This window comes from Bos taurus, chromosome 13 (genome assembly GCF_002263795.3).
Source record: "Bos taurus isolate L1 Dominette 01449 registration number 42190680 breed Hereford chromosome 13, ARS-UCD2.0, whole genome shotgun sequence".
In the NCBI taxonomy this organism is placed as follows: Eukaryota; Metazoa; Chordata; class Mammalia; order Artiodactyla; family Bovidae; genus Bos; species Bos taurus.
Genome location: NC_037340.1, coordinates 43616613 through 43760791, shown reverse-complemented (window position 1 = coordinate 43760791; position 144179 = coordinate 43616613). Strand labels below are relative to the sequence as shown.

Genomic DNA, 144179 nt, shown 5'->3' with positions numbered 1-144179 from the left:
GTGTTTCCCAACCAGCACACGAGGCTTCCCTAGTGGCTCAGACGGTAAAGCGTCTGCCTGCAATGTGGGAGTTCCGGGTTAGATCCCTGGGTGGGGAAGATCCTCTGGAGAAGGAAATGGCACCTCACTCCAGTACTGTTGCCTGGAAAATCCCATGGATGGAGGAGCCTGGTATGCTGCAGTCCATGGGGTGGCAAAGAGTCGGACACGACTGAGTGACTTCACTCACTCACTAAGACGTGGATATGGTAGAAACTGTTGCAGTCTCTGTGTGAGCAGCCAACACACAGGAAAGGAAACACATTCTTTCACAAATATTGTACCAAGCACTCTCGTGTATTCTCTCCACACACTCCAATACCAACTTCTGCTTCTCTTTGACTTCAGTTTTCTACACAATATATCCCAAACCATAGTAACTGTGGGGACAGGATGATGGTAAGCTCCAGATAACGGTGGCCCTGGTGCTTTGGTCATGTTCCCCGGTTCCTGCTTCTGTTCCCTCCCCTCCATGTCTCAGAACCACCACCTGTTCTTCTTCATCTTTGTATTCTTACACCTACTGGATCTCAGAGTTTGAGGGAACTTGAAGGCCAATAACAATCAGAGGACAAGTGTGATCAGATCACAATAGGAATAAAGTGCTATATCAATAAACATCATCTTTTTATAGAAGCAGTTGATAATAATGTATAAGAAATGCTCACATTCTCAAACAAGCATTCAAGGAGCTCTTTTTAGGTAACGTGCATTTCAATATCTGCTGGGTGTTCATCCAATCCATCTTCAATAAAAACACAGTCTTCATGTCCTGAAGCAAGTACATCTATTGTTCTTGATCCGGTAACTAGAAAAGTCTTCTCACTATAGTGTTCATGATTTGCACCCACAAATTCAGATGAGTGGGAAGGAAGCACAGTTTTTCATTTCAAACATGATCTTTCAAGGAAATGGTAGCTGAAGAACATACTCTATTCTAGATACAGAACCAAGACTTGGGAGTATCCCCATCATCAGGGACTAGCTCCACAGAGACACCCATTGTTTCAAGTCCCTTGTGCATTCAAGTCCAGCTGCCTGAATTGTGGTCAGCTCAGCTCCAGAGGAAAAAGAGGGTTACTGCTTTGAGGTCTCAGCATCCAATTGTTGATATAAAAGAGAAACAAGTGCAAACGTTTTAACATAATGGCATATACAAGCATGTGAATGGAGGACAGCTTAGGACCATGCTGGGAGAAAAGACCTCCACATCAGAAGACCCTTTGCTTATTCTCCAGACCAAAAAGAGTCTCTCTTAGACAGTATCTGGAAGGTTTCATGTGAATTTTGGCATTCACAGTAGAAACAGATATCAAGGACTATTGTTCTAATATACAGAAATTCAAATAATTTATCTTATTATTTGTTCAAAAACTCTTTTTGAACAAGGAAGAACCCTGACTTTGTGGATACATGACATGTCTAATGTACACAACAGGTCTGGTGGATCAATGGAAGACAATTCATTCATTACTCACCATCCAGCAAACCCCAGATTTACTGTCACATGTATGTAACAATAAAAAGGTATGGCATTTTCTGTACCTCAGCATTTATTTGCCACAGAAACTGTATGTCCTGCAGAAAATAAGGTAAAAAAAAGAGTCTGTGATCTCCTGGTTTTCAGAAATTAATTAAAACAATAACTGCTGTCCCTTTCCAAAGCATGGAAAACTGCCCATGGCTGAGATCTGCGAAAGAGTAGAGGTAAAAATAAAAATGATCTTAATCACAGACATACTCAAGGCGAAATGCCATGCTGATGGAGCAATAGCATCAATTATACTCCTCAACATCCTGGTGCATATATGTTAACCGTTATATTCTCTTTCTGCATTGACCCCTTCAACACTCTGTACTGCTCTTCTCTGTCCTTTGTTATAGACTGTATTTTAGAGTTTATTTTGTCTGATATGAGTATTGCCATCCCCCACGGTCTCATCATTTTCATTTTCATGAAATGTCTTTTTCATCCCTTTGCTGACAGTCTCTGTGTCTAAAGACACAGCTCTGCAGTGAGTCTCTTGTAAGCAGCATATAGATGGATTTGTGTTTTATTATTATTAAATCAATAAGCCAATCCATCTTTTGACCAGATAGTTTATTCCGCTGGCTTTTAAAGTGATTATTGATAGGATTGTACTAATTGCCATTTTGTTACTTGTTTTCTGTTTTCTTTCCCCTAGTTTTGTGCTGTTCTTTTATTCTTCTTTGCCTGGCCTCTTGATGAAGGTAAAAGAGGAGAATGAAAAATATGGCTTAAAACTCAACATTCAAAAACAGTTTATGGCATCCGGTCCCATCAGTTCATGGCAAATAGATGGGGAAAAATGAAAATAATGACAAAAATCACTTGGATTTTTCTTGGGCTCCAAAATCACTGTGGACAATGACTCTAGCCACAAAATCAAAAGACGCTTGCTCCTTGGAAGAAAAGCTATAACAAAACTAGACAGTGGATTAAAAAGCAGAGACATCACTTTGTCAGCAAAGGTCCATCCGTATAGTCAAAGCTTTGGTTTTTCCAGTAGTCAAGTACAGATGTGAGAGTTGGACCACAAAGAAGGCTGAGCACTGAAGAATTGATGTTTTCCAACTGTGGTGCTGGAGAAGGCTCTTGAGAGTCCCTTGGACTGCAAGGAGATCAAACCAGTCAATCCTAAAGGAAATCAACCCTGAATATTCTTTGGAAGGACTGATGCTGAAGCTGAAGCTCCAATACTTTGACCACTTAATGTGAAGAGCCAACTCATTGGAAAAGACCCCGGTGCTGGGAAAGATTGAAGGCAGGAGGAGAAAGGACCGACAGAGGATGAGACAGTTGGGTGACATCACCGATTCAATGGACTTGAGTTTGAGCAAACTCCAGGAGAGGGTGAAGGTCAAGGAAGCCTGGCACGCTTCAGTCCATCATGTCACAGAGTCAGACATGACTGAGTAACTGAACAACAGCAACTTGTGGTTTAAAGATTTTCTTTAGTTGTATGCTTGTGTTCCTTTCTCTCTCGTTTTTGCGTATTGATTGTAGATTTTTGACTGGTGATTCCTGTGGGGTCCATATGTGTTAAATTCAAGCTGTATTTCCTCATTTTAATTTGATAACCATTTAAGTTCAAACACATTTTAAAGGATCTGCTTTTTTTACTCTCCTCTCACACATATTGTGTTCTTGATGTCATATTCTTCCTTTCCTATAAACTCTTACTTCTTGGTGGCATCTTTTTTTCCACTTAGAGAAGATCCTTTAACATTTTTTTTCTGACTATTTTATTATTGATGAATTCTTTTAGTTTTTGCTTGTCTGAGAAGTTTTTTTTAGGTCTCCTTCAATTCTGAATGATAATCTTGTAGGTTATCTTGCATTTTTTTCCTTTTGGTATTTCAGAAAGATCACGGCATAGTCTTCTGCCTACATAGTTTCTGCAGGAAAATCAACCAATAATCTGATGTGGTTTTCCTTGTCTGTGACATGTTGTTTTTCTCTTGCTGCCTTGAGAATTCTCTCTTTGTAACATTTGCCGTTGTGACTGTGATACATCTTGGTGTGGGCAGCTTTGGTTTTATGTTGTTTGAGACTGTGCTTCCTGCACCTGGATAATTTTCCCTTCTTTGGGTTCTGGTTATTTGGGGTCAGAATTTCATCAAATGTCTTTTCTGCCCCTTTCTCTCTCTCCTCCTTCTGGGACTCCTAGAATGTGGATGTTAGTATACCTGATGTTGTCCCAGTGGTCCTTTAAACTATTCTCAGTTTTTTAATTGGAGGATAATTGCTTTACAATGCTGTGTTAGTTTCTGCTGTACAACAAAATTAATCAGCCACACGTATACAGAGGTCCCCTCCCGTTGGAGCCTCCCTCCCATTATACTATTATCTTCTTTAAAATTTGCTTTTCTTTTTGCTGTTTTTATTGCATGATTTCAATAATGGTATCTTTTAGATTACTTCTGAATTCTGTATCACCTGCTGCTGCTGCTGCTAAGTCACTTCAGTCATGTCCGATTCTGTGTGACCCCATAGACGGCAGCCGGGCTCCCCCGTCCCTGGGATTCTCCAGGCAAGAACACTGGAGTGGGTTGCCATTTCCTTCTCCAATGCATGAAAGTGAAAAGTCAAAGTGAAGTCGCTCAGTCACGTCCAACTCTTCACGACCCCATGGACTGCAGCCCACCAGGCTCCTCCATCCATGGGATTTTCCAGGCAAAAGTACTGGAGTGGGGTGCCATCGCCTTCTCCACTGTATCACCTAGCCTGCTGTTATTTCCTCCTAGTTTGTTTTTCTCTCTGAGTTATCATATTCTTCAGTTCTGACTGGTTATTGTTTTTAATATTTTCTAGTTATACTTCTTAATGGGAGAAGGCAATGGCACCCCACTCCAGTCCTCTTGCCTGGAAAATCCCGTAGACGGAGGAGCCTGGTAAGCTGCAGTCCATGGGGTCGCTAAGAGTTGGACACGACTGAGCGACTTCCCTTTGACTTTTCACTTTCATGCATTGGAGAAGGAAATGGCAACCCACTCCAGTGTTCTTGCCTGGAGAATCCCATGGACGGAGAAGCCTGGTAGGCTGCAGTCCATGGGGTCGCACAGAGTCGGACATGACTGAAGCGACTTAGCAGCAGCATACTTCTTAATACTCTCATTGTGTTCATCTATTCTTTTCCCTTGTGAAGTTAGTATTCTTATTACTAATTCTTTGAAATATGGTAAATTATTTTGGTGAGTTATCTGTCTTATTAGCTATTTTTGCAGGGCTTTTTTTTTTTTTTTTTCTTGTTCTTTAACTTGAAACAAATTTCTCTGTCTTCTCAATTTGCTTAACTTCCTCCAACTGTGTGAAAGAAGTTACCTGTACCAGTCTTGCAGGGGTGTCCTTGTGTGGACATGTCCCTGTGCAGTCTGTGTGCTTAGAGGCTTTGGGACAGAGTTGGAGCAGAGTGGGCCAAGGTCATGGCTTCCCCAGGGTGTACTGGCAGCTGGCAGCATGGTGGGAAGTTGAGAGGGAGGCTAGATCCAGAGCCAAGTGTGAGCAGAGGCTTTTCTTGTGCTCTGTGGCTGTCCACACCCTACTGGACCAGGCGTGTCCCGAGGCACTTAAGCAGAAGCCCTGACTGTTGGTCTTAACTTGGTTCCACGTTGTAAGTATGCACCCCTCTCCCCAACTCTGGCACCTTTGCCCCAGAGGGTGGCAGAGCTGGAGGGAGGCGTGCTGGACCAGCCCCTGGTGTGGGCGGCCATGCCTGTGGTGCAGCTCTGGCACACCGTCAGAGCCCCAGACCCTGTTCCTCCGGCCCCTCTTTGATGGCCGCCCTGCCCCGTCCAGACATCCTGCTGGTCTGAGCTGGCTCTGTACCCCCCACCCCACTTCCCACTCTGCCCAGCATGGGCAGCCCTCACCTCAGGGGGAGTGAACTGGATCCAGAGGCAATGAGGGGGCATCTGTGGGCCAGGGGGCACACGGGCTGCCCAGTAAACTGGCTGAGGCCTGGGCAGTGTTCGGCTACCCCTCAGCCTGTTCCAGGAGCAGATCAGATCAGTCGCTCAGTCGTGTTTGACTCTTTGCGACCCCATGAATCGCAGCATGCCAGGCCTCCCTGTCCATCACCAACTCCCGGAGTTCACTCAGACTCACGTCCATCAAGTCAGTGATGCCATCCAGCCATCTCATCCTCTGTCGTCCCCTTCTCCTCCTGCCCCCAATCCCTCCCAGCATCAGAGTCTTTTCCAATGAGTCAACTCTTCGCATGAGGTGGCCAAAGTACTGGAGTTTCAGCTTTAGCATCATTCCTTCCAAAGAAATCCCAGGGCTGATCTCCTTCAGAATGGACTGGTTGGATCTCCTTGCAGTCCAAGGGACTCTCAAGAGTCTTATCCAACACCACAGTCCAAAAGCATCAATTCTTCAGCACTCAGCCTTCTTCACAGTCCAACTCTCACATCCATACATGACCACAGGAAAAACCATAGCCTTGACTTCCCCAAAACCACACCCCAGTTCTACCCAGGGTTTTATTAATACATGGTTTTGTCTATGTCTCCACCCTTAATCCTTTGTCCATGGCCCTACATATAGATATAGATATAGATATAGATATAGATATAGATATAGATATAGATATAGATATAGATATATAGTACATAGCCTTCCCTGAAGGGGACTTCCTTGTAACTCATACAGTAGAGAATCTGCCTGCAATGCAGGAGACCCTGGTTTGATCCCTGGGTCAGGCAGATCCTCTGGAGAAGGGAATGGCAACCCACTCCTGTATTCTTGCCTGGAGAATCCCATGGACAGAGGAGCCTGGCAAACTACAGTCCATGGGGTGGCAAAGTGTCAGAGACGACTGAGCAACTAAGCACAGCACACATCACTAAGCACTTTGCCAAAATGCCTGCCTTTAGTATCCTTTTCAGGGTTTCACCCTTCTCAGGTCTGTAAAGAAAAATAATTTGCTGGAGGGAAATACAAAAAGGCAAATTTCTTTTCATTTGATGTTTTGATTCTTTATTAAGGGATTACATTTTGAAACATGCTTATTAATATTAAACACTTTTAAACTGTGTGATTTGTATATGTGTGGGTGTTAATACTATAAGATAATTGTTTCAGTTGATGTTGGATCAAGATTGGGCTTCATAATCAGAAAAATGAAATGATTGTTATGTGGAAGTTTCCATGTAACATACGGTCAATAATTGTTAGCCCACCTCATCATTATATGATATGTAAGGTTATACTGATAAGAAAAAAAAAAACATCAAACAAGTTAACTGACTTCAATCTTTTACCTCCAAAGGTATTGGTTTAACCATGCTCCTCCTCCTACAATGTATCTGCTGACACTGGACAGTGCAGCTGGCATGTTAACTTCCTGTTATTTATAACCTCTGAAGGCAGAAGAGAAAAATCAGAGTCTTCTTACTCAGAGGAGCAACAAACAATGGATCCCAAAAGCCAGAGGGTGAAGTTTAATGATGGCCACTTCATTCCTGTCCTGGGATTTGGAACCTATGCACCTGAGGAGGTAAGAGTAGAGGTTTGGGGTTGAGATATAATATAAATAGTAGTGGATGTGACATGAGTAGAAGGGGACTTGAGTTGTCATGCACTGAGCTCCTGTGTGACCCTGGGAGGATCACATGGTTTCACTAACCGGGAGAGAACATCCAGTCTCCACTCTGTATCAGGGTCTGAGACTGTGCTCACCTGCAGATTACTCTGGATTCCCCTCCAGTTTCTGTCTCTTTCCCAGCTTATCAGAAGAGGTGAGGCTGTCAGGGACACTACTGTCAGCTACTTTGCTTTGAGGGAGATTGCAATGGCCAGGTTTCTCTGTATATTTCATTAATTAAAGAACTCTTTCTTCTTTCCAAAAAGACATGACCCAGAGAAGTATTTGAGAAAAAATTTCCTGAAGATGAGGTGACTGAAAACTAATGGGAAGAATTGCTTTTCTACTGTGAGGTGCCTGCTCCATGCCAGGCAAGACACACTAGCTGTGTTTTGCCTTGTACTTCTGTTTCTGCTTGGAAACTTCTAATGGAAGTTTTAGTATCATTTGAAGGGATAAGCTACTGTCTTATATCCAACTTTGAATTCTTAGGAATTCAGTTTCTTTTTATTATAGTCTGCAATACTCAGGCATAAGAGGTGCTAATGGACACATCTCTAGACCTGATGCCAGAAAGTTTGCTGTCCATCTTGTCTTTAGAGCATGTAATTGTGACAAGGGACTGGTCCTGAAACTTTGAGTCTCACTTTTCTAATTTATAAAACATAAGACAATATTCAGAGACATTTTTCAGATAGAAGATAGGGCTTGTTTACTTGTAGTGCAAAGTGTGATGAGGAAAGGGAAGGGTCCAGGTTATTACTGAGGTTTATTTGTTCATTCCTTAATACATCCCATAAGGCAAGTGATCTTAAGGAAAACCATGACTGAGACCCAACAGAGGAAAGTTAAACCAAGCATCTACTTCCTTGAAAGTAAAAGATTCTGAATTATAGAAACATAAATGCAATATTAGTCAACCTCAAAAGGAAAGTTAATCTCACCATTTGCAACCACACAGATGAACCTGGAGAACATTAAATGAAATAAGCCAGGCATAGAGAACAAATATTTCATGATCTTTTTATAGGTGGAATCTAAAAAAATTGACTCATAGAAGCAGAGAGCGTCAAATGTGTGAATTGTTTTATATCAAATTATGTTTATGGAAATGATTATAGTAATTATAAGGCTATGATGATTGTAAAGCAATCACCGTATTTGATGGTTCCTGTAAAATTAGAGGGACAGTGGTTTGATGATTATGCATTTAAAGTTTTATATGAATTTAATAGCTTAATTTCTTGACCTAAGAGATTCGTTGGAGCTCTGGTTGTGGGAATAACTGCCTTGATTGCCATAATTGCATCAGTTATGGTTTCTGTTGTTGCCCTGTCAAAAGAAGTGCATACTGCCTCATTTGTCGATCATCTGTTCAAAAATGTCTCCGTAGCTCTTACTATGCAGGAAATTATAGATAAGAAAATAGAAAATAAGGTCAATGCTTTAGAAGAAGCAATTCTGCTTATGGGGCAAGAAATTACAAACTTAAAAATTAAATTGTCTCTAAGGTGCCATGCTGAATTTAAATGGATGTTCGTTACCCCTCTACAAGTGAATGAGTCCATGCACTTTTGGCAATGCATTAGGGATCATATTTTAGGCATCTGGAATCATTCAGATTTTAGTATTGATATTTCTAAGTTACATCAGGATATTCAGAATATGAAGCAGGTGGAGTTTGACTTTTCTTCTCAATGGCTTTCTAATTCCCTCTTTGAAAATATGCAGAGGTATCTTTCCCATGGATGCTTTTCTACAATAATGATTAATACGGCCATGTGCTTATGCCTGTTAGTTCTGATTTGTGTAATAGCCCCGTGCCTTTTCAGAATACTCAACCAAAGTGTTTCTGCTCTATCTACTGAGTTTCATACCTATGCTCTAAAAAATAAAAAAGGGGGAGATGTCGGGAGCCATGTTAGGCATTACTGACAAAAAGGAGGCATGGCCCCAACCCCCTCTCTTTGTCCCACAGGTACGGACCCAGGGTGAAGGAGTTAGACCTTGTGATTCTGACTTGTTTTTTCCTCTCCTCGGCTGAGTTGACTGAAAATGAATATTAAAATGCTTATTGTCCTTGAGAGGAGCATGAGAAGGCACAAAGCCTTCTGCAGCTGTGCTCAGAGAATAATTCATGAAGTTAATCATTGACATTTGTCTAAGGACTTTTACAAAAGAGTGTTCCAGGATGAGCACATAGGCCGCAGCTTGAGGCCATGGGAGGGATTGCTATCTTAAGCCTATTTGTGAGGAAAATGTTTATGGCAAAGGAGTTTACTGAATTTAGGGCTTAGAAATAATTAAAATAGTTAGAAGTTAAAGATTTAAGGAATGTTTTAATGTAATGTTAGTATATTTTACTATAGCTTATAGAGGTTAGGAATTTTAGAGATACTATAGCTAGAAGCCTTTTTAAGAGATAGTGAGCTCAGGATGTTAGGGGCAAACAGGATTTAGAAAGATAAGAAATAAACTAAGGAATGTAGCATGAGTTACAAGGTAATCACAAGTTAACTATAAGACACATAAAAGGAAGTAGATAATAGATGGTAAAGCTGATTCAGAGAGAGAATCGCTGAAGCAGGAACTCTGTTTGAAGGGCAACAATGATTTATGGAGATAATAAATCTGGGTGAGGGGGAACTGAAAATGTCAAACCTCTGACCTAATGCTTCTGTAAAAGTATAAAAGAAAATCTTAAACTTGAAATAAATGCACAGTTCAAGGAAAAAAAAAAAAGAAGAAGAAGAAGAAGAAGAAGCAGAGAGCAGAGACATAGTGCTCAGAAACTGAGGACAAGGTTCTGAAGAATGGAAAGATGCTGATCAAAGCTACAGACCTTCAGTTAGAAGATACATAAGGCCAGAGACTTGATGTAGAGCTTGGTGACTATAGTTAATAATAATAAATCTTAAATGTTCTCACCACACACAAAAGTAACCTATGTGAGGTTATGGATCTTCCGGTAGCTTAATTGTGGTAATCATTTACAATGGATAGCTATATGAGAACATCACTTTTTAAACCTGAATAGATAGTTTTAGATGTATTCTGTGTGGCTTCACCTGTATACTGAGGTCTCAAAAGCTTTCACCTGGTTTCTTGATGCTTTTCAAGTGAATTTAAGTGAAAGTCTCTCAGTTGTGTTTGACTCTTTGTGACCTCATGGACATGTACTATGGAGTTCTCTAGGCCAGAATACTGGAGTGGGTAGCATTCCCCTTCTCCAGGAGATCTTCCCAACCCAGGGATCGAACCCAGGTCTCCCACATTGCAGGCAGATCTTTACCAGCTGAGCCACAAGGGAAGCCCTTTGATGCTTTTACCATGCCCTCATAATTTAGTTGATTTTTCCTCAGACATCTCACAGTATAATTTGTATACATGATTACAACTTTATTTTGAGTCCATTGGATTGTATCAGCAAATCACTGAAACTGGAGACAGCTTGGGTCCTCTGATGCCTGTGATCAACCACTGGTCACCTGGAATGTCCATTTAATCACTGACCAGGAATATTCAGGGAAACTGGCATGGGTTTATCACCACACACTTGCAGAATGAACCAAATGCATGAAGAAAAGTTTGTTCTTGGGATGATCAGTCTCGTGCCTTAGCAATCTCTTAATCATGTGGATATTCAATTTCTACCTTTGTTACTCATGTAGGTTCCTAAGAGTGAAGCCCTGGAGGCCACCAAATTTGCTATAGAGGTTGGGTTCCGCCATGTGGACAGTGCTCATTTGTATCAAAATGAGGAGCAGGTTGGCCAGGCCATTCGAAGCAAGATTGCAGATGGCACTGTGAAGAGAGAAGACATATTCTACACTTCAAAGGTGCTGTGTGTGGTGTGTGTGTGCACATATGTGCAAGTGATTGTGTGAAGGTGACAATTAGGTAATAGGATCCATAGTTAGGTGAATGTTGTCTATTGATACAGATTTTTTTGCACATATTTACATCTTAAATCTAGTATCCTCTTCTCTTCCCCCTCCCAAAAGAGAGAGTGATTATAACTATTTCATCATTGCTGTGTTCAAATTTTAATTTTAATTTAAAGTCACTTTACTTCTCTGAACCTAACAGAGCAGTGTGATTTAGTATGGGCTAATGAATCAAACCCATTCACTGGAATGGGTGAATTTAACTCAGATGACCATTATATCTACTATTGTGGGCAGGAATCCCTTAGAAGAAATGCAGTAGCCATCATGGTCAACAAAAGAGTCTGAAATGCAGTACTTGGATGCAATCTCAAAAACGACAGAATGATCTCTGTTCTTTTCCAAGGCAAACCATTCAGTATCACAGTAATCCAAGCCTATGCCCCAACCAGTAACGCTGAAGAAGCTGAAGTTGAACAGTTCCATGAAGACTTACAAGAACTTTTAGAACTAACACACACAAAAAAAGATGTCCTTTTCATTATAGGGGACTGGAATGCAAAAGTAGGAAGTCAAGAAACACCTGGGGTAACAGACTAACTTGGCCTTGGAATACAGAATGAAGCAGGGCAAAGGTTAATAGAGTTTTGCCAAGAGAACACACTGGTCATAGCAAACACCCACTTTCAACAACACAAGAGAAGACTCTACACATGGACATCACCAGATAGTCAACACGGAAATCATATTGATTATATTCTTTGCAGCCAAGATGGAGAAGCTCTATACAGTCAGCAGAAACAAGATCTGGAGCTGACTATGGCTCAGATCATTAACTCCTTACTGCCAAATTCAGACTTAAATTGAAGAAAGTAGGGAAAACCAATAGACCATTCAGGTATGACCTAAATCAGATCGCATATGATTATACAGTGGAAGTGAGAATAGATTTAAGAGACTAGATCTGATAGATAGAGTGCCTGGTGAATTATGGACAGAGGTTCATGACATTGTACAGCAGACAGGGATCAAGACCATCCACATGGAAAAGAAATGCAAAAAAGCAAAATGGCTGTCTGAGGAGGCCTTACAAATAATAGCTGTGAAAAGAAGAGAAGCAAAAAGCAAAGGAGAAAAGGAAATATATAAGCATCTGAATGCAGAGTTCCAAAGAATAGCAAGGAGAGATAAGAAAGACTTCCTCAGTGATTAACACAAAGAAATAGACGAAAACAACAGAATGGGAAGACTAGAGATCTCTTCAAGAAAATTAGAGATACCAAGGGAACATTTCATGCAAAGATGGGCTCGATAAAGGACAGAAATGGCATGGACCAAACAGAAGCAGAAGATATTAAGGAAAGGTGGCAAGAATACCAGAAGAACTGTATAAAAAAGATCTTCACGACCAAGATAATCACAAAAATGTGATAACTCACCTAGAGACAGACATCCTGGAATGTGAAGTCAAGTGGGCCTTAGAAAGCATCACTACAAACAAAGCTAGTGGAGGGGATGGAATTCCAGTTGAGCTATTTCAAATCCTGAGATGATGCTGTGAAAGTGCTTCACTCAATATGCCAGCAAATTTGGAAAACTCAGCAGTGGCCACAGGACTGGAAAAGGTCCGTTTTCATTCCAATCCCAAAGAAAGGCAATGCCAAAGAATGCTCAAACTACCGCACAGTTGCACTCATCTCACACGCTAGTAAAGTAATGCTCAAAATTCTCCAAGCCAGGCTTCAGCAATATGTGAACTGTGAACTTCTAGATGTTCAGCTGGTTTTAGAAAAGGCAGAGGAACCAGAGATCAAATTGCCAACATCTGCTGGATCATGGAAAAAGCAAGAGAGTTCCAGAAAAACATCTATCTCTGCTTTATGGGCGATGCCAAAGCCTTTGAATTGTGTGGATCACAGTAAACCAAGTAAAGTTCTGAAAGAGATGGGAATACCAGACCACCTCACCTGCCTGTATGCAGAAACCTGTGTGCAGGTCAGGAGGAAATAGTTAGAACTGGACATGGAACAACAGACTGGTTCCAAAAAGGAAAAGGAGTACGTCAAGGCTGTATATTGTCACCCTGCTTATTTAACTTCTATGCAGAGTACATCATAAGAAATGCTGGGCTGGAAGGAGCACAACCTGGAATCAAGATTGCTGGGAGAAATATCAATAACCTCAGATATGCAGATGACACCACCCTTATGGCAGAAAGTGAAGAGGAACTAAAAAGCCTTTTGATAAAAGTGAAAGAGGAGAGTGAAAAAGTGGGCTTAAAGCTCAACATTCAGAAAACTAAGATCATGGCATCTTGTCCCATCACTTCATGAGAAATAGATGGGGAAACAGTGGAAACAGTGTCAGACTTTATTTTTGGGGGCTCCAAAATCACTGCAGATGGTGATTGCAGCCATGAAATTAAAAGATGCTTACTCCTTGGAAGAAAGTTATGACCAATCTAGATAGCATATTCAAAAGCAGAGATATTACTTTGCCAACAAAGGTCCATCTAATCAAGGCTATGGTTTTTCCAGTGGTCATGTATGGATGTGAGTGTTGGACTGTGAAGAAAGCTGAGCGCCGAAGAATTGATGCTTTTGAACTGTGGTGTTGGATAAGACTCTTGAGAGTTCCTTGGACTGCAAGGAGATCCAACCAGTCCATTCTAAAGGAGATCAGTCCTGGGTGTTCTTTTTTGTTGTTGTTGTTGTCTTTCTTTGATTTAATTTAGAGTAACTTTTTACTAGTTTTAACAGCGAATCTTAAAGTTACAATTGGTTTCATATCCTAGTGAATTTGAATTTTATGAAAACTATTACCACTAGAGTTATTTTAAGTTTTTTTTTAATTTTTAAAAATATAAATGTATTTATTTTAATTGGAGGATAATTACTTTACAATATTGTATTGATTTTGCCATACATCGACATGAATCTGCCACGGTGTTCTTTGGACGGATTGATGCTAAAGCTGAAACTCTAATCCTTTGGCCACCTCATGCGAAGAGTTGACTCATTGGAAAAGACTCTGATGCTGGGAGGGACTGGGGGCAGGAGGAGAAGGGGATGACAGAGGATGAGATGGCTGGATGGCATTGCCGACTTGTTGGACATTAGTTTGAGTGAACTCTGGGAGTTGGTGATGGACAGGGAGGCCTGGTGTGCTGCAATTCATGGGGTCACAAAGAGTCAGACATGACTGAGCGACTGAACTGAATATATCAAACAGAAAGAAATATGATTAGATTATAGTTTCCTTATCATCTGGGAGACTTCCCAAATTTCTTCACATTCTGACTCTCACATCTCAGCTGTATCAGTAAGAGAGCATTAGGGCGTCACTTTGTATATTACAGAAGATCTAGCCAAAGTGTGTAGAATTATGTTCTGCACATGTTAATATGTTCAAAGCACCTTCCCCTAGGTTCGGTTAGGTTCAGTTCAGTTCAGTCACTCAGTCGTGTCCAACTCTTTGTGACCCCATGAATTGCAGCTCGCCAGGCCTCCCTGTCCATCACCAACTCCCAGAGTTCACTCAAACTCATGTGCATCAAGTCGGTGATGCCATCCAGCCATCTCATCCTCGGTCATCCCCTTCTTCTCCTGCCCCCAATCCCTCCCAGTGTCAGAGTCTTTCCAATGAGTCAACTCTTCGCATGAGGTAGCCAAAGTACTGGAGTTTCAGCTTTAGCATCATTCCTTCCAAAGAACACCCAGGACTGATCTCCTTTAGAATGGACTGGTTGGATCTCCTTGCAGTCCAAGGAACTCTCAAGAGTCTTCTCCAACATCACAGTTCAAAAGCATCAATTCTTCAGAGCTCAGCTTTCTTCACAGTCCAACTCTCACATCCATACATGACCACTGGAAAAACCACAGTCTTGACTAGACGGACCTTTGTTGGCAAAGTAATGTCTCTGCTTTTGAATATGCTATCTAGATTGGTCATAACTTTCCTTCCAAGGAGTAAGCATCTTTTAATTTCGTGGCTGCAATCACCATCTGCAGTGATTTTGGAGCCCCAAAAATAAAGTCTGACACTGTTTCCACTGTTTCCCCATCTATTTCCCATGAAGTGATGGGACAAGATGCCATGATCTTAGTTTTCTGAATGTTGAGCTTTAAGCCCACTTTTTCACTCTCCTCTTTCACTTTCATCAAAAGGCTTTTTAGTTCCTCTTCACTTTCTGCCATAAGGGTGGTGTCATCTGCATATCTGAGGTTATTGATATTTCTTCTTGCAATCTTGATTCCAGCTTGTGCTCCTTCCAGCCCAGCATTTCTCATGATGTATTCTGCATAGAAGTTAAATAAGCAGGGTGACAATATACAGCCTTGACGTACTCCTTTTCCTATTTGGAACCAGTCTGTTGTTCCATGTCCAGTTCTAACTATTTCTCCCTGACCTGCATACAGGTTTCTCAAGAGGCAGGTGAGGTGGTCTGGTATTCCCATCTCTTTCAGAACTTTACTTGGTTTACTGTGATCCACACAATTCAAAGGCTTTGGCATTGCCCATAAAGCAGAAATAGATGTTTTTCTGGAACTCTCTTGTTTTTTCCATGATCCAGCGGAAGGTGGCAATTTGATCTCTGGTTCCTCTGCCTTTTCTAAATCCAGCTGAACATCTGGAAGTTCACAGTTCATGTATTGCTAAAGCCTGGCTTGGAGAATTTTGAGCATTACTTTACCAGCGTGTGAGATGAGTGCAACTGTGCGGTAGTTTGAGCATTCTTTGGCATTGCCTTTCTTTGCGATTGGAATGAAAACGGACCTTTTCCAGTCCTGTGGCCACTGCTGAGTTTTCCAAATTTGCTGGCATATTGAGTGAAGCACTTTCACAGCATCATCTCAGGATTTGAAATAGCTCAACTGGAATTCCATCCCCTCCACTAGCTTTGTTCGTAGTGATGCTTTCTAAGGCCCACTTGACTTCACATTCCAGGATGTCTGTCTCTAGGTGAGTTATCACACTATTGTGATTATCTTGGTCGTGAAGATCTTTTTTATACAGTTCTTCTGTGTATTCTTGCCACCTTTTCTTACTATCTTCTGCTTTTGTTAGGTCCCCTAGATTATGTAATGCTAATTAATTCTGAGAAAATTGACTGTTTGATCAAATTAGACTGTGTGTCCTCTGACACTCTTTCAAACATAATTCAGATGATGGGCTTGGTAATTATTTGATAAGGTTATTTATATTTCAATTCATTTCATTCTTTTGTGAATAGTGAAGTGATGATAAATTCAAACAATGTAGTTTACATGGGTAGATTAGACTTAAAATTGAACTCCAGAAGAAAAGGGGCATTTTTTTTTAGTGGTCATCCATTTCTAACAAATAGAAAATGTCTAATTATTGAGTGAAATGAGTCAGACAAAATTAGCTACAGCGTTCATTTCATAAAACTTCCTTTTTTTAACCTCTGCAGCTTTGGTGCAATTCCCTTCAACCAGAGTTGGTCCGACCAGCCTTGGAAAAGTCATTGCAAAATCTTCAACTGGACTATGTCGATCTCTATATTATTCATTCTCCAGTGTCTCTGAAGGTTAGCAATCTGCTTTTGTATTCAATCATATGTATTTTTTTTTCTTGCCTCAGAGTGCTTATAAACTTGAATGGATGGTTGACTTAAGACTTTCTTAGTAGGTTGAAGAGATGATTACACTAGAGTAGAATCCCCCAAATAATCATTTCTGATTGTCTTTTTACTGAGCTTCCTTGAATCCTTAATTCTGTTACATGCCTCCCAGAGAAAGGCATTCAACAATAATCTCATATGCTTTGCTCAAAAACTTGATAAAATATAAATGGGCATTTTTAGCACACAGCCCTGATTATGACTTCTGAATCTCTTCCGGATTTTATGAACACAGTTTGGTACAGAGTGGTGAGCAATGACACTGCCTCACACTTGCACAGTCTGAGTTGTTCCCCCTTTCACTCTTTCAAAAGGAGCAGATTTGGTGGTGCTCCCTCTGGGTGGGTCTAAACCTCCCAACCTTTAGAGGGACTTGAGAGACATTGCCTACACTGTTGCCTGACTTCACAATGAGGATTATAGAATGCACTTAGCCATTAAGAACTGCACATGTACACCCATGGCAGATTCATGTCAATGTATGGCAAAACCAATACAATATTGTAAAGTAAAAAAATAAATAAATAAATAAAACTGAGATTAAAAAAAAAAAGAACCACAATGGGAATTTCCTGGCAGTCCAGTGGTTAGGATTCCATGCATTCACTGCTGAGGCAAGTTAAATTGAGGGAAGGAGTTCAATCCTGTTCTGGGAACTAAGATCCAGCAAGCTGTAGCCAAAAACAAAACAACAGCAACAACAAATGTATTACATAGAACTCTTGATTTTAAGTTACAGAAATCTACTCAAGCCATCCTATGCAGAAGAGTCTATTTGACTATGTATATCCCAGCCATGGACAGATTTAAGGATTTGCAATACTCTTCAGTAATGTAACCCTTTAAAAAAAATCCCTTATCCTGTCATTACTCTTTATTTTTACTGAACATGAACATTTGCTTTATCTTTACTGAACATGTTCCATTGGTGGCAAATATAGCCTTGGGGGAACTCAAGGTTCATACTTGTGAAATTTAAGAGCATGTCTGGATCTTCAACATTCCGTATCCACCTAAACAGAGTCTTGCTGGTTCATGTGTCTGTCCTAGCGCATCAGATGCTCAGAGGGAAAAGAAAGTCTGATTATCTAGCCCAGGTCAAGTATGCAATCTTTAATCTGGAAATACAGCCATGTAACTTACTGCCATTCCCAGGACAAGAGAGGCATTTTGCAAGAATAAAGTATAAGGGGCAGAAAAAAAATTCACATAAGTCACTGATAGTCCCCATTACAATGTATGAAAATTATATTCATTAAAACATATATTAGGTGTAAGAGATTAGTCGGCGCCTGCCTCCTGAAGACATTGCTCATAACTCCATTTGCAAATCACTTTTCTAATATTGGTATCTAGAATATTGCTTTACCTATCTCATAGAGGTTTAGTGCCTGGTCTAGACATGCCTGGCAGCCTAGCTAAATGTGGAGAAATCATTTGGTAACAGCTCTACAATGATTGCTTCTATTCCAGCCAGGGAATAAATTTGTTCCAAAAGATGAAAGTGGAAAACTGATATTTGACTCGGTGGATCTCTGTCACACGTGGGAGGTGAGTCTGGGGAGAAGCTAGCCCAGAGGAGGACCCAGGAGAGGGGGAATTTCTTTCATTTCTTCCACCTGTGAGAATGGGCTGTGGACCATCAAACTCAGCAGTTCATGAACCTAAGGGCTGGGATGCTGGGGTTGTGGGGAGGAATCATTGCTGAAATGTTCACAGAGAAGAACAGTGGAGGAGAATATGGGACAGTGAAGACAGGCATCTATTTCCTTCCTTGTGATATGTCTTCTCTGGGATTTTTCTAACGAGGAGATGGTGATTCTTCTTGTGTCATGACCCTCTTCTCCTTTTTTCTTTCTTAAAATCAATGTCAATTCTTGACATGAGACACTTTTTGCAGATTTTTTCCAACATTTATTCTTGATCTATCACTCATTCCAAGTGACTGTTCACCACCTCTCCCTCCCAGGCCCTGGAGAAGTGTAAGGACGCAGGGCTGACCAAGTCCATTGGGGTGTCCAACTTCAACCACAAGCAGCTAGAGAAGATCCTGAACAAGCCGGGGCTCAAGTACAAGCCCGTCTGCAACCAGGTGAGCAGCTCAGCTCCTCTGCCTCCTGCTCTTCAGAACCTCCTTCTTGCCCTGGCACCTGATGTCTGTCTGTCCTCCCCTCCTGTTAATCCGACGTTTGGGGACAGAAGGTTCCAGAGAGCAGAGCTTCTGTCTGGATGGTGGTGAATAGAATCCATAACAGTATCTTTGATAAAATCTGGGTGGAAAATATGTGGAGGACTTACCACTAAGTTGTGTAGGAATTGAGGGAAGGTTATGGGGGTGAAGGGGCTTAAACCAGTCCCCCAGAACTTAGAGGAAGGAGGCCTTTCCCTGAGCTGAAAGGGTGATCACTAATCAGATGTGAAAGTTCCTCAGAGGGAACTGTGTACAAGAAGGAAGACCATGAAAACACAGAATGAGAAGTAAATAACAAAGGGAAAAATCAGCTGAGATAGGTGTTAAATGTTTGTGTGGGGTCTAGATGCCTGAATCCTTAGTCTTGGTGTCTCTACATTCATTGGTCTTCATCATGGAGCACAGAACAGAAAAGTTTGCTGGAGACAATGAAGGTCTGTCAAGTCAGATGGATTAAGTTAAAGGCTTATGGTGATACTAACTGTAGATATTCACTCAGGAACATTTACTTAGCTTAGAGCACATCTGGTCATTTACTCAGTCTTGGACTGGTTCTCCCATCAATGTCCATTGTAAAATTAACTGGTTAAGCACACTTGTCTATGTCTGTTTCTGCACTCTTACATTTTTGGTTCTATTTTTACTTTATTGTGGTGAGAAAACTTAACATGAGATTTAATCTCATAAAGAATGTTTAAGTATTCAGTACAATACAGTGTTGTTTAAAATACAGTGTTGTACAGCAGATCTAGAATGTATTCATCTTGTATAATTGAGACTTCACACCCATGATTAGCAAATCTGGATTCCTCCTTCCTCCCATCCCCTGGTGACCATCTCTCCACTGTTTAATTCTAAGTTTGACCGATCTACATATATAAGTGAGATGTGATATATATGTAATGTAATCTTTATCCTGGTGAAATGGTCTTATTTCAAATGTATCATAATGTCTCTAATGTACAACTTGAAGTCAAGGATAAAGAATCTCCTATAGCAGAATTCTTTGCAAGCCGAGTGTAGCTTACATAATTCAAGAAATATACATATATCAATTATATATATGGTTTTCAATTTTAGAAATTAAAATTTTAATGTGATTCTAACATCAATTTTGCCTATATTTATTATGAAAAATTTCAGATATTAGAAGAGTTAAGATTATAACAGGAAATATACATGTATTTAATTTTATGTATTTATTATGTATTCTATATTTAATAAATAAAGATCTATAACACTTTTTTGACCTGTATCTTATGCGGTTCCCATGTCACATTGAGCCATGTTTCTCAAGGTTTTTTCACCGAGAATGACCATTAAAGTATTCTGTTACCAGAATATCTAGACAAGCTTTTGACAGATTCACTGTATTTATCGTTGTTTTGTGACATTAATTAGTATGCATGTGCATGTGCTCAGTCATGTCCGACTCTTTGCAACCCTGTGGACTGTAGCCCGCCAGGCTCCTCTGTCCATGGGATTCTCCAGACAAGAATACTGGAGTGGATTGCCATGCCCTCCTCCAGGGGATCTTCCTGACCTTGGGATCAAACCTGCATCTCTCACATCGGCAGGAGGGTTCTTTACAACTAGCACCACCGGGGAAGCCTCCACACTTATCCCTACAAGACAGGGTAAAAACTTAACTCCTTGTCACTAATCATCAGTTTCTGAGAAAGGATTTATTGTAATAATCATCATCCCTGGAGGAAAATATTTTGTTCTTTCCACCTCTCTCATCACTAGGGCTTCAGGGATTTTTATTTACTCTGTGTGCTATACTTGTTTTCACTCGTGATTCCTTCTGATGCTCAAGTCTACCCAAATGTCACCAGTGGGCTCCCCATCAAAGTGGTTCTTTTGTCCTTAAGTCATTTGTCCATAAGTCTTTGTGCAATTTCTTGCTGTCTGGCACAGTTTGATGTCCGTGATTCTGACAGCTCTTTTCCTGTCCCTGATCTGGAATTAGGCAAGTGTCCTGGTGGTGTCCAGTGGTGTTCGGCAACCAAAATCTGGTTCCTAGAGTTGCTTCTTCTCAAGAATGTCATTATTTTTGTTTTTATCTTTTCAGGAGACGCAATAAAATTTTTTTTTAAAAAATATCATGCCTGTATACGAGAAAGCAAAAGAGACACTAATGTATAGAACAGTCTTATGGACTCTGTGGGAGAGGGAGAGGGTGGGAAGATTTGGGAGAATGGCATTGAAACATGTATAATATCATGTATGAAATGAGTCGCCAGTCCAGGTTCGATGCTCGATACTGGATGCTTGGGGCTGGTGCACTGGGACGACCCAGAGGGATGGTATGGGGAGGGAGGAGGGAGGAGGGTTCAGGATGGGGAACACATGTATACCTGTGGTGGATTCATTTCGATATTTGGCAAAACCAGTACAATATTGTAAAGTTTAAAAATAAAATAAAATTAAAAAAATATATCATGACTTAAGGTTGATGTTTTAAGTTATGATTTGATGTGATGCAGTTTTTTCTTTAGCATTTTTAAGCTTTTAATCTTTGTAATATTAATATTGTCTTTTCATATAAACTGACACTCTTCTATCTTCCATTCTATAGGTGGAATGTCACCCTTACCTCAACCAGAGCAAACTGTTAGAGTTCTGCAAGTCACATGATATTGTCCTAGTTGCTTATGCTGCTCTGGGAGCCCAACTATTGTCAGAATGGTATGAACATTACTGAAGACAACAAAGAGATTCTCTAAAACTCAATTTTTGAAGAAATATTTTAATCTTAATGTAACAGTGCTCTGGAGATAACTCTCATTTGGCAGGGGAAGAGGAGAGAGACGGGAGAAACCCTTCTCTTTTGTCTTCCCATCCATCACCCAGCCAATTTTTACATTTCATGTATCTTGTTGTAAAATGTTAAAATGCAAGTCTGCAATAAATTTATATATAATTCCATAGTTGAGAACTAAGACATAAACTTAAGTCATGATTCACTTATTTATTAACTAATGAATACATTACTAATGAATACTAAACTTTTCAAGCTTCCCTTACCTTATGTCTAAAATCAGGATAATATTAAGTACCTCCCAGGTCTATGATGATCAAAAAATAACAAGTTGAATTATTTTAGTAAACATTTATTTATAGGAGTATTGCATGATGAAAACAACAATGAAATGAATAGTTCTCCTCTTTGGACTACTCGATTTTTATCAACACTTGAGAACAGTGAAAATTTAAAAATTTCCTGGTCTTCTCCATCTCATCTTCTTTTCACTCCCTTGTATTTACTTTAGAGTTGTGATTATAAAAGAAAAACAACCACTAAGAAGTAAAAACAGAAAAAATTTTTTACAAGATTGGCAGTACTCACAAGCATGCATCAAATGCCTGGGAGAGCTTTGTAAACGCAAACTGCCAGGTGCCACAGTTGAGTTTCTGATTCAGTTTGTCTGCAGTTAAGCCATGGAGTTTGCATTTCTAGGAAGATCCTAGGTGATGCTGATGCTTCTGGCCCATGGACCACGCTTTGAGAAGCATTGGTCTAGAGTGAACCTACTTGGTCTGTTTGAGAAGCCTCCTTAGAAACTGAGTACTTAGTCTCAGCTCCTCAGCATTTCTGAATTTCCTTCCAGGGTGAACTCAAACAACCCCGTTCTCTTGGAGGACCCGGTTCTTTGTGCCATTGCCAAAAAGCACAAGCAGACCCCAGCTCTGGTTGCCCTTCGCTACCAGGTACAACGTGGAGTTGTGGTTCTGGCCAAGAGTTTCAACAAGAAGAGGATCAAAGAGAATATGCAGGTGATGATGAGTGGGGCTGCGGGCAGAGGGCTCCTAAGGAATATCCTTCACAAGGGTCATTCTTTGTCTGTCTCTCAAGACTTTCCTTGAGTCAAGACAAGTCACCTATTCTTCCCCATGCATGAATGTGTTGTGTGTTCCTGGCGATTTTCTCCTCCTGATGTGGCAACGGGAGAGGTGGCATGGCTGGAGAGGGTTCAGGTTGGACAGAAAACAGAGATTTTTGTTTCAGCGTTACATCAGCCATTTATTCTGTCACCTTGTGCAAATGACATCTCGTTTTCTTTGTTCTCAATTGACAAAATTGTGTTATGTGATTCCCATAGATCATCTAGGTTGCTCTGACAAACACCACAGATTGTGTGGCATAGAAACAATTGAAATTTGTAGTCTCACCTCTGGAGGTGGAGATCCGAGATCGGGGTGCCCATGTGGTCAGGTGAGGGCCCTCCTCCGGGTCACAGGCTTCTCTTGTATCTTAACTTAGTAGAGGGGGCAACAGCGCTCTCCTAAGTCTCTTATATGAATATGATATTGTTTAAATCTCATTCATGAGGGCCCCACCATCATAACCTAATTAATCACTCTTCAAGGGCCCATTTCTACACCATCACAGCAGTGATCTTGAACCTCTAAATTATCATGATTTTATTTTACATTTCCCTGAATAGTAATGTAGCTTCATTTTTATACTTCATTTAATCTCCGTGAGCTTTTGCTGTTTCAAAGTTCCTATGTAAGACTGTGCCCATTTTTGCTGAGTTGTCTTTTGATTTGTATGTTTGAGACCATTATTGTACTCTTAGCCATAGCTGTACAAGAAACTCTCCCCAGTTTCAGGGTTTAATGCAGAGATCAGATATGCTTCTCTTGATTCTATAGTTTGACGATCAGCCTGCACTCAGCTCAGCTGTTGTCCTCTTGTCTGGGCTCTCGTGCATTTGCAGTTCAGTGCAGAGCAGCTCGGGAGTTCTGCTTTAGCAGGTGGATGTGGCTCTTGTAAGAGTAGCCTGCACATCTTTCCATCTAGTTTTTCATACATGTTTGGCTAGACTGTGGTCAACTAACCTGGTCTTCATCTCAGCACAATGCTATGATCCCCAGTCAGTGAGTGGGGAAAAATCCCCTTCATGTCTGGACTCAGAACTAACTCACCACTTCTGGGAAATATCACAGTCCAATGCAAATATCACTGTCCAAGGCAGGTTACAGCTCAGGTCAAGTCAAGGGGAAGGGAAATTGTCCCCTGAAAAACTGTTTCCATTTAAATTTGATTCTGTAATATAGCTGAAACTGATTTTCTAATAAGATATGAAAATAAAATGGAAATCTAAAGGTCCATATTTTTCTACAGATTTTCATTGTCAACTCTGTCATATATTAAGTGTCCATAAGTACATTTCTGACCTCTCTTCTATTTAACAATTCAGTTTTCTGTACTGTCTTATTATAGTGGAAAATAAGTCTTGCTTTTCAGAATGGCACATTCTCCTTCCTTAAAGAGATCTTTGCTACTTTTCACTAGCTGTTCCTTGATGTAAATTTAGTATCACTTTCCCAACTCCCACAAAAGAATACATGTTTAAGTCTTAGGTTCATGTTGCATTGAAACACTAGAATGCTTTGGAGAAAACTGATTTCTTTACAACATTGAGATTTCCTTGCTATGATTATGAGATGCATTTCTAATTATTTAGGTGTGCTTTAATATTTTAAGCACATTTCATAACTTTTTTCCTTAAAGGCTTTACATAATCCTTTTGGGTTAGATTTACTTGTAGATAATGAATAAGTTTGATATAGGATTATTGGGTAGGTTTTCGGAGGTAGGGCTCCCCCTTACAATTCTTATTAAGTTCAAAGTTATATCATATTTAGGGGGTGTTGGGAAGAAGAAAAACAGCTTAATGCGTGGTAAAATGCAGGTATTTTGTAGGAATTGTCCAACTGCCCCTTTGTTTTTGAAAGAAGATATTTGTTTTTTAATTTTCTGTCTCAAATAATTCACTTAGAAAGATAAGGGACTGATGTGCTATAATCTGTTTAAGGTGGACAGAAAAGGAGAAGGTGTAGGAAGGAGAGGTGAGAACTCAGCAGAGGGTCCCAGGCTTGTTCACCAGGAAGCTGAGGACAGACACGGCTTCCCTGTCCCCTTTTCTTGTCTCCATCCAGCTGAAAGTCCTCCAGTCCCCAGGGGGAGGCCAGCTCCTTGGAGGAGAGGTTAATGTGATTCTTCCTTCCTTCCAGGTGTTTGACTTTGAACTGACTCCGGAAGATATGAAAGCAATCGATGGCCTCAATCGTAATACAAGATACTATGATTTTCAACAGTAAGTGACTTGTATATATTACACACACACTGGTTTCTCTAGCATATAGCTCAGCAGAGGAATAAGCTTACCTAAAACTTAGTTTTAGGGAGGATGTTCTGATTTCCAGCATAGGAGTAAACCAAGGGCTTCCTGCAGACCTCAGACCAGAAGTTTCCTCCAGGGCTCCATTTACCACTAATAGAAATGTAATTGGGGCCTGGAACAATGCATAAGTAAGGTCTCCAGATTTGACATTGTGGTGAATTCACTACGTTGTGCCTGTAATCCCTGTGCCTGGTGTACCTCCTCTCAGGGCTGAGAGACCTAGTAGACGCAGAGAGCACAGTGCCTGCAGCCCACTGTTCTTTCAGGGACCTGCACGGATATTTCACCTTTAAATCGTTTTAGAATCAGGAGGAAATGATAAATAAGGACTGTGTAATAATCCATCTTGGATTACATTCATGTTTATCCTAATGTATGTGTATGGTCAATTATGTCTGACTCCTGGTGGCCCAGGAACTCTAGCCCTCCAGGCTCCTCTGTCCATGGGATTTCCCAGCAACAATACTGGAGTGGGTTGCCATTTTCTTATCTAGGGGATAAGATCTTCCCAACTTGGGGATCAAACCCACATTTTCAGCATCTCCTATATTGGCAAGTGGATTCTTTAACAGTGAGCCACCTGGGAGTCCCCAAGTTTATCCTAACACAATTGTAAATGTATTGCTGATGTTTTTTGGCAGAGGGGTCCACAAAGCCCAACAGGCATCATTGCTGAGTAGTCACAGTGGGCCTGCTTCCACCCGCTCCTCCTACTGTCTGATGGTTTTCTCCCTAATGGGCATTTCTTGTACTCAGACACCATCCATTTCATCCAAATCCATCCCTTTCCCCCCTGTTACAACACATTTCCTCATCCTTGTAATGTCACCAAATGAATTGCAAGTAGATCATGAGCTTAACTGATGCTCCAGAGAGTGACTGCTGTGTCCTTAGCAGGACACATCCTGGTAAGATCATCTGGGTCTCTAGTTTCTTGAGTCCAGACTTAATCTAGTGCTGCCTTTGTCCAGCAGATGTCTATCCCCTGGGGAGCCCCTACCTCCTTGATTTTGACTTAGTCACAAACCTAGGATTCCAGCTACCTAATTACTGCAGGAGCATGTCAGGACTGAAGAGAAACAGGGCTAATCAAACAGAGAGATATTGGAAAAGGTTTAGAGAGAAGCAAATACAAATTAGCGATAAAATGAATATTTAGTTTCAAATGAAAGATCTCAAAACTCTTCTTGTTTGTAAAGAAGATATTTATGTATACATATGCATGTGTTTATAAGTATACCATGATTCTAAGAAAAGACATAGTGCTAAATGAAAGTTACTTTTCTGTTCTCAAAAGCTTATAAGTGTGTTCTGTGTTCTCCTTCATTATGCTGTGAATTCCTAGACATACTCATCCTTGTGGGTTTATGTCAACAGCACAACTCTTGGCACATGGAATTGCTCTCAATGCACTCTTTAATGAATTGAATTGAAAAGGACCAAGTTAGAAAGAAAAATCAGGCCATAAGAAAAGATAACAGCAATAATACTAATGAATGAATAATGTGTTGTCATATAAACTAAGAAAATCACAAGTTATAGGTATGATTATTTAGGTGTATGTGGTATTTCTTCAGCTTAATAGTAATTACTCAATGGAGGCATCCTGTATTTTGGGTATGCTCAACATTTTTTCATTGAATGTTTATGAAAAAGAGCAAGGTATTCCTTAACTGTGATTATTCTCATCACTTAGGGCCGAAAGTTCCACCTGTGTCTGAAATGACCTCCACAGTCAGCCCTAGGTCTTGTGCTCCCATATAAATTGTATGCAATTATATATTGTATAAGTCATTGTGGAGTAACTGTTACACGTGAGTGTTGGGATTGGACATGCAGGTGCAGTGCGCACATGAAGCAGACACCTGGTGTGTGCTTGCTGGGGGAAAAGGAGGGGCATGTAGATTTCGAGTTTGAGCCCATTCTGACTGCATCCACAGCGTAATGCTCTCTATGACAACAAGACAGATTTAATAAATCCATCCTCCTCCTTCTCTTTCAGGGGTATTGGTCACCCTGAGTACCCATTTTCTGAAGAATATTAACTGGGTGAGCTGTCCACCATGGCTTCTACCTGAACGTCTGCTTCTAGGGCTACGAAGAGCGTGTCTATACTTGGTGGAGGTGTTTAAAAGAAGTGCCTGAACTTTTGAAAGATTGTTTTTCTTTAAAAATTCTTTATGAAATAACCAAGATTTCAAATATGGGTACTAGTTTTTCCTAACAAAATAATTTGAAAAATAAAAGGGAAAAGATAGAAAATAAAGATAACCTGGTTAACCCATTTAATAAATTTGGTGCATTTTCCTTTGTTGAAAATGAATCAGTCAATCTAAGAAAGAAATAGAAAATTTTATTCAAGCTAAATTTGAGAACTATAACCCAGAAAACTCTGATGGCTGTTCTTCTTCTAGAAGTCAAGGCACGAGGGATGTAAGTTTTGGAGACAGAGGGCTCTACATGAAAAGACATATTATTGACAGTGTACATAATACACATATAAGTGTCATCGTGTTGAGTCATATGACCCCTTGTAAGATCAAGAAGAAATTTGTCTTTTAAGAAGCTGTCTTACTGATGCTGGGAGAATGCGGCTGTTTATGGTTGAGCACGTCCTCACATTGATGGAAGAGGTCCAGTACATGTATAATGCAGATGAGCAGGTCCTCACATTGATGGAAGAGGTCCCGTACCTGTATAATGCAGACACACAGCCCACAGTGAGCAGAAAGGGGTGCAAAGGGCACAGAAGAATTTTTCATATTTAAATTTCTGCCATAAAATATAAATTTTATTTCATACCTTCATGACTCCCTTATACAAAAGTGTGTGTCTGTTTATAATTTGAAATTATTTTCAATATGCAGGTTGTATACTTATTTTTTACTTAGCATAAGTTTTTTTGTAAGCTATCGAGTGTTATTTGATGGTTGCCAAGGGTCAAGGGGTTGGGAGAGGGTTGGATTGGGAGGCTATGGTTAGCAAGTGCAAGCTAGTATATATGGAATGGATTAACAACAAAGTCCTACTGTGTAGCACAGGGAACGATATTTATCTATGGTAAACCATAATGGAAAAGAATATGAAAAATAATGTATAGATGTGTATAACTGAGTCACTTTTGTGTACATTCACAATTGAAACAACATTATAATTCAACCATACTTCAATAGAAAATAAACTAAAAACTTACAGTATTATATTTAGCTTCTTATAATGCTTCTCAGGTGGCTCAGTGGTAAAGAATCCTCCTATCAATGAAGGAGACACAGGTTTGATCTCTGGATAGGGAAGAGTCCCTGAAGAAGGAAATGGCAATTCAGTCCAGTATTTTCACCTGGGAAATCCCAGGGACAGAAGATTATGATGGGCTACACTCTGTGGGGTGGAAAAAAGTTGAACAGGATTTAGTGACTGAGTATGCACACACGTTATAAAGCAGTGCATCTTTTCAATTTATTTGATTTTTTAAAACTGTTAGTTCTCTATTTAAAACGTTTTTATTGAGGTTTACAATGTTGTGTTAATTTCTACTGTACAGCAAAATGATTCATATATATATACACATATATAAGTATATATATGCATTCTTTTTTATGCTAAACACTTTGATTAGTTATTATATGTTTAGCCATTCATTCATTGATTTATTCAGCACAAGTTTATTGAATATTTTTAGTTAGACTGTTTTATCAATGAAATGGACAACAAATTAAAATAAATTATTGAGTTGATAATCTAGTGGAGGGTGAGACTATGAATGAAATCAGGAGTATTTAACTGTTAGAAATTAGTAAGTGCCTGTTGAGATAATTCTGCACATTCTCTCACTTTTCTGTACATGTATCAGGAAGAGGCACTAACTACCCTTCATCCCATACAACTTTTCATCTGTAAAACAAAGCCTTGCCCTGCAGAAACATGTAAGGCGTGTTTGCTGCCGCGTAATGTAAAGAAAACATCTCCCTCCTGAGAAAGGGAGGGATGCTGAGTACCTACAGTCATTGATCCAGGATCCCTAGACTCAAGGTTTTTATCCTGTCATTCAATTCACTGAGTATTCAGGTATCACCTGGGACCTTCATTTCAACTTTAGAAATGGGGACCCAGGAACTAGCACAACACACCATATATATGCACACCTAATTATCACATTGGGAGAAGGCAATGGCACCCCACTCCAGTACTCCTGCCTGGAAAATCCCATGGATGGAGGAGCCTGGTAGGCTGCAGTCCATGGGGTTGCTAAGAGTCAGACACGACTGAGCGACTTCACTTTCACTTTCCACTTTCATGCATTGGAGAAGGAAATGGCAACCCACTCCAGTGTTCTTGCCTGGAGAATCCCATGGATGGAGAAGCCTGGTAGGCTGCAGTCCATGGGGTCGCACAGAGTTGGACATGACTGAAGCGACTTAGCAGCAGCAGCAATTATCACATTATAAAACCTCAGTTCAGTTCAGTCATGTTAACTCTTTGCCACCCCGTGGACTGCAGCACGCCAGGCTTCCTTGTCCATCACCAACTTCCAGAGCCTGCTCAAACTCATATCCATCAAGTCAGGGATGCCATCCAACCATCTCATCCTTTGTTGTCACCTTCTCCTCCTGCCTTCAATCTTTCCCAGCATCAGGTCTTTTCCAAGGAGTCAGTTCTTCGCATCAGGTGGCCAAAGTACTGGAACTTCACCTTCAGCATCAGTCCTTCCAATGAATATTTAGGACTGATTTCCGTAGGATTGACTAGTTTGGTCTCCTGGCAGTCCAAGGGGCTCTCAAGAGTCTTCTCCAACACTGGAATTCAAAAGCATCAGTTCTTTGGCACTCAGCCTTCTTTATGGTCCAACTCTCACATCCATACATGACTACTGGAAAAACCATAGCTTTGACTAGGCAGACCTTTGTTGGCTTTGACTAGATGGACCTTTATTAGGGGTTGTAAGCACTAAGCCTGTACAATGTTACATGTCAATTATGTCTCAACAGAGCTGGAAAATGACATTCCTATTTTGGCTACAGCATTTGTTGTGGGTGATAAAGAGTCCACCTTCTATAAGCATCCATGAAACCAAGGCAAGGTGATTTTTAGGCTTGCAGGTCAGGTTGAAATCTTAGATTCTTCATAACTCTTAACTGCGAAAGGAAGAAAAAGAAAGCAGGGAAGAGAATAGGCCATGCTGGGAGTTGGGGGTTGGGCACTATTATAAGATGATTAGAAAAGATTTCATTGAGCAAACATGAAGGCAAACAGTGAGCTCTGTGGACAAGTGGGACACAGAACAGAAAACCTAAGTCCAGGAAGAGTCCCCTGTCACATTTAAGGGACAGCAAGTCAGCTGCCTCTGGAGGTAATGCATTCCTGTTATGGAGGTAACGCATTTCTGTAAGGACTCAGCCAATTTTGAGATAAGTGTTCCTGACTTGGGCTTTCTTTCATGCTCTGCTTCAGAACTCAAACAGCTATCAAAGTTATCAATTTTCCATTGACAACCCCCTTGCACTTTGCACCTAGTCAGGAGTTTCAGAACCTGAGGAAATTGCTGAGTCATCTTTGAGCCCATTTCTGTAATGGACTCTAAGGATTTGATGATAGTACTGAGTGATATGAGTAATAAGTGAAGCAAAAAAGCATCGGCTTGCTTCTTCACTCATCCTGAGGCCACATTTGAGATAGCTTTTATTCTTCAGTCTGGACCCACTCCATGACACATTAGTGAGGGTAGTGGATTTTACTAAAAATTCCAGGGTTACTAATTTCATCAATCATCATAATTAAAACCTCATAAATATCTTGGTTCTTTTCCTCCAAATTCCTCCCAGGACAACAGTGTCTGCTCTCCTCTCTACATCCTCCCTCCCTTTCCCATCCCTTGTCCCTTGCAGCTCCCAGCTTCTCCCCCACCGTCCAAAGCAATGCCATTCTGACCATTGGCCAGCACTTCCCCACTCACAAGCCTCTGTCAAGTTCAAGTGTAATCTAGTTTTGTTTGTACAGAACACGAAATACCCCACTCACACCACAAATGCCTCATTAAACAAGAGACCACTTTCTAGAGACAAATACCACTGGCTCTATCATTTTATTTTTCTAAAAATCATGGCAGTGTGCTGTTTGATGAGCAGATATTTGCTTTTCTCTCTATACTGGCAAGTCTTTTCTAGGGATTGAGTGAGGACAAACAAAAGTCTAGGGTATATGTTCTTCTGGTCAGAAGTTTTCATCTGGAGGGGGTCTGCTTCCTGTAAAAACAGTTTAGGAATGTGTGTCAGGCCTTTATCTGTATCTATCAGGAAACTGTGAGTTCCCTGATTCTGTAGTGTGGAAGAATTATAGTCTAAATTGTTACTAGTTCGCTAGTCCTATTTCTATTCTTTGCTTCTACATCTTCACATTTCCCAATTATTAACTCTTGAAGCAGCATTCTACTTCAAAGGACAAGGACACAGAAGCTCAAACATGGCTTCAGAGCTAGTCCCGGATGATCAGGGCACCCCCTAATCTTGGTTCTTTATCTAGAATACAGTGTATTCTTCAGCTACCTTTTCTGAGAAAGATCAATTTCAAAAGAGCCCAAATAAAATCAATTCCAAGAAAAACAAAGAACTCTGTTTTCTTCTTACTCATCTGCATTTGTGGGTGGAAATCATGAACACTATAGTGAGAAGACTTTTCTAGTTACCAGATCAAGAACAATAGATGCACTTACTTCAGGACATGAAGACTTTGTTCTCATTGAAGATGGACTGGATGAATACATAGTAGATGTAGAAATGCACGTTACCTGAGAAGAGCTCCTTGAATGCTTGTTTGAGAATCTGAGCATTTCTTATACATTTTTATCAACTCCTTCTATAATAGTGATGTTTACTGATGTAACACTTTATTCCTGTTGTGATCTGATCACACTTATTCTGTGACTGACTGGTCTTCAAGTTCACTCAAACTCCGAGATCCATTAAGTGTAAGAATACAAAGATGAAGACTAACAGGTGGTGGTTCTGAGATGTGAAGGGGAGGGAACAGAAGCAGGAACCAGACTATGTGACCAAAGCACCTGGGCCACTGTCTCCTGGAGCTTACTATCATCCTGTCCCCACAGTTAATTTGGTTTGGGATGCGCTGTGTAGAAAACTGGAGTCAAAGAGAAACAGAAGAGAAACAGAGGTGACTACTAGACGGTGGGGAGGGATTACCTCAGAGTACTTGGTGTTTAGGTCTTTGATGCAGTTTGAGTTTTCTGTGTGTGTGTGTGTGTGTGTGTGTGTGGTGTAAGGTAGAGAGATCTAGAGAGGTCTAACTTCTTTCTTTTGCACACTGATATATAGTTTTCTCAGCATTGCTTGTTGAAAAGACTGCACTTTTCCTATAAATGATCTTGGCAACCTTGTCAAACAACATTACTTATATTTATGTTGACTTTTGTATTCTGTTCTATTTCACTGGTCTTTATATCTCTCTTTACACCATTACTCACACTGTTTTGATAAGAGTAGCTTTTGTTTATTGAAAATACATGCACAACCTAAAAGGTGAGAGTTATGCTCTATTCAATGGTAATATTTAGGACTTCAAGCCTGGGATACAGTATCTCAAGTAACCCTGAGAGAAGTGGTCCATGGAAGCTGGGGGTGGGGAGAGAAGTCAGGTTGTATAGAAGTTTGCAAGAAGGGGCGTGTAGTTCAAACATCAAAAGATTATTATTAATCAAGGAAGTTCAGATATCTCAAATTAAGAAATTAAGTGATTTTATATGTATGGGAAGATGCAAGAGTCTAGGCTCACTGAAATCATTCCTTTTGTATGTATCTTAGCTATATGGGGCCAGTGTCCTGCCTCTTTTCACATTTCACTGAGCTCCTCAGTGCTTGCAAGGAGTGCCAGCAACTCAATGGCCATTGGATAGCAGGCCTTGTTTTTCCTGGGTGTTCTCTGGGCTCAGAAATTCATATTTGGAAGGCTGGAATAGCTGATGGCTGTGACATCCTTGTTTATTGATACGGCAGGAAATACTCCATTCCGCACTTGGAGTAAGTTATAAAATCTGGAATTGTGACAAACTCAAATCTATTCTCTTTTTACTTTACTTTTTATTTTCCAAAATTTATTTCTTCAAGATTGCTTTGTTTGCTCATGTTGCAGTGAAAAGGAAAACAAAAAGAGTGAGGTTTTTTTGTTTTTTTCCCCTTAGTTGCAGTGAAAAGGGGAAAAGAAAAAGAATGAGTTTTTTCTTTCCCTTTCCTGAGAGCAAAGAATATAGAGAAAACAGTGAGAAAGCATTTTTGTTTTTTTAATTTAACTGCTCCTAACTCTGCATTTCTGTAACTAAGTTTGCTTTTCTGCCCCCTAACTTTGCAGGAGCTACACGTCACACCTATTTTCTTTTGACTCTATGGTAAATTCATCCTGTATGTGGTGTTTACCCTTACAACAGCCTTCCCCTCATAGATATATATCAGAAAGAAGGCTGCGGAGCCACCAAACTGCCAGACTCAATTACTGGGTTACTGAGGCAAGCCTATGACTGTCTTTGGAACAGTGCAAGAGGAAGAAATGAAGCTCCTATCACCTCAGTTCCTCTTCACTGACTCCTGACTGTGAGCTCTCAGCTTATATAAGTCCCCTCATGGAGCAGGGACGGGCCACAGTTCTTGCAGCTTGAGTCTACTGTGTTCCCTTCTCTGCCAGCTGAGAATTTAGGTCACTTTTCTATTTCCTCCAAACTCTGTCCCCTTATTTTTTATTTGGGTTTGGTGGGCAGAGAAAGCCAAGAATTTTTGTCAGCAACATTCAGGGTGTCTTGAGATCCCATATGAATTTTAGGGTGAGTTTTTCAACTTCTGCAAAAAATGACCTTGGGGTATATACAAAATTCAATTGAGTGTGTCGATCATTTTGGTTAGTATTGTCATCTTAATAGTAAGTCATGAACATGGTTGTCCTTCCAATACTTGTCTTTCTTCAAACAATTTTTTTAATTACTAAAAAGTTATTCACAGCCTAAAAGTTGAAAGTTATATTTTATTCAGTGGAAATTTATACAACCTCAAGTCTGGGAGGCAGCACCTCAAGTAACCCTGAGAGAAATGCTCTGAAGAGCCAAGGAAAGAGCCTGGTTATATAGGAGTTTTGCAACAAAGGACAGGTAGTCTGAATGTAAAATGATTATTGTTAATTAAAGAAAACCAGATATCCCAAGATAAAGAGTTTAGTGCCTTTCCTCTTATGGGAGGGCTTCCCTGGTGGCTCAGACAGTAAAGAATCTGCCTGAAATGCAGGAGATCTGGGTTCAGTCCCTGGGTTAGAAAGATCCCCTCAAGTAGGAAATGGCAACCCACTCCAGTATTCTTGCCTGCACAATTCCATGGACAGAGGAGCCAGATGGGCTACAGTCCATGGGGTTGCAAAGAGTCGGACATGACTGAGCAACTAACATACACACACTATGTATGGGAGGATGCAAGAGTCTGAGCTCACCAAAATCATTCCTTTGATATGCATCTCAGCTGCATGGGGCCAATTTCCTATGTTTTTATATCCTAAGTTTCCTCAAGGCTCACCTTAAGGAATGGATGTAGTCTCATGGCTGCTGTTCAGTCACTAAGTCGTGTCCCATTCCCAGCGATCCCATGGACTACAGCACATCAGGCTTCCCTGTCCTTCACTATCTCCCAAAGTTCACTCAAATTCATGTCCATTGAGTCAGTGATGCCATCCAACTATCTCATCCTCTATCGCCCCCTTCTCCTCTTGCCCTCAATCTTTCTTATCATCAAGGTCTTTTCCAATGAGTCAGCTGTTTGCATCAGGTGGCCAAAGTACTGGAGCTTCAGCTTCAGCATCAGTCCTTCCAATGAATATTCAGGGTGGGTTTCCTTTAAGAGTGACTGGTTTGATCTCCTTGCTCTCCAAGGGACTCTGAAGAGTCTTATCCAGCACCACAGTTTGAACAGCATGGCTGCTAGATGTGTGTTAGATGGCAGGTATTCTTTGTTTCCTTCCTGAGTTCCCTCAGGGCTCACGGCTCATTTTCTTCAGCTGGTGGCTGCAGTTGCTGAGAATTAAGACATCCTTTGTTTAGAGATAGGGCAGGAAATATTGCTAAAGCTGAAACTCCAATACTTTGGCCACCTGATGCGAAGAACTGACTCATTTGAAAAGACCCTGATGCTGGGAAAGATTGAAGGTGGAAGGAGAAGTGGAAAACAGAGGATAAGATGGTTGGATGGCATCACTGACTCAATGGACATGAGTTTGGGTAAACTCCAGGAGTTGATGATGGACAGGGAGGCCTGCTGCTGCTGCTAAGTCACTTTAGTCATGTCCAACTCTGTGCGACCCCATAGACAGCAACCCACAAGGCTCCCCCGTCCCTGGGATTCTCCAGGCAAGAACACTGGAGTGGGTTGCCATTTCCTGGCGTGCTGCAATTCATGGGTTCGCAAAGAGTTGGACACAACTGAGCGACTGAACTGAACTGAACTGAGACCTAGGAGTTACATATTATTTTCCCAATTTTAGACATAAGGTAATTGAGGCTTGAAAAGTCCATTTTTAGAAATGTGTTCATTAGTTAATAAATAAGTAAATCATGACATGCCTCAGATATGCAGATAATGCCACCCTTATGGCAGAAGGAAAAGAGGAACTAAAGAGCCTCTTGATGAAGGTGAAAGAAGAGAGTGACAAGCCTGGCTTAAAATTCAACATTCAAAAAACTAAAACCAAGGCATCCAGTCCCATCATTTTATGGCAAATAGATGGGAAAACAATGAAAAACAGTGACAGACTTTATTTTCTTGGCCTCCCAAATCACTGCAGATGGTAACTGCAGCCATGAAGTTAAAAGATGCTTACTCCTTGGAAGAAAAGCTAGGACAAACCTAGACAGCATATCAAAAAACTGAGACATTACTTTGCCAACCAAGTTATGTTTAGTCAAACCTATGTTTTTTCCAGTAGTCATGTATGGATGTGAGAGTTGAACTATAAAGAAGGCTGAGCACTGAAAAATTGATGCTTTTGAACTCTGGTGTCAGAGAAGACTCTTGAGAGTCCCTTGGACTGCAAGGAGATCAAACCAGTCAATCCTAGAGGAAATCAGTCCTGAAATATTCCTTGGAAGGACTGATGCTGAAGCTGAAGCTCCAATACTTTGCCCACCTGATGTGTAGAGCCAACTCATCGTAAAAGACCCTAATGGTGGGAAAGATTGAAGGCAGGAAGAGAAGGGGACAACACAGGACAAGATGGTTGGATGGCATCACCGACTCAGTGAACATGAGTTTGAGCAAGCTTTGGGAGCTGGTTGATGGACATGGAAGCCTGGTGTGCTGCAATCCATGGGGTCACAAAGAGTCAGTGACAACTGAGCAACTGAACAGCAAAATCATGACATGACTTATGTGTTTGGAGAAGGAAATGGCAACTCACTCCTGTATTCATGCCCGGAGAATCTCATGGACAGAGGAGCTTGGTGGGCTATAGTGCATGGGATCGCAAAGAGTCAGACACACCTGAAGCAACTTAGAACATATATAGATTTTAATGCAGATGATTGTTATTGATATTTCTATGAGACGTGAGTCTCAGTGAACTCCGGGAGTTGGTGATGGACAGGGAGGCCTGGTGTGCTGCGATTCATGGGGCCGCAAAGAGTCGGACACGACTGAGCGACTGATCTAATCTGATCTGATCTGATGAGACTAATACAATGTAGAGAAATTCAGTTCAGTTTAGTCCCTCAGTTCCAACTCTTTGTGTCCCAATGGATTGCAATAGAGAAACTGGCCGGGTGCTAGAAGACAAAAGTAAAGAATTTGCTCCATCCCTCCTTTCTCTCCTCCCTGCCTATGAGAGTTATCTCCAGAGCCCTGAGTTGTTGGGATTCCAGAGAACCATAGGCAACAAGAACAATATCACGTGACCTACAGAACTTCAACAGTTTGCTCTGACTGAAATAAGGGTGACATTCTATGTGTAGAATGCCAACAGAGAAAAGTGTCAGATTATGTGGAAAGATAATATTAATATGACAGAGAAAGAACAAAAGTTTAAAAAATACTAAAGGAAATATTGGAACATTAAATGTGACCTGGAAATATCAACATCAAGTAATGAGCTTTTTAATAAAAGAAATTTTATACCTCTGTCTCCTGAAAAGGTGAAACATTATGACCTGTCTGAGAATAAGCAGGGACCAGATCTTAATTACTAAGACCACTGTGCTCTAGCAGGAGACATGCCTAATTCCAGAGTGGGACAGTACTCAACTGTTGGCCTTGGACATCCAATTGTGCAGAAAGCAAGAATTTTTGAGGGTGGAGGTCAAGATGGCAGAGTAGATCCCACCTTCCCATGAATACATCAAAAAGACATCCACATCCACGTGTCCAAGAGTTCTCACAGAGGACCTACCAAATGCTGGCAGAAGATCTCGTACAACCAAAGCTACATGAAAATTGCTGTGGAACTAGGTAGGAGGAAAGAATATAACTGGAGTGGGCAAGTGATCTGCACCCCAGGGAGGGAACTATGAAAGAGGAAAGGGTCCCTCACCCTTGGAGCCTTCTTCACAGGCTGGGAGGGCTTCTGGGACAGGTAAGGAGCTTCTGAGACCCAGAGGGGTGTGGAGCTGTTGGCTTACAGCGGGCAGGGCAGAGAAAGACCAACAGAGACAGTCCCTGCATCCTCGCTGCCCTTCCCAGCCAAGAGGCATGCCTGCTGGTGCATGCAGAGGCTGGGTGCTGGAACTCAGGCTGCAGAGGACAGACTAGGGGAGAGGATGCTCCTTGCCCGTGAGGAGACAGCCCCCCAGAAAGAGCCGGGAGTGTGGCCAGGGCCTCACCTGGGGGTGTGTGCAGGACAGATCCCAGGTCTGCCCTCAGAGCCCCACTGTCAAGAGGTGGGCAAGGGAGGGTTGTGGCCACAGCCAGGGAGCTGGGCTCCCCTGCTAAGAGCTCTGTGGGAGCAGAGCTCCCAGGGAGCAGCTGCCCCCAGAGGTGGGGCTGAAACCTGAGCCATTCCCAGCACCCCACAGCCCTGCGAGTGTGCCACCTGGGCAGAAGCACACCTGCAGCTTCATGAGCCCAGTGCCTGGGAACTGCTAAGCAGGTGGATGTCCCCGCAGCTGAGGTGGGTCTGGCCCCAGCAGCAGCAGTGGGCTTTGTGAGTGCACACGCTTGCATGGGCTAAAACCTGAGCCCATTCCAGTGTTCTCACAGTGGAGGTGAAGCCAGGTGCAGCGCCAGCTGTCTACTTGTGGGTTTTGCATTCTGGGCAGCTGGTGACCTCACAGAGCAAGTGGCCCTGCTGACAGTTCTTAGAGAGGGACATGCACTGGATGCTTTCTTGCAGGAACACCCCAGTCCCCCCACCTCATACTCAGCTTTGAACCAGGTCTGGGGGCTTCCACTCCAACACTCAGTTCCCAAACAGGACAAGGGGCCAGAGTGGGGGTGTGGATAAATTAGGAGACTAGAATTAACAGATACACACTGCTATTCATCAAATCGGTAAACAACAAGGACCTAACTGTATAGCGGAGGGAACTATACGCAGTACCTTGCAATAACCTCTAATATAACAGAATCTGAAAAAGCGTGCTGTGTTGTGCTCAGTCATGTCCAACACTTTGTGACCTTATGGACTATAGTCCACCAGACTCCTCTGTTCATGGGATTCTCCAGGCAAGAATACTGGAGTGCTGGAGTGGGTTGCCATGCCCTCCTCCTCTAGGGGGATCTTCCTGACCAGAGATTGAACCCAGGTCTCCTATATATATATATATAACTGAATCACTTTGCCGTACCACTGAAACATTACAAGTCAACTATCAGTTCAGTTCAGTTTCTCAGTTGTGTCCGACTCTTTGCAACCCCATGGACTGCAGCATGCCAGGCTTCCCTGTCCATCACCAACTCCTGGAGCAGTTGACAAAGTCAACTATATTTCAATTTTTAAAAACAAAAAACAAACAGAAAATGATAGAAAGACCATTCTAGGCTAAAAGAGCTTGAGAAACATGGCTTAAAGTGACATGTGAAGCACAATCAATTCTATGTCAGCAAAATCTTATGTGTACATATATGGCAACATGGCAAAAATTTTGCATATAAAAGGGAAAATAGTGATTTTTTTATAATACCCTTTGTTTTTATTTGAAATTTTTTCACAATAAAAACTTAAGGAAAAATTAATGCTAAAATAACATTAATTTTTAACTTTTATAATTGAAAATATTTATTATGTTTATATAAATATACATATGCATATATATATATACACAATTATTTAATTCACAAAGTTGTATTTTTCATAGAACACTCCTCCTCACTGATTTTAGCTTGTACTTTGAGGACATTACATTATATGAAATAAGATTGTCAGAAAAAGAATAATTTTATGTCAATACACATTATATGACACATCTTAATTGGTCAGACTGAAAGAGTTAAATGGGAGAGCAATGGTTACCAGGGGCTTGGAGGAGGGAGAAATCAAGATTTGCTAAGTCTCAATTATACAAGATGAATAAATTTTAGAGATCTGAAGTACAACTTTTTCCCTAGAGTTAATAATATTATACCACACTACATTGTATTGAAGAGTATTGTATGCTTAAAATTTTTTTATGAGGATGGATCTCATATTAAGTTTCCTAACCCCTCATAGGAGAAGGCAATGGCACCCCACTCCGGTACTCTTGCCTGGAAAATCCCATGGACGGAGGAGCCTGGTGGGCTACAGTCCATGGGGCCGCGAAGAGTCGGACACGACTGAGCGACTTCACTTTCACTTTTCACTTTCATGAATTGGAGAAGGAAATGGCAACCCACTCCGGTACTCTTGCCTGGAGAATCCCAGGGATGGGGGAGCCTGGTGGGCTGCCGTCTATGGGGTCACACAGAGTCAGACACGACTGAAGCGACTTAGCAGCAGCAGCAGCAGCAGCAGCAACCCCTCATAGGTTAGTCGGTAAAGAATCTGCCTGCAATGCAGGAGACCTGGGCTTGATTCCTGGATCGGGAAGATCCCCTGGAAAAGGAAATGGCAATCCACTCCAGTATACTTGCCTGGAAAATCCCATGGACAGAGGAGCCTGGTGGGCTACAGTCCATGGGGTTGCAAGGGTAGGACATGACTTAGCAACTAAACCACCACCACAACCAACCATGAAACAGTGAAAATATAACAGAAAATATGAGAATACAGAAGCCAATAGAGAAAAGTGTGTCTAAACAGTTAATTTTCTGATGGACGCCAAAGGGAGAACCAGTCCAAGATTGAGTAAATCACAAGGTAAATCACAAATCTACGTTTGAGTAAATGTTCCTGAGTGGCTATTCCATCTACTATTAGTATCACCATGAGCCTTTATCGTGACCTGTCTAACATAAATGACTTTCACAGTCTGGCAAATTTTCTGTACTGTGCTCCCTGTTGAAGACTCATAAATGCAGACACCAACGATTAAGATGCAGGCATCCAAACCCCACACAGACCCTTAAACCTATATTATCTGATTTTTCTCTTCTTTTGACTTCCCATTTCATGTTTTCATGGTCTTTTTTCTGTATGCAATTCTCCTGAGCTGATTTCTGGTCACCTTTTCAGGTTAGGGACATGCCTCTTCCCTCTAAGTTCTGGGTAACTTGTCTAACCCTCCTTTACCTTCTTTGCATGCATGCACGCACACATAGTTGCTTCAGTCATGTCTGAGTCTTTGCCACCCCATGGACAGTAGTCTGCCAGGCTTCTCTGCCCATGGGATTCTCCAGACAAGAATACTGAAGCAGGTTGCCATTTGCTTCTCCAGGAAATCTTTCCCAACTCAGGGATCAAACCCAGGTTTCCTGCATTTCAGGCAGATACTAAGCCACCAGGGAAGAGCTTAATATATGTTGCAATAAATACAATTTTTCTAGGTTCTAAAAGGGGTTCATTGTGGCTTATGTGAATTTTGTCTCTTCCCTGTACTTGCCTATTTTGAAATGCCTCTTTTGAGCTTGGAATGGCAGTAAGTTACATGGCTTTATTTCCAGAATAAAAATTGCAATCTTGACCCGGTCTAGATAATCAGACTTCCTTTTCCCTCTGAGCATCAGAAGCCCTAGGGCAGTCATATGAACCAGCAAGGTTCTCTTTAGGTTGGTATGGAATGTGGACGATCAAGACAGGCCCTCAAATGTTCATGATCATGAGCCTTGAGCTGCCCCAAGGCATATTTGACAGCAATGGAAAATGTTCAGTAAAAATAAAGAAAACCAAGAGTAATGCCTTAATAAGAGGTGAAAAAAAGGAGACATATCTGAAGAGTTCTGCAAATCCTTAGATCTCCATGGTTGGGACCTGCCATCTACATAGTCCTCTAAGCTATTTTGCATCAGATGGCTTGAGTAGATTTCTATAACTTAAAATCAATAGTTCTACATGATACAGTTTTTAGTGACTGAGTGCAGTCTACAAATCTCATCATGAAAACAGCCATCATTGTAGGCAAGATCTCCAAGTTCCTATAAAGGTCCTAGGTTTAGACCCACCCAGAGGAAGCACCATCAATTTGTTCAACTTGAAAGGGTGAAAGAGGAGATAAAGTCATCGTGTTCAAGTGTAAAAAGTGTCACTGCTCCCCACTACTGCACCAAACTGTGGGCTCAGGAAATCCCCAAGAGACTCAGGCATCATAATCAGGACTGTGCTGAACTTTCCTATTTTTATTTCCACAAGTTTCTGAGGGAAAAAGATCATGAAACTGGAGGGGAACCCAGAGTAATCTGCAGGTGAGCACAGCCTCAGACCCTGATGCAGACTGAAGACTGAATGCTCTCTCCTCTTTCATAGGGAATGGTTCTAGCCTGCTTAGTGGAACCAAGTGACCCTCCTAGTGTCATACGGGGACTCAGTGCTTGACAATCCAAGCCCTTCTCACTCATGTTACATCCACTACTGTTTATATCTCAATTCCAAATCACTACTGTTACCTCTGGAGGTGCACAGGTTCCATAAACCAGGACAGGAATGAAGTGGCCATCATTAAGCTTCACCTTCTGGCTTTTGAGATCCACTACCTGTTGCTCCTCTGAGTAAGCAGACTTTATTTTTTTCTTCTTCTTCTTCTGCCTTCACGGGTTATAAATAACAGGAATGTAATGCCTGAGCTGCATTGTCCAGTGTTATACTGGACAGCAGTTATATTGCAGGAGGGGCAAGATGAAATCAGTACCCATGGAATCAGAACAGAATCAAAGCCAGTTAACCTGTTTGCTTTTTTTTTTTAAATCAGCTTCATCTTAAGTTATATTATGATAAGAATGGCTGAACAAGTATTGACTGTATGTTAGACTAGAAACTTCCACATAGCAATCTTTCTGCATTTTTCTGATTATGAAGCCCAATCTTGATCAAACATCAGCTGAAATAATTAACTTAGTTACAGTAAAAATGCACACATATACAGAATCACACAGTTTAAGGGAGTTATAATAAGAATTTTTCAAAATCTTATCCCTAAAAAATTCATGAAAACATCAAATGAAAATAAATTTGCTTTTTAACTTTTCCCATCGGCAAGATTATTTTGTTTTATTTTGAGAGTGGTTAAATTCTGAATAGGACACAAAAACCAGACATTTTGTTATTGTTCAGTCACTAAGTTGTGTCCAACTGTTTGTGACCCCGTGGATGGTAGCACACCAGGCTTTCTCGTACTTCACTATCTCCAGGACTTTGCTCAAGCTCATGTCCATTGATTCAGTGATGCCATCCAACCACCTCACCCTCTGTTGCCCGCTTCTCCTCCTGTCCTGAGTCTTTCCCAGCATCAGGGTCTTTTCCAATGAGTTGGCTCTTTGCATCAGGTAGCCAAAGTATTGGAGCTTCAGCTTCAGGATCAGTATTTCCAATGTATATTCAGGGTTGATTTCCTTTAGGATTGTCTGGTTTGATCTCCTTATTGAAGATTAGTTATTAATAGCTATTGGATACCATGTCCAGTGTGTAAACAGACTCTTAAAGGGTTTATACCTTAATTATGCAACTTTTAGAAATGTTTCATAACAGAAATGATACTTATTACATACTTTACTATCTTGCTCAGTGGTTATTCAAAAGAAGAACCTGTAAACAAGTTAAATTGTAACAAATTTAGGAAGAGTTAGGGAAATCATGATGCACTGATACAATGGGATGTTGTGAAGCCAAATAAAATTTAACACATGGAGTGAAGGCAGCAAAATGGTGAGCCAGGAATCATTGAAGCCTTCCTTAGAAAGATAAGAAAGCAACCAGAAACCAGATGGGAAACCTCATAGGAGCTCTGGAAAACACTCAATCAAAAATCTACAACAACAATACTTAAAATGGATAACCAACAAGGACCTACTGTATAGCACATGGAACTCTGCTCAGTGTTATGTGGCAGCCTGGACAGGAGGGAGTTTGGGGGAGAATGGATATATGGATAAGTACGGCTGAGTTTCTTCCCTTTTCACTTGAAACTACCACAACATCGTTAATCAGCTATACCCCAATACAAAATAAAAAACTTAAAGTTTGGGAAAAAATCTACAGCAACAAAGTGAACACACACTTAGGAAAAATCCAGAACACAGTGGATGGACATTTCATTGTGGTTTTATTCACCTGTACCCTTCTCCTGGCAGTGCAGGGCAGTCTTTATCTCTAAAGGGTGACAGTTCAGCTCTCAGTTACCTCCCTTAAACCAGACTGATCACAAAAAAATATGCAATGTTCCAGGCTATTTGCAGGCTGCCTGAAGACTGGGGTGTGTATTACTTCAAGGGAAATAGGAATGGCAGTTACAGCTGCAGGGGCTATATAGGCACAGATGCCAAGGACAAGGGACTAAGGGTGGAGACAGAGACAAGAACTTGTAAAACCCTGAGTAAAACTGGGCTGTGGATTTAGTGGACACCGGGCATTCAAAAATAGCCACATATTCTGGAGAATCAAATAGGTACATGTATGCCAGGCGAGATGCTGACTCAGAAATGAACTGAGTTGCCCTTAGCTGAACTGTTGGACTGACCCCAGGACTAGGAACATGCCAAGTTAACCAGTGAAGGCCCGTCAGTGACATGGCAAAATCTGCAAAGAGTGGGTATTTGCTGTTGTTTTAAGTATGGAATTATGAACATGCACACATACCAACTAATGCATCAAAGGCCTTCACATACAGATACAAATATGGAACTCTTAGAAGAAAAACTAGAGGGAAAGCTTCATGACTTTAGATTTGGATATGTCACCAAAGTACAGGCATGCATGTGTAGTAATTTTCATGTTTCAGTCATGTCAGAGTCTGTGCAACCCATGGCTCCTCTGTCCATGGGATTCTCCAGGCAAGAATACTGGAGTAGATTGCCATGCCCTTCTCCAGGGGTTCTTCCTGACCCAGGGATCGAACCTGCATCTCTTAATGCTCCTGCATTGGCATGTGGGTTCTTTACCACTAATGCCACCTGGGAAACCACTAGTGTGACCAAAGCACAAGGAACAGAAGAAAAATAGGGAAATCAGTATTCTTCAAAACTCAGAATGTTTTTGCATCAAATAAGCTACCAAGAGAGTGAAAAATCAATCCACAGAACGGGAAGAAAAACCTTTGCAAATCATATTTCTGATAAAGCTAAGTTGACTGGAACTTCTTGGAAACATCCTAAAACTTTATCTGAAATTACTTGGTTGAATTGCCAAGGTCAATTAGTGACCTTTACTCTTTATTTTGGCTAATATTTCCACAATTAATCTTCTGATTTTCCTTGTCTGTTGATGCAAAATTTACAGTTTTCATATTTCCTCACTCCTTCTGAGTTTGTCTTAACTACCACCATTTCTCTTCCTTACTGATTTAAAGCATTTTCTAAGAGAATTTGGATTTAAACCTTGAACTAGGACTAGTGTTTCCAAACTACCAGAAATGGATATGGTAGAAATTTTTGCATTCCTTATGTGAACAGCTGACACTCAGGAATGGAAGCACATTGTTCCACAAAATCACACAAGCACTCTGGTGTATTCTCTCCACATCTCCAGTAGTCACCTCTGATTCTCTTCTGTTCTTCTTTTGATTCCAGTTTTCTACGCAGTGCATCCCAAACCAAAGTAACTGTGTGAACAGCATGATGCTAAGCTCCAGGTGACAGTGGCCCAGGTCACGTCCCCTGGTCCTACTTCTATTCCATCTTCTCCACATCTCAGAGCCACCACCTGTTCTTCATCTTTGTATTCATGCACTCACTGGATCTCAGAGTTTGGGGGAACTTGAAGGCCAGTCACAGTCACAGAATAACTGTGATCATATCACAACAGGAATAAAGTGTTACATCAATAGCATCTTTATTATAGAAAGAGTTGATAATAATATATAAGAAAAGGTCGATTCTCAAACAAGCGTTCAAGAGTTCTTCTTATGTAACATGCATCCTAACATCAGCTGGGTGTTCATCTAATCTCATCTTCAATGAGAACAGTTTTTTCACGTCTTGGCAGAAGTACACCTAGTATTCTTGATCTGATAACTAGAAACATCTTTCATCATAATGTTCATGATTTCCGTTCACAAATTTAATGAGTAAGAAGAAATCAGAGTTCTTAGTTTTTCTTGGAATTGATTTTATTTGGGCTGTTTTGAAATTGATCTTTCTTGGAAAACATAGCTGAAGAACATACTACATTCTAGGTAAGAAGTCAAGACTTGAGGGTGACCCTGATCATCGGGCACTAGCTCTGAAACCAGGCACAAGCTTTTGTGTCTTTGTTCTTTGAAGTAAAATGCTGTCTTAGGAGTTAAAGATTGAGAAATGTGAAGATGCAGAAACAAAGAATAGCTGTGGCATAGGAAACTGGTACAATTTAGAGTATAATTCTGCCACACTGCATAATCACCAAACTCTCAGTTCCCTGAAATTTATAGACAAAGGTCTGACATACATTCCTAAGTTATTTTTACAGTAAGCAACCCCCACCAAATGAGAACTGGTGACAGCAAGCATGTAGACCGTAGACTTGTTGAAAGCAGGAGGTTGATAATGCTTGAAACTTCACCTTGAAGCCAACCAATCCAAGGACTGTGCATGAACTGGTCTTGCCTGGATCCTTAAACACCATGAAACTCCTCACTAACTGCTCCAGGGAGAGTTACATGACCTTGAGGGCATTAGTCCTCTGTGGCTCCCTTTATCTGGTAAAGCAACTCTTTGCTACTTCACCCAATATTCTGTCTCTGTGTTTCTATTTGGCACAAGTGAACAAGGGCAGAGTTTTGGTAACAGCTGCACAGAGACATGCTTCATCCCAAGTCATGGTTCCATTCAGGTAGAGCTGCCTGAAAGGTGGTCAGCCCAGCTCCAAAGGAAATACACAGGGCTGCGGCTTCAAAGTCTCAACGTCTCAATGTTGATATAAGAGAGAAACAAAAAGCCTTTACATAATTGCCTATATGAATGTGAGGATGGAGGACAGCTGGAACCGTGCTGGGAGAAAAGACCCCATATCAGAAGAGCCTATTATTATTCTCCAGACCACAGAGACTCTCACTCAGAAAGTATCTAGAAGGTTTCATGTGAATTTTGGCAATCACAGTAAAAGCTATCAAGGACTATTTGCTCAAATGCATAGAAATTCAGTGTTATTTGTCTTATTATTTATCCACAAACTTTTTTTGGATTTTATTTTGTTTTAATTGGAGGATAATTGCTTTACAATGTTGTGTTGGTTTCTGCTGTACAATATTGAGAATCAGCCATAATTATACATAGTCCCCCTCCCCCTTGAGCCCCTCTCACACCCTCTCCCCCACCCACCCCTCTAGGTCCTCACAGAGCACAGAGCTGAGCTCCCTGTGCTATACAGCAGCTTCCCACTATCTATCTGCTTTACACATGTATAATAGTGTATATATGTCAGTGCTTCTTCCTCAACTCGTCCCAAACTTTTGAAACTGCTTCCAATCAAGACTGTCTTCCTCATCTCTAAAACATCTTTAGGTCTCCCTTTTGGGGAAGAACCCTGACCTCTTGGATATACAGCATGTCTGAAGTACACAACCCCTCTAGCAGGATCTCAGTGAGACAGCTCATTTCCTTCTTCACCAACCAGCAAACACCAGATTTACTGTCAAATATACGCAGACTCGGCTTTGAGCAAACTAATAGAAAGCTGATTTTGCAACACTTGTTGGGTTCCAAAGTCAAAGACACAAAGCCTGCACCTATTAAGCAAAGCACACTTATCCACCCTATACAGCCCCAAACTTTAGTAACATTTTCTTAATTGATAAGATTTGAACTCATATCACCCCATGAATATTCAGGGAGTAGAGTAACGGGAGAAAAACCTTGAGTCTAGGGATCCTGGATCAATGGCAGGAGGCACTCAGGTTCCCTCTCTTTCTCAGGAGGGAGATATTTTCTTTATATTACTGCACAGCAAGCCTGCCCTCCATGTCTCTACAAGGAGCCACTGTCTCTGTGTTGCAAGCGTATTTGTTGTACAGACAAATACTTGTGTGGGATGAACAGTAGTTGGTGCCTCTGCCTAATAGATATACAGAAATGGGAGAGATTTTGTAGAAATATCTCCTCCTGGCACTTATCCATTTCTAACAGCTAAATTCTAATTTCATTCACAGTGTTACCCTCCACTAGATTGTCAACTCAAGAATTTATTTTAATTTATTCTTCTCTATTTTATTTATTGATGAAACAATGTCTTCCTAAAAGGGTTCAATAAACTTTTGCTGAAGAAATCAAGGAATGAATGGCAAAACATATGAGAACTAATCAAAACGCTTTGCATAAAAAGGCATGAAATTGCTTCAGTCATATCCGACTTTTTGTGACCCTTTGGACTATAGCTTTCCAGGCTTCTCTGTCCATGGGATTCACCCAGCAAGAATACTGAAGTGGGTTGCCATTTCCAGACATATCTAAATCATTTTCCTGTACAGCAGAAATTAACAGAACATTGTAAACCAACTACAATGGTAGTTGAAGTATTACAACTTCAATAAAAAATTTTTAAATAAAGAACTAACAGTTTTAAAAAATTAAATCGATAAGATGCACTGCTTTGTAATATGTGTGCATGTTCAGTGGCTAAGTTGTGTCCAACTCTTGTGACCATGGACTGTAGCCCACCAGGCTCCTCTATCCATGGGACTTCCCAGGCAAAAATACTGGTAGGTTGCCATTTCCTTCGCCAAGGGATGTCCCCGACCCAGGGATTGAACCGGAGTCTCCTTCATTCTTTAGAATTCCTTACCACTGAGCCACCTGGGAAGCATTATAAGAAACAAAATATAATATTGGAAGTATTTTATTTCATTTGTATTGAGATATAGTTGAATTACAATGTTGTGTTAATTACTGCAGTACAGCGAAGTGACTCGGTCATATATATATATATATATATATATATATGTATACTTTTTCATATGCTCTTCCATTATGGTTTGCCATAAGATATTGAATGTAGTCCCCTGTGCTGTACAGTTGGACTTTGTGTTAATCCAATTTGTATACAATAGTATGCATCTGCTAACCCCAACCTCCCAGTCCAACTCTTTCCCAAGCCCTTCCTCCCTGGAAACCATCAGATAATACTTGATAGCTTACAAAAATACTTACACTAAGTTAAAAAAAAAAAGTGTAAAACCTGTATATTGAAGATTATTTCAAATTGTAAATAAACATGCAAATACGTTTACATAGGAGAGTCATGAAAGTATGAAATTAAATTTATATTTTATGGCAAGAAAAATTTAAACATGAAAAACTTTTCTCTACCTTTGCACTCCTCTTCCTCACTGTAAGTTGTGTGTCTGCATGATGCATGGACCAGACCTCCCACATCAGAGGGAAGATGTGCTCGACATTGAAGAGCAACAGACTCCTAGCATCAGTAAGACAACTCCTTAAAAGATAAATTCCTTCTACACCTTGTAAGGGGTCACATGACCCACCTTGATGATGCCTAGATCTGGATTATGTACACTGTCAATAATATGTCTTTCCATGCAGAGCCCTCTGTCTCCAAAACTTACATCCCTGTGCCTTGACTTCTAGAGGACAGAAAAGTTCTCAGGCTTTCTGAGATGCTCTTCCTGGGTTATAGTGCTCAAATCTGACTTGAATAAAATTTTCCATTTCTTTATTAGATCACCTAATTCATTTTTGACAAAGGAAAAGGCACCAAGAGGTTATCTTTATTTTCCATTCTTTCTCTTTTATTTCCCAAATTATTTTGTTATCACAGAAAACTAGAATTTGCATTTGAAGTCATCTTTATTTCATAAAAAATTTTAAATGATAAACAAGCTTCAAAAGTTCATACACTTCTTTTAAACATCTCCACCAAGGACAGAAATGCTCTTCACAACCCTGGAAAAGAAGTTCTGGTAGAATGCATGGTGGACAGCTCACAGTCAATATTCTTCAGAATATGGATACTCAGGGTGATCAACCACGCTGAAAGAGAAAGAGGAGAAATAATTTATTAAATTTGTCATATTGGCACGGAGAGCATTACTCTGTGGATGCAGTCAGGATGGGCTAAAACTCTAAGTCTATAAACACATCCCATCTTCTCCCCCAACTAGCACACTTCAGGTGTCTGCTCCATGTGCACACGGCACCTGCATTCACCTGCATCCAATCCCAACCTTCACGTGTAATATTCACCCCACAGTGACCGGTAGTTTGACTCAGGTTACAATTTATAAGAGGGCACAGACCTAGGGGTAACTGTGGAGGTCATTTCAGACACAGGTGGAACTTTTGACCCTAAGTGGTGAGAAGGATCACAGTCAAGGAATTCTTTGCTGTTTTTCATAAATCCATTCAACAGAAAAAGAATATTGAGCACCCCTCAAATACAGGGTGCTTCCATTAAGGAATTACTATTAAATGGAAGAAATACCACATACACCTAAACAGTCTTACCTATAAAATGTGATTACTGCTTTCTTAATTTGTATTGTATGACTAAATTTGTTATTAATTAATATTACTGATGATTTCCTTCCTTATAGTCTGATTTTTCTTTCTAAATTTATTGTTTTCAACTCAATTCATTAAAGAGTGAATCAGAGCCATTCCATGTTCCAGGAGCTGTGCTATCGACATAAACCTACAAGGATGAGTAAGTCTTGGCATTCACAGAATAATGAGGGAGAGCTCAGAATATACATAAAGCTTTTGAGGACAGAAAAGTAACTTGCTATCTTTTCTCATTTTTCATCATGTCTCTTCAGAATCATAATATACATATACATGAATATGCAGGCATACTAAGTTGCTCAGTTGTGTCCAAGTCTTAGTGATCCTATGGACTATAGCCCACAGGCTTCTCTGTCCATGGATTCTCTAGGCAAGAATACTGGAGTGAGTTGCCTTCATTCCTCCAGGGATCTTCCCACCCAGGGTTCAAACCTGCATCTCTTATGTCTCCTGCATTGGCAGGTGGCTTCTTTACCACTACCACCCCCTAGGGAGTCCACATATATGTGCATGTGTACTGTGTGCTAAGTCGCTTCAGAAGCGTCTGACTCTTTGCATCTCCATGGACTGTAGCCCATGAGGTTCCTCTGTGCATGGGATTCTCCAGGAAAATACTGGAGTGGGTTGCCATTTCCTTCTCCAGGGGATCTGGAGATCCAACCTGGAGATCCAACCCAGAGATCCAACCTGCACCCCTTAGGTCTCCTGAATTGGCAGGTGTGTTTGTCACCATTAGTGCCAACTAGGAAGCCCATATGTAAATGTACATATAAATATATATACCTCCTTTACAAACAAGGAGGCTTCCCAGTGTCTCAATGGGTAAAGAATCTGCCTGAAATGCAGGAGACACAGGAGACATGAATTCAATCCCCAGGTTGGGATGATCCCCTCAAATGGGCATGGCAACCCACTTGAGTATTCTCTCCTGGAGAATCCCATGGGCAGAGGAGGCTGGCGGGCTACAGTCCATAGGGTTGCAAAGAGTCAGACACAACTGAAGTGACTGAATACTACAAACAAGGGGAGTTTTGAGATCTTTCATTTGAAACTAAATCTTCATTTTATCACTAATTTGTGTTCCCTTTTCTCTAAACTCCCTCCAAACATGTCTCTGTTTGATTAGTCTTCTCTCTCTTCATTCCTGACATCCTCCTGAAGTATTCGTCAGCTGGAATTCCATGGTACTAACTAAGTAAAGTCAAGGAGGTAGGAGCTCCCCAGTGGATGGATCCCTGATGGACAAAGTCTACACTAGAGTGAGTCTTGACTCAAGAAACCAGAGAGACCCAGACAATCTTACCAGGTGTGTCCAGCTAAGGACGGAAGTCTCTCTCCAGAGGGTCAGTTCATGATATACTCAAAATTCATTTGCTGACATTTTAAGGATGGGAAAATGGGAGATGTTTTGGGGAAAAGATCAGTAAAGGGATAAATTTGGAAGAAATGGATAGTGTCTTGGTAAAGAAAAGTCCATCAGGAAGAAAATTCACCAGATGCTTAGGAGATGGAGTGGAGCCAGGCTCACTGTGACTTCTCACACTGAAGCATGTTGGCCTTCATGGGCCCCTCCTCCAGAAATATCAACAATGCATTTACAGTTGTGTTAGGATAAGCAGAAATGTAATTCAGGATGGATTCCTTATAACACGTCATTATGTATCATTTCCTCCTGATTCTACAAAGAATTAAAGATGAAACATTTGCATCAGTCCCTGAAAGAAGGAGCCTGGGGGCTACAGTTGATGGAGTCCAAAGAGTCAGACAAGACTGAGCAACTAATGCTTTCACTTTCTGAAAGAAGAATGGGCTGCAGGCACTGTGCCCTGTGTGTTTCCTGGGTCTCTGGGCCCTGAGAGGAGGAACACCAGGCACAGGGATTAGGGGCACAACGTAGTGAATTCACCACAATGTCAACACTGGGGATTTTACTGATTGTCTGTCCTGGGTCCCAGTCACATTTCTGTTGATCAGAGACAGAACCCTAAGGAAACCTCTGGTCTGAGGTCTGCAGGAAGCCACTGGTTTACTCCTATACTGGAAACCAGGGCTGTCTCCCTGAAATTAAGCTTTAGAAAGTTTATTCCTCTGCTGAGCTATATGCTAGAGAAAACAGTGTGTGTGTAATATATACAAGTCACTTACTGTTGAAAATCATAGTATCTTATATTGCTGTTGAGGCCATCGATTGCTTTCATGTCTTCCAGAGTCAGTTCAAAGTCAAACACCTGAAAAGAAGGAAGAATCACATTAATCTTTCCCCCAAGGAGCCAGTCTCCCCCTGGGGACTGGAGGACTTTCCAGCTGGATGGGGACAACTACAGGGGAAAGGGAAGCCATGTCTGTCCTCAGTTAGACAAAGAATGCCCCTCGTGAAGGATATTCCTTAGAAGCCCTCTGCCCACAGCCCCACTCATCACCTGTATGTTCTCTTTGATCCGCTTCTTGTTGTAACTCTTGGCCAGAACCACAACCCCACGTTGTATCTGGTAGCGAAGGGCAACCAGAGCTGGGGTTTGCTTGTGCTTTTTGGCAATGGCAGAGAGAACTGGGTCCTCCAAGAGAAAGGGGAAGTTTGGGTTCATCCTGGAAGGAAATTCAGAAATGCTGAGGAGCTGAGACTAAGTGCTCAGTTTATGAAGAGTCTTCCCAAACATATCAGGTATGTCACCTCTAGACCAGCGCTTCTCAAAGTGTGGTCCATGAACCAGCATCATCAGCATCACCTGGGATCTTGTTAGAAACACAAAATTCCATGGCTTCACTGAAGACAAACTGATACAGAACCTCAAATATGTCACCTCCTATTCTGTGATTACAGATCTCTGTGGGTGATTCAGATGCATTATTGAGTTGAAACCAGGACTGCTGAACTCATGGAGTTTTTTTTCTTTTTTACTTCTCTGTGGTTATTTTTCTTTTCTAATCAATGCTCAAAAGTAAAGACAATGGTATGAAAGGAGAACATGATGGACAAGATTGGGAAATATTTTTTTCCATTTTTTTCTAATTTTCACTTGTCTCAGGTGTTGATAAAAGTTGAGTAATCTGAAAATGAAGACTGTCCATTTCATAATTATTTACATTGTGCAATTTTTATACAAATGTTTACAAAAATGGTTCAAATTGTACTTATTTCTCAATCATGATAAATCTGGAAATATGTATTATTGTCCTGATTTTAGACATAGGGTGAGGGAGGCTTGGTAAGTCTATTATAGTAATATGCTCATTAGTCCATAAATAAGTAAAATATGACAAAGCTTATGTCTTAGTTATCAACTGGGGGATTATATAGAGATTTTAATGCAGAAACTTGTGTTAAAATGTATATACAAGACACATGCAATGTAAGATATCTAGCTGGTTGATGAAAGGAAAAAAGAGGATTTCTCCCATCTGTTTTCTCTCCCCTCTACCCTTTGAGAGTTATCTCCAAAGCACTGAGTACGGAACAATAATATTTTCATCAAGAAATGAGATTTAGATACACTCCTTGTGACCATCAATACTGTTCATTACCATTGTAATGTCCGCTGGGCTCCCAGAGCACCATAGGCAACCAGGACAATATCGTGTGACTTGCAGAACTCCAGCAGCTTGCTCTGGTTGAGATAAGGGTGACATTCCACCTGTAGAACACCAACAGAAAAGAGTGTCAGGTTATATGAAAAGGTAATACATCAGAGAAAGCTTAAAAGTAAGAATTATGTATGCTAAAGAAAAACTGTGTCACATCACATTACAACTGGAAATATCAAGGAAAGAATTTTTTTAAATTATATTTTTGTCCCCTGAAAAGGTAAAAAATAATGACATTACTGAGAACAAGTAATTCTGTGGACCAGATCTTGGTTGCTGAACACCACTGAACAGACCAAGACATGTGCCTAATTCCAGACCTGGGACAGGAAAAGAGCTGTCTAAGCTTTGGACATCAAACTATGCCAGAAAGAAAGAAATTGCACAGTCTTATGAAGAAACATCTGAAGGCAAAAGAACCAGCTTCATGAATTCCCATTGGTGACATTTCGGTAGATTTGAGCACCAAAGGGAATCATGAGTGAAAGCAAATATAGCACATAGAGGCAAAAAAATCCCTGAGAGAGGAAGAAAGAGCAAAAACACTTCTCTCCACAGATGGTGATTATTTCAATAAATCTTTTCTCAGAAACTGACAGTTAATGTGAAAGAGTGCAGTGTTTTCTCCTGTCTTACAGGAATAGATGTATTTTATCCTGAATAATGAGGCAATTTTACTTTTACAATAAAATGTCAGGTCAGAAGATTAAAAAGAGCGTTTAAAATGGAAAATAATGAAAAACATTCCAATGAAATAATTAATTCAATTGAAAGTCCTCAATGGATTCTCAACTATTACATGAAAACTTGGGGGAAATCAAACTTCCCCTGATGATGGTTATCATCCAACAGATGACTGGATAATTTCAAGAGGGAAAATACACATTTCCAAATAAAGTTTCCAGCTAAAATAGCTTTACCAGAAGAACAAAAGTACTGTCACTCACAGTGGGACAACTTGTCACCATGCACTTCCTACCGGGGTTCATTTAGGGACAAAGCATGCAACTATCATTTTCTTGTCAAAATATTTAACCTTAATGTAGCAAGGAGTTCAGATTTAAGTACTAATTTACATAATCTAGGATTACAGGAACAAGTTAATTAGCATCACAAAATAACAATGATAAAGACAGTGTATTTGTCCAAACCTTGCCTGGATATCTTGGTAACACAAAGACTGAGTGACCGTTTTACATTAAAAGAGCTTAAGATGACTCAAAATTACGTGTGAACCACAATCAGAACCAGGTCAGCAAAATATTGTTGCAGCCTGGCAGAGCAGAAACCAGAACCTGCCCCATGGCTTGGAGGTGCGGCAAACTGTGCCCTCATGATTGTGCTAGTAAGCATGCTGAATGGACAGACTTGGGGCTGGGCATGCTCTCTGTTCTGCTTCACTGCTGGCCCCTGCGTCCATCCCCGTGGAAACAAAACAAATGTTCCTGATCAACAGCAGAGCCTCAACTTTACTTCCTCTTTATGGTGCACTGATCAAACTCCCCAGTATAGCTCTTTCCTAGTAATCTCATGACTTCTGCCCATAAAAGTGTGGGCTGAAAGGAGACATCTTGGCTTCCTGCCATGGAGAGCAGGAGGGTCCCCTGATTCCCCACTTGCAAATTAGATGTGACTGTCTTTTCATTAGACGCTCGCCCCTGGTTCAGGTCTTTCTCACCCTCTGTGCTGGACATGGCAGGTGGCTCCTGAACAGGGACCTGAAGTCAGGAAGGATTCCCTCAAGGGAAAAAACTCAAAGTGAAGACATTGAGCGGCAGGTGAGACACATGGATCGTGACCAGGCCCTCAAAATCTAAGGGTGGGAAGTCCCTTGTTTTCTAAGTCAGGGTGTCAATGGGGAAGGATTTGAGAAACATGAGCTGAGAAACATCATCTCCAGCTTTTGAGGCACCTTCTCCGGACTGCAGGAGCACAGGTGAAAGAGAAGCCATTGACACAATTGCTAAGAGAGGTGGTTAAATATAATCTTTGGTTTCTGGAAGAAGGCACTCTAGATATTGAAAATTGGGATCCAGGGGGAGAAAATTTGAAAACAGCACACAGGAGAGGGGATTGCATACCTGTGATGGTATTTGTCACCTGGGGGCTAGTGCGATTTGTCCTATACCCTATACAGACTGAGAAATAATGTGAGAAGACAGTGTCTTCAGACATCTTGTTAACCCTCCGCTCTGCCACCTAAGCTCAAGGACAGTTTTCCACCACCGGTGCCTCCACTGGGTCCAGAAATGTCTTGGGAGGATAAGCCACTGATCTGGTTTCAGCGGGCCATGGCCTCTGCCCTTCCTTTGGGTGCATTAGACGTTGAGGACCATCTTTCTTTCCCAACGATTACAGGCCCAACCCCAATAATCCCACTCAGGTTATTGCAATCCATGAAACTTTTGACATCAAGGTTTTAAAGGAACTAATTCTAGTGTTAGACTGATTGGGGTCAATTCTCTGTATACATACATGGGAGCTGTTGGAAATTTGTTTACGTGGGAAATGATCTCCTTATTATGTTAAAATGCTAGCCAAAACAGCTTTAAGTGGTCCCCAATATTTACAGATTTTTGTCTCTTATACTGAGTTGTGCAAAGAACAAGCCTGTATTAATTTGGCCAATGGAGATAATCTTACTTTTGAAATGCTCATAGGCACAGGGCAATTTACCAGTCCGAATGCCCAATTGACTTATTAATGTATACTGGTGGGAGCATATGTACAGATTGCAAAATGCTGCTGAAGCAGGGGCAGACAGTATGAGAACTCAGCGAGCCTACTGGTTCATTTGTTAAAATATTACAGAGACCCAGAAAGACTTCACTGAATTTTAGACCGGCTCTCATCTGCTCTCCGCTGTCAAATTAATAGTCCTAGCAAAGGATATTTTGTTAAAACAATTAGCCTATGAAAATGCCAATAAAGATTGCAAGGCCGCCCTTAACACTATTCGTCAAAATGGCAGCCTTGGCGATTTTGTTCGAGAGTGTCAAAATGTTGGTACACAGGCTCACAAACAAACCAAGCTAGCCCAAGCAATTTGTGCTGCCTTTAAAAATAATTTTAGCTCTTCCCATGCCAAATGCTTTCAATGTGGAAAACCCAGACATACGAAAAAGGTTTGCTGTTCTGGGCCCAAAATAGATGTTACAATACCTCCGCCTACTGGTGAAAATAAAACACCGGTGTCCTACATACCAAAAAGGCAATCATTGGGTTAATCAATACAGATCAAAATCCCAGAAGAACGGTTCCCCTTTGCAGCCTGGAAACCACCATCAGGGCCAGCCCCAGGCCCCACAAACAGTCAGGGCACTGTGAGGACCTCCAGCACACCCTTCAGCCTATCTCCAGCCTCTCAGTCTCTACCAGTGGAAGTGCTGGGTTGGACCTCCCAACCTGAGTATCTGTCTGAATTAATGAATTGGATACCCCACCACCACCATCCAGTAGCAATCCCTACTAGGATCCAAGGTCCCATGCCACCAGGAACCATAAGACTCATTCTGGGCATAAGTGGCCTTACCCTTAAGGGCCTCCAAATTCTTCCTGGCCTTATTGACCCAGACTATTCAGGAGAAATTAAAGTAATGGCTATCTCCCTTTAATTCCATGTCATTCTTCAAGCTCAACAAATTGCTCAACTCCTTCTCTTGCCTTACCATGCCCCTAACAACTATAATCCTGTCACCAGAGGAGAACAAGGATTTGGGAGCACAGGTGATCAAGTAGTGTGCTTTACTGAACAAATACTCTCAGATCGGCCCACATGTCAGGCTAAAATCCAAGCAAAATTGTTCTCTGAAATCTTAGATTCTAGGGCTGACATTTCCATCGTTACTTCTCCTCAATGGTGAGCTGATTGGCCCCTGACTGAACCCCAGAAAAAGATAATCAGGCTTGGGGAAACCTCAACAATTTGCTCAAAGTGCAACAATTCTTCCTTGCCTAGGGCCCGACAAACAGCTTGCTCACTTCCAACCTTTTACTGCAGACATTCCCTGTAATTTATGGGGCAGAGATCTGCTTGCCCATTGGCACCTAGTTCTTTCCAATGAGGAAAAGGCAGATCATACGATGGCAAGAATGGGGTGCCAACCAGAAAAAGAGCTAGGAAAGGAGGGAGATCCTTCTCCTTTATCTGTTCAGCCGAAAGTGGACAGAAAAGGGCTAATTGAGGGCCATAAAACTTTCTCTAGGCTTCCCTCATAGCTCAGTTGGTAAAGAATCTGACTGCAGGGCAGGAGATCTGGGTTCGATTCCTGGGTCAGGAAGATCCCCTTGAGAAGGAAAAGGCAACCCACTCCAGTATTCTTGCCTGGAAAATCCCATGGACAGAGGAGCCTGGAAGGCTACATTCCATGGGGGTCACATGTGTCAGACACGACTTAGTAATTAAACCACCACCAAAGTTTCTGCCACCACAGGCCATACCTCTAACATGGCTTACATCTAAACCTGTTTGGGTGGATCAATGGGCTCTAGTAAGGGAGAAACTTATACATTTACAAGACTTGGTAGAAGAACAGTTTCAAGCAGGACACATAGAGGAGAGTATTAGTCCTTGGAATACTCCAGTTTTCACAGTCCATAAAAACTCAGGCATTTGGAGGCTGCTTCATAAGCTTTGAGCTATTAATGCAGTAATACAAACCATGGGGACCTTCAGCCATACCACAGAATAGGCCAATTATAGTTCTGGATCTTAAAGATTGTTTTCGACAATTCCCTTAACTCCACAAGGCAAAGAAAAATTCGTATTTTTGGTACCCATATTAACCAAAAAGCCCCCATGAAATAGTATCAATGAAAAAAGTTGCCTCAGGGGATAAGTCTACAAGCATTCAAGATGGAGAAGCAGAAGGACATGTGCCCATCTTCTCCTGTGAGAACTCCAAAATACAACACGCTTCTGAACAACTCTCAACAGGAGAATGTTGGATGCCACCAAAAAAAGGTACCCCACGTCCAAGGGCAATGGAGAAGCCCCAGCAAGACAGTTCAGTTCAGTTCAGTCGCTCAGTCATGTCCGACTCCTTGCGACCCCATGAATCACAGAATGCCAGGCCTCCCTGTCCATCACCAACACCCGGAGTTCACCCAAACTCATGTATATTGGGTCAGCGATGTCATCCAGCCATCTCATCCTCTTTCGCCCCCTTCTCCTCCTGCCTCCAATTCCTCCAAGCATCAGAGTCTTTTCCAATGAGTCAAGTCTTCACATGAGGTGCCCAGAGTATTGGAGTTTCAGCTTTAGCATCAGTCCTTCCAATGAACACCCAAGACTGATCTCCTTTAGAATGGACTTTTTGATCTCCTTGCAGTCCAAGGGACTCTCAAGAGTCTTCTTCAACACCACAGTCCAAAAACATCAATTCTTTGGCACTCAGCTTTCTTCACAGTCCAACTCTCACATCCATACATGACCACAGGAAAAACCATAGCCTTGACTAGACAGACCTTTGTTGGCAAAGTAATATCTCTGCTTTTGAATATGCTATCTAGGTTGGTCATAACTTTCCTTCCAAGGAGTAAGCGTCTTTTAATTTCATGGCTACAATCACCATCTGAAGTGATTTTGGAGCCCCAAAAAATAAAGTCTGCCACTGTTTCCCCATCTAGTTCCCAAGAAGTGATGGGACCAGATGCTATGATCTTAGTTTTCTGAATGATGAGCTTTAAGCCAACTTTTTCACTCTCCTCTTTCACTTTCATTAAGAGGTTTTTTAGTTCTCTTCACTTTCTGCCATAAGGGTGGTGTCATCTGCATATCTGAGGTTATTGATAATTCTCCTGGCAATCTTGATTCCAGCTTGTGCTTCTTCCAGCCCAGCATTTCTCATGATGTACTCTGCCTATAAGTTAAATAAGCAGGGTGACAATATACAGCCTTGATGTACTCCTGTTCCTATTTGGAACCAGTCTGTTGTTCCATGTCCAGTTCTAACTGTTGCTTTCTGACCTGCATACAGGTTTCTCAGAGGCAGGTCAGGTGGTCTGGTATTCCCATCTCTTTCACAATTTTCCACAGTTTATTGTGATCCACACAGTCAAAGGCTTTGGCATAGTCAATAAAACAGAGATAGATGTTTTTCTGGAACTCTTTTGCTTTTTCAATGATCCAGTGTATGCTGGCAATTTGATGTTTGGTTCCTTTTCCTTTTCTAAAACCAGCTTGAATATCTGGAAGTTCGCAGTTCACGTATTGCTGAAGCCTGGCTTGGAGAATTTTGAGCATTACTTTACTAGTGTGTGAGATGATTGCAATTGTGTGGTAGTTTGAACATTCTTTGGCATTGCCTTTCTTTGGGATTGGAATGAAAACTGACCATTTGCATTCCTGTGACCACTGCTGAGTTTTCCAGATTTGCTGGCATATTGAGTGCAGCACTTTCACAGCATCATCTTTCAGGATTTGAAATAGCTCAACTGGAATTCCATCACCTCCACTAGCTTTGTTCATAGTGATGCTTTCTAAGGCCCACTTGATTTCACCTTCCAGGATGTCTGGCTCTAGGTGAGTGATCACACCATGGTGATTATTTTGGTCATAAAGATCTTTTTTGTACAGTTCTTCTGTGTATTCTTGCCACCTCTTTTTAATATCTTCTGCTTCTGTTAGGTCCATACCATTTCTGTTCTTATCGAGCCCATCTCTGCACAAAATGTTCCCTCGGTATCTCTAATTTTCTTGAAGAGATCTCTAGTCTTTCCCATTCTGTTGTTTTCCCATTCTGTTGTATTGATCACTGAGGAAGGCTTTCTTATTTCTCCTTGCTATTCTTTGGAGCTCTGAATTTAGATGCTTATATCTCTCCTTTTCTCCTTTGCTTTTCACTTCTCTTCTTTTCATAGCTATTTGTAAGGCCTCCTCAGACAGCCATTTTGCTTTTTTGCATTTCTTTTCCATGGGGATGGTCTTGATCCCTGTCTCCTGTACAGTGTCACAAACCTCTGTCTATAGTTCATCAGGGACTCTGTGTATCAGATCTAGGCCCTTAAATCTATTTCTCACTTCCACTGTATAATCATAAGGGATTTGATTATATTTGACTAGACTATACCTGAATGGTCTTTTGGTTTTCCCAACTTTCTTCCATTTAAATATGAATTTGGCAATAAGGTGTTCATGATCTGAGCCACAGTCAGCTCCTGGTCTTGGTTTTGCTGACTGTATAGAGCTTCTCCATCTTTGGAGGGCAAAAATCACATTTAGAATCAAACCTCATATTTGCCAGGGACCTCGGAGCGCTCAAACAAACCTTGTGCACACCAGGACACAGAGACCCCACAGAGACTGAGCTAGAACTATGCTTTAGTCTATGTTTGAGTCTCTCCTGCAGAGGTACTGGTCCGCAATGACCTGCCATACCCCTCAGTCAGTCTCTCCCATCAGGAAGTTTCCATAAGCTTCTTATCCTTATCCATCAGAGGATAGACAGATGAAAACCACAATAACAGAAAACTAACCAAACTGATCACATGGACCATAGCCTTGTATAACTCAATAAAACTGTGAGCCATGCCATGTAGGGCCACCCAAGACAGACAGGTCGTGGTGGAGAGTTCTGACAAAACATGATCCACTGGAGAAGGGAATGGAAAACCACTTCAATATTCTTGCCTTGAGAACCCCATGAAAATGCAAAAAGATAGGACACCGAAAGATGAACTCTCCATGTCAGTAGGTGCCCAATATGCTACTGGAGATCAGTGGAGAAATAACTCCAGAAAAAATGAAAAGACAGAGCCAAAGCAAAAACAACTCCCAGTTGTGGATGTGACTGGTGATGGAGGCAAAGTCTGTGGCTGTAAAGAACAATATTGCATACGAACCTGGAATGTTAGGTCCATGAATCAAGGCAAATTGGAAGTGGTCAAACAGGTGATAGTAATAGTGAACATCAACATTTTAGGGATTATGATTGGACTGGATGGGTGAGCTGGATGGACTGGAATGGGTGAATTTAACTCAGATAAGCATTAATTATATGTGGGCAAGAATCCCTTAGAAGAAATAGAGTAGCCATCATAGTCACCAAAAGAGTCCAAAATGCAGTACTTGGATGCAATCTCCATAACAACAGAATGATCTCTGTTTGTTTAGAAGCGAAAAGATTCAATCTCACAGTAATCCAACTCTGTGCCACGACCAGTAATGCTGAAGAAGCTGAAGTTGAATGGTTCTATGAAGACCAACAAGACCTTCTAGAACTAACACCCAAAAAATTTGTCCTTTTCATTATAGGGGACTGGAATGCAAAAGTAGGAAGTCAAGAGACACCTGGAGTAACAGGCAACTTTGGCTTTGGAGTACAAAAGGAAGCAGGGCAAAGGCTAACAGAGTTTTACTAAGAGACACAATGGTCATAGCAAACACCCTCTTCCAACAACACAAGGAAAGACTCTACATATGGACATCATCAGATGATCAATACCAAAATCAGACTGATTATATTCTTTGCAGTCAAAGATGGAGAAGCTCTATTCAGTCAGCAAAAACAAGACTGGGAGCTGACTGTGGCTCCGATCATGAACTCCTTATTGCCAAATTCAGACTTAAATTGAAGACAGTATGGAAAACCACTAGACCATTTAGATATGACCCAAATCAAATCCCTTACGATTATACAGTGGAAGTGAGAAATAGATTGAAGGGATTAGATCTGGTAGACAGAGTGCCTGAAGAACTACAGACAGAGATTGATGACATTGTACAGGAGGCAGTGATCAAGACCATCCCTAAGAAAAAGAAATGCAAAAAGGCAAAATGGTTGTCTGAGGAGGCCTTACAAATAGCTATGAAAAGAAGAATACTGAAGGGCAAAGGAGAAAAGGAAAGATATACCCCTTTGAATGCAGAGTTCTAAAGAATAGCAAAGAGAGATAAGACAGCCTCCCTCAGTGATCAATGCAAAGAAACAGAGGAAAACCATAGAATGGGAAGGACTAGAAATCTTTTCATGAAAATTACAGATACCAAGGGAACATTTCATGCAAAGATGGGCTCTATAAAGGACAGAAATGGTATGGACCTAATAGAAGCAGAAGATATAAAGAAGAGGTGGCAAGGATACACAGATGAATTATACAAAAAAGATCTTCACGACCCAGATCATCATGATGGTGTAATTACTCATCTAAAGCCAGACATCCTGGAATGGGAAGTCAAGTGGGCCTTAGGAAGTATCACTAGGAACAAAGCTAGGGGAGGTGATGGAATTCCAGTTGAGCTATTTCAAATCCTGAAAGATGATGCTGTGAAAGTGCTGCACTCAATATGCCAGCAAACTGGGAAAACTCAGCATTGGCCACAAGACTGGAAAACGTCAGTTTTCATTCCAATCTCAAAGAAAGGCAATGCCAAAGAATGCTCAAACTACCACACAATTACAATCATCTCACACAATAGTAAAGTAATGCTCAAAATTCTCCAAGCCAGGCTTCAACAGTACATGAACCATGAACTTCCAGATATTTAAGCTAGATTTAGAAAAGACAGAGGAAACAGAGATCAAATTGGTAACATCTGCTGGATCACTGAAAAAGTAAGAGAGTTCCAGATAAACATCTATCTCTACTTTATTGAGTACGCCAAAGCCTTTGACTGTGTGGATCACAACAAACTGGAAAAGTCTTCAAGAAATGAGAATATGAGACCACCTTACCTGCCTCCTGAGAAATCTGTATGCAGGTCAAGAAGCAACAGTTAGAACTGGATATGGAACAACAGGAAAGGAAAATGAAGCCGCTCAGTTGTGTCCAACTCTTTGTGACCCCATGGACTGTAGCCTACCAGGCTCCTCCCTCAATGGGGTTTTCCAGGCAAGGGTACTGGAGTGGGTTGCCACTTCCAACTCCAGGGGATCTTCCCGACCCAGGAATCGAACCCAGGTCTCCTACATGGCAGGCAGATGCTTTACCATCTGAGCCATCAGGGAAGCATGGGACAACAGACAGTTTCCAAATGGGAAATGAATAAGTCAAGGCTTAAGTTTTCACCCTGCTTATTTAACTTATATGCAGAGTACATCTTGTGAAATGCCTGGATGTCTGAAGCACATACTGGAATCAAGATTGCTGGGAGAAATATCAATAACCTCAGATATGCAGATGACACCACCCTCACGGCAGAAAGTGAAGACGTACTAAGAGCCTCTTGTTGAAAGTGAAACAGAGTGAAAACGTTGGTTTAAAATTCTACATTCAAAAAATGAAGATGCTAACATCCAGTCCCATCACTTCATGACAAATAGTTGGGAAACAATGGAAACAATGAGAAACTTTATTTATGGGGGCTCCAGAATCACTGCAGTTGGTGACTGAAGCCATGAAATTAAGAGATGATTGCTCCTTGAAAGAAAAACTATGACCAACCTAGAAAGCATATTAAAAAGTAGACACGTTACTTTGCCGACAAAGGACCGTCTAGTCAAAGCTATCCTTTTTCCAGTAGTCATGTATAGATGTGAGAGTTGGACCATAAAGAAAACAGAGTGCTGAAGAATTGATGCTTTTGAACTGTGGTGTTGGAGAAGACTCTTGAGAGTCCCTTGGACTGCAAGGAGATCCAACCAGTCAATCTTAAAGGAAATCCTTCCTGAATGATCACTGTAAGTACTGATGCTGAGGCTGAAACTCCAATACTTTGGCCACCTGATACAAAGAACTGACTGATTGGAAAAGACCCTGATGCTGGGAGAGATTGAAGGCAGGAGAAAAAGGGGACAATAGAGGATGAGATTGTTGGATGGCCTCAATGACTGAATGGACTTGAGTTTGAATAAGCTCTGGCAGTTGGTGATGGACAGGGAGGCCTGGTGTGCTGCAGTCCATGGGGTTGCAAAGAGTCAGACATAACTAAGCGACTGAACTGAAGTGAACTGAAATCACAAGGTCTGCTCTAATTCCTGAGTAACTCTTCTATTGAGAAAGTTCGTTCCTAGGCAGGTTGATAAGGAGTCTAGGGGTCCCCAAGGAGAGAGGGGTCTGGAATTCTCAAGGAGGAAGAAAGGACAAACTTTTTTTTCTTTCTCCACATTCCTTAGGATTATATAACAATAACGAATCCTGCCTAAGGACAGTCTCTGGATTAAACCTTCTGTTATCTTAAAATGTAAATTATGGGAGTAGACCTGGTCTTTACAAGGTTGTATCCTGCCTGAGGACAGTGTTATCTTAAAATGGAAATTATGGGAGTAGGTCTGATGAGGTCTTTTACAACCTCCAGACATTCTTTGGATTATATAACTTCATTGTTAACACTAGCAAGAGGGTACTCTTTCTGCCCCCTTCTGATGCCTATGTCAGAAGCTTTCTCTATCTCCTTTATACTTTAATAAAACTTTATTACACAGAAGGTCTGAGTGATCAAGCCTTGTCTCTGGCCCCGGATTGAATTCTTCTCCTCTGGGGGCCAAGAATCCCAGTGTCTTCGCGTGATTCAACAACAACCTTTCACTATCAACGGTTTAGATCAACATAAGCGTTTAACTTCATGCTCTAACCTGGGTGACTTTCATATTCCCTAGCACATTTCTGTGTACTGTGCTCCCTGTTGAAGCTGGGACATCAAGACTAAGGATTTAGGCATCTAAACCACACACAAACCCTTAACACCTGTCTCACCTGGATTTTCTCTGTATTTACTTCCCACTCCATGTTTTCATGCTCTTCCTTCGTGTACAGTTTCATCCAAGAACTTTCACACCTGATTTCTGGTCATGCTTTCAGCTCAGGGAAATGCCTCCCTCCTCTAAATTCTGGAGGAATTTCACCTCCTTCATCTCCGTTACCTTCCCTCAGTCCCCACCACGATTGAGAAGGAAGCCATCCCCAACTTTTCCACCCAGAGTTGATCAAAGATACTGTTATAGATTCTGTTCACACAGTCCAGACACAGGCTCAGCTCTGTAGACTTCTCACTCCATAAAAGTCGGATGAACAGTGGGGAAGGACAGACAGACATCAGGCTCCAGTGTAAGGAGGTTCTGAAGAGCAGGAGGGAGAGGAGCCGAGCTGCTCACCTGGTTACAGACAGGCTTGTACTTGAGCCCCGGCTTGTTCAGGATCTTCTCCAGCTGCTTGTGGTTGAAGTTGGACACCCCAATGGACTTGGTCAGCCCTGCGTCCTTACACTTTTCCAGGGCCTGGGAGGGAGGGGTGGTGAGCAGTCACTTGGAATGGGCAATATAGCAATAAGAAATGCTGAAAAATCGTTAAGAGGGTATCTGGTCAAGAATTAGCTTTGCTTATCAAGAAGATAAAGGGGAAGAAGGTCATAACACAAGAAAAAGAAGAAGTAGCATCTCCTCCTTAGAAAACCCTGGAGAAGACAATCACATGGAACGAAAGAGATGTCTATCTACACTGTCCCAAATTCTCCATTTCATTCCTCTCTGTGAACATTTCAGCAATGGTTCCCTCCCCTCAACCCCAGCATTCCAGCCCTTAGATTCATGAATTGCTGAGTGTGATGGTCCACAGCAAATTCTCATGAGTGGAAGAGATGAAGGAGGTTCCCCCTCTCCTGGCTCCTCCCCCGGTTCTCTCCTCCCCAGACTCACCTCCCACGTGAGACAGAGATCCACTGAATCAAATATCGGTTTTCCATTTTCATCTGTTGGGAGAAGTGTCTCCCCTGGCTGGAATAGAAGCAGTCATTTCAGAGATATCACCAAATAATTTCTCCACATTTAGCCAGCCTGCCAGGCACATCTGGGACCAGGATGCTAAACTTCTGTGAGGTTCCTTTACATTCTGCATACTAATATTTGCAAAGAGGTTTGCAAATGGAGTTATCAGCAATGTCTTTAGGAGGCAGTTTTCCAGTAATCTCTTATATGTTTTGATAGATATAATTTCCCTACATTCTCATGGGAACTCTCAGTGCCTAAAGTGAATTTTTTTCTGCCCCTTATACTTTCTTCTTGAAAACTGCCTCTATTGTGCAGGGAGTGCCAGTAAGTTATGCCTTACTGCTGGCATAAAAATTGCAATCTTGACCTGGACTAAATATCAGAATTCCTTTCACTCTGAACATCTGATAGCTTCAGGGCATACACATGAACCAGCAAGGTTCTCTTTAGGTTGATAAGCTATGTGGAAGAAGCAGACATATTCAATTCTGGAGACTGAGGCTTGAACAGATCAAGGTCATTCTGGCACCCATGGAAAATGCTGAGATAAAAATAAAACAAACCAAGAGTGATGTCATTATAAGGAATAGAAAAACAGAGACATTTCTGTTAAGTATTAGGAATCCTTAAATCTATGTAGATGAGAATTGCCCTCTACATAGTCCAATAAACTCTTTGGCAAAGGATGGCTTGAGCAGAATTCTGTATTCTAAAAAATTGTTCTGCATAATAGAAGCTGTTCTTGCTGTTTTGTTTTGACTGTGCCATGGGTTTGCTGTATCTTAGTTCCCTAATAGGAATTGAACCCACTCCCTCAAAGCACCCTGACTCAGCAATGAAAGTACACAGTCTTAACCACTGAAAAACTGGAAAATTCCCCTCTACATAATACAGTTCTTAATGGCTAAGTGCAGTCTGCAAACATCACCATGAACACAGGCGACAGTGGAGGCCAGGTCTCCCGAGTCCTGAGAAGACTGTGAGGTTTAGACCCACCCAGAAGGACATCACCAAATCCATGGAACATGAAAGGGTGAGAGATGAGAAGACCTCATCCTGTTCAGGTGTGAGGCCATGTCAGCACTCAGCACTCTGCATCAAACTATGTAGTGAGATCCCCAGACACTGAGTCCTAATCAGCACCATGCACAGGACTTGCCTATTTCCACTTCCTCAAGATTTTGAGGCAGAGACACTCAGATTACTTAACACATTTCTCTTAGAGGCAAGTAAGAGATTCAAAGAACCTCCCCAAAATAATGATCACAAATGATTATTTAGGGGATTCTATGCTAGTGTACTCCAAGGCCAAGTGAATGAAAGAGTGAAAGAGGGGAGTGAAAAAGTTGGCTTAAAGCTCAACATTCAGAAAACTAAGATCATGGCATATGGTCTCATCACTTTATGACAGATAGATGGGGAAACAGTGGAAATGGTGTCACACTTTATTTTTTTGAGCTCCAAAATCACTGCAGATGGTGATTGCAGCCATGAAATTAAAAGACCCTTACTCCTTGGAAGGAAAGTTATGACCAAACTAGACAGCATATTCAAAAGCAGAGGTACTACTTTGCCAAAAAAGGTCCGTCTAGTCAAGGCTATGGTTTTTCCTGTGGTCATGTATATATAAGAATACTGGATGTGAGAGTTGGACTGTGAAGAAACCTGAGTGCTGAAGAATTGATGCTTTTGAACTGTGGAGTTGGAGAAGACTCTTGAGAGTCCCTTGGATTGCAAGGAGATCCAACCAGTCCATCCTAAAGGAGATCAGTCCTGGGTGTTCATTGGAAGGACTGATGCTAAAGCTGAAACTCAAATACTTTTGGCACTTCATGCGAAGAGTTGACTCATTGGAAAAGACTCTGATGCTGGGAGGGATTGGGGGAAGGAGAAGAAGGGGATGACAGAGGATGTGATGGCTGGATGGCATCACAGACTCGATGGTCATGAGTTTTAGTGAACTCTGGCAGCTGGTGATGGACAGGGAGGCCTGGCGTGCTGTGATTCATGGGGTCTCAAAGAGATGGACATGACTGAGTGACTGAACTGAATTGAACTGAACTGAAGTCTAATGTAAACCTTCAAACTTACTAAAAAAATCTTGTCAACCATCCATGCAAGTTATAGGCATTCTGACCCATGAAATAAAACAGAGCTGATGACACAAATCACCTACCACCAGAGGCACTGGATAATGAATAATATAGAGATCGACATAGTCCAGTTGAAGATCTTTCAGTGACTTTTCCAAGGCTGGTCGGACCAACTCTGGTCGAAGGAAAGTGGACCAAACCTGCAGAGATTAAACAAAGGAAGCGGTGGGAAATGATTGCTATATGTAATTGTGTTTGTCTTCTTTCATCTAATAATTAGGCATTATTATCCATTAGAAAGAGATGACCATGGGAAAAACCATTTCATTTCTTCTGGAGTTCCATTCTGTATCTAACCTAGCCATGTAAATTTCATTATTTGATTGAATTTGTCATCAGTATATCTTTCACAATGGAATGAAATGAATCAAGATATAAATAACTTTATCAAATAATTACCGTGCCCATCAACTGAATTATGCTTGATAGAGTGTAAAAACACAAACTTAGTCTATTTTGATCAAACAATCCATCTTCTCAAAGTTAATTACTATCTTGTTTACATAACTGTAGGGAAAAGAGCTTTGAACATATTAATGTGAGAAAAACATAGTTCAAGACACTTTGGCTGCATTTTGTGTAATGTACAAAGTGCCTCTCAAATGCTCTCTTACTCTTGGAGCTGAGAACTGAGATTCAGAATGTGAAGAAATTCAAGAAGTCTCCCAGATGATAAGAAAAGCTATAATCTGCTCCCAGGTGGTCTGATTCATTAAGTAAATATAGTATAGTTTTGGCCGCTCAGTTGTGTCCGACTCTTTGGGACCCCTGGAGTGTAGCCCACAAGGCTCGTTTGTCCACCGGATTCCGGGCAAGAATACTGGAATGGGTAGCCATTTCCTTCTCCAGTGGATCTTCCCGACCCAGGGATCGAACTCATGTCTCCTGCAATTCAGACAGATTCTTAACCATCTGAGCCACCAAGGAAGCCTTGATTCATTAGCCCATACTAAACCACACTGCTCTGCTCTAGGTTCAAAGAAGTAAAGTGATATTAATTTAAAATTAAAATTTGAACACACCAAGGATGAGAAAGTTATAATTACTCTCTTTGAGGGGGCACAGTGAGAGGAGAAGGATACTAGATTTAAGATACAAGTATGTGTGAAAAAACGGGTACCAATGAGCACTGTTCAGCAAACTATTGGTCCTGTTATGTAATTGTCATCTGCCCCCAGTCACTTGCACACACGTGCACACACACAACACACACAGCACCTTTGAAGTGTAGAATATGTCTTCTCTCTTCACAGTGCCATCTGCAATCTTGCTTCGAATGGCCTGGCCAACCTGCTCTTCATTTTGGTACAAATGAGCACTGTCAATATGGCGAAATCCAACCTCTATAGCAAATTTGGTGACCTCCAGAGCTTCACTCTTAGGAACCTATGTAAGCAAGAAAAGTAGTTGTTGAATATTCACATCATTAAGAGATTGCTAAGACACAAGCTTGATCTGACTAAGAACCCACATTTCTTCATGCCTTTGTTTAGCTCTGTATGTATGGTGATGGACCCATGACAGTTTCCCTGAACGTTCCTGGTCAGTGATTCAATGGGCACCCAGGAACCCTTCAACCCCATGTGATCAGTGGTTGATCACAGGCATCAGAGGACTCCAAGCCCACCACCAGTTTCAGTGATTTGCTGGAAGAATCCAAAGGACTCAGAATAAACTTGTAGTCATGGATAGGATTTATACTGTGAGATGTCTGAAGCAAAATCAACAAAAAGCATAAAATGCTTTTATGTATGATAAAAGCATCAAGACTGGACTGTATCCCATGAGACTCCTCCATCCATGTGGTTCCCAGGCAAGAATACTGGAGTGGGTTGCTAGTTCCCTTTCCAGGGGATCTTCCCAACTCAGGGATCGAACTCAGGTCTCCCACATTTCAGGCAGATTCTTTACCATCTGAGCCACTAGGGAAGCCCTGATTCATTAGCCCGTATTAAATCACACTGCTCTGGTCTAGGTTCAAAGATTTAAAGCAACTTTAATTTAAAATCAAAATTTGAACACACCAATGATGAGAAAGTTACAATTATTCTCTTTGGGGGGGGTCATGGTGAGAGGAGACAGGTACTAGATTTAAGATAGAAATATGTGAGGAAAAAAGAGGTACCAATAAGCATCATTCACCAAACTACTGATCCTATTACCTAGAGGTGGTATCAATAAGCATTTATGGCAAATAGATGAGGAAACAATTGAAACAGTGACAGACTTTATTTTCTTGGGCTCCAAGACCACTGAAGTTGGTGACTGCAGCCATGAAGGCATAAAAGACGCTTGCTCCTTGGAAGAAAAGCTAGGACCAACAACCTAGACAGCTTATTAAAAAACAGAGACATTACTTTGCCAACAAAGGACTGTCTAGTCAAAGCTATGATTTTTCCAGTATCACATACGGATGTAACAATTGGACCATAAAGAAAGCTGAGCACCAAACAACTGATGCTTTTGAACTGTGGTGTTGCAGAAGATTCTCGAAGGTCCCTTGGACTGCAAGGAGATCAAACCAGTCAATCCTAAAGGAAATCAGTCCTGAATATTCATTGGAAGGACTGATGCTGAAGCTGAAGCTCCAACTTTTGGCCACCTGATGTGAAGAACTGACTCATCGGAAAAGACCCTGATGCTGGGAAAGATTGAAGGCAGGAGGAGAAGGGGATGACAGAGGATGAGATGATTGGATGGCATGACTGACTCAACAGAAATGAATTAGAGCAGGCTCTGGGAGATTGGTGATGGACAGGGAAGACTGGCGTGCTGCAGTCCATGGGTCACAAAGAGTTTGGACGTGACTGAGCAACTAAACTGAACTGAAATGCATCAAGAAACCAGGTGAAAGCTTCTAAGATCCGTGTCTACCAGTATATATTACAGAGAAAATGCCAAAGAAAAACTGTGTCTATTCAATCAGTACAAAGTGATGTTCTCATGTAACTATCTATTGTTAATGATTAACACAATCAAGATAGTTAACAGATCCATCATCTCACATAGCTAAATTTGGGGAGTGTTTGTGAGAATACTTAATATATATTCTCTTATAACATTTCAAAATATAACCCATTGTATTCAAGTATAGTCACCATGCTGTACATCAGGTCTCCAGACTTCATTGCATTACAAAAGGTCTGGACCTTTGACCAACATCTTTCCTTATTTCCCACTCTTGTCCCCAGCTTCTGGTCACATTCCTCTACACTCTGCTTCTATGAGTTCAATGTTTTAAATTCTACCTATGAAGAGAACATGCAGTATTTGTCTTTCTATTTCTGGCTTATTTCACTTTGCTTACTATTCTCCAGGTTCACCTGTGTGGTTGCAAATGGTGGAATTAAATTCCCTTTTCAAGCTGAATACTATTTCAATATGTTTCTGCAAAGCAGGATCTTTCATGTTTCAAGGAGGTAGATGCTTGGTCCAAGTTCCCTCTGTTGAGTCTAGTCCTGGTTTTCCTGACAATCGCGTGCCTTGTGGGATGTACTGAGGAATGAACCAGTGAGCTCAGTACTAGGCTGGACCCTTCTCTCCATTCATCACATTTTGCAAAGTGAACAATCCCGATCTTTTATCTGCAAAATGTCTCTGAATATTTTCTTTTGTTCTATAAATTAGAAAAGTGAGATTCAAAGTTTAAAGACCAGTCCCTTGTCACAACTACATACTCTAAAAAAAAGATGGACAACAAAGTTTCTGGCTTCCAGTCTAGAGACTTGTCCACTAGTCTCTCTTATGCCCAAGCACTAAAAACAATACTCTAATAAAAAGACACTACAAAACCCAACAATACAGTATGAAGCCTGACCTGTAAGATTGTAGCTTATCCCTTCAAATGATACTATAGTTCCCATTGGAAAAAGTTTCCAAGAACAAACAGAATCACAAAGCAAAGCATAGCTGCCGTGTGTCGCCTGGACCAAGCAGGTATCCCGCAGTAGAAAAGCAATTCTCTCCCATTAGATTCCAGTCACCTCATCTTCAGGACCTTCCACCTCAAATACTGCTCTGGGTGAAATACTAATTTGGAAGGAGGGAAGAGTTCTGGAATGAAATATACAAAGAAACCCCACCATTGCAATCGCCCTCAAAGCCAAACAGCTGACAGTCAGTGTTCTCAACAGCCACGTCTCACCTCTTCTGATAAGCTGGGAAAGAGACGGAAACTGAAGGGGAACCCAGAGTAATCTGCAGGTGAGCACAGCCTCAGGCCCTGATGCAGAGTGAAGACTGGATGCTCTCTCCCCTTTCACAGGGCATGTTTCTAGCCTGGTTAGTGGAACCACGAGATCCTCCCAGAGTCACACAGGAGCTCAGTGCTTGACAACCGAAGTTCTCTTCCACTCATGTTTCAGCCACTTACTATTTATATTTCAACCCCAAACCACTACTCTTACCTCTGGAGGTGCGAAAGTGCCAAATCCCAGAACAGGAATGAAGTGGCCATCATTAAGCTTCACTTTCTTATGGTATTTGGGATCCATTGTCATTTCTCTGACTAAGCGGACTCTGATTTTTCCCTTCTGCCTTCACAATTGATAAACACCAGGATGGTCACGCCCCAGCTGCACTCTCCAATGTTAGCAGATACATTGTAGGAGGGGCAACGTGAAACCAATCCCAGGGCATAAGAAGAGGATTGAAGCCAATTAACTTGCTTGCTTCTTTATCAATGCAATCTTAAATTATATAATGATGAGATTGAACAATTATTGACCATATGTTAGACTAGAAACTTCCACACAATATTTTTTCCATTTTTCCAATATTAAGCTTAATATTTATCAAACATCAATTGAAAAAATTTAACTATTTTACCATACATACATACACACATTCACAGAACCACACAATTTAAGAGAGTGATTAATAAACATTTTATAAAATCTTATTTCTTAATGAAGAAAACCAAAGCAAAATAAATTTGCCTTTTTACTTTTCCCACCAGCATAATTATGTTGTTATCCAGACTCAACAGTGGTGAGATCCTGAAAAGAATATCAAAACCACACATTCTGACAAAGTGTTTATTGGAGATTAATTATTAATAGTTTTTGGATACCATGTGCAGTCTCCAAACAGACCCTTACAGGAGTTAATCCTTGGGCTTAGTTACATTACTTTTAGAAAGATATCATAATGGAAATGATAAGGAGTTCATGTACTTTACTATCTTGCTCAAAGGTTAGTCATAAATGAAGACCTGTACACAAGTTAAATTGTAATGAATAAGGGAAGATTTAGGGAGATCAAGATGCACTGATACAATGGGATGTTGTAAAGTCAAATAAAATTTAACACGTGGAGTGATGTCAGCAAAATGGTGAGCTAAGAAGTGTTGAATTCTCCCTTATAAATGTGAGAAAACAATCCGAAACCAGATGAAAAACCTCACAGGAGCTCTGAAATTAGTCAAACAGTCAAAATCTCCGGGAACACATTGAACACACAATCAGGAAATTTCCAGAACTGAGAGGAAGGACATTTTATTGTGTTTTTCCTCACACTTACCTCTCCCCTGACTTGAACAGTGAAGTCTTGATCTATAATGGGTGTCAACTCTGTTCCCAGCTGCCTTCAGCAAACAAGACTGATCACAAAAACCTTAATGCAATGTTCCAACCTGTTTGGGGCTGCCCGAAGACTGCGTCTGTTTCACCTAAGCCTAGGCTTAAACTGAAGAGCAGCCAAAATAGCTCATTACTGTTGCAGGGGAGACTATATATATGGTGCCAGGGACAAGGATGTAAGGGTGGAGACATAGACTAGAGCATATAAAACCCTGAGTAGAACTGGGGTGTGGATTTTGGGGGCAGAGGACATTTTTAAACAGCAATACATTCAGGGGAATCAAAGAGGCACACCTCCTCCAGGCAAGATGCTGACTCACTCAGAAATGAACCGAGTGCCCTTAGCTTGACTATTGGGCTAATCCCAGGACTAAAGCATGCCAAGTTAACTAGTGAAGGCCAGTCAGGACATGGCACACATCTTCAAACAGCGGGTATTTTGCACATGTTTGAGGTGCCCAATTGTGAACACACTTGCTCTCCACACACATAGACCTCAATATGCAGCAAAGATTCACACATACAAGACACGAATGTGGAACCCTTAGATGAAAACTAGAAGGGAAGTTCATGACACTAGATTTGGATATGTCACCAAAGCACAGGCAACAGAAGAAAAAATAGGTAAATCAGTATTCATCAAAACTCAAAATGTTTTTGCATCGAAGGAAACTTAATACAAAGGTTGTGAAAAGTCAATCCACAGAAAGGGAAAAAAACTGCAAATCACATTTTTTATAAAGCTTAATGGAGTGGAACTTCTTGGAAAAACCCTAAAACTTTATCTCAAATCGCTTGGCTCAACTGCCAATTCTCTTGGTGACCTTTACTCTTTAATACTTTCAGTTCAGTTCAGTTCAGTTCAGTCACTCAGTCATGTCTGATTCTTTGTGACCCCATGGACTGCAGCACACCAGTCTTCCCTGTCCATCATCAACTCCTAGAGTTTACTCAATCTCATGTCCATAGAGTTGGTGATGCCATCTTACCATCTCATACTCTGTCATCCCCTTCTCCTCCTGCCTTCAATCTTTCCCAGCATCAGGGAGTTTATCAGGTGGCCAAAGCATTGGAGTTTTAGCTTCAGCATCAGTCCTTCCAAAGAATATTCAGGACTGATTTCCTTTAGGATGGACTGGTTGGATCTCCTTGCTGTCTATTTCCATAATTAACCTTCTGAATTTCCCTACCTATTGAAGAAAAATGTAAAGTTTTTATATTTCTTCACTCTTTCTGAGTTTGTGATGACTACCACCATTTCTCTTCCCTACTGAATTCAAAGCATTTTCTAAGAGCATTTGGATTTACACCTTACTGAACTAGTCCTAGTGTCTCCCAGCCAGCAGACATGGACATGGTAGAAACTGTGACAGTCTTTATGTGAACAGCTGACACCCAAGAATGGAAACACATTGTTCCACAAACATCACACCAAGCACTCTGGTGTATTCTCTCCACACCCTCCAGTAGGCATTTCTGTTTCTCTTTGACTCCGGTTTTCTACACAGTGCCCCCCAAACCATAGTAACTGTGGGGACAGGATGATGGTAAGCTCCAGGTGATGGTGGCCCAGGTGCTTTGGTCACGTTCCCTGGTTCCTGCTTCTGTTCCCTCCCCTCCATGTCAGAACCACCACCTGTTCTTCTGCATTTTTATATTCTTGCACTTACTGGATCTCAGAGTTTGAGGAAACTTGAAAGCCAGTCACAATCAGAGGATAAGTGTGATCAGATCACAATAGGAATAAAATACTACACCATTAAGCATCTTTATTATAGAAGGAGCTGATAATAATATAAAAGAAATCTCAGATTCTCAAGGAAGTGTTCAAGGAGCTCTTCTTCAGTTCAGTTCAGTTCAGTTGCTCAGTTGTGTCTGACTCTTTGCAACCCCATTGACTTCAGCCTGCCAGGCTTCCCTGTCCATCACCAACTCCCGGAGCTTACTCAAACTCATGTCCATAGAGTCAGTGATACCATCCAGCCATCTTATCCTCTCATCCTGCCTTCACAGAATAAGTGTGATCAGATCACAACAGGAATAAAGTGTTACATTAATAAACATCTTTATTATAGAAGGGGTTGATAATAGTGTACAAGAAATGCTCATATTTGCAAGCAAGCATTCAAGGATCTCTTCTTAGGTAATGTGCATTTCAACATCTGTGGGTGTCCATCCACTATGTCTTCAATGAGAACAATTTCTTCATATCCTGGAGCAAGCACACCTATTGTTCTTGTTCTGATAACTAGAAAATTCTTCTTAATATAGTGTTCATGATTTCCACTCACAATTCAGATGAATAAGAAGAAAATACAGTTATTCATTCTCCTTGAATTGAACGTTGTACAAAATTGTAGCTGAAGAACATCCTCTATTCTAGATACAGAGCCAAGACTTGGGAGTACCCCCATCTTCAGGGACTAGCTTCACAAAGACACCCATTGTCCCAAGTCCTTCGTGCATTCAGGTCTAGCTGCCTGCATGGTGGTCAGCCCAGCTACAGAGGAAAAGAGAGGGTTACTGCTTTGAGGTCTCAATGTCTAATTTTTATACAAAACAGAAACAAGAAAAAAGTCTTAATACAATCACCTAACAGTGTGTGGCTAGAGGACAACTTCGGACCATGCTGGGAGAAAAGATCCCACATCAGGTCACAGAAAGTCTCTCTCAGACAGTATCTGGAAGGTTTCATGTCTGAATTTTGGCTTTCACAGTAGAAACATATCAAGGACTACTCCTCAAATATATAGAAATTCAGGGTCATTCATCTTATTATTTGGTCACAAACTTTTTAAATTGCTTTCAGTCAAGTCTGTGTTCCTCATCTCTAATGCATCTTTAGTTTCCTTTTTGGGGGAGAACCCTGACCTGGTGGATACAACACATTTAAGGTACACAACATGTCTAGTGGATCCAAAGGGGACACCTCTTTACTCACCACCCAGGTAACGCTAGATTCTCTGTCACATGTACACAGACATGGCTTTGGCAAACTGATGCAAAACTGCTCATGCAATTCTTGTTCAGTTCCAGGGTCAAAGGCACAAAGCCTGCCCCTATTAAGTAAAATTCACTCATCCATTCCCTATAGCCCAGAACTATGCAGCATTTTCTTTTTGTGTGTATTAATTTTTTTTTTTAGTTGGAGGAAAATTGCTTTACAATGTTGTGTAGATTGCTGCCATACAACAATGCGATTCAGCAATAATTATATTTTCTTAATTGATAAGATTTGAACTTATATCAACCTGTGCTTCATTTCTATGTTTACTTAGAGATTAGAACAGTCAGAATGCAGTATGACTGGAGCAAAGGTTAGAACACAAGAATGGTTAGACAATAGTGCATTTCATTGGGGATATTAGATTCTTTATGAAGAAAGAAGCAGGTAATGACTCATACTACACCTCCTTAGGTGTTATTAGACGTCTCCAAAGAAAAAACCATAAATGACTCAAACTCTTAAAGGTCTTCCCAATGGGAGGAAGGGATATTTAGGGGTTAGGGATGGACATGTACACACTGCAATGTTTAAAGGGATAACTGACAAGGACCTACTGTATAGCACAGGGAACTCTTCTCTATATTATGTGGCAGCCTGGATAAGAGAAGTTTTGGGGGGAAATGGATACAAGAATATACATGGCTGAGTCCCTTTGCTGTCTGCCTGAAATCATCACAACATTGTCAATTGGCTATACTCCAATATAAAATAAAAAGGTAAAATAAACAAATAAATAAATAAAAGGATCTTCCTAAATATCCATCTACAGAATAGCTGCATTCAACTTACTTCTGAAATTTTTATAAAAATGCAAATTCCTGGGCCCACCTGGGAATATAGGAGAAAACAAAGAGGAAGTTGGTCTGGCTCACTGTCAGTAAAAATCCAGTTTGTGGATTTGGCTGCAGGGTGGACTTGAACTGAAGAAGACAGAAATGGGAGGAAACCATATTCCCCACCACTGAGGACCCGTCCAGCAAGGAACTGATTCCCCTTTTCCTTTCATTTATGTCCATTGGTACACTCTGGTTGACTCTGCTCTTAAAAGATATCCCTATCCTAATAACTTCTGATCACCTTTACTGCTCGCTTATTCCATGGTCTAGGCCAATATCATCTCTCACCTGAATTTTTGTAGAGCCCTAAAAGAGGATTATTTTCCTCCTTTTTTACCCCACAATGTAACACCTGTAGTCACTCACTCAGTCGCATCCGACCCTTTCCCACCCTATGGACTGTAGCCTGCCAGGCTCCTCAGTCCATGGATATTCCAGGCAAGAATACTAGAGTGGATTGCCATTTCCTCCTCCAGGGAATATTCCTGACTCGGGGATTGAACCCACGTCTCCTGTGTGTCCTGCTTTGGCAAGCAGATTCTCTACTACTCTGCCACCTGGGAGGCCTACAGAAATTATTCCGTATCCCCAGTATAACATAAAATGTAGAAATGATACTTTGGAATAGCACTAACCTTGGAGAACCTATGGAAAGGTGCATGTAAGAATTATAAATGCATGCAAGAATGTATTATGTGCCAGAATAGTATGGAATGAAATGCAAATGCTTTTATTCCCTCAGGGAAGTCATTACGACTAAAGACAATAGTCAGGTTATTGTGACTTGGTGCCAAATTTTATGGCTGTTTGGAAAAAAAGCAGAACCTCTTTTTTTTAAAAAAAGACCAGTTGAGATACTCTGAGCAGGGTCCAGATAGAGTGGATATGCCTTAGATTCATAAAAAAGGAAAAGGAAATATACATACAGATACACAGATACACACACACACACACACACACACACACACACACACATACTGACCCTCCACTTAGGTTCCCTAGCTCATCATAGAATCAGGAAATCATAGAACATAAGAACTGGAAGAGATGATTCGGCATCTTAGTTATCAATCCCATCTATAGTAGTTCCACTAAGGGTTATCGAATATTTGCATGACAGAGCTAATGAGATACTCTCTTTCATTGCTATAGAACTTACTCCGATCATCTGGGAGGCCTTGTAGTATGATGAAAAAAAAAAAAAACAGATTTTGGAAGCACAGTCAGTTCATTTCAGTGGCTCAGTCATATCCAACTCTTTGCAACCCCATGGACTGCAGCATGCAGCACTGTAATAGCTGGAGTGATTGTTTTTTTAAATTCTGCTCATGTAACTACCCTGCTTGAAACCTGAAATATCATTGTCTGTTTCTCTAAGCCTGAAGATATTTCAAAAGCCTACAGGACACAGACCCCCTAGGCCCTCTGACTTTCTGACCTTATCTTCAGCTCCTTTTTCCCTCCCTCACTAAACTCCACCCACATCAGCCAACTTGCTGGCCCTTAAATGTGACAGAAGCCCTCTTTCTGGACTTAGGTTTTCTGTTCTGTGCCCCACGGGTCCACTGTTTGCCTTCACTTTTGCTCAAGTGCATCCATCTCAGTGACATATCTTCTAACTATCTTGTAAGAGCACCCAACCCTCCCACCTCCGAGAATGACCCATTCCCTTCCCTGCTTTCTTTCTCTCCATATCACTGTTAGAAGTCATGAAGAATATAAAATTTTAACCTGACTTGCAGGCCTTCAAATCACCTTGCCCCGGTTTCACGGATGCTGATAAAAGACAGAATGTTTATCACCCACAACAAATGCCATAGCCAATGTAAGAATATTGTTTTTCAGCTTTTCTGAGACATAGTTGACATGTCTCAGTGTGTAGTCTTAAGGTTACCATGTGATCTGGTGTACATACATATTGTGAAAATGTTCACCACAGCAAGGCTCATCCTTGACTCTTTATTTCTAAAGGTTGAAGTGGTGGGACCAGGTGACACGTAAACAGGCCATGGATTGGATTATAGGAGGAAAAGTTTAAGTCTAGGGGCCCTGGACCAACTACACTAACCATTCAGCATGCCTGCCCTTTCTCTGGATGGAGATGTTTTCTTCATATTACTGGACAGTAAGCACACCCCCCATCTCTCTGGAGCGTGCCATTGTTTCTATGTTGCAAGGCTGCTGGTAGGAAGGTTAGTCTGCCTCTGCATCTCAGGTGTCAGAAATGCAAGGTTCTGTGGACAGTCATCTCCCAAAGGGCATTGATCCATTTCTAACAGCTAAAGACTTGTGATTTCATTCACCATCCTCACCCTCCACTAGACTGTCACCTCAAGACACTTCTTACTTTCATTTCATTCTTGTCTGCTTTATGTATTGACAAAACACTATCTTATTAAAAGTGTTTGATAAAGTTTTGTTGAGTAAAGCAATGAGTGAATGAAGAACTCATCAAAACGCTGACCTTGAGAGAACAAGATGGTAGAGGAGTAGGTGGACATGGGGTACATCTCTCTCCACAGGTACATCAGGAATACACCTTCAGACACAGACGTGCATGCAGAACACCAGCTGAGAGTGGACAGGAGGACCTGACCAGTGGAAAAGAATATATGCTGCTGCTAAGTCGCTTCAGTCATATCTGACTCTGTGCGACTCCATAGACGGCAGCCCACCAGGTTCACCCGTCCCTGGGATTCTCCAAGGCAAGAACACTGGAGTGGGTTGCCATTGCCTTCTCCAGTGCATGCAAGTGAAAAGTGAAAGTGAAGTCACTCAGTTGTGTCCAACTCTTAGCGATCCCATGGACTGCAGCCCACCAGGCTTCTCCGTCCATGGGATTTTCCAGGCAAGAGTACTGGAGTGGGGTGCCATTGCCTTCTTCAAAAGAATATATAGAAACATGCAAAACTCAGTAGGACAAAGGAACTAGGGGGAAAAACAGGAGTGTTAGTAGGACTGGACCTGCCCTTGGTGGGTGGGGGAACTGAAGCAGGAGTCTGATCCCCACAGCAGGGCAATTGTCTCAGAGGAGAAACATTTAAGGCTGAGAGTGAAACAGCTGATCTGTGGCAGCCTAAATGCAATGAGAATCAGGCAGTCCTTGCCACAGCCATATATATGCAGGGCAGGAACATGGGTCTCCTGGAAGGGACAGTGGCTGGGAGCTGGACTTTAGGGATTGTGGAGCAATCCCAGTGAGAGGGCTGCTGTTGACTGTGGACAGACAGATCGAGGGGATGTGAGGGAGGAGACTGTGGTGGGAAATGCCTGTGGAGGAAAACCTGGCAGCCGTGGAAGCAAGGTGGTACTGCTGAGTCATACATAAGGGGTGGAGCCATCACCATAGCCTCTCTCTCCCCACACACCAGCATTGGCAGATGAACAGCAGAGAGGCTGGCCCATCAAACCCCTGGGACACTGAACTACAGAGTAGGACCCAGGATGCCCCTTTAAGTGCCTGATGTGCCAAACAACAAAGAAGGACCCCAGGCAAGGGAGCCCTCTAAGTGTCTGAACAGACAGAACTATGGACAAAGACTGGCCAAAGAGGTCTTCTGATCACCAGCTATATGAGACTCAAAAAAAAGACTCTGATAGGGCCATAACTCCTGCCACGGAAGCAGTCTGTGTCCCTGCACACTTGGCGCCACCGGGGTCCCCGCAAGCCAAGCAGCTGCACCACCTTCACACTCAACCCTCACGTGGTAGAGCTGCCACAGGCAAAAAAAAAAAAAAAAAAGTCTTGTGTTTATGCACATAGGATTGCTTCAGTCCTGTCTGACTCTTTGTGACCCCATGGACTGTGGCCTGCTAGGCTTCTCTGTCAGAGAGGGGGTTCTCCAGGCAAGAATAATGGAACGTATTAGCCAATACTAGTTGTCATACCCTTCTAGAGCACTTTATTTTCTGCTACCCTAGCCACCAACTCCCCTGAGTACCTGGTGCTGCCAGAACCCATGCGGCCCAAGCAGCTGCACCACCTCCACACCTGGCCCTCACAGGGACAAATCCAAGCCCTCCAGAGCAGCCTCAGGAGCTAAACCCCAGTGGAAGACCTATATGTAGAGGGGGGAAATAAAACCACAATTGAAACCAAGGGGCAGTGTGACTAAGGAAGAAGACTCAAAACCTTCCCACAAGCTGTTCAAGCTGCAGATTAAATCCACAAGATCAACTAAGCAGACTCTGTGTCTATGGAATACATAAAAGGCCATTGAGAGCTCCCACAACAGAAAACACACTAGCTCTGATAGCTGGGGACATTGGAGGCAAGAACACACAGGAGTAGAACCAGATTAAAATCTGAGCAGCCCCCACAGCAGGTCCAGAGATCAGTATAGTGTTGGAGGTCATCTTAGGGAGGTGAGGTGGACTGTGATTTCCAGCAAGGGAAGGATTCTGACAACAGTGACTCAAGAAAAGCATTTATTATTCTTATTTTTTTACTTGTTCTGCAGATTCTTTCGGATTTTCTTCCTTTTTTTTTTCCTTTTTTTGCCCCCTCTGTTGTATTTGTCAATTTTATTGGCACTAAGAAATTTAATTAAACTTTTGAGCTTTTTTTTCCTTTTTCCTCAGTCACATTTTTTAATTGTTGTCATAAACCTCTGCCTCTACATTGGGCTTTTGCAGTTCTGTGGAGTTTTCCTCTTTTATTTTCTTTTCTCCTTTTTAAATTTTAATGTTTAATTTTTTTTTACAATAATTCATTTATTTTTTATTTTTTAACTTTACAATATTGTATTGGTTTTGCCAAGGTTAATTTTTTTAACCTACTACTATTTTTTCTACATTTATTCCTTTGTTTGCTTTTCCTACTGTTCTTTTCCCCTTGCAGTTAATCTTTAATGTATAAAAATCTTCTTTATCTACCTCTATTTAACTTTGCATGTCTATTGTTTCTTCCTTTTCTTTCTCTCCTTTCCTCTCAACATATTAGTTTTATTTTCATTGCTTTATTCCCCTACTGGCACCTTGCTTTAGTTTTGTTTTCCAGTTTGTGCTTTAATTAGTTTTGTTCTGATAGATATAATTTTGTGTTTCCTTTGTTCACCAGGTCAATCTATTGTACTTAATTTTTGTTGTACTGCTTTGATTTTGCTTATGAGTGTCTATGTATATGTGTATATTCAATCACATCTTCTATTGTTGTTATAAACCTCTGCCTCTGCATTAGGCTTTTTCAGTTCTGTGGAGTTTTCCTTTTTTTCCCCTTTTTTCTTTCTTCTTCCATTTTTTTCTCTTTTCTCTTTTTTATTATTTTACTTTAAAAATTTTAAACCTATTATATTTTTTCTAAATTTATTCCTTCGTTTGCCTTTCCTACTGTTCTTTTCCCCTTACAGGTAATCTTTAATGTATATAAATCTTCTTCGTCTATATCTATTTAACTTTGCATATTCTTTCTTTTCTTTCTTTCTTTTCTTCTCAACATATCTGATAGTTGTTATCATTGCCTTATTTCCCACTTGGCACCCTGCTTTAGTTTTGTTTTCCAGTTTGTGCTTAAGTTAGCTTTGTTCTTAATGGGTAAATACAATTTTTTATTTCCTTTGTTAGCCAGATCAATGTACTGTACTTTATTTTTGCTGGACTGATTTCACTTTGCTCATGGGTGTATATGTATATATTCCATTATTTTAATTGTTATTTGCATGATTTTGTAACTGCCATTTATCTGGGGTTCATCTTTGGTTTCTTGCTTTTGGATATTTGTTTTACTCTTCCATAATGCCATAACAAACCACCTGTGGAATCTTCGTTCTGACCAGAGCTCAAATCTGAGCCTTGCAGTGGGAGCACTGACTCCAAGCCCTAGACTACCAGAGAACTAACCCTAGGGAGTATCAAACAGTGAGAACTCACAAAAAGGAAACCACTTAAATACAAGACCTGGCATCACCCAACCAGCAGTAGCACCCTGGGCAGGATGCCTCATCTAAACAACAAACAAAGCAAAAACAAACCCAGTCATCAGCAGACAGGAGTACCACTTCACTCAGCCTTGCCCATCAGAGGAAAACCAACCAAACAAACAAAAATTCAGCACAAATCTCACCCTATACGAAGCTCACACAAATCACTGGACCAACCTCAGGAGGGAAGAAATCAAAAGGAAGAATGAATTCAACCTTCTTCAAAGAAAGAATTCAACTTTCCTTGAAGCCTGGGAAAAGGAGACTTCAAACACATACCTTAAAAAAAAAAAAGAAAAGTCAGAGAACCAAAAAAAAAAAGAAAGAAAAGGCAGAGAACAGCTGCACAAATGAGGGAACAAACTAGAAACATAGAAGTCCAAAATAAATCAAGAGGAAATAGGAAAATTACCTGAAAAAGAATTCAGAATAATGATAGTAAAGATGATCAAAAACCTTGAAAACAAAATGGAGAAAATGCAAGAATCAATTAACAAAGACATAGAAGAACTAAAGAATATAAAAGAAGAAAAAAGATCTACAAAATCAACCTCAAGCAATTAGAAAATGCCAATAGGAACATATATATCAAAAATTACTTAAAATGTAAATGGATTAAATGCTCCAAATGAAAGATACAGATTGGCTGAAAGGATACAAAAATAAGACCCATATATATTCTGTCTACAAGAAATCCAGTTCAGACCTCAAGACACATATAGACTGAAAGTGAGAGGATGGAAAAATATATTCCATGCAAATGGGAAGCAAAAGAAAGCTGGAGTAGCAATCCTCATATCAGACAAAATAGACCTTAAAATAAAGATTACAAGAGATAAGGAAGGACTCTACATAATGAGTAAGGAATCAATCCAAGAGAAAGACATAACAATTGTAGGTATATATACACCCAACATGGAGCACTTCAATACATAAACAAACACTAACAGACATAAAAGGAGATATTAACATAACACAATAATAGTAGGAGACTTTAACAGCCCACCCACACCAATGGACAGATCCTCAAGACGGAAAATTAACAAGGAAACACAAGCCTTAAATGATACATTAGATGAGATAGATCTCACTGATATCTTCAGGACATTCCATCCAAATGCACCTTCTTTTCAAGAATAGAATACACCTTCTTTTCAAGTGCACATGGAACATTCTCCAGGATATACCACATCTTGGGTCACCAATCACGTCTCAGTAAACTTAAGAAAATTGAAATTGTATCAAGCATCTCTTCCAACCACAATGCTATGAGACTAGATATCAATTACAAAAAAAAAAAAACTGCAAGAAACACAAACACATGGAGATTAAACAACACATCTCTAAATAACCAACAGGTTACTGAAGAAATCAAAAGGGAAATCAAAAGTTTTCTAGAAACAAATGACAATGAAAACATGACAACTCAATACCTGTGGGATGCAACAAAAGCAGTTCTAAGAGGGAAGTTTATAGCAATACAATCCTACCTCAATAAACAACAAAAACATCGAATAGACAACCTAACTTAATACCTAAAGCAATTGGAAAAAGAAGAAGAAAAAGCCCAAAATTAGTAGAAGGAAAAAAATCATAAAGATCTGAGCAGAAATAAATGAAAAAGAGATGAAAGAAACAATAGTAAAGATTAATAAAACTAAAAGCTGGTTTTTTGAGAAGATAAAGAAAATTGACAAGCCCTTAGCCAGACTCATCAAGGGGAAAGGAGAGAAGAACCAAATCAACAAAATTAGAAGGAGAGGTTAGAACAGACAATGCAGAAATACAAAGGATTATAAGAGACTATTATAAACAACTATAAGGCAATAAAATAGATAACCTAGAAGAAATGGACAGATTCTTAGAAAAACTCAATCTTCCAAGACTGAACCAGGAAGAAATAGAAATTATAAACAACCCAAATACAAGCACTGAAATTGAAGCTGTGATCAAAAGTCTCCTGTAAAACAAAAGCCCAGGATCTGATGGCTTCACAGGAGAATTCTACCAAACATTTAGAGAAGAGCTAATTCCTATCCTTCTAAAATTCTTTCAAAAAATTACAGAGAAAGGAACACTTCCAAACTCATTCTACAAGGCCACCACCACCCTAATACCCAAACCAGACAAAGACAACACAGAAAAAGAAAACTATAAGCCAATATCCCTGATGAACATAGATGCAAAAATCCTCAACAAAATTTTAGCAAACAGAATTCAGCAACACATCAAACAGCTCATACACCATGATCAAGTTGGGTTTATTCCAGGGATGGAAGGATTCTTCAATATATGGAAATCAATGTGAAACAGCACATTAGCAAGTTGAAAGATAAAAACCATATGATAATCTCAATAGATGCAGAAAAAACCTTTGGCAAAATTCAGCACCTATTTATGATTAAAACTCTTCAAAAAATGGGCACAGAAGGAACCTACCTCAACATAGTAAAGGCCATAAATGATAAGCCTACAGCAAACATTATTCTCAGTGGTGAAAAACTGAAAGAATTCCCCCTAAGATCCCCTGATTCTAAGATCCCCAAGACAAGGGTGTCCACTTCCTCAACTATTACTTAGCATACTTCTGGAAGTCCTGCCTACAACAATCAGAGAAGAAAAAGATATAAAAGGAATCCAGATCAGAAAAGAAGTACAGCTCTCACTGTTTGCAGATGACATGATACTGTACATAGAAAACCCTAAAGATAGTATCAGAAAATTACTAGAGCTAGGGTTATGGTTTTTCCAGTAGTCATGTATGGATGTGAGAGTTGGAGTATAAAGAAAGCTGAGTGCTGAAGAATTGATGCTTTTGAACTGCGGTGTTGGAGAAGACTCTTGAGAGTCCCTTGGACTGAAAGGAGATGCAAGCAGTCAATCCTAAAAAAGATCAGTCCTGGGTGTTCATTGGAAGGACTGATGTTGAGGCTGAAGCTCCAATACTTTGGCCACCTGATGCAAAGAGCTGATGCATTTGAAAAGACTCCGATGCTGGGAAACATTGAATGCAGGAGGAGAAGGGGACTAAGGGACTAAGGGTGGAGACATAGACTAGAACTTGTAACACCCTGAGTAAAACAGGGGTGTAGATTTAGTGGACACCGGGCATTCAAAAATAGCCACATGTTCTGGAGAATCAAATAGGTACACGTATGCCAGGTGAGATGCTGACTCAGAAATGAACTGAGTTGCCCTTAGCTGAACTGTTGGACTGACCCCAGGACTAGGAATATGCCAAGTTAACCAGTGAAGGCCAGTCAGTGACATGGCAAAACCTGCAAAGAGTGGGTATTTGCTGTTGTTTTAAGTACGGAATTATGAACATGCACACATACCAACAAATGCATCAAAGGCCTTCATATATAGATACAAATATGGAACTCTCAGAAGAAAAACTAGAGGGAAAGCTCCATGACTTTAGATTTGGATATGTCACCAAAGAACAGGCATGCATGTGTGGTAATTTTCATATTTCAGTCATGTCAGAGTCTGTGCGACCCATGGCTCCTCTGTCCATGGGATTCTCCAGGCAAGAATACTGGAGTAGATTGCCATGCCCTTCTCCAGGGGTTCTTCCTGACCCAGGGATCTAATCTGCATCTCTTAATGCTCCTGCATTGGCATGTGGGTTCTTTACCACTAATGCCACCTGTGAAGCCACTAGTGTGACCAAAGCACAAGGAACAGAAGAAAAATAGGTAAGTCAGTATTCTTCAAAACTCAAAATACTTTTGCATCAAATAAGCTACAAGAGAGTGAAAATCAATCCACAGAACAGGAATAAAAACCTTTGCAAATAATATTTCTGATAAAGCTAAATTGACTGGAACTTCTTGGAAACATCCTAAAACTTTATCTGAAATTGCTTGGTTCAATTGCCAAGGTCAATTGGTGACTTTTACTCTTTATTTTGGCTAGTATTTCCACAATTAATCTTCTGATTTTCCTTGTCTGTTGATGCAAAATTTACAGTTCTATATTTCCTCACTCCTTCTGAGTTTGTCTTGACTACCACCATTTGTCTTCCTTATTGATTTAAAGCATTTTCTAAGACAATTTGGATTTAACCATGAACTAGGACTAGTGTTTCCAAACTACCAGAAATGGATATGGTAGAAATTTTTGCATTCTCTATGTGAACAGCTGACACTCAGGAATGGAAGCACATTGTTCCACAATCATCACACAAGCACTCTGGTGTATTCTTTCCATACCTCCAGTAGTCACCTCTGATTCTCTTCTGTTCTTCTTTTGATTCCAGTTTTCTACGCAGTGCATCCCAAACCAAAGCAACTGTGTGAACAAGATGATGCTAAGCTCCTGGTGACAGTGGCCCAGGTCATGTCCCCTGGTCCTACTTCTATTCCATCCTCTCCACATCTCAGAGCCACCACCTGTTCTTCATCTTTGTATTCTTGCACTCTCTGGATCTCAGAGTTTGGGGGAACTTGAAGACCAGTCACAGTCACAGAATAATTGTGATCATATCACAACAGGAATAAAGTGCTACATCAATAAGCATCTTTATTATAGAAGGAGTTGATAATAATATATGAGAAAAGGTCGATTCTCAAACAAGTGTTCAAGGAGTTCTTCTAATGTAACATGCATTAGATGAGCTGGGTGCTAATCTAATCTCAACTTCAATGAGAACAGTTTTTTCACGTCTTGGCACAAGTACAGCTAGTATTCTTGATCTGATAACTAGAAACATCTTTCATCATAATGTTCATGACTTCCATTCACAAATTTAATAAGCAAGAAGAAATCGGAGTTTTAAATTTTTCTTGGAATTGATTTTGTTTGGGCTGTTTTAAATTGATAATTCTTGGAAAACATAGCTAAAGAACATACTGCATTCTAGGTAAGGAGTCAATACTTGAGGGTGACCCTGATCATTGGGGACTACCTCTGAAACCAGGCACAAGCTTTTGTGTCTTTGTTCTTTGAAGTAAAATGCTGACTCAGGAGTTAATGACTGAGAAATGTGAAGATGCAGAAACAAAGAATAGCTATAGTATAGGGAACTGGTAACAATTTAGAGTATAATTCTGCCACATTGCAGAATCACCAAACTCTCAGTTCCCTGAAATTTATAGACAAAGGTCTGACATACATTCTTAAGTTATTTTTACAGCAAGCAGCCCCCACCAAATGAGAACTGTAGGGTCTAAGAATGTAGACCCTAGACTTGTTGAAAGCAGGAGGCTGATAATGCTTGAAACTTCACCTTGAAGCCAACCATTCGAAGTACTGTGCATGAGCTGGTATTGCCGGGATCCTTAAACACCATGAAACTCCTCACTAACTGCTCCAGGGAGAGTCACACGATCTTGAGGGCATTAGTCCTCTGTGGCTCCCTTTGCCTGTAAAGCAACTCTTTGCTACTTCACCCAATATTCTGTCTCTGTGTTTCTATTTGACACCAGTGAAGAAGGGCAGAATTTTGGTAACAGCTGCACAGAGACATGCTTCGTCCCAAGTCATGGTTCCATTCAGGTACAGCTGCCTGAAAGGTGGTCAGCCCAACTCCAAAGGAAATACACAGGGCTGCGGCTTCAAAGTCTCAACATCTCAATGTTGATATAAGAGAGAAACAAGCAAAAAGTCTTTACATAATTGCCTATATGAGTGTGAGGATGGAGGACAGCTGGAACCGTGCTGGGAGAAAAGACCCCATATCAGAAAAGCTTTTTATTACTCTCCAGACCACAGAGAATCTCACTCAGACAGTATCTAGAAGGTTTCATGTGAATTTTGGCAATCACAGTAAAAGCTTTCAATGACTATCTGCTCAAATGTATAGAAATTCAGTGTTAACATTGAAGAAGCTGAAGTTGAATGGTTCTATGAAGACCAACAAGACCTTTTAGAACTAACACCCAAAAAAGATTTCCTTTTCATTATAGGGAACTGGAATGCAAAAGCAGGAAGTCAAGAAACACCTGGAGTAACAGGCAAATTTGGCCTTGGAATATGGAATGAAGTAGGGCAAAGACTAATAGAGTTTTGCCAAGAAAATGCACTGGTCATAGCAAACACCCTGTTCCAACAACACAAGAGAAGACTCTACACATGGACATTACCAGATGATCAACACTGAAATCAGATTGATTATGTTCTTTGCAGCCAAAGATGGAGAAGCTCTATACAGTCTACAAAAACAAGACCAGGAGCAGATCATAAACTCCTTATTACCAAATGCAGACTTAAATTGAAGAAAATAGGGAAAACCACTAGACCGTTCAGGTATGACCTAGATCAAATCCTTTATGACTATACAGTGGAAGTAAGAAATAGATTTAAGGGCCTAGATCTGATAGATAGAGTGCCTGATGAACTATGGAATGAGGTTCATGACATACAGGAGACAGGGATCAAGACCATCCCCATGGAAAAGAAATGCAAAAAAGCAAAATGACTGTCTGAGGAGGCCTTACAAATAGCTATGAAAAGAAGAGAAGTGAAAAGCAAAGGAGAAAAGGAAAGATATAAGCATCTGAATGCAGAGTTCCAAAGAATAGCAAGGAGAGATAAGAAAGCCTTCTTCAGCGATCAATGCAAAGAAATAGAGGAAAACAACAGAATGGGAAAGACTAGCGATCTCTTCAAGAAGATGAGAGATACCAAGGGAACATTTCATGCAAAGATGGGCTCAATAAAGGTCAGAAATGGTATGGACCTAACAGAAGCACAAGATATAAAGAAGAGGTGGCAAGAATACACAGAAGAACTGGACAAAAAAGAGCTTCATGACCAAGATAATCACGATGATGTGATCACTGACCTAGAGCCAGACATCCTGGAATGTGAAGTCAAGTGGGCCTTAGAAAGCATCACTATGAACAAATCTAACGGAGGTGGTGGAATTCCAGTTGAGCTATTTGAAATTCTGAAAGATGATGCTGTGAAAGTGCTGCACTCAATATGCTAGCAAATTTGGAAAACTCAGCAGTGGCCACAGGACTGGAAAAAGTCAGTTTTCCTTCCAATCCCAAAGAAAGGCAATGCCAAAGAATGCTCAAACTACTGCACAATTGCACTCATCTCACACGCTAGTAAAGTAATGGTCAAAATTCTCCAAGCCAGGCTTCAGCAATATGTGAACCATGAACTTCCAGATGTTCAAGCTGGTTTTAGAAAAGGCAGAGGAACGAGAGATCAAATTGCCAGCATCTGCTGGATCATGGAAAAATCAAGAGAGTTCCAGAAAAACATCTATTTCTGCTTTATTGACTACGCCAAAGCTTTTGACTGAGTGTGAGAGAGTCATTTCCTAGGCAGGTTGATAAGGAGTCTAGGGGTCCCCAAGGAGAGAGGGGTCTGGAATTCTCAAGGAGGAAGAAAGGACAAACTTTTTCCTTCTCTACATTCCTTAAGATTATATAACAATAATGTATCCTGCCTAAGGACAGTCTCTGGATTAAACCTTCTGTTATTTTAAAATGTAAATTATGGGAGTAGACCTGGTCTTTACAAGGATGTATCCTGCCTGAGGACAGTGTTATCTTAAAATGGAAATTATGAGAGTAGGGTTGATGAGGTCTTTACAACCTCCAGACATTCTTTGGATTATATAACTTCATTGTTAACACTAGCAAGAGGGTACTCTTTCTGCCCCCTTCTGATGCCTATGTCAGAAGCTTTCTCTATCTCCTTTATACTTTAATAAAACTTTATTACACAACAGCTCTGAGCTATCAAGCCTCGTTTCTGGCTCCAGATTGAATTCTTCTCCTCTGGGGGCCAAGAATCCCAGTGTCTTCGTGTGATTCAACAACAACCTTTCATCTGGATCACAATAAACTGTGGAAAATTCTGAAAGAGATGGGAATACCAGACCACCTGACCTGCCTCTTGAGAAATCTGTATGCAGGTCAGGAAGCAATAGTTAGAACTGGACATGGAACAACAGACTGGTTCTAAATAGGAAAAGGAGTACGTCAAGGCTGTATATTGTCACCCTGCTTATTTAACTTATATGCAGAGTACATCATGAGAAACGCTGGACTGGAAGAAGCACAAGCTGGAATCAAGATTGCCAGGAGAAATATCAATAACCTCAGATATGCAGATGACACCACCCTTATGGCAGAAAGTGAAGAGGAACTCAAAAGCCTCTTGCTGAAAGTGAAAGTGGAGAGTGAAAAAGTTGGCTTAAAGCTCAACATTCAGAAAACGAAGATCATGCCATCTGATCCCATCACTTTATGGGAAATAGATGGGGAAACAGTGGAAACAGTGTCAGACTTAATTTTTGGGGGCTCCAAAATCAGTGCAGATGGTGACTGCAGCCATGAAATTAAAAGACGCTTACTCCTTGGAAGGAAAGTTATGACCAACCTAGATAGCATATTCAAAAGCAGAGACATTACTTTGCCAACAAAGGTCTGTCTAGTCAAGGCTATGGTTTTTCCTGTGGTCATGTATGGATGTGAGAGTTGGACTGTGAAGAAAGCTGAGTGCCGAAGAATTGATGCTTTTGAACTGTGGTGTTGGAGAAGACTCTTGAGAGTCACTTGGACTGGAAGGAGGTCCAACCAGTCCATTCTGAAGGAGATCAGCCCTGGGGTTTCTTTGGAAGGAATGATGCTAAAGCTGAAACTCCAGTACTTTGGCCACCTCATGTGAAGAGTTGACTCATTGGAAAAGACTCTGATGCTGGGAGGGATTGGGGGCAGGAGGAGAAGGGGATGACAGAGGATGAGATGGCTGGATGGCATCACTGACTCAATGGACGTGAGTCTGGGTGAACTCTGGGAGCTGGTGATGGACAGGGAGGCCTGGCGTGCTGCAATTCATGGTGTCGCAAAGAGTCAGGCATGACTGAGCGACTGAACTGAACTGAACTATCTTATTATTTAATCACAAACTTTTTTGGGGTTTTATTTTGTTTCAATTGGAGGATAATTACTTTACAATGTTGTGTTGGTTTCTGCTGTACAACATTGAGAATCAGCCATAATTATACATAGTCCCCCTCCCCCTTGAGCCTCTCTCCCACCCTCTCCCCCACCCACGCCTCTAGGTCCTCACAGAGCACAGAGCTGAGCTCCCTGTGCTATACAGCAGCTTCCCACTATCTATCTGCTTTACACATGTATAATAGATAGTGTATATATGTCAATGCTTCCTCCTCAACTCGTCCCAAACTTTTGAAGTTGTTTTCAATCAAGACTGTCTTCCTCATCTCTAAAACATCTTTAGGTCTCCCTTTTGGGGAAGAACCCTGACCTCTTGGATACACAGCACATCTAAGGTACACAACCCCTCTAGCAGGATCTCAGTGAGACAGCTCATTCCTTCTTCACCAACCAGCAAACACCAGATTTACTGTCACATATACACAGACTCGGCTTTGAGCAAACTAATAGAAAGCTGATTTTGCAACACTTGTTGGGTACCAAAGTCAAAGACACAAAGCCTGCACCTATTAAGCAAAGCACACTTATTCAACCTCTACAGCCCCAAACTATAGTAACATTTTCTTAATTGATAAGATTTGAACTCATATCAACCCATGAATATTCAGGGGGTAGAGTAATAGGAGAAAAACCTTGAGTCTAAGGATCCCGGATCAATGTCAGTAGGGTCACTTTCTCAGGAGGGAGATGTTTTATTTACTGCACAGCAAACATGCCCTCCATGTCTCTGCAAGGAGCCACTGTCTCTGTGTTGCAAGGGTGTTTTTTGTACAGACAAATACTTGTGTGGGAGGGATGGTAGTTGGTGCCTCTGCCTAACAGATGTACAGAAATGGGGGAGATTTTGTAGAAATATCTCCTACTGGCACTTATCCATTTCAATAGTTAACTCCTTGGAAGAAAAGTTATGACCAACCTAGATAGCCCATTGAAAAGCAGAGACATTACTTTGCCAAAAACGGTCCATCTAGTCAAGGCTATGGTTTTTCCAGTGGTCATGTATGGATGTGAGAGTTGGACTGTGAAGAAAGCTGAGTGCTGAAGAATTGATGCTTTTGAACTGTGGTGTTGGAGAAGACTCTTGAGAGTCCCTTGGATTGCAAGGAGATCCAACCAGTCCATTCTAAAGGAGATCAGCCCTGTGTGTTCTTTGGAAGGAATGATGGTAAAGCTGAAACTCCAGTACTTTGGCCACCTCATGCGAAGAGTTGACTCATTGGAAAAGACTCTGATGCTGGGAGGGATTGGGGGCAGGAGGAGAAGGGGACGACAGAGGATTAGATGGCTGGATGGCATCACTGACTCGATGGACGTGAGTCTGGGTGAACTCTGGGAGATGGTGATGGACAGGGAGGCCTGGCGTGCTGCAATTCATGGGGTTGCAAAGAGTCGGACACGACTGAGTGACTGATCTCATCTGATCTGATCTGATCTAACAGTTTTAAAAAATTAAATCGGTAAGATGCACTGCTTTGTAATATGCATGCATGTTCAGTGTCTAAGTTGTGTCCAACTCTCGTGACCATGGACTGTAGGCTCCACCGTCCTTGGGATTCTCCAGGTAAGAACACTGGAGTGGGTTGCCATTTCCTTCTCCAATGCATGAAAGTGAAAAGGGAAAGTGAAGTTGCTCAGTCGTGTCCGACTCTTCGTGACCCCATGGACTGCACCCTACCAGGTGCCTCCATCCATGGGACTTCCCAGGCAAAAATACTGGAGTAGTTTGCCATTCCCTTCTCCAAGAGATGTCCCCAATCCAGGGATTGAACCGGAGTCTCTTTCATTCTTTAGAATTCCTACCACTGAGCCACCTGGGAATCATTGTAAGAAACAAAATATAACACTGGAACTATTTTATTTCATTTGTATTGAGATATAGTTGAATTACAATGTTGTGTTAATTACTGCAGTACAGCAAAATGACTCAGTTATATATATATATATATATATATATATACTTTTTCATATGCTCTTCTATTATGGTTTGTCATAAAATATTGAATATAGTCCCCTGTGCTGTACAGTTGGACTTTGTGTTAATCCAATTTGTATATAATAGTATGCATCTGCTAACCCCAACCTCCCAGTCCAACTCTTTCCCAAGCCCTTCCTCCTTGGAAACCATCAGATAATAATTGATAGCTTACAAAAATACTTACACCAAGTTTAAAAAAAAGTGTAAAACCTGTATATTGAAGATCATTTCAAATTGTAAATAAACATGCAAATACGTTTATATAGGCGAGTCATGAAAGTATGAAATTAAATTTATATTTTATGGCAAGAAAAATTTAAACATGAAAAACTTTTCTCTACCTTTGTACTCCTCTTCCTCACTGTAAGTTGTGTGCATGACACATGCATGGACCAGACCTCCCACATCAGAGGGAAGACCTGCTCGACATTGAAGAGCAACAGACTCCTAGCATCAGTAAGACAGCTCCTTAAAAGAGAAATTCCTTCTTAACCTTGTAAGGGGTCACATGACCCACCATGATGATGCTTAGATCTGGATTATGTACACTGTCAATAATATGTCTTTTCACGCAGAGCCCTCTGTCTCCAAAACTTACATCCCCGTGCCTTGACTTCTAGAGGACATAACAGTTCTCAGGCTTTCTGAGATGCTCTTCCTGGGTTATAGTTCTCAAATCTGACTCGAATACAATTTTCCATTTCTTTCTTTTATTTTTTTCTTTTTCTTTTTTTTCTGTTTCACATATGATATTATACATTTCTCAGTGCCATTCTCCCAAATCATCCCACCCTCGCCTTCTCCCACAGAGTCCAAAAGACTGTTCTATACATCTGTGTCTCTTTTGTGGTCTCACATACAGGGTTCTCGATAGATCAACTAATTCATTTTTGACAAAGGAAAAGGCACCAGGAGGTTATCTTTATTTTCTATCCTTTCTCTTTTGCTTTCCAAATTATTTTGTTATCACAAAAAACTAGAATTCATATTTTAAGTCTTCTTTATTTCATAAAAAAATTTTTAATGATAAACAGGCTTCAAAAGTTCATACACTTCTTTTAAACATCTCCACCAAGGACAGAAATGCTCTTCACAACCCTGGAAAAGAAGTTCTGGTAGAATGCATGGTGGACAGCTCACAGTCAATATTCTTCAGAATATGGATACTCAGGGTGATCAACTGCCCTAAAAGAGAAAGAGGGGAAATAATTTATTAAATCTGTCATATTGTCACAGAGATCATTAGTCTGTGGATGCAGTCAGGATGGGCTAAAACTCTAAATCTATAAACACATCCATTTTCTCCCCCAACAAGCACACATCAGGTGTCTGCTCCATGTACACACGGCACCTGCATATCCAATCCCAACCTTCACGTGTAATATTCACCCCATAATGACAGGTAGTTTGACTCAGGTTACAATTTATAAGAGGGCACAGACCTAGGGGTAACTGTGGAGGTCATTTCAGACACAGGTGGAACTTTTGACCCTAAGTGGTGAGAAGGACCACAGTCAAGGAATTCTTTGCTGTTTTTCATAAATCCATTCAACAGAAAAAAAAAAATATTGAGCACCCCTCAAATACAGGGTGCTTTCATTAAGGTATTACTATTAAATTGAAGAAATACCACATACACCTAAACAGTCTTACTTATAAAAGGTGATTACTGCTTTCTTAATTTGTATTATATAACTACACTCATTATTAATTAATATTACTGTTGTTTTCCTTCTTTATAGCCTGATTTTTCTTTCTAAATTTGTTGTTTTCAACTCAATTCATTAAAGAGTGCATCCTGAGCCATTCCATGTGCCAGGAGCTGTGCTATCAACATAAACCTACAAGGATGAGTAAGTCTAGGCATTCACAGAATAATGAAGGAGAGCACAGAATATACATAACGCTTTTGAGGACAGAAAAGTAACTTGCTATCTTTTCTCATTTTTCATCATGTCTTTTTTCAGAATCATAATATACATATACATAAGTATGCAGGCATACTAAGTCGCTCAGTTGTGTCCAAGTCTTAAAGACCCTATGGACTATAGCCCACAGGCTTCTCTGTCCATGGATTCTCTAGGCAAGAATACTGGAGTGAGTTGCCTGCATTCCTCTAGGGGATCTTCCCACCCAGGGTTCAAACCTGCATCTCTTATGTCTCCTGCATTGGCAGGTGGCTTCTTTACCACTACCGCCCCCTAGGGAGTCCACATATATGTGCATGTGTACTGTGTGCTAAGTCGCTTCAGAAGCGTCTGACTCTTTGCATCTCCATGGGCTGTAGCCCACCAGGTTCCTCTGTCCATGGGATTCTCCAGGCAAATACTGGAGTGGGTTGCCATTTCCTTCTCCAGGGGATCTTTGCAACCCATAGATCCATCCTGCACCTCTTAGGTCTCCTGCATTGGCAGATGACTTTCTCACCATTAGTGCCAACTAGAAAGCCCATATGTAAATGTACATATAAATATATATATCTTCTTTACAAACAAGGAGGCTTCCCAGTGTCTCAGTGGGTGAAGAATCTGCCTGAAATGCAGGAGACACAGGAGACATGGATTCAATCCCCAGGTTGGGACAATCCCCTCAAGATGGTCATGGCAACCCACTCAAGTATTCTTGCCTGGAGAATCTCATGGGCAGAGGAGCCTTGCGGGCTATAGTCCATAGGGTTGCAAAGTCAGACACAACTGAAGTGACTGAACACTACAAACAAGGGGAGTTTTGAGATCTTTCATTTGAAACTAAATCTTCATTTTATCACTAATTTGTGTTCCCTTTTCTCTAAACTCTCTCCAAACATCTCTCTGTTTGATTACTCTTCTGTCTCTTCAGTCCTGACATCCTCCTGCAGTAATTAAGCAGCTGGAATTCCATGGTACTAACTAAGTAAAGTCAAGAAGGTAGGAGCTCCCAGTGGATGGATCCCTGATGGTCAAAGTCTACACTAGGATGAGTCTTGACTCAAGAAACCAGAGAGACCCAGATGATCTTATCAGGTGTGTCCAGCTAAGGACAGAAGTCTCTCTCTGGAAGGTCAGTCCATGATATACTCAAAATTCATTAGGTGACATTTTAAGGGTGAGGAAATGGGAGATGTGTTAGGGAAAAGATCAATAAAGAGATAAATTTGGAATAAATAGATGGTGTCTTGGTAAAGAAAAGTCCATCAGGGAGAAAATCCACCAGACACTTAGGATAAGAAGTGGAGCCAGGCTCACTGTGACTTCTCACACTGAAGCATGTTGGCCTTCATAGGCCCCTCCTCCAGAAATATCAACAATGCATTTACAATTGTGTTAGGATAAGCAGAAATGTAATTCAGGATGGATTCCTTACTATATAGTCATTATGTATCATTTCCTCCTGATTCTACAAAGAGTTAAAGATGAAAGATTTGCATCAGTCCTTGAAAGAAGGAGCCTGGTAGGCTACAGTTGATGGGGTCCATAGAGTCAGACAAGACTGAGCAACTAACACTATCACTTTCTGAAAGAAGAATGGGCTACAGGCACTGTGCCCTCTGTGTTTTCTGGGTCTCTGGGCCCTGAGAGGAGGAACACCAAACACAGGGATTAGGCACAACGTAGTGAATTCACCACAATGTCAACACTGGGGATTTTACTGATTGGCTGTCCTGGGTCCCAGTCACATTTCTGTTGATCAGAGACAGAACCCTAGAGGAAACCTCTGATCTGAGGTCTGAAGGAAGCCCCTGGTATACTCCTACACTGGAAACCAGGGTTGTCTCCCTGAAATTAAGAAAGCTTATTCCTCTGCTGATCTATATGCTAGAGAAAACAGTACATGTGGAACATATACAAGTCACTTACTGTTGAAAATCATAGTATCTTATATTGCTGTTGAGGCCATCAATTGCTTTCATGTCTTCCAGAGTCAGTTCAAAGTCAAACACCTGAAAAGAAGGAAGAATCACATTAATCTTTCCCCCAAGGAGCCAGCCTCCCCCTGGGGACTGGAGGAATTTCCAGCTGGATGGGGACAACTACAGGGGAAAGGGAAGCCATGTCTGTCCTCAGTTAGACAAAGAATGCCCCTCGTGAAGGATATTCCTTAGAAGCCCTCTGCCCACAGCCCCACTCATCACCTGTATGTTCTCTTTGATCCGCTTCTTGTTGTAACTCTTGGCCAGAACCACAACCCCACGTTGTATCTGGTAGCGAAGGGCAACCAGAGCTGGGGTTTGCTTGTGCTTTTTGGCAATGGCAGAGAGAACTGGGTCCTCCAAGAGAAATGGGAGGTTTGGGTTCACCCTGAAAGGAAATTCAGAAACGGCGAGTAGCTAAGACTAAGTGCTCAGTTTATGAAGAGGCTTCCCAAACATATCAGGTATGTCACCTCTAGACCAGCGCTTCTCAAAGTGTGGTCCATGAACCAGCATCATCAGCATCACCTGGGATCTTGTTAGAAACACAAAATTCCATGGCTTAGCTGAAGACAAACTGATACAGAACCTCAAATATGTCACCTCCTATTCTGTGATTACAGATCTCTGTGGGTGATTCAGATGCATTATTGAGTTGAGACCAGGACTGCTGAACTCATGGAGTTTGTTTCTTTTTTACTTCTCTGTGGTTATTTTTCTTTTCCAATCAATGCTCAAAAGTAAAGACAATGGTATGAAAGGAGAATATGATGCGAAATATTGGGAAATATTTTGTTTTTCATTTTTTTCTAATTTTCACTTGTCTCAGCTGTTGAATAAAGCAGAGTAGTCTGAAAATGAAGACAATGTATTTCATAATTATTTACATTGTGTAGTTCCTCTACAAATGTTTACAAAAATGATTCAACTTGTACTTATTTTTCAATCATGATAAACCTGGAAATTATGTATTATTATCCTGATTTTAGACATACAGTGAGGGAGGCTTGGTAAGTCTATTATAGTAATATGCTCATTAGTCCATAAATAAGTAAATTATGAGAAAGCTTATGTCTTAGTTATCAACTGGGGGATTATATAGAGATTTTAATGCAGAAACTTGTGTTAAAATGTATATACAAGACACATGCAATGTAAGATATCTAGCTGGGTGATGAAAGACAAAAGAGGATTTCTCCCATCTGTCTTCTCTCCCCTCTACCCTTTGAGAGTTGTCTCCAAAGCACTGAGTATGGAACAATAATATTGTCATCAAAAAAGGAGTTTTAGATAAACTCCTTGTGACCATCAGTACTGCTCATTACCATTGTAATGTCCGCTGGGCTCCCAGAGCACCATAGGCAACCAGGACAATATTGTGTGACTTGCAGAACTCCAGCAGCTTGCTCTGGTTGAGATAAGGGTGACATTCCACCTGTAGAACACCAACAGAAAAGAGTGTCAGATTATATGAAAAGGTAATACATCAGAGAAAGCTTAAAAGTAAGAATTATATATGCTAAAGAAAAACTGTGTCACATCAAATTACAACTGGAAATATCAAGGAAAGAATTTTTTTTAATTATACTTTTGTCCCCTGAAAAGGTAAAAAATAATGACATTACTGAGAATAAGTAATTCTACCGAACAGATCTTGGTTGCTGAACATGACTGAACAGACCAAGACATGTGCCTAATTCCAGATGTGGGACAGGAAAAGGGCTGTCTAAGCTTTGGACACCAAACTATGCCAGAAAGAAAGAAATTGCACAGTCTTATGAAGAAATGTCTGAAGGACAAAAGAACCAGTTTGATGAATTCCCATTGGTGACATTTCAGTAGATTTGAGCATCAAAGGAAACCTCCAGTGAAAGCAAATGTAGCAAACAGAAACAATAAAAATCCCTGAGAGAGGAAGAAAGAGCAAAAATGCTTCTCTCCACAAGTAAGTAAGTAAGTGAAGTTGCTCAGTCGTGTACGACTCTTTGCGACCCCGTGGATTGTAGCCTACCAGGCTTCTTTGTCCATGGGATTTTCCAGGCAAGAATACTAAATCTTTTCTCAGAAACTGACAGTTAATGTGAAAGAGTGCAGTGTTTTCCCCTGTCTTATAAGAATAGATGTATTTTACCCTGAATAATGAGGGAATTTTACTTTTACAATAAAATGTCAGGTCAGAAGATTAAAAAGAGCATTTAAAATGGAAAATAATGAAAAACGTTCCAATGAAATAATTAATTCAGTGGAAAGTCATCAATGGATTCTCAACCATTACATGAAAACTTGGGGGAAATCAAACTTCCCCTGATGATGGTTATCATTCAACAGATGACTAGATAATTTCAAGAGGGAAAATACACATTTCCAAGTAAAATATCCAGCTACTAATAGCTTTACCAGAAGAACAAAAGTACTGTCACTCACAGTGGGACAGCTTGTCACCTTGCACTTCCTACCGGGGTTCATTTAGGGACAAAGCATGCAACTATCATTTTCTTGTCAAAATATTTAACCTTAATGTAGCAAGGAGTTCAGATTTAAGTACTAATTTACATAATCTAGGATTACAGGAACAAGTTAATTAGCATCACAAAATAACAATGATAAAGACAGTGTATTTGTCCAAACCTTGCCTGGATATCTTGGTAACACAAAGACTGAGTGACCATTTTACATTAAAAGAGCTTAAAATGACTCAAAATTACATGTGAACCACAATCAGACCCAGGTCAGCAAAATATTGTTGCAGCCTGGCAGAGCAGAAACCAGAACCTGCCCCATGGCTCAAGGGTGCGGCAAACTGTGCCCTCATGATTGTGCTAGTAAGCATGCTGAATGGACAGACTTGGGGCTGGGCATGCTCTCTGCTCTGCTTCACTGCTGGCCCCTGCGTCCATCCCTGTGGAAACAAAACAAATGTTCCTGATCAACAGCAGAGCCTCAACTTTACTTCCTCTTTATGGACGCTGATCAAACTCCCCAGTATAGCTCTTTCCTAGTGATCTCATGACTTCTGCCCATAAAAGTGTGGGCTGAAAGGAGATGTCTTGGCTTCCTGCCATGGAGAGCAGGAGGGCCTACTGATCCCCCACTTGCAAATTAGATGTGTCTGTCTTTTCATTAGGCACTCGCCCCTGGTTCAGGTCTTTCTCACCCTCTGTGCTGGACATGGCAGGTGGCCCCTGAACAGAGACCTGAAGTCAGGAAGGATTCCTCCGAGGGAAGAAACTGAAAGTGAAGACATTGAGCTGTAGGTGAGACACATGGATCGTGACCAGGCCCTCAAACTGTAAGGGTGGAAGTCCCTTGTTGTCCAAGACATGGTGTCAATGGGGAAGGATTTGAGTAAAGCTGAGAAACATCATCTCCAGCTTTTGAGGCACCTTCCCCAGACTGCAGGGGCACAGGTGAAAGAGGAGCCATTGACACAATTGCTAAGAGAGGTGGTTAAATATAATCTTTGGTTTCCGGAGGAAGGCACTCTAGATATTGAAAATTGGGATCCAGTGGGAGAAAATTTGAAAACAGCACACAGGAGAGGGGATTGCATACATGTGATGGTATTTGTCACCTGGGGGCTAGTGCAATTGGTCCTATACCCTATACAGACAGAAATAATGTGAGAAGACGGTGTCCTCAAACGTCTTGTTAACCCTTCCACCCCTTTGCCACCCAAGCTCAAGGACAATTTTCCACCACCGCCACCTCCACTGGGTCCAGAAATGTCTCGGGAGGATAAGCCGCTGACCTGGTTTCAGCGGGCATGGCCTCTGCCCTTCCTATGGGTGCTTTAGACATTAAGGACCATCTCCCTTTCCCAAGGATTACAGGCCCAACCCCAATAGTCCCACTCGGGTTATTGTAACCCATGAAACTTTTGACATCAGGTTTTAAAGGAACTAATTCTAGTGTTAGACTGATTGGGGTCAATTCTCCATATACATACATGGGAGCTGTTGGAAATTTGCTTGCATGGGAGATGCTCTCCTTACAATGTTAAAATGCTAGCCAAAACAGCTTTAAGTGGTCCCCCAAATTTACAGATTTTTGCCTCTTATACTGAATTGTGTCAATAGCTAGCCTGTATTAATTTGGCCAATGGAGATAATCTTACTTTTGAAATGTTCATAGGCACAGGGCAATATACCAGTTTAATAGCGCAATTGACTTATGAAGATATACTGGTGGGAGCATATGTACAGATTGCAAAATGCTGCTGAAGCAGGGGCAGACAGTATGAGAACTCAGCAATCCTACTGGTTCATTTGTTAAAATATTACAGAGACCCAAAAAAGACTTCACTGAATTGGTAGACTGGATCTCATCTGCTCTCCACCATCAAATTAATAGTCCTACAGTGGAGGACATTTTATTAAAACAATTATCCTATGAAAATGCCATAAAGATTGCAAGGCTGCCCTTAACACTATTTGTCAAAATGGCAGCCTTGGTGATTTTGTTCGAAGGTGTCAAAATGTTGGTACACAGGCTCACAAACAAGCCAAGCTAGCCCAAGCAATTTGTGCTGCCTTTAAAAATAGTTTTAGCTCTTCCCATGTCAAATGCTTTCAATGTGGAAAACCCAGACATATGAAAAAGGCTTGCTGTTCTGGGCCCAAAACAGATGTTACAATACCTCCGTCTACTGGTGAAAATAAAACATCAGGACTGTATCCTAGGTACCAAAAAGGCAGTCACTGGGCTAATCAATGCAGATCAAAATTCCATAGGAATGGGTCCCCTTTGCAGCCCAGCAACTGCCATCAGGGCCAGCCCTAGGCCCCACAAACAGTGGGGGCATACACTGTGAGGACCTCCAGCACACCCTTCAGCCTATCTCCAGCCTCTCAGTCTCTACCAGTGGAAGTGCTGGGTTGGACCTCCCACCCTGAGTAACTGTCTCAATTAATGAATTGGATTCCCACCCCCCACCACCACCCAATAGCAATCCCTACTGGGATCCAAGGTCCCATGCCACCAGGGACCATAAGACTCATTCTGGGCAGAAGTGGCCTTACCCTTAAGGGCCTCCAAATTCTTCCTGGCCTTACTGACCCAGACTATTCAGGAGAAATTAAAGTAATGGCTCTCTCCCTTTAATTCCATGTCATTCCTCAAGCTCAACAAATTGCTCAACTCCTTCTCTTGCCTTACCATGCCCCTAACAACTATAATCCTGTCACCAGAGGAGAACAAGGATTTGGGAGCACAGGTGATCAAGTAGTGTGCTTTATTCAACAAATACTCTCAGATTGGCCCACATGTAAGGCTAAAATCCAAGCAAAAACGTTCTCTGAAATCTTAGATTCTAGGGCTGACATTTCCATCATTACTTCTCCTCAATGGTGAGCTGATTGGCCCCTGACTGAACCCCAGGAAAAGATAATCAGGCTTGGGGAAACCTCAACAATTTGCTCAAAGTGCAGCAATTCTTCCTTGCCTAGGGCCCGACAAACAGCTTGCTCACTTCCAACCTTTTATTGCAGAAATTCCCTGTAATTTATGGGGCAGAGATCTGCTTGCCCATTGGCACCTAGTTCTCTCCAATAAGGAAAAGGCAGATCATATGATGGCAAGAATGGGATACCAACCAGCAAAAGAGCTAGGAAAGATTTACAGGGAGATCCTTCTTCTTTACCTATTCACCCGAAACTGGACAGAAAAGGGCTAATTGAGGGGCCATTAAAGTTTCTCTGCCACCACACGCCACAGCTCTAACATGACTTACCTCTAAACCTGCTTGGGTATATCAGTGGCCTCTAGCAAGGGAGAAACTTATACATTTACAAGCCTTGGTAGAAGAACAGTTTCAAGCAGGACACATAGAGGAGAATGCTAGTCCTTGGAATACTCCAGTTTTCACAGCCCATAAAAAATCAGGCAAATGGAGGCTGCTTCATGAGCTTTGATTAATGCAGTAATGCAACCCATGGGGACCTTGCAGCCTGGACTCCCATCCCCTTCAGCCTTACGTCAGAATTGGCCAATTATAGTTCTGGATCTTAAAGATTGTTTTTATACAATCCCCTTAGCCACACAAGACAAAGGAAAATTTGCATTTTTGGTACCCAATATTAACCAACAAACCCCCATGAAACAGTACCAATGAAAAATGTTGCCTCTGGGGATGATGAGTCTACAAGTCTTCAAGATGGTGAAGTAGAAGGACATGTGCTCATCTTCTGCTGTGAGAACTCCAAAATTACAACTTGCTGCTGAACATTGTCAACAGGAGAATGCTGTATCCCACCAAAAAAAGAACCCCACATCCAAGGGCAAAGGAGAAGCCCCAGCAAGAGAGTAGAAGGGGCAAAATCACGTTTAGAATCAAAACTTGTACCCGCCAGGGACCTCGGAGGGCTCAAAAAAACCTTGTGTGCACCAGGACACAGAGACCACACTGAGACTGAGCCAGAACTGTGTTTGAGTCTCTCAAGCAGAGGTAAGTGTCAGCAGTGGCCTGCCGTACCCTTCAGTCAGTCTCTCCCATTAGGAAGTTTCCATAAGCCTCTTATCCTTATCCATCAGAGGACAGACAGATGGAAACCACAGTAACAGAAAACTAACCAAACTGATCACATTTGACCATAGACTTGTCTAACTCAATGAACTATGAGCCATGCCATGTAGGGCCACCCAAGACGGACGGGTCATGGTGGAGTTCTGACAAACATGATCCACTGGAGAAGGGAATGGCAAAGCACTTCAGTATTCTTGCCTTGAGAACCCCATGTAAAGGCAAAAAGATAGGATACTGAAAGATGAATTCCCCAGGTCGATAGGTGCCCAGTATGCTACTGGAGATCAGTGGAGAAATAACTCCAGAAAAAATGAAAAGACAGAGCCAAAGCAAAAACAATGCCCAGGTGTGGATGTGACTGGTGATGGAGGCAAAGTCCGTTGTTGTAAAGAACAATATTGCATAGGAACCTGGATTGTTAGGTCCATGAATCAAGGCACATTGGAAGTGGTCAAACAGGAGATGGCAATAGTGAACATCAACATTTCAAGAATCATGACTGGACCGGATGGGTGGGCTGGGTGGACTGGAATGGGTGAATTTAACTCAGATAAGCATTAATTATATGTGGGCAAGAATCCCTTAGAAGAAATAGAGTAGCCATCATAGTCACCAAAAGAGTCCAAAATGCAGTACTTAGATGCAATCTCCATAACAACAGAATGATCTCTGTTTGTTTAGAAGTTAAACCATTCAATCTCACAGTAATCCAACTCTATGCCACGACCAGTAATGCTGAAGAAGCTGAAGTTGAATGGTTCTATGAAGACCAACAAGACCTTCTAGAACTAACACCCAAAAAAATATGTCCTTTTCATTATAGGGGACTGGAATGCAAAAGTAGGAAGTCAAGAGACACCTGGAGTAACAGGCAACTTTGGCTTTGGAGTACAAAATGAAGCAGGGCAAAGGCTAACAGAGTTTTGCCAAGAAATCACAATGGTCATAGCAAACACCCTCTTCCAACAATGCAAGAGAAGACTCTACACATGGACATCACCAGATGGTCAACACCAAAATCAGATTGATTATATTCTTTGCAGCCAAAGATGGAGAAGCTCTATACAGTCAGCAAAAACAAGACTGGGAGCTGACTATGACTCAGATCATGAAGTCCTTATTGCCAAATTCAGACATAAATTGAAGAAAGTAGGGAAAAACCACTAGACCATTTAGATATGACCTAAATCAAATCCCTTACGATTATACAGTGGAAGTGAGAAATCGATTGAAGGAATTAGATCTGATAGACAGAGTGCCTGAAGAACTGTGGACAGAGGTTCTTGACATTGTACAAGAGGCAGTGATCAAGACCATCCCTAAGACAAAGAAATGCAAAAAGGCAAAATGGTTGTCTGAGGAGGCCTTATGAATAGCTATGAAAAGAAGAATACTGAAAGGCAAAGGAGAAAAGGAAAGACATACTTATTTGTACGCAGAGTTCCAAAGAATAGCAAGGAGAGATAAGAAAACCTTCTTCAGTGATCAATGCAAAGAAATAGAGGAAAACCACAGAATGGGAAAGACTAGAGACCTCTTCAAGAAAATTAGAGACACCAAGGGAACATTTCCTGTAAAGATGGGCTCAATAAAGGACAGAAATGGTATGGACATAATAGAAGAAGATATTAAGAAGAAGTGGCAAGGATGCACAGAAGAATTATACAAAAAAAATCTTCACAACCCAGATAATCACAATGGTGTGATCACTCACCTAGAGCCAGACATCCTGGAATGGGAAGTCAAATGGGTCTTAGGAAGTATCACTAGGAACAAAGCTAGTGGAAGTGATGGAATTCCAGTTGAGCTATTTCAAATCCTGAAAGATGGTGCTGTGAAAGTGCTGCACTCAATATGCCAGCAAACTGGGAAAACTAAGCATTGACCACAAGATTGGCAACGGTCGGTTTTCATTCCAGTCCCAAAGAAAGGCAATGCCAAAGAATGCTCAAACCACCATATAATTGCACTCATCTCACACACTAAAGTAATGCTCAAAATTCTCCAAGCCAGGCTTTAGCAGTACGTGAACTGTGAACTTCCAGATATTCAAGTTAGATTTAGAAAAGGCAGAGGAAACAGAGATGAAATTGGCAACATCTGCTGGATCATTAAAAAAGTAAGAGAGTTCCAGAAAAACATCTACTTCTGCTTTATTAACTATTCCAAAGTCTTTGACTGGATCACAACAAACTGGAAAATTCTTCAAGAAATGGGAATATGAGACCACCTTACCTGCCTCCTGAGAAATCTGTATGCAGCTCAAGAAGCAACAGTTAGAACCGAATATGGAACAACAGGAAAGGAAAGTGAAGCTGCTCAGTCATGTCCAACTCTTTGTGACCCCATGGACTGTGGCCTACCAGGCTCCTCCGTCCATGGGTTTTTCCAGGCAATGGTACTGGAGTGGGTTGCCATTTCCTTCTCCAGGGGATCTTCCCAACCCAGGAATCGAACCCAGGTCTCCCACATTGCAGGCAGATGCTTTACCATCTGAGCCACCAGGGAAGCATGGAACAACAGACAAGTTCCAAGTAGGAATGGAATAAGTCAAGGCTGTATGTTTTTCACCCTGCTTATTTAACTTATATGCAGAGTACATCTTGCAAAATGCCTGGATGGATGAAACACATACTGGAATCAAGATTGCTGGGAGAAATATCAATAGCCTCAGATATGCAGATGACACAACCCTTATGGCAGAAAGTGAAGATAAACTAAAAGCCTCTTGATGAAAGTGAAACAGAATGAAAAAGTTGGCTTAAAAATTCTACATTCATAAAATAAAGATGATGGCATCCCGTCCCATCACTTCATGACAAATAGATGGGAAACAATGGAAACAGTGAGAGATTTTATTTATGGGGGCTCCAAAATCACTGCAGATGGTGACTTCAGCCATGAAATTAAAAGATGATTGCTCCTTGGAAGAAAAACTGTGATCAACATAGACAGCGTATTAAAAAGCAAACACGTTACTTTGTCAACAAAGGACCATCTAGTCAAAGCTATCCTTTTTCCAGTAGTCACGTATGGATGTGAGAGTTGGACCATAAAGAAAGCAGAGTGCCAAAGAATTGATGCTTTTGAACTGTGATGTTGGGGAAGACTCTTGAGAATCCTTTGGACTGCAAAGAGATCCAACCAGTCAATCTTAGAGGAAATCCTTCCTGAATGATCATTGTAAGGGCTGATGCTGAGGCTGAAACTCCAATACTTTGGCCACCTGATGCAAAGAACTGAGTCATTGGAAAAGACCCTGATGCTGGGAGAGATTGAAGGCAGAAGAAAAAGGGGACAACAGAGGATGAGATTGTTTGATGGCCTCAATGACTCGGTGGACTTGAGTTTGAATAAGCTCTGGCAGTTGGTGATGGACTGGGAGGCTTGGTGTGCTGCAGTCCACGGGGTTGCAAAGAGTCAGACATAACTAAGCGACTGAACTGAACTGATCTGAAATCACAAGATCTGCTCTAAATCCTGAGCAACTCTTCCATAAACTGTTAGGATCAACATAAGCGTTTAACTTCATCCTCTAACCTGGGTGACTTTCATAGTCTCCAGCACATTTCTCTGTACTGTGCTCCCTGTTGAAGCTGGGACACCAAGACTAAGGATTCAGGCATCCAAACTCCACACAAACCCTTAACACCTGTCTCACTTGGTTTTCTCTTTATTTACTTCCCATTCCGTGTTTTCATGGTCTTCCTTCCTGTACACAGTTTCATCTGAGCACTTTCACACCTGATATCTGGTCATGTGTTCAGCTCAGTGAAACACCTCCTTCCTCTAAGTTCTGGAGGAATTTCATCTCTGTTGCCTTCCCTCAGTCCCCACTACAATTGAGCAGGAAGCCATCCCCATCTTTTCCACCCAGAGTTGATCAAAGATACTGTTATAGATTCTATTTACACAGTCCAGACACAAGCTTAGTTCTGTAGAATCCCCTCTCCACAAAGGTCAGATGAACAGGAGGGAAGGACAGACAGACATCAGGCTCCAGTGTAAGAAGGAGGTTCTGAAGAACAGGAGGGAGAGGAGCCGAGCTGCTCACCTGATTGCAGACGGGCTTGTACTTGAGCCCCGGCTTGTTCAGGATCTTCTCCAGCTGCTTGTGGTTGAAGTTGGACACCCCAATGGACTTGGTCAGCCCTGCGTCCTTACACTTTTCCAGGGCCTGGGAGGGAGGGGTGGTGAACAGTCACTTGGAGTGGGCAATATAGCAATAAGAAATGCTGAAAAATCATTAAGAGGGTCTCTTGTCAAGAATAAGCATTGCTTATCAAGAAGATAAAGGGGAAGAAGGTCATGAAACAAGAAGAAGTATCATCTCTTCCTTAGAAAAAACCTGGAGAAGACAATCACATGGAATGAAAGAGATGTCTATCTACACTGTCCCAAATTCTCCAATTTTTTCCTCTCTGTGGATATTTCAGCAATGGTTCCCTCCCCTCAACCCCAGCATCCCAGCCCTTGGATTCATGAACTGCTGAGTGTGATGGTCCACAGCCCATTCTCACAAATGGAAGAGAGGAAGGAGGTTCCCCCTCTCCTGGCTCCTCCCCTGGTTCTCTCCTCCCCAGACTCACCTCCCATGTGCGACAGAGATCCACTGAGTCAAACATCGGTTTTCCATTTTCATCTGTTGGGAAAAGTGTCTCCCCTGGCTGGAATAGAAGCAGTCATTTCAGAGATATCACCAAATAATTTCTCCACTTTTAGCCAGCTTGCCAGGCACATCTGGTACTAAATGTGGATGCTAAACCTCCATGAGGTTCATTTACTTTCTGCATACTAATATTTGCAAAGAGGTTTGCAAATGGAGTTATCAGCAATGTCTTTAGAAGGCAGTTTTCCAGTAATCTCTTTTACATACTATATGTTTTCATAGATATAATTTTCCTACATTCTCATGGGAACTGTCAGTGCCTTAAGTGAAATTTTTTCTGCCCCTTATGCCTTTCCTCTTGCAAAATGCCTCTATTTTACTGCCTGCATAAAAATTGCAATCTTGACTTGGACTACATATAAAAATTCCTTTTCACTCTAAACATCTGATAGCTTCAGGACATATACATGAACCAGCAAGGTTCTCTTTAGGTTGATAAGCTTTGTGGAAGAAGCAGACATACTCTCAAATATTCTGGAGAATGAGGCTTGAACAGATCACGGTCATTCTGCCACCCATGGAAAATGCTGAGATAAAAATAAAACTAAGAGTGATGTCATTATAAGGAATAGAAAAACAGAGACATTTCTGTCAAGTATTAGGAATCCTTAAATCTATGTAGATGGGAATTGCCATCTACATAGTCCAATAAACTCTTTGGCAAAGGATGGCTTGAGCAGAATTCTGTATTCTAAAAAATTGTTCTGCATAATAGATGTTGTTCTTGCTGTTTTGTTTTGGCTGTGCCATGGGTTTGCTGTATCTTAGTTCCCTGAACAGGAATTGAACCCATTCCCTCAAAATACCCTGACTCAGCACTGAAAGCACAGAATTCTAACCACTGGAATAACTGGAAAATTCCTCTCTACATAATGCAGTTCTTAATGGCTAAGTGCAGTCTGCAAACCTCACTATGAATCCAGGCGACAGCGGAGGCCAGGTCTCCCGAGTCCTGAGAAGACTGTGAGGTTTAGGCCCACCCAGAAGGACATCACCAAATCCACGAAACATGAAAGGGTGAGAGATGAGAAGACCTCATCCTGTTCAGGTATGAGGCCGTGCCAGGGCTCAGCATTCTGCACTAAACTCTGGATGTGAAATCCCAACTCCCAGGCCTAATCAGCGCCATGCACAGAATTCACCTATTTCTACTTCCTCAAGATTTTGAGACAGAGTCTTGGATTATTTAATTTGTTTCTCTGGAGACAGGTAAGAAATTCAAAGAACCTCCCCAAAAGATGATCACAAATGATTAAGAGATCTACTCTAGTGTAATCATTCCTTCAACCTAACTAAGAAAAATCTTGTCAGCCATCCATAGAAGTTATAGACATTCTGACCCAAGAAATAGAACAAAGGTGATCACATAAATCACCTACCATCAAAGCCACTGGTTGATGAATAATATAGAGATCGACATAGTCCAGTTGAAGATCTTTCAGTGACTTTTCCAATGCTGGTCGGACCAAATCTGGACGAAGGAAAGTGGACCAAACCTGCAGAGATTAAACAAAGGAAGCTGTGGGAAATGATTGCTTCATGTGATTTTGTTTGACTTGTTTCACTTAATAACTAGACATTGTTATTGGTTAGAAAGAGATGACCATGGGAAAAAAGTTTCATTTCTTCCTGAGTTCCATTCTTTATCTAACCTACCCATGTAGACATCATTATTTGGTTGAATTTATCACCCATACATCTTTCACAATGGAATGAAATGAATCAAGATATAAATAACTTTATCAAATAATTACCATACCCATCAACTGACCTATGCTTGATAGAGTATAAAAGCAGAACCTTAGTCTACTTTGACCAAACAATCCATCTTCTCAAAATTAATTACTATCTTGTTTACATAACTATAAGGGGAAATGCTTTGAACACTTTAATATGAGCAGAACATAATTCAAGACACTTTGGCTAGATCTTGTATAATACACAAAGTGTCTCTCCCAATGCTCTCTTACTCTTGGAGCTGAGAACTGAGATTCAGAATGTGAAGAAATTTGAGAAACTCACCCAGATGATAAGAAAAGCTATAATCTGCTCCCAGGTCTATCTGATTCATTAGCCCATAATAAATTACACTGCTCTGGCCTGGGCTCAAAGAAATAAAGTGATTTTCATGTAAAATTAAAATTTGAACACACCATGATGATAAAGCTATAGTTGCACTCTTTTGGGAGAGGAGGACACAGTGAGAGAAAAAGGATACTAGATTTAAGATACAAATAAGTGTGAAAACAGTGGTACCAATAAGCACCTTCACTAAACTACTGCTTCTATTACCAAATTGTCATCTACCCCAGTCACTTGCACACATGTGCACAAACACAACACACACAGCACCTTTGAAGTGTAGAATATGTCTTCTCTTTTCACAGTGCCATCGGCAATCTTGCTTCGAATGGCCTGGCCAACCTGCTCTTCATTTTGGTATGTATAAGCGCTGTCAATATGCCGGAACCCAGCCTCTATAGCAAATTTGGTGACCTCCACAGCTTCACTCTTAGGAACCTACATAAGCAACAAAAATAGTAATTGAATATCCAGATGATTAAGAGATTCCTAAGGCACAAGCTTAATCTTATCAAGAACCAACATTTCTTCATGCATTTGATTCATTCTGCATGTGTGGTGAGGAACCCATAACACTTTCCCTGCATGTTCCTGGTCAGTGATTAAATGGACACCCAGGAACCCTTCAACCCCAGGCTATCACTGGTTGATCACAGGCATCAGAGGACCCAAATACCCTCTAGGTTCAGTGATCTGGTGGTAAAACCCAAAGGACTCAGAATAAAATTGTAGTCATGGATATGATTTATACAGTGAGATGTTTGAAGCAAAATCAATAAAACTACAAGGGGATGGTAAATACATCAAGAAACCAGGTGAAAGTTTCTAAGACCTCTGTCTACCAGTGTTACCACACAGAAAACACCAAATAAAAGCTGTATCTATTCAAGGTGTAAAAAGTGATGTTCTCATGTAACTATTCATTGTTACCGATTACCACATTCAAGCTAGTTAGCAGACCCATCATCTCACATAGCTAACTTTTGGGGTGTTTTCATGAGGATACTTAATATCTATTAACTATAGTCACCAAACTGTACATCAGGTACATTTATCTCATTACAGAAGGTCTGGACCTTTGACCAACATCTTTCCATTTTTCCTAACCTTGTCCCCAGCTTCTGGTCACCATTCCTCTACACTCTACTTCTGTGAGTTCACTTTTTCAGATTCTACTTATGAAGAGAACATGTAGTATTTGTCTTTCTATTTCTGGCTTATTTCACTTAGCTTAATGTTCTCCAGGTTCATCTGTGTGGTTGCAAATGGTGAGATTAACTTCCTTTTTCAAGCCAAATAATATTGCAATATGTTTCTGTAATCCAGGATTTTTCATGTTTCAGGCAGGTAGATGCTTGGTCCAAGTTCCCCCTGTTGGATCTAGTCTCCATTTCTTTATGATCATGTGCCTTGTGGGGTGTACTGAGGAGTGAACCAGTGAGCTCTGTACTAGCCTGGACCCATTCCCTTCGCTCATCACATTTTGCAAAGTGAACAACCCCATCTTTTACCTGCAAAATGTCTTCTGTTCTGTAAATTAGAAAAGTGAGATTCAAAGTTTGAAGAACAGTCAATTGTCGCAACTACATATTCTAAGGCAAGATGGACAGCAAAGTTTCTGGCTTCCAGTCTAGAGACTTGTCTACTAGTCCCTCTTATACCCAAGGACTGAAAATGATACTTTAATAAAAAGGCACTACAAAATCCAAGGATATAGTAAAAAGCCTGGCATTATCCCTTCAAATGATAGTATAGTTCCCATCAGAAAAAGTTTCCAAGCAGAAGTACAAGGCCAAACACAGCTGGAGTGTGTCTTGCCTGGCACTGAGCAGGTATACCACAGGAGAAAAGCAATTCTCTCCCACTAGATTTCTGTCACCTTATCTTTAGGCCCTCCGACCTCAATTATTTCACTGAATCATGTGTTTCTGAAGGAGGAAAGAGTTCTGAAATGATATATACAGAAAACACCGCCATTGCAATCACCCTCAAAGCCAGTCTGCTGACAGTCAGTGATCTTGACAGTTGAGTCTCACTCTTCTGCCAAGCTGGGAAAGAGATAGAAACTGGAGGGGAACCCAGAGTAATCTGCAGGTGAGCACAGCCTCAGACCCTGATGCAGAGTGAAGACTGGATGCTCGCTCCCCTTTCACAGGACATGGTTCTGGCCTGATTAATGGAACCACATGATCCTCCTAGAGTCACCCAGGAACTCAATGCTTAAGAACCTTAACCTCCTTCCACTCATGTTGCATCCACTTACTATTTATATCTCAACCCCAAACCACCACACTTACCTCTGGAGGTGCACCGGTGCCAAATCCCAGGGCAGGAATGAAGTGGCCGTCATTAAGCTTCACTCTCTGACTTTTGGGATCCATTGTCTGTTTTGCTCCTCCGACTAAGCAGACTCCGATTTTTCTCTTCTGCCTTCACAGGTTATAAATGCCAGTGAGGTAATGCCCTAGCTGCACTCTCTAGTGTTAGCAGATACATTGTAGGAGGGGCAAGATGAAATCAGTACCCTGGGCATAAGAAAAGGATTGAAGTCAATTAACTCGTTTGCATTTTTATCAGTGTAATCATTAATTACACTGATTAAATCATTGACCTGAGGTTAAATCATTAACCACAGGTATGCAGAAAATACCACCTTTATGGCAGAAAGCAAAGAAGAGCTAAAGAGCCTCTTTATGAAAGTGAAAGAGGAGAATGAAAAAGTTGGCTTAAAGCTCAACATTCAGAAACCTAAGATCATGGCATCTGTCCCATCACTTCATGGCAAATAGATGGGGAAACAGTGGAAACAGTGACAGATTTTATTTTCTTTAGCTCCAAAATCACTGCAGATGGTGACTGCACCCATGAAATTAAAAGATAATTGCTCTTTGGAAGGAAAGCTATGACCAATCTAGATAGCATATTAAAATGCAGAGACATTACTTTGCCAACAAAGGTCTGTCTAGTCAAAGCTATGGTTTTTCCAGTTCATGCATCAATGTGAGAGTTGGAGTATGAGGAAAGCTGAGTGCCAAAGAATTGATGCTTTTGAACTGTGGTGTTGGGGAAGACTCTTGAGAGTCCCTTGGGCTTCAAGGAGATACAACCAGTCCATCCTAAAGGAGATCAGTCCTGAATATTCATTGAAAAAACTGATGCTAAAGCTGAAGCGCCAATCCTTTGGCCACCTGATGGGAAGAACTGACTCATTTAAAAAGACTCTGATGCTAGGAAAGATTGAAGTCAGGAGGAGAAGGGGATGACGGAGAATGAGATGGTTGGATGACATCACCAACTCAATGGACATGAGTTTGAGTAAACTCCGGGAGTTGGCGATGTACAGGGAGGCCTGGCATGCTGCAGTCTATGGGGTTGCAAAAAGTCAGACACAACTGAGCAACTGAACTGAACTGAACTGAATCATTAATTATATAATGTTGAGATTGAATGAACAATTATTGACCATATATTAGACTAGAAACCTCCACATAACTTTTTTTTCATTGTCTAATATGAAGCTTGTGCTGTGCTTAGTTGCTCAGTCATGTACCACTCTTTTGATCTCATGGACTGTATTCTGCAGGCTCCTAGTCCATGGGATTCCCTAGGCAAGAAAACTGGAGTGGATTGCCATGTCCTTTCTCCAGGGGATCTTTCCAACCCAGGGATTGAACCCAGGTCTCCCGCATTACAGGCAGATTCTTTTTTTTTTTTTTAATTTTATTTTATTTTTAAACTTTACAATATTGTATTGGTTCTGCCATATATAGAAATGAATCCACCGCAGGCATACATGTGTTCCCCATCCTGAACCCTCCTCCCTCCTCCCTCCCCATACCATCCTCTGGGTCGTCCCAGTGCACCAGCCCCAAGCATCCAGTATCGTGCATCGAACCTGGACTGGCGACTCATTTCATATATGATATTATACATATTTCAATGCCATTCTCCCAAATCATCCCACCCTCTCCCTCTCCCTCTCCCACAGAGTCCAAAAGACTGTTCTATACATCAGTGTCTCTTCTGCTGTCTCGTATATAGGGTTATTGTTACCATTCTTTATCATCTGAGGCACCAGGGAAGACTAGAAACTTCCACACAAATTTTTTTTTTCATTTTTCTAATATGAAGCTTGATTTTGATCAAACATCAGTTGAAATAATTAACTATCTTACAGTATACACATACACACATACAGTGAAGTGAAACTCGCTCAGTCATGTCTGACTCTTTGCGACCCCATGGATATAGTCCTATATAGGCCATGGAATTCTTCAGGCCAGAACACTAGAGTGGGTAGCCTTTCCCTTCTCCAGGGGATCTTCCTAACTCAGGGATCAAACCCAGGTCTCCCACATTGTAGGCAGATTGTTCACCCACTGAGCTATCAGGGAAGCTGCTGATACACATACACACATATAGAGAATCACACAATTTAAGGGAGTGATTAATAAGCATTTTTCAAAATATTATTTCTTAATAAAGAAAACTTCAAATGAAGATAAATTTGCCTTTTTACTTTCCCCACCACCATAATTATGTTGCTATCCAGACCTGACAGTGGTGATATCCTGAAAAGAATCCCAAAATCACACATTCTAACAGAGTGTTTTTTTGAGATTAATTATTAACAGTTTCAGGATACCATGTGTAGTGTGCAAACAGACCCTTACAAGGGTTAATCCTTGGACTTAGTTGTATAACTTTTTATTTTATTTTATTTATTTATTTTATTTTATTTTTTAACTTTACAATATTGTATTGGTTTTGTTATATATCAAAATGAATCCGCCACAGGTATACATGTGTTCCCTATCCTGAACCCTCCTCCCACCTCCTTCCCCATACCATCCCTCTGGGTCGTCCCAGTGCACCAGCCCCAAGCATCCAGTATCGTGCATCGAATCTGGACTGGTGACTCATTTCATATATGATATTATACATGTTTCAATGCCATTCTCTCAAATCATCCCACCCTCTCCCTCTCCCACAGAGTCCAAAAGACTGTTCTATACATCAGTGTCTCTTTTGCTGTCTCCTATACAGGGTTATTGTTAGCATCTTTCTAAATTCCATATATATGCATTAGTATACTGTATTGGTGTTTTTCTTTCTGGCTTACTTCACTCTGTATAATAGGCTCCAGTTTCATCCACCTCATTAGAACTGATTCAAATGTATTCTTTTTAGTGGCTGAGTAATACTCCATTGTGTATATATACCACAGCTAAGATATCATAATGGAAATGATAACGATTTTATTTACTTTACTATCTTGCTCAATGGTTACTCATAAAAGAAGAATCTGTACACAAGTTAAATTGTTACAAATATGGGAAGAGTCAGGGAAATCAAGAAGTATTGATACAATGGGATGTTGTGAAGCTGGAAGTATTGAATTCTCCCTTAGAAATGTGAGAAAACAATCAGAAACCAGATGAAAAACCTCACAGGAGCTCTAGAAACGAACAAAACTACGGGAATACATTAAACACACTATCAGGAAAATTCCAGAAGAGAGCAGAAGGTCATTTCATTTACTCCCACTTACCGCTTCCCTGACTTGTACACAGCAGTCTTGATCTGTAAAGGGCGGCAGTTCAGCTCCCAGTTGCCTCCAGCAAACCAGATTGATCACAAAAACCTTAATGCAATGTTCCAACCTATTTGGGTGTTGCCTGGAGACTGGTGTCTGTTTTTCATAAACCTAAGCTTAAACTAAAGAGCAGCTGGAGTGGCTTATTACTATTGCAGGGAGTCTATATATATATATGGGGCCAGGGACAAGGAATTAAGGGTGGAGACATAGACTAGAGCATATAAAACCTTAAATGGAACAGGGTGTGGATTTAGGGGACGGAAGGCATTCAAAAACAGCCATATATTCAGGAGAATCAAAGAGGCACACCTACTCCAGGCAAGATGCTGACTCATAAATGAACTCAGTGCCCGTAGCTTAACTATTGGGCTAATCCCAGGACTAAAGTCAAGTTAACTAGTGAAGGCCAGTCAGGACATGGCACAAGTCTACAAAGAGTGGGTATTTTGTGTTTGTTTCAAGTGCCCAGTTGTGAACACATTCACACCCCATACACACAAAACTCAATATGCATCAAAGACTGACACATATAAGACACAAATACGGAACTCTTATAAGAGAAACTAGAGGGAAAACTTCATGGCATTAGATTTGGATATGTCACCGATATATTATGGCATCCATAAGTGATGGTACCAATAAGTGATGGCATCCAGTCCCATCACTTCATGGCAAATAGATGGGGAAGCAATGGAAATAATGACAGACTTTATTTTCTAGGGCTCCAAAACCCTGCAGATGGTGACTGCAACCATAAATTAAAAGACACTTGCTCCTTGGAAGAAAAGCTAGGACCAACCTAGACAGCATATTAAAAAGCAGACACATTACTTTGCTGACAAAGTTTCATCTAGTCAAAGTTGTGTTTTCTCCAGTAGTCATGTGTGGATGTGAGAGTTGGACCATAAAGAAAGTTGAGCTCTAAAGAATTGATGCTTTCGAACTACTGGGTTGGAGAAGACTGTTGAAGAGTCCCTTGGACTGCAAGGAGATCAAACCAGTCCATCCTAAAGGAAATCAGTCCTGATATTCATTGGAAGGACTTATGCTAAAGCTGAACCAATACTTAGGCCACCTGATGGGAAGATCTTTTGCGAGACCCTTTGCGTCAACTTTGTCACTTCCCGAGAGAGTCCGGTCTTGGGGTCCTTCTCGGTAGTGGACATGGCGAAGGGGAACCCAGATTTCCTCTCCATCTGCAATGACAAGACCATAACCCTTGCCTAGGAGTCGTAAGATTCCTGGCAGCCACTGTTTAAATTGCTTATACCATACTGGTGTATTGATTTCTAATTTGCTGTTTTTGTCTTCTGCAAAATGTCTATCTGCACAGATAGACAGAATTATTTTTTGTTAAATTTAAAAATTTCAGGGAATAAAGAATTAAAGATAATAGTAATTGAGGGTTCATAGAATAAGAAGTGTATCTCCTCTTCCATATTCCCCCTTTCTGTTTTAGTAAATGAGTTTTTAGGGTGCGGTGGGCTCTTGCCATAATGGCTTGACCTTGAGGATTATAGGGTATTCCTGTAGTGTATGTTATGTTCCATTCTGATAAAAATGAACGAAATGAATGCGAGGTGAATGCAGGTCCATTGTCTGTTTTCAAGACAGAAGGAATCCCCATAACGGGGAAGGTGAGTAAGAGTGCAGAAATGGCGTGTTTGCTGGATTCTGAAGAGACAGGTACTGCCCAGATAGAGTTGGAAAATGTATCTATTGAGACAAAAAGTAAAGAAAATTTTCTTAAGGAGCAGTGAGTGAAATCAGATTGCCAAAGGGAGTTAGGCTGTTGCCCTCGGGGATTAACTCCTGAAATCCTAGTACTCACGTGCAGCGGGGCGCAGACATCACAGATTTTAATAATATGTCGTGTTTCAGTGAGAGGAATATGGTATTTAGAGTGCAATCTGTTAGCATTGGTATGAAGATTAGCATGTTCATCACTGGCAGATGTAAAAATGGGAGCTATGAGCCTGTCAACAGCATCATTTACTGCGACCAGAGGGAAACCTGAATGAGCACGTATATGTGCAATAAAGAAAGGTTCCGTACGTGAGCGAATTAAAGCTTGAGCCTGTGAAAAGAGAGTATATAATTCTTCATCTAGGTTGTATAGAAAGGCGGTAACAAAATCAGGAAAAAGGGAAGCAAGGTATTTGGAATCAGTATATACGTTGAATGATTATGGTTGAAGCGACAAAAGAGCATATTGCTGGGGACCAGCCCCGGCTGAACCAGGGTATTCGAAGCGGGGACGGCGTCGGCGACCTATTTATTTAAATATTTTATCAAAGATATAAAGAGTAATAGGATGAGGATAGCTCAGTAGGAAAATTCAGTGAAGAAAAGAGGCTGAAATAAGGATAGCTCAGTGAGGAAATTCAGTGGAGAAAAGAGGCTGAATAATTCAGCCAGAAGGTAAGAGAAAGAACGACATGGTGAGACCAAGTTTCGGTGAACAAGGCCCGCACTTTATTTTCCAAAGTAGTTTTTATACCTTAAGTTATGCATAGAGGATAATGGGGGAAGGGGTAGAGTCAGGCAGCAAGCCAGGGTTTCTTCCTGCAAACTTATCATATGCAAAAGCTTAGGTGATTTGCATCATCTTCTGGCCCGGAGGCCTGTTAACATTTTAAGACCCTTTCTTCAGAAAACTTATTTTTCTCTAAAGGTGATAAGTCAAGTGCCACCCTCCAAAAGCGTTAGATAAAGTTGCATTCCTACAGAGCAAAGGTGTGGTGGGCTATAACAAGAAAAAGAATTAACTCAAGGGTCCCAGGTTACAAACATTAAAGCTACTACTTACACCAATTATATTAATCAATACACTGTCAGGGACACAGCAGGTAAGGGATATGGAAACTCAGCAGCAAACATTGGCCCAACAAGTGAAAATCCTTTCACCAATACAATTTCTAATCAATCTTTTAACTACTCGAAAGAATCTGTGTTTAGACAGTTTAGAACATCTCCTGCCTCTCACAGTTGGGAGGCTCTGAACAATTACATGTGGCCGGAAAAATCTATTCAGGCAGGCTAGAGGATTTCCAAAGGAGTTTGTAGGTTAAACAGGGTCACACCCAGGAATTATTAACTGGAACTGTAAGCTAACTTTTTTCAGAGAGAGGTAGTGGGGGACAGCCCTCCGTAAAATCAGAGGTGTAGGTGAAAGCACAAAGCAGAAAGTAGGCAGACTCTGGTTTTGGGGCTAGGTGCTCGAGAATTTCCAGGGGGACTCCTGAAGCTCGATCCCGCCTTGGCGTATGCCGAGCCTCCTTCCTCATGACCTTTGTCATGGGCGGGGTTCCTCACGCTGGCTCCCAGCAGTGATAGAATTCCATTTGAGCTATTCCAGATCCTGAAAGATGATGCTGTGGAAAGTGCTGCACTCAATATGCAATATGCACTCAATATGCCGGCTCCCGGCAGCATATAAAGCATACAACTCCACTCTTTGTACTGAAGAATAGGTAGTGGGTAATTTCTCTTTGATATCAGGGCCGACAAACCCTGCTAGGCCTTTCTTGTTGCCATCAATGAAATAGGTGGGTGCATTGATAATAGGCTGGGATGCAATGATATTAGTTACAATGAATTTAGTACATTGTAGAAAGTCCCACAATTACCCTTTCGGCAGATGAAATGAGATAACATTCTGAAAATCACTTAATGCCATTTGCATGATCAGGTTATACTGTAAGGCAATTTGCAATTCTTGTTTTGTCAAGGGAACGTGTATTGCATATGGATCAAATCCAGTCAAAGTTTGTACATGGCTTCTTCCTGACACAATTAAGTGCCCTATTTTCTCAATATATGATGCAATTTTTTTAGACTGTTTAGTGTGTAAATATACCCATTATATTGGGCTATGCTGAGCTATAATTGCAGTGGGCTAATGTTCAGTAGGGAATATATATAAAGAAACTGGTTTATCATAATCTAGCTGAGTTGAAAAAGATTGTTGAATGCGTTTCTCCATTAAGGCCAGTTCTTCTTTGGCCTCTTTTGTTAGCTACCTAGGGCTGTTTGTAAGGCATAGGTGGGGATGCCGACAGATGGCCGTAGCCAATTAATATCTCCTAGCAATTTTTGAAAATCATTCAGTGTGCGTAGAGATTGCACAGAAATTTGAGTTTTTTGAGGTTTGATTTTAGATTCTTCCATAACATGTCCTAAATAATTAAAGGGTGCTTTCCACTGAATTTTATCTGGCACAACAAGCAGGCCATGATTTTGAAGAGTAATAGTAACTTCATTATATAACTGTTGTAAACAGAGTTCAGATTCCATAAAGAGAAGTATATCATCCATATAATGAATTATAAACGCAGTAGGATACTTGTCTCTAATGGGTTGTAATAAAACAGATATGAGATATTGGCAAATGGTAGGGGAATTCATCATTCCCTGAGGTAGCATCTTCCATTGGAATCTTTTAACAGGAGCCATGTGATTTATAGAAGGAACTGAAAAGGCAAAATGTTTTCTATCTTTAGGCTGCAAAGGTATAGTAAAAAAGCAGTCTTGTAAGTCAGTAATAACTACAGACCATCCTTTTGGTACCATAGAAGGGGAGGGCAATCCGGGTTGTAAGGGCCCCATAGGTGACGTGGTATTATTAACATTTCTTAAATCTATCAACATTCGCCATTTTCCTGATTTCTTTTTTATTACAAAAATAGGGGAATTCCATGGGGAAAATGAAGGTTCTATATGAGCTTTTTGTAATTGTTCATTAACTAATTGCATAAGAGCTGCCAATTTTTCTTTAGTTAGGGGCCATTGAGGTGTCCATACTGGGGTATCAGATTCCCAATCGAGGGGCAACGGTGTTAACTCAATGGCCCCCATTAAAAAGGTTCATTTAAAGAAATTGTGGCTTTCGTTTGTTCAAGAAAATCATGTCCCCATAAATTGATAGGGATATCAGTAATATATGGTTTAAGATAAGCTACAATTTGATCAGGGCCATACACTTGTAAATAGGATGCACTGACAAAAGTTTATGTGGCATCAGCTTCACCCACTCCTAATAGTCTAGAAGGAGTCACAACCTTACCCCAATTGAGGGGCCATTCTGCAGCTCTAATGATTGAAATGTCAGCTCCAGTATCTAACATGCCTGTGAAATTCTTTCCCCGTATGCGTAAAGTAAGCATGGGTTTCTGATGTTCCTTTAATAAGGTGGATAGTGCAGCAATAAGGTTGATACTACCAAAGCCTTCCTGCCGAACTTTATCAGGTGCCTTCATTGGTTTAACATATGGCAAAAGTAATCATTGTGCAAAATGTTCCCCTTTTTGTAAGTATGCATTTCCCGTTTTCATAACATTTACCATAACATGTATTTCCCCTTCATAATCTTTGTCCACAACACCAGTCAATACCATTAAACCTCTCATTGTGCAGCTATTACGTCCCAAAATCAGTCCCATTGTCCCGGGTGGAATCGGGCCATAATATCCAGTGGGAATTTTGTGGGGGTTGTATAATTCTATTAGTTCCATGCCATAAGGACTAGGTGTATCAATGCAAGCACTCTTAGATGTAGCTGCTTGTAGCGTCATAACGCTAGGTCCTCTTTTTGTAGTGGGGCTAGAGGATGGCCCCTTTATCAGTTTCCCTGTTGTTTTTGCTGTGCACCGGGGTTCAAAGTGTTTCTATCCTTATCAAATTTAGAATGACATTCATTCAGCCAATGAAACCCCCTTTTACATCTTGGACATACTCCTGGGGGTCTCTTCCTATTAGAAGTAGTATTATTTTTTCCAGCCTGTGTTGGCAGGCTACATTGTTTTTTCATATGGCCGGGCTTCCCACAGTTAAAACATTTGGTATTAGCAGCCTTTTGTACATTAAAGGTTTCCAATGCTGCCAATGTTGCTCTATGGGACATAGACCCGATGTCCCTACATGCTTTCAAATATTCCATAAGAGAGCCAGTCTCTCGAATAGGTCTGAGCACGGATCGACATTCCTCATTAACATTTTCAAAAGCAAGTTGTTTTAAAATAATATTTTGTAAAGTCACATCCTTAATAGATTTTTCAATTGCATCCTTTAATTTTCCTATAAATTGAGAATATTCCTTCTCATGTCCTTGAATAATCTTAACAAATGAACCATCAGAGTTAGCGCTATCAACCTTTGCCCATGCCCTGCAGGCAGTTTCTTTAATGAAATGTAACATCTCAAGGGTAACATTAGCTAATTGCGCCATTACATTGGCCACAGTCCCTGTTCCAGTCAGTATATCATAGGTTAAATTGGCAGGGTTATCACGAGATTGCTGGTCAATCATCAGCTGTTGGGCCTCATCACCAACCCACATTTGCCACTGCAGTAATTGTTGAGGATTTAAAACCATCTTTGCTACTTGGAAAAAATCATATGGCATCCAATGGTCAGCCCATCCTCTGAGAAATTCTATACAGTAAGGAGAAGTAGGTCCATACAGAGTACATGCTTTCTTAAAGCTAGACAACATGCCAAAATCTAGATTAGCCCAAGTATTTTGGTCTTGGGCAGGTTGATTAAATTGCATTGGGAAAGCGAAAGTGCAAGCAGGCATCTCCCGAGGAGGAGTGAAATGATTGGTACGAGCAAAGTTAGCAATTGCTGTTACAGGCGGAGCAGAAGGAAAAACCTTAGATTTGGGCTGTCCACTGAACGAAATGACTTCCACCTTAAGCGGTTTCGGTTTTGGCACATCCTTAATAGATACATCCTCAAGTTGTTTTTCCAGGGTTTGTGTTTGATTGAGCATGACATTCTTGCATTTCAAAGTACCTTGCATGTCTTGTTCATCAAGCTCATATTCATGCAAAGACTGAACAGTCTCTACCTCCAAATCAATATTATGTCCTTCAATTTGTTCTATGACAGCCCATATGAGTGACCAGGTAACCCACCATTGAGTCGGAATGCGAACTCCCTGCCGATATGCTCGCAAAATATTATTTTTAACCCTTTTCCATACATCAAGATCAAGCGTCCCCTCCTCCGGGAACCATAGATTATGTTCCACTAGTATATGATAGCAGTCATTCAACTGATCTCTTGAAACATTAACACCGTTTTGTTTCAAAAAATGATGCATTATAGAAATGAAAGGAATTTTTCCTGCTATGTTGTCCCATCCTGCTTATCTCTTTCTGCAGGGGCTTGTCGCTTTGTTCAAACTTTCTCTCAAGTCCCTCTTCATGGAGCCACTTGTTGGGGATTTTCTCCCCGGGACTTGGAAGCAACAAACCTGAATGAAGGACACTTGGACAGTCTCTTGCAAGGACTGACAAGTTTATTTCTGCAGTCAAGCTTTTTTATAGAAGCAGGAACAAAGAGCTCAAAGTATGCGGCCAGCAGAGCGCATACGGAGTTAACACATAATCAGTAGAAACATTTCAAGGACAGCGCTCTCTAAATGACTCTAGGGCTTCTCCCACAACCCGCTCTCACAAGTAACATCCCTATTTATTATTAACTCTTGGCGCCGAGCATAACCAAAGGCAGGAGATGTCTTTCTGTCCGTAGTGCAAAGCCGCGTACTTCTGGCCCTTCGCCATTTTCCCAAGGACTTTCTCCTTTTATGGCTATTTTGCACTATGCTTCCCAACAAATACTGGAGCGTATTGGGCAATAATGGTTGCCACACCTTCTAGAGCACTTTATTTTCTACTACCCTAGCGGTGAACTCCCCTGAGTACCTGGTGCTGCCAGAACACCTGTGACCCAAGCAGCTGCACCACCTCCACACCTGGCCCTCACAGGGACAAATCCAAGCCCTCCAGGGCAGCCTCAGGAGCTAAACCCCAGTGGACAACCCATATGTAGGGGTGGAAATAAAACCACAATTGAAACCCAGGGGCAGTGTGGCTAAAGAAGAAGACTCAAAACCTGCCCACCAGCTGTACAAGGCAGCAGATTAAACCCACATGATCAACTAAGCAGAGTTTGTGCCTATGGAATATATAAAAGGCCATTGAGAGCTCCCACAAAAGAAAATGCACTAGCTCTGATAGCTGGGGATATTGGAGGCAAGAACACACAGGAGTAGGACCAGGTTAGAATCTGAGCAGCCCCCACAGCAGGTCCAGAGATAAGTACAGTGTTGGAGGGCATCCTAGGGAGGTGAGGTAGACTGTGATTTCCAGCGTGGGAAAGGATTCTGACAACAGTGACTCAAGAAAAGCATTTATTATTCTTATTTTTTTTTTTACTTGTTCTGTAGATTCTTTGGATTTTCTTTTTTTGCCCCCTCCATTGTAGTTGTCGATTTTATTGGCACTAAGAAATTCAACTAAAGTTTTGAGCTTTTTCTTTTTCCTCAGTTACATTTTATTTTTTATTGTTATCATAAACCTCTGCCTCTACATTGGGCTTTTGCAGTTCTATGGAGTTTTCCTCTTTTATTTTCTTTTCTCTTTTTTTAATTTTAATGCTTAATTTTTTAAACTGACCACTATTTTTTCTATATTTATTCCTTTGTTTGCTTTTCCTACTTTTTTCCCCGTTGCAGTTAACCTTTAATGTATATAACTCTTCTTTATCTACCTCTATTTAACTTTGCATATCTATTCTTTCTTTCTTTTCTTTCTCTCCTTTCCTCTCAACATATTTGTTAGTTTCATTTTCATTGCTTTATTCCCCAATTGGCACCTTGCTTTAGTTTTGTTTTCCAGTTTGTGCTTTAATTAGTTTTGTTCTGGTAGATATAAATTTTGGTTTCCTTTGTTCACCAAGTCAATCTATTGTACTTAATTTTTGTTGGACTGCTTTGATTTTGTTTATGGGTGTATATGTATATGTGTATATTCAATCACATCTTCTATTGTTGTTATGAAACCTCTGCCTCTACATTAGGCTTTTGCAGTTCTGTGGAGTTTTCCTTTTTTTCCCTTTTTTCTTTCTTCTTCCATTTTTTTCTCTTTCCCTTTTTTATAATTTTAATTTTTAATTTTTTGAACTGATTATATTTTTTCTACATTTATTCAGCATTTTTCTTTCCTACCGTTCTTTTCCCCTTACAGGTAATCTTTAATGTATATACATCTTCTTCATCTATATCTATTTAACTTTGCATATTCTTTCTTTTCTTTCTTTCCTTTCCTCTCAACATATTTGTTAGTTTTGTTTTCATTGCTTTATTCCCTACTTGGCACCTTGCTTTAGTTTTGTTTTCCAGTTTGTGCTTAAGTTAGCTTTGTTCTTAATAGGTAAATATAATTTTTTATTTCCTTTGTTTGCTGGATTAATCTGCTGTACTTTATTTTTGCTGGACTGTTTTCACTTTGCTCATGGGTATATATGTATATATTCCATTATTTTAATTATTATTTTCCTGATTTTGTAACTGCCATTTGTCTGGGGTTCATCTTTGGTTTCTTGCTTTTGGATATTTTACTCTCCCTTAATGCCATAACAAACCACCTGTGGAATCTTCATTCCTGACCAGAGATCAAAACCTGAGCCTTTGGAGTGGGAGCACTGACTCCAAGACCCTAGACTACCAGAGAGCTAACCCTAGGGAGTATCAAATAGTGAGAATTCACACAAAGGAAAGCACTTGAATACAAGACCCGGCATCAACCACCCACCAGTAGCACCCTGTGCAACACACCTCATCTAAACAACAAACAAAACAAAAATAGAAACCTGATCATCAGCAGACAGGAGTACCACTTCACTCAGCCTTGCCCATCAGAGGAAAACCAACGAAACAAACAAAAATTCAGCACATATCTCACTGTATATAAAGCTCACACAAACCACTAGGCCAACTTTAGCAGGTCAGAAACCAAAAGGAAGAAAGAATTCAACCTTCTTCAAAGAAAGAATTCAACTTTCCTTGAAGCCTGGGAAAAGGAGACTTCAAACACAATACCTTAAAAAAAAAAAGAAAAGGTGGAGAATTACTGCACAAATGAGGGAACACACTAGAAACACAGGAGTTCAAAATAAATCAAGAGGAAATAGGAAAATTACCTGAAAAAGAATTCAGAATAATGATAGTAAGGATGATCAAAAACCTTGAAAACAAAATGGAGAAAATGCCAGAATCAATTAACAAAGACCTAGAAGAACTAAAGAATAAGCATACAGAGACAAACAACACAATTACTGAAATTAAAAATACTCTAGAAGGAATCAATAGCAGAATATATGAATCAGAAGAACAAAACAGTGAGCTGGAAGATAAAATTGTGGAAATAATTTTTGAAGAGCAGAATAAAATAAAAAGAATGAAAAGAGCTGAGGACATTCTCATAGACTTCTGGGACCATATCAAACACACCAACATTCGAATTATAGGGGTCCCAGAAGAAGAGAAAAAGAAAGGATATGAGAAAATTTTTGAAGAGATTATAGTTGAAAATTTCCCCAACATGGAAAAGGAAAGAGCCAATCAAGTCCAAGAGGTACAAAGAGTCCCATATAGGACAAACCCAAGGGGAAACATCCAAGACACATACTAACCAAACTAACAAACACTAAACACAAAGAAAGAATATTAAAAGAAGCAAGGGAGAACAACAAGTGACATACAAAGGAAACCGCATATGCTTAACAGCTTGTATTTCAGCAGAAACTCTTCAGGCCAGAAGGGAATGGCAGGACATATTTAAAGTACTGAAAGGGAAAAATCTACAACAAAGATTACTGTACCCAGCAGGGATCTCACTCAAAATTGATGGGGAAATCAAAAGTTTTTCAGACAAGCAAAAGTTAAGAGAATTCAGTACCACCAAGCCAGCCATACAACAAATGTTAAATGGACTTATATAGTCAAGAAATATAACAGAAGATAAAAGATATACAAAATCAACCCCAAGCAATTAGAAAATGCCAATAGGAATATATATATATATATAAATATATAATTACTTTAAATGTAAGTGGATCAAATGCTCCAACTGAAAGAAACAGACTGGCTAAAGGGATACAAAAACAAGACCCATATATATATGCTGTCTACAGAAAACCCACTTCAGACCTCAAGACACATGTAGACTGAAATTGAGAGGATGGAAAAATATATTCCATGCAAATGGGAAGCAAAAGAAAGCTGAAGTAGCAATTCCCATATCAAACAAAATAGACCTTAAAATAAAGAAGATTCTAAGAGATAAGCAAGGACACTACATAATGATTAAGGGGTCAATCCAAAAGGAAGATATAACAATTGTAAATATCTATGCACCCAACATGGGAGCACCTCAATACATAAGACAAACAGTAACAGACACAAAAGGAGAAATTGACAGTAACACAATAACAGTAGGAGACTTTACCACCCACTCACACCAATGGACAGATCATCAAAATAGAAAATTAATAAGGAAACACAAGTCTTAAGTGATACATTAGATGAGATGAATCTCATTGATATCTTCAGGACTTTCCATACAAACACAGAAGAATACACCTTCTCAAGTGCACATGGAACATTCTCCAGGATAGACCACATCTTGGGTCACAAATCAAACCTCAGTAAATTTAAGAAAACTGAAATTGTATCAAGCATCTTCTCCAACCACAATTCTATTAGATTAAATATCAAGTACAAGAAAAAAACTGTAAGAAACACAAACACATGGAGATTAAACAACACATCTCTAAATAACCAACAGGTTACTGAAGAAATCAAAAGGGAAATAAAAAGATTTCTAGAAACAAATGACAGTGAAAACATGACAACTCAAAATTTATGGGATGCAACAAAAGCAGTTCTAAGATGAAAGTTTATAGCAATACAATCCTACCTCAAGAAACAAGAAAAATATTGAATAGACAACCTAACTTTATACCTAAAGCAATTGGAAAAAGAAGAAGAAAAAAACCAAAATTAGTAGAAGGAAAAAAATCATAAAGATCTGAGCAGAAATAAATGGAAAAGAAATGAAAGAAACAATATTGAAGATTAATAAAATTAAAAGCTGGTTCTTTGAGAAGATAAACAAAATTGACAAACCCTTAGCCAGACTCATCAAGGAAAAAAGAGAGAAGAATCAAATCAACAAAACTGGAAATGGAAAAGGAGAGGTTACAACAGACACTGTAGAAATACAAAGGATTATAAGAGACTATTATGAACGCTATATGGCAATAAAATAGATAACCTGGAAGAAATGGACAGATTCTTAGAAAAATTCAATCTTCTAAGACTGAACCAGGAAGAAATAGAAATTATAAACAACCCAAATACAAGCACTGAAATTGAAGGTGTGATCAAAAATCTCCCAAAATACAAAAGCCCAGAACCTGATGGTTTCACGGGAGAATTCTATCAAACATTTAGAGAAGAGCTAATGCCTATCCTTCTAAAACTCTCAAAAAATTTCGGAGGAAGGAACACTTCCAAACTCGTTCTACATGGCCACCATCACCCTAATACTGAAACTAGACAAAGACAACACAAAAAAACAAAACTATAAGCCAATGTCACTGCTGATCATAGATGCAAAAATCTTCAACAAAATTTTAACAAACAGAATTCAGCAACACATCAAACAGCTCATACACCATGATCAAGTTAGGTTTATTCCAGGGATGGAAGGATTCTTCAATATATGGAAAACAATCAGTGTGATACACCATATTAACAAATTGAAAGATAAAAACCATACGGTAATCTCAATAGATGCAGAAAAAAACTTTGACAAAATTCAGCACCTGTCTATGATTAAAACTCTTCAAAAAATGGGCACAGAAGGAACCTACCTCAACATAGTAAAGGCCATATATGATAAGCTTACAGCAAATATTATTCTCAATGGTGAAAAACTGAAAGCATTCCCCCTAAGATCCCTGATTCTAAGATGCCCAAGACAAGGGTGTCCACTTCCTCAACTATTATTCAGCATAGTTCTGGAAGTCCTACCTACAGTAATCAGAGAAGAAAAAGAAATAAAAGGAATCTAGATCAGAAAAGAAGTACAGCTCTCACTGTTTGCAGATGACATGATACTGTACATAGAAAACCCTAAAGATATCAGAAAATTACTAGAGCTAAGGCTATACTTTTTCCAGTAATCATGTATGGATGTGAGAGTTGGAATATAAAGAAAGCTAAGCGCTGAAGAATTGATGCTTTTGAACTGTGGTATTGGAGAAGATTCTTGAGAGTCCCTTGGACTGCAAGGAGATCCAACCAGTCCATCCTAAAGGAGATCAGTCCTCAGTGTTCATTGGAAAGACTGATGTTGAAGCTGAAACTCCAATACTTTGGCCACCTGATGCAAAGAGCTGACTCATTTGAAAAGACTCTGATGCTGGGAAAGATTGAGGGCAGGAGGATAAGGGGATGACAGAGTATGAGATGGTTGGATGGGATCACCAACTCAATGGACATGAGTTTGGGTAAACTCCAGGAGTTGGTGATGGACAGGGAGGCCTGATGTGCTGCAGTTCATGGAGTCACAAAGAGTCGGACGTGACTGAGTGACTGAACTGAACTGAAGTGAATCAGTGAATTTAGCAAAGTTGCAGGATACAAAATCAATACACAGAAATCACTTGCATTTCTATATACTAGCAATGAAAACTCTGAAAGAGCAATTATGGAATCAATCCTATTCACGATTGCAACAAAAAAAAATTAAATATCTAGGAATAAATTTACCTAAGGAGATGAAAGAACTGTACACAGAAAATTATAAGACACTAATAAAAGAAATCAAAGATGACATAAACAGATGGAGAGATATTCCATGTTCCTGGGTAGGAAGAATCAATATTGTGAAAATGACTGTATTACCAAATGCAATCTACAGATTTAGTACAATCCTTATCAAATTACCAATGGCATTTTTCACAGAACTAGAACAAAAATTTCAGAATTCATATGGAAACACAAAAGACCCCGAATAGCCAAAGAAGTGAGAAAGAAGAATGGAGCTGGAGGAATCAAGCTTCCTGACTTCAGGTTATACTACAAAGCTATAGTCATCAAGACAGTATGGTACTAATGAAACAAGATAGAAAGTCCAGAAGTAAACCCGTGCATCTATGGGTACCTTATTTTTTACAAAGGAGGCAAGAATATACAATGGGGCAAAGACAGCTTCTTCAATAAATGGTGCTGGGAAAACTGGACAGCTACATGTAAAAGAATGAAATTAGAATACTTCCTAATACCATATACAAAGATAAACTCAAAATGGATGAAAGACCTAAATGTAAGATCAGAAACTCTAAGACTCTTAGAGGAAAACATAGGCAGAACACTCAGTGACATAAATCAAAGCAAGATCCTCTATGACCCATCTCCTAGAGTAATGGAAATTTAAAAAAAAAGTAAACAAGTGGGACCTGATTAAACTTAAAAGCTTTTTCACAGCAAAGGAAACTATAAGCAAGGTGAAAACACATCCTTCAGAATGGGAGAAAATAATAGCAAATGAAACAACTGATAAAGGATTAATTTCCAAAATATACAAGCAACTCATACAACTGAATACCAGAAAAACAAACAACCCAATTAAAAAGTGGGAAAAAGACCTAAACATTCATTTCTCCAAAGAAGACATATAGGTGGTTAACAAACATATGAAAAGATGCTCAACATTGCTCATTATTAGAGAAATGCAAATCAAAACTACAATGAAATACCACCTCACACCAGTCAGAATAGCCCCCTCAAAAAGTCTAGAAACAATAAATGCTGGAAAGGGTGTGGAGAAAAGGGAACACTCTTGCACTGTTACAGCCACTATGGAAGATGGTATGGAAATTCCTTAAAAAACTAGGAATAAAAGCACCATATGACCCAGCAATCCTACTCCTAGTCATATACCCTGAGGAATCGAAAATTGGAAGAGACACATATATCCCATTGTTCACTGCAGCACTATTTACAATAGCTAGAACATGGAAGCAACCTAGATGTCCATCGACAGATGAATGGATAAAGAAGTTGTGGTATATACACACAATGGAATATTACTCAGCCATAAAAAGGAACACATTTGAGTCAGTTCTAATGAGGTAGATGAACCTAGAACCTATTATACAGAGTGAAGAGAGTCAGAAAGAGAAAGATAAATACCATAATCTAACACATATATATAAAATCTAGAAAAATGGTACTGAAGAATTTATTTACAGGGCAACAATGGAGAAACAGACATACAGAATAGACTTATGGACATGGGGAGAGGTGAGGAGAGGGTGAGATGTATAGAAAGAGTAACATGGAAACTTACATTACCATATGTAAAGTAGATAGCCAATGGGAATTTGCTGTATGGTTCAGAAAACTCAAACAGGGGCTCTGTATCAACCTAGAGGGGTGGGATGGGGAAGAAGATGGGAGGTAGTTTCAAAAGGGAGGGGATATATGTATATTTTTTGGGCTTCCTGGTGGCTCAGAGGTTAAAGTGTCTGCCTGCAATGCAGGAGACCTGGGTTCGATCCCTGGGTCGGAAAGATCCCCTGGAGAAGGAAATGGCAACCCACTCCAGTATTCTTGCCTGGAGAATCCCATGGATGGAGGAGCCTGGTGGGCTACAGTCCACGGGGTCACAAAGAGTCGGACATGACTGAGCAACTTCACTTTCACTGTCATGGCTGATTCATGTTGAGGTTTGACAGAAAACAGCAAAATTCTGTAAAGCAATTATCCTTCAATTAAAAAATTAATTAATTTTAAAAAATGCTGAGCATGGGCAGATGACTTAAAATTGGATAATTTGATATGATGCACTGCTTTACAATAGGCAAAATATAATACTGGAATTTTAAAATACTATGTCATAGCTTACCAAGATACTTAAGCCAAGTAAAAAATAAGTATGCAATCTGTGTGCTGAATATTATTTCAATTTATAAATAAATACACAAGGTGGGACCAGTGGTAAAGAACCTGCCTGCCAATGCAGGAGACGCAGGTTCAATTTCTTGATTGGGAAGGACCCCTGGAAGAGGGCATGGCAACACATTCCAGTATTCTTGCCTGGACGATGCCATGGACAGAAGAGCCTCACAGGCTTTAGTCCATAAGGTGACCAAGAGTCAGACGCGACTAAAGTGACTTAGCAGAATGCACACACAGTTGGAAAGGAAAATTACGAAAGTGTGAAATAAATTACATATTTTGTGAAAAGAAGATAAACTTCAGCAACAAAAAATTCTTCTCTGCCCTTTGCACTCCTCTCTCCTCACTGTGAGTTATGTGTCTGTATGACGCATGGATCAGACCTCCCCCATCAGAGGGAAGACCTGCTCAACCATAAAAAGCAACATTCTCCCAGCATCAGTAAGACAGTTCCTTAAAAGAGAGCATTCTATCTTGACCTTGTTAGGGGTTCCATGACCCAGCACGATGATGCTTAGATATGGATTATGTACACTGTCAATAAATATGTCATTTGATGTACAGCCTTCTTTCTAAAAACTTCCACAACTATACCTAGACCTCTAATGGACAGAACAGTTCTCAGAACTTTCTGAGATGCTCTTCCTTGAAGGTATTAATCCTCACATTTAAATCGAATAAAATTTTCCATTTCTTTATTAGGTCAACTGACTAATATTTCACTGACAAAGGAAAATGCACCAAAGTTAAGTATTACTAAATGGATTAATCACAGGTTAGCTTCATTTTCTAAACTTTCCCTTTTATTTTCTAAATTTTCTGTAGCTTTTACATCTATTATTTTAATTATTGGGGAAGACAAGAATCAATGCTTTCAAGCCTTCACTATTTCATAAAATATTTTTTAATAAAGGAAAGGCAAGTTTTTGAAGTGGAAGACAGTTTTTTTAAGCACCTCTACCAAGTACAGAAATCCTCTTCACAGCCCTAGAAGCAAGATGTTCTGGTAGAATGCACGTGTACAGCTCACAGTCAATATTCTTCAACAAATGGATACTCAGGGTGACCAACACCCCTGAAAGAGAAAGAGGAGTGTTAATTTATTAAATCTGTCATGTTTTCATAGAGAGCTTGGCTCTGTGTTGCAGTCAGGATGGGTTGACACTCTGAATCTACAAACACGTCCCTCCTTCTCCCCCAACAAGCACACATGCAGATGCCTGCTCCACGTGTACACTGGACCTGCAAGTCCAGTCCCAACATCCACATGTAATATTCCCTCCACAGTGACAGGTAATTTGACCCAGGTTACAGTTTATAAAAGGGCCCAAGAATTATGGCTAGTGGCTTCCCTGGTGGCTCAGTGGATAAGAATCTGCCTGCCAATCCAGGAGACATGGGTTTGATCCCTGGTCCAGGAAGATCCCATATGCCATGGAATAACTAAGCCCATGCGTCACCACTACTGAGCCTGTGTTCTAGAGCCTGGGGACCACAACTCCTGAAGCCTGTGCACCCTGGAGCCTGTGCTCCACAACAAAAGAAGCCACTGCAATGAGAAGCCCATGAAGCGCAACTACAGAGTAGCCTCTACTTGCCTCAGCTAGACAAAAAAGCCCATGCAGCAACAAAGATCCAGCACAGCCAAAAATAAATAACTTTTTAAAAAAATGTTTAATAGTAAGGAAAGTTTTTATAAAATGAACGACCGCTAAAGGTGGAGGTCATTTCAGCCATAGGTAAAACATAGGACCCTAGATGATGAAAAGGAAAACCCTTAAGGAATTGGTTGATCTTTTTCACACAACATTCAGAAAATAACTACTAAAGCCAGGACACAGGGTGCCCCTGGTGAGGAGCTTCTAATATAATGAAGAGATACCACATTCATCTGAGTGATCATAATTAGAGAATAAATTATTGTATAATTTATGAGAATGCTTATTGTTCATAATTAGCATTACCATTGTCTTCTGCTTCTTATATTCTCATTTTTCTTTCTAAATTTGTCCTTTTCAATTCAATTCACTAAAGAGTGTATTCTGAGCAATTCCATATCAAAAGAACCATGCTGTTGACCTAAACCCACAAATATGAGCAAATCTAGGCATTCACAGCTTCATGAAGGAGCACATAGAAATATACTTCAAAGGCTGAGAACAGAAAAGGATCCATCTTTTTTCATTTATCAAGATACAGCTTTACAAACAAGAGAGTTTTGAGATCTTTCATTTAAAACTAAATGTTTGTTTTATCACTAGATTGTATTTTCTTCTCTTTAAACTCCCTTTCAACTTCTTTGTGTTTGATTAGCCTTCTGTCTCTTCAGTCCTGACAACCACATGCAGTAATTAGGCAGTTGAAATTCCATGGTACTGACTAAGTCAAAGTCAAGGAGGTAGAGGCTCCCCATGGGATGGAGCCCTGGTGGACAAATGCTACACTGGGGTGAGTCTGGACTCAAAAAACCAGAGAGACCAGACGATCTTACCTGAGTGTGTCCTGCCAAGGACACAGCCATCACTCACTGGAGGGTCAGTTAAGCTCATGATCTACTTGTGATTCATTTGGTGATATAAGGATGAAGAAATGGAAATTGGAACAGGGTAAAAAGGCCAATGAAGAGCTAAATTTGAAAGAAATTAGTGATGGCTTGGTAAAGAAATGCCCACTAGGGAGAAAAGCGACTAGACTCTTGGCTGGGGGGTGGGGGTGGGGTTGAAGCAGGCCCACTGTGACCTCTCAGTACCCATGCACAGTGGCCTTTGTAGGTCCCTCCTCCATAAAAACATAAGCATGGCATTTTACAGTTGTATTAAGATAAACATGAACATGCAAAAGGATGGATTCATTATTACATAGTAATCATTAATATAATCATTTCCCCCTGATGTATAAAAAGAATTGAAGATGAAATATTTTCATAAGTCCTTAAAAGAATAGTGGGCTGAAAGCACTGTGCTGTCTGTGTCCACAGGGTGCCTGGGCCCTGAGAGGAGGTGCACCAGACACAGGGATGAGTGGTACAAAGTAGTGAATTCACCTCCATGTCATCTCTGGGCTGGCCTGGGCCCCAGTTACATTTCTGTTGGTCAGAGATGGAGCCTTGGAGGAAACCTCTGGTCTGAGGTCTGCAGGAAGCCCCTGGTTTACTCCTATGCTGGAAATTAGGACCGTCTCCCTCGAACTAAGCTTTGACAAAACTTAGTTCCCTGTTGACCTGCCTGCTACAGAAAACTGTGTGAAATGTCTGCAAGTCACTTACAGTAATAGCTCATTATATCTCATATTGCTGTTGAGGCCATCGATTGCTTTCATATCTTCTGGAGTCAGTTCAAAGTCAAACACCTGGAAGGAAGGAAGAATCGCATTAACCTCTCCCCACAAGGAGCCAGCCCTCCCCTGGAGACCGGAGGACTTTCCAACTGGATGGGGACAAGAAGAGGGGACAGGGAAGCTGTATCTGTCCTCAGTTGGACAAAGAATGACTCTTGTGAAGGATATTCCTAGGAGCCCTCTGCCCACAGTCCCTCTCATCACCTGTATGTTCTCTTTGATCCGCTTCTTGTTGTAACTCTTGGCCAGAACCACAACCCCACGTTGTATCTGGTAGCGAAGGGCAACCAGGGCTGGGGTTTGCCTGTGCTTTTTGGCAATGGCAGAGAGAACTGGGTCCTCCAAGAGAAAGGGGAGGTTTGGATTCACCCTAGAAGGAAATTCAGAAATGCCGAGGAGCTGAGACTTATTTGTGAGGCAACTTCCCAAACAGACCAAGTAGGTCCACTCTAGACCAGTGCTTCTCAAAGTGTGGTCCATGGACCAACAGCATCAGCATCACTTGGGATCTTGTTAGAAATACAAATTCCATGGCTGAGCTGAAGACCAATTGAATCAGAACCACAACTGTGTCACCTCCCATTCTGTGTTTACAAAGCTATACAGGTGATTCGGATGCATTTTTGAGTTGAAGCCAGTGCTGCCAAACAGGTGGATTTTATTTCTTTTTTACTTTTTTTCTTCTTTAACCACCATGAATAGAAAAAGAGAAAGAAAAGACTAGGATTTTTTTTTTTTTACTTTTCACTTTTCTAGGATATTGATCAAAATTGAATAGTCTCAAAATGAGAGCTATTCATTTCACCATTAGTCTTCTATGGATCTTTTAGAAAAATGCTTCATATTTGAATTTTTTCTATCATGATAGATCTGGAAGTTGCATATTACTATCCCAATTTTAAACATATGGTAAGTGAGGCTAGAAATGCATATTTTTAGAAATGTGTTCATTAGTTAATAGATAAGTAAATCATGAAATATGCTTGTGTCTTTGGCCTCAAAGAGGGATTATATAGAGATTTTAATACAGACATTTGTTCCTGATGAATCTACATGACTAATACAATGTAGAAAAATTGTCTGGGAGCTGGGAAAATAAAAGAGAAGAATTCTTTCCATCCTTCCCCTTTCTCCCCTCTGCCTATGAGGGTTATCTGAGTACTGTACGATTTAAACTATTTCATCAAAAAACTCCCACTTGTCTTCAATAGGATTCAATACCATTCTTTTAGTCGTTGGGATCCCAGAGCACCATAGGCAACAAGAACAATATCATGTGACTTGCAGAAATCCAACAGTTTGCTCTGATTGAAATAAGGGTGACATTCCACCTGTAGAATGCCAACAAAGAAGAGTGTCAGATTATACTAAAAGGTAATATTAACAGGATAGAGGAAGATTAAAAGTTTAAAAGATGCTAAAGGAAAAACTGCAACCTATATGTAAACTGGAAATACCAATATCAAGAGAAAAATAGAGGAAAGTGTGTTTATATAGTTAATTTTATGATAGACATAGGTGGGAGAACCAATCCAAGACGGAGAAAATCACAAGGTGGGCTCTACATTTGAGTAAATGTTTCAGAGTAAATATTTCATCTAGTGTTAGCATCACCATGATCCTTTACCTTCACCCTCTTACCTGGATGATTTTCATCATCTCTAGTACATTTTCTGTACAGTGCTGCCTGCCTGTTTCTGTACTGTACTCATAAATGCCAAGACACCAAGGCTAAGGATTCAGTCATTCAAACCCCATACAACTCTGAAACCCATCTTATATGACTTTTCTTTGGTGGTGGTGGTTTAGTTACTAGGTCCTGTCCAACTCTTGCAATCCCCATGAACTGTAGCCCGCCAGGCTCCTCTGTCCATGGGATTTCCCAGGCAAGAATACTGAAGTGAGTTGCCTTTTCCTCATCCAGGGGATCTTCCTGACCCAGGGATGGAGCCTGCTTCTCCTTCAGTGCAGACAGAGTCTTTACTGATGATCCACTTGGGAAACTCATATGTTCACTGTCTTTATTCTTGTACACAGTTCCCTCTGAGCACTTTCACATCAACTTCTGGTCATGCTTTCAGCTCAGGGAAACACCTCCTTTCTTTAGTTCTGCATGTCTAGTCTAACCCATTTCACCTCCATTACCTTTCCTCAGTCCCCACCACAATTTAACAGAAAAGTCTCCCACATTTTCTACCCAGACATTATCAAACACAGATACAATTGTGAGTCCTGTTCTCTAGAATCTTCTGTTCACAGAAGAGGGAGGACAGACAGGCGCCAGGGCAAGAAGGAGGTTCTGAAGAGCAGGAGGGAGAGGAGCCGAGCTGCTTACCTGGTTGCAGACGGGCTTGTACTTAAGCCCTGGCTTGTTCAGGATCTTCTCCAGCTGCTTGTGGTTGAAGTTGGACACCCCGATGGACTTGGTCAGCCCTGCGTCCTTACACTTCTCCAGGGCCTGGGAGGGAGGGGTGGTGAAGTCATGAACAGTAACTTGGAATGAGCAATAGAACAAGAATAAAAGCTGAAAAACAATCTGTAAAAAATGTCTCCTGTCAAGAATTAGCATTGATTATAAGGAAGGAAAAAGGGGAAGAAGGTCATGATACATGAAGAATTACCATCTCCTCTTAAGAAAAACCTCAGGGAAGACGTCATGTGGAAGGAAATAGAAGCCTGTCTTACTGGCCAAAATTCTCCTCCTCCATTCCTTTCTGTGAACATTTCAGCAATGGTTTCCTCCCCCACAACCCTAGCATCACAACCCTTAGATTCATGAACTGCTGAGTGTGATGGTCCACAGCCCATTCTCACAAGTGGAAGAGATGAAGGAGGTTCCCCCTCTCCTGGCTCCTCCCCTGGTTCTCTCCTCCCCAGACTCACCTCCCATGTGCGACAGAGATCCACTGAGTCAAATATTGGTTTTCCATTTTCATCTGTTGGGAAAAGTGTCTCCCCTGGCTGAAATGGAAGCAGTCATTTTAGAGATGTCACAAAGTAATTTCTCCACATTTAGCCAGCCTGCCAGGCACCAGGGATTAAACCATCATGAGGTAGGTTTATAACTTTCTAGATACTAATATTTGCAATGATTGCATATGGAGTTGTAAGCAATGTCTTTAGAGGGAGGCTTATTCTAATCTCTTACACATACTATCTGTTGTAATAAATAAAATTTTTGTAGATCTTAATGGGATGCATATTGGCTTATGTGAATTTTGTTTGTTTCCTGTAATTGTCTCTTTTGAAATGCCTCTTTTGAGCTAGGAATGGCAGTAAGCTACATGGCTTTATTTCCAGAATAAAAATTGCAACCTTGACCTGGGCTAGATAATCAGACTTCCTTTTCCCTCTGAGCATCTGATATCCTAGGGCAGGCATGTGAACTAGAAAGGCTCTCCTTAAGTTGATATGGAATGTGGATGATCCAGACATGCTTTCAAATGTTCATGACCATGAGCTTTGAGCTGTCCCAAGGCCATATTTGCCACCAATGGAAAATGTTCAGTAAAAGTAAAGCAAACCTAGAGGATTGGCTTGATAAAGATTTTTTTTTTTTTTAAGACATTTCTGAAGAGTACTGCAAATCCTTAGATCTCCATGGTTGGGACCTGCCATCTTCATAGTCTTCCAAGCTATTTTGCATCAGATAGCTTGAGTAGATTTCTATAACTTAAAATCAAGAGTTCTACATGATACAGTTCTTAGTGGTTGAGTGCAGTCTACAAACATCGTGAAAACAGACATCAGTGTAGGCAAAGCTTCCCAAGTCCCTATAAAGGCTGGGAGGTTTAGACCTACACAGAAAGAGTACCAAATCTGCTCAACTTGAAAGAGCAGATAAATTCATCATGTTCAATGTAAGGCAGTGTCATGCTCACCACGGCTGCACCAAACTCTGGATTCATGAAATCCCCAGAGGCTCAGGAGTCATAATCTTGACTGTGTGTTGAACTTGCCTATTTTATTTTCACAAGTTTTTGAGTCAGATTATTTAACTCCTTTCTCTGGGAAGCAGGTAACGTATTCAAAGAAACTCAGTAAAAAGATGACCACAAATGATTATTTGGGAGGATTCTGCCATAGTGAGGTCTTCCCTACAACCTACTAAGAAAAATCTTGTCAACCATCCATGCAAGTTTATAAGCATTCTGAGGCAAGAAAAAATATATATGTGATTGATTTTAAAAATAGATTGCCAACCTTCAGAGCCACTGGAAAATGAATAATATAAAGATCGACATAGTCCAGTTGAAGATTATTCAGTGACTTTTCCAAGGCTGGTCGGACCAATTCTGGACGAAGGGAAGTGGACCAAAGCTGCAGAGGTTAAACAATAGAAGCTGTGTTAAATTAATTCTTTAGGTAATTTGGTGGGGGGCATGGGGGGCCCTAAATGTGAGGCTGAAGAGATCTTAGTTCCCTAGTTAGGGATGGAACCCAGGTTCATGGCAATAATACATTGAGTCCCAACCACTGGACCCCCAGGGAATTTCAATACTTCAGGTAATTTTTTTTTATGCTTTCATCTAATATTTAGACATCTGGGGGCTTCCCTGGTAGCTGAGACAGTAAAGAATCTGCCTGCAATGCAGGAGACCCAGGTTTGATCCCTGGGTAGGGAAGATCCCTTGGAGAAGGGAATGGCAACCCACTCCAGTATTCTTGCCTGGAGAATTACATGGACAGAGGAAACTAGAAGGCTATAGCCCATGGGGTCACAAAGAGATGGACACAACTGATTGATTATGTCTAACACTTTAGACATTTTTACTGATTAAAACAAATAACCTCAAGAAAGATGTTCATTTTCCTTTTGAGGTCCTTTTTGATCTAACTTACCCATGTAAGCTTTATTATTTGCTTAAATTATCATCAGTTGAATCAGACAGATTCTTACATCAATCACAATGGAGTGAAATGAAGCAAGAGATAAAAAGAATTATTGAAAAATTACCATGTTCATCATCTGATTATGTTTGATAGAATGTGAAACCTGCTCACAAACTTGCTCTAACTGGGTCAAACAATCAGATCTCTCAAAATTAATTAATATCTTGCTGTTTACATAACTGTATATGTTATATACAGAAGACCTTGAACATATTAACATGGGTGGAAGATAAGTAAAGACATTTCGGCTAGATCTTGTGTGATACACAAAGTGCCTGTCCTAATGCTCTCATACTGACAGATCTAAGAACTGATTCAGAATGAGAAGAAATTCTAGAAAGTCTACCAGGTGATAAGGAAAGCTATAATCTGACAACTGTTCAGTCTGATTCATTCGCCCATACTAAATCACATTGCTCTGGTATAGGCGCAGAGAAGCAAGTGACTAATTTAAAATTAAAATTTGAACACACCGATGATGAGAAGGGTATAATCACATTCTTTATTTGATGGGAGAGTATGGTTTGGTGGAGAAGGATATTAGATTTAATATATAAATATGTGTGAAAAAAGTTGTAGCAATAAGCACCATTGGCCAAACAACTACTGATCCTATTACCTGTCACCTGCACACAATCACTTACACACATGTGTACACACAAAACACACAGCACCTTTGAAGTGTAGAAAATGTCTTCTCTCTTTACAGTGCCATCGGCAATCTTGCTTCGAATGGCCTGGCCAACCTGCTCTTCATTTTGGTACAAATGAGCACTGTCAATATGGCGGAACCCAGCCTCTATAGCAAATTTGGTGACTTCCAGAGCTTCACTCTTAGGAACCTACATAAGCAACAAAAGTACAAGTTAAATATCCACATGATTAAGATATTGCTAAGGCCCAGGTTGATCTTCCCAAGAACCCACTTTTTTGTGTGCCTTTGGTTAGTTCTGTATGTGTGGTGATGTAGCCATGACAGTTTCCCTGAACATTGTTGTTGCTCAGTCACCAAGTCGTGGCCAACTCTTTGAGACATCAGAGACTACAGCACATCAGACTTCCCTGTCTTTCACTATCTTCTGGAGTTTGCTCAAACTCATGTCCATTGGGTCAGTGATGTGGTCCAACCATCTCATCGTCTGTCATCTGCTTCATTCCTAGTAAGTAACTAAATGGACGTGCAGAAACATTTAATACCAGGCAATAAGTGGTTGATTGCTGGCATAAGAGGACCCCAAGACCACTTCAAGTTTCAGAAATTTGCTGGAATAAATCATAAGACTCAGTATAAGTTTGTAGTCATGGATATGATTTATACTGTGAGATGTTTGAAGCAAAATCAATAAAGGTGTAAGTTGCCTGGTAAAAGCATCAAGAAAGCAGGTGAAAGCTACTGAGACCTCTGTTTACCAGTGAAGCCACACAGAATACACTAAATAAAAACTCTATCTATTCAAGGTGTACAAAGCTATATTCTTATAAAAGATCCATTGTTGATGATCACCAAGACTCCTCTTATGACCAAGCACTGAAAATTATACTTTAATAAAAACATATTACAACACCCAAGGAAACATTGCAAAACCTTTCCTGTAAGACTGTAGCTTATCCCCTCAAATGACACTATATTTTCCATTAGAAGAAGTTTCCAAGCAGAAACAGAAGTACAGGCACAGCTGGAGTGTCTTGCTTAGCACCAAACAGGCACCCCACAGTAGAAAAGAAATTGTCTCCCATTAGTTTTCAGTCACCTCATATTTGAGAACTTTTACCTCAAATATTTCTCTGGGTCATGTCTTTTCAGAAGGAGCAAAGAATTTTTGAACTAATTAAATACACAGAGAAACCCCACCATTGCAATCCCCCTCAAAGCAAAGCAGTTGACAGCGTTCTTGACAGCCGAGCCCCACCTCTTCTGCCAATCTGGGAAAGAGGCGGAAACTGGAGGGGAACCCAGAGTAATCTGCAGGTGAGCACAGCCTCAGATCCTGATGCAGAGTGAAGACTGAATGCTCTCTCCCCTTTCACAGGGCATGGTTCTAGCCTGGTTAGTGGAATCTTGAGATCCTCCCAGAGTCACACAGGAGCTCAGTACTTGACAACCCAAGGCCCTTCCTCTCATGTTACATTCACTTACTATTTATATTTCAACCCACAGCCACTAATGTTACCTCTCGAGGTGCAAAGGTTCCAAATCCCAGGACAGGAATGAAGTGGCCATCATTAAGCTTCACTCTCTGGCCTTTGGGATCCATTGTTTGTTGCTCCACTGAGTAATCAGACTGATTTTTTTCTTTTGCCTTCAGAGGTTATAAATAACAGGAAGTTAACGCCCCAGCTGACTGTCCAATGTTAGCAGACACACTGTAGGAGGAGAAGGATTAAATGAGTCTCACAGGGTAAGAGGAGTATTTAGCCACTTGGCTTGTTTGTTTTTTCTTATCAGAATGTCTTAAGTTATATAATGATGAGATGTGCAGAACAATTATTGACCATATGTTACACAGAAACCTCCAAGGCCAGTCATTTCATTTTTCTAATTAAGAAGCCCACTCTTGATCAAACATCATTTGAAACAACTATCTTGTAGTACATACAAACACGCAAGTCACACAATTTGAAAGAATATTTAATAAGCATTTTTCAAAATGTAATCCCTTAATAAAGAAT

At 40.8% G+C, this 144179-nt stretch overlaps 4 protein-coding genes across 8 annotated transcripts; 1 reads left to right on the top strand and 3 right to left on the bottom strand.

Moving 5' to 3' along the window:
- The first annotated feature begins 6946 nt into the window (after window positions 1-6946).
- On the top strand, window positions 6947-27360 carry LOC782922 (prostaglandin F synthetase II-like). Of its 2 annotated transcripts, NM_001166224.1 has the most exon segments (9): window positions 6972-7061; window positions 10820-10987; window positions 16470-16586; window positions 18153-18230; window positions 18649-18771; window positions 21452-21561; window positions 22485-22650; window positions 24898-24980; window positions 27070-27348. In NM_001166224.1, coding segments are annotated over 9 exon segments (972 nt in total). In that variant the 5' UTR covers window positions 6972-6977; the 3' UTR covers window positions 27113-27348.
- A 21924-nt stretch (window positions 27361-49284) lies between these two features.
- LOC782884 (dihydrodiol dehydrogenase 3) lies at window positions 49285-73018 on the bottom strand. The gene is made up of 9 exons (XM_002692184.4): window positions 72869-73018; window positions 69681-69848; window positions 68486-68602; window positions 66238-66315; window positions 65698-65820; window positions 53606-53715; window positions 52504-52669; window positions 52229-52311; window positions 49285-49552 (listed from the first exon to the last, which is right to left on the bottom strand). The coding sequence occupies exons 1-9, from the start codon at window positions 72959-72961 to the stop codon at window positions 49510-49512; spliced, it is 981 nt and encodes a 326-aa protein (XP_002692230.1). The 5' UTR covers window positions 72962-73018; the 3' UTR covers window positions 49285-49509.
- Window positions 73019-95645: 22627 nt separating this feature from the next.
- On the bottom strand, window positions 95646-121471 carry LOC527068 (aldo-keto reductase family 1 member C3 -like). Of its 2 annotated transcripts, none has more exon segments than NM_001035367.1 (10): window positions 95646-95889; window positions 98541-98623; window positions 98816-98981; window positions 99919-100028; window positions 109168-109290; window positions 109703-109780; window positions 111162-111278; window positions 112135-112302; window positions 114162-114294; window positions 117416-117605. In NM_001035367.1, coding segments are annotated over 9 exon segments (972 nt in total). In that variant the 5' UTR covers window positions 114246-114294; window positions 117416-117605; the 3' UTR covers window positions 95646-95846.
- A 12488-nt stretch (window positions 121472-133959) lies between these two features.
- Window positions 133960-143793, bottom strand: AKR1C4 (aldo-keto reductase family 1, member C4 (chlordecone reductase; 3-alpha hydroxysteroid dehydrogenase, type I; dihydrodiol dehydrogenase 4)). Of its 3 annotated transcripts, NM_181027.2 has the most exon segments (9): window positions 133960-134355; window positions 136546-136628; window positions 136821-136986; window positions 137838-137947; window positions 138952-139074; window positions 139500-139577; window positions 140820-140936; window positions 142184-142351; window positions 143681-143769. In NM_181027.2, coding segments are annotated over 9 exon segments (972 nt in total). In that variant the 5' UTR covers window positions 143765-143769; the 3' UTR covers window positions 133960-134312.
- Window positions 143794-144179: the final 386 nt, after the last annotated feature.

Coding starts and splice junctions, on each gene's coding strand:
- LOC527068 (XM_005214458.5), bottom strand. CDS start 114,245: ATGGATCCCAAAAGTCAGAGAGTGAAGCTTAATGACGGCCACTTCATT. Junction 109,291..109,702: donor ATCTCTGTCGCACATGGGAG/GTGAGTCTGGGG, acceptor CCTCCCTCCCAG/GCCCTGGAAAAGTGTAAGGA. Junction 98,624..98,815: donor GGATCAAAGAGAACATACAG/GTGATGAGTGGG, acceptor CCTTCTTTTCAG/GTGTTTGACTTTGAACTGAC.
- LOC782922 (XM_025000874.2), top strand. CDS start 6,978: ATGGATCCCAAAAGCCAGAGGGTGAAGTTTAATGATGGCCACTTCATT. Junction 7,062..16,469: donor GAACCTATGCACCTGAGGAG/GTAAGAGTAGAG, acceptor TAACCTCTGCAG/CTTTGGTGCAATTCCCTTCA. Junction 18,772..21,451: donor ACAAGCCCGTCTGCAACCAG/GTGAGCAGCTCA, acceptor TCCATTCTATAG/GTGGAATGTCACCCTTACCT.
- LOC782884 (XM_002692184.4), bottom strand. CDS start 72,961: ATGACAATGGATCCCAAATACCATAAGAAAGTGAAGCTTAATGATGGC. Junction 66,316..68,485: donor ATTATCCAGTGCCTCTGGTG/GTAGGTGATTTG, acceptor CTTCTATTCCAG/CCAGGGGAGACACTTCTCCC. Junction 52,312..52,503: donor GGATCAAAGAGAACATACAG/GTGATGAGTGGG, acceptor CCTTCTTTTCAG/GTGTTTGACTTTGAACTGAC.
- AKR1C4 (XM_005214435.5), bottom strand. CDS start 143,764: ATGGATCCCAAAGGCCAGAGAGTGAAGCTTAATGATGGCCACTTCATT. Junction 139,578..142,183: donor ACATTTTCTACACTTCAAAG/GTGCTGTGTGTT, acceptor CTTCCATTTCAG/CCAGGGGAGACACTTTTCCC. Junction 137,948..138,951: donor ACAAGCCCGTCTGCAACCAG/GTAAGCAGCTCG, acceptor GGCATTCTACAG/GTGGAATGTCACCCTTATTT.